This window comes from Schistocerca nitens, chromosome 5 (assembly GCF_023898315.1).
Source record: "Schistocerca nitens isolate TAMUIC-IGC-003100 chromosome 5, iqSchNite1.1, whole genome shotgun sequence".
NCBI classification, from domain to species: Eukaryota; Metazoa; Arthropoda; class Insecta; order Orthoptera; family Acrididae; genus Schistocerca; species Schistocerca nitens.
The window spans coordinates 493,821,372-493,965,550 of NC_064618.1; the positions used below are offsets into that span (position 1 = coordinate 493,821,372).

At 43.1% G+C, this 144,179-nt stretch overlaps 1 protein-coding gene across 1 annotated transcript; it reads left to right on the forward strand.

Moving 5' to 3' along the window:
• Window positions 1–26,629: 26,629 nt before the first annotated feature.
• LOC126259803 (uncharacterized) lies at window positions 26,630–104,374 on the forward strand. Its single transcript, XM_049956831.1, has 5 exons — window positions 26,630–26,785; window positions 76,552–76,784; window positions 86,613–86,858; window positions 96,498–96,640; window positions 103,171–104,374. The coding sequence occupies exons 2-5, from the start codon at window positions 76,557–76,559 to the stop codon at window positions 103,469–103,471; spliced, it is 918 nt and encodes a 305-aa protein (XP_049812788.1). The 5' UTR covers window positions 26,630–26,785; window positions 76,552–76,556; the 3' UTR covers window positions 103,472–104,374.
• The last annotated feature ends 39,805 nt before the right edge of the window (window positions 104,375–144,179 follow it).

Below are 144,179 nucleotides of genomic sequence, written 5' to 3' on the forward strand. Positions count from 1 at the left end.
TTATGCGCAAAGTACAAACCGATTGTAAATCGTCCTCTGAAGAAGTACGTACCGAGTACGCAGAATAAGAACGGAAAATTAAGAGAAAACAGATATTGTTGCTTTCTCGGCTAAAAAATACTGCAGAAATGTCTATTTCTTGCATCTATAAGGAGATCGAAGCATTCAACCATTTACACCGTGATATCTTGGCGACAGATCTTGCTGAGAACCCGAGAAAATTCTGCTCATAATTAAAATCGCTAAGCATGTCGACGGCTTCTATCCACTCATTCGTTGATCAGTCTGGTGTGGCAATAAAGACAGCAAAAGGAAACCTGAAGTGTTAAACATCGTGTTTAAGAAATTATGCACGCAGGAAGATCGTAGAAACATACCACCATTCCACGGACGGACAGAATCCTGTATGTCGGACATAGAAATAGGCATTCCTGGCGTTATAACTAACTAAAGGAGTTTAAAGTAAATAAGTCACCAGGTCTGGATGGAACTATAATTCGGAGTTCCCTTTGGCACAGGCCCCTTACTGCTGCTATTGCCAAATGGTCCGAAATTTCCATCGTTTTGTCTACAATGGTCTTAAGTTTTCTGCTGTCGAATTACATGATTTACTGGGAAAACGCGACATTTCTGCCGAAAAATGTGAACGACTACCTAAGGGCCACATTTGAGCTGAATGACAATCAGAAACCAACGCTATCCGCAAACTGTATTTTAGAACTGAGTGACGGTACATTCCCAACCTTGCCAAGACCTTCGAGCTCGCGTTTACGCGAATGGCGTTCAAACAATTTCTGACTCAGATGTACTAGAAGCAAAGTTAATTGGCGTCTAAATAAAGCCCCGATACACAGACTGAATCATCGGACTCGAGGGCGTGAGCCAGTTGGATGGAATGGAGTTGTTCGGTACGTTGGTGACAGCGCGGCCGCTGGCAAATATACCGCGTGATTCGGCGGCCAGCGTCACAGAGTGCCTGCCGGCACGCTGTTCTCGCGTGGCAGGTGTCCCGCTCAGCGGACGAATGCTGCTTGCTAGTCGGTCGGTACTAGCGGCGCTGGACGGCCGCCAAACGCTCTGGCCTAAAGCGACCGTGACTAAAGCCGCGATCGCCACAGCTTCCCCATATCTCCCGCGCCGCCTTATTGCCAGCATCCGGAAGCTACTGCGTGCCTCTGGCGACCATCTGTTTCAAATATAACGTCACATGAATTTCACGGCAGAGGCTCCAATTAAACCCATGCTCTTGAACAAGCATGGACAACCTTTGGTGATCTGTGGGCCTTATTCACGTATTTAACCTTGCAGGCCGCCTCGTCACGTGACACGACAGTAGCGCTCCTAGCGCATCAAGTCAAAATTATAGCGTCTGTTACGTTAACGTTTAAGGGGTAACGCTCCGATATGAGTGGTACCCCTTCCCCGACGCGGCACGCCAACAATTTATGCCTTAAAACACGCGTTTTTGAGAGCACATCCAGTTAATGTTAACCCAGTTTTCAGTGAATATTAGCTGAAACCAGCCAAGCTTTGCTGTGCCTCAGTCTGTTAAAATGGAAAAGAAAGAAAAGAGGAAGCACACGTTTCTAATATGCATGAGAATTGGATATACGTCCTAATATCCTTCTCTCCCTTCTCTGTCCATCTCCCCTCCCCCTTTCTTTGTCCATTTCCTCTTCCACTCCCCCTCTATCCATTTTCTCCTCCCTCCTCTCACTCTCCATCTCCTTCTGCTAGCTCTATCTTCCCATCCCTCATACTAACACCTATCTCTGTCCATCCTCTGCTGCCACCCCTCTCTCAATCTTCTCCTGCCCCCTATCTCTGTCCATCTCCTCCATCCCGCTTTCTATGTCCATTTCCTCCCATCTTTCCGTCCGTCTCCTCTTCGCCACTTCTCTCTGACCTTGAGCCTTGTTTATTGTTACTGCAAATTCTGGTTCTGCAGTAGTATTCTAATGATAAACCGATAAGTCATAAATACAACTTTTGCTGACAACATTTCATTATAGTATGTTTTATGTTTATATTTATGTATTAAAAAGTATATAATATATATTTGTCTAAACGTTTATTAAATTAAACCGTGCGAGGTAGCTGCGCAGTCTGAAACATCTTGTCACGGTCCGAGCGGCTCCCCCCCGTCGGAGGTTCGAGTCCTCCCTCGGGCATGGGTGTGTGTGTCGTCTTTAGCGTAAGTTAGTTTAAGTTAGATTAAGTAGTGTGTGAACTTAGGGACCGATGACCTCAGTACTTTGGTCCCATATAAGAGCTTACCACAAATTTCCAAATTTCCATTCATGTGTAAAAATTTGAACCAAATCGGAAAGGACACATTTTGAGATTTTTTGGTAACAAGATTTTCCTCTTATATATTACATAGATACATATTTATACATTATATGTATTAAAAATAAACATATATTAAAGAATTAGGTACCTAAACACACACCCATATTAGAATTCAATGTCGTGTCAAAATTTCAAAGCAATCGTTCAAGAACTTTTGGAGATTAACGATTTTGAACAAATCAGCATTTACATTTTTATAACGTTTCCCCTTTTATTACATATATACCAGATGGCATTCCAGTAAGTATATAAAAACACGTGAGTATTAGAATGCAATGTTGTTTCAAAATTTCAAATAATCTTTGAAGAACTGTTAGAAACTTGAGATTATGAAGAAACGACATGTACATTTGCACTTATACAGAAATTTTAAATGTTCGTAATCGCAAATCCTCGAAAGTTTTTGAAATTTTGATGCAATGCTGCATTGGAACATGTGTATGTTTTTCTATACCTATTCCTTAATACATGTAATACATAATTTTATCAATTTTTTAAGGTATGTGATACACAATTTCTTATAAATTTAATAATAGAGGAACGTTGTTACAAAAAATCTCTAAAAGTTACACACACACACACACACACACACACACACACAGGCACAAAGGAATAGATATCTACAAAAACGCCTGTATTATAATGCAATGTTGTGTCAAAAATTCATTATTGATTTTTAACGAACGGACATTTACATGTTTATTTATATAGATTGTTTCTTTACTTGTGGCGTTTTACAATAGCTGCATTTAAAAAACTTCCGCTGCACAATTCTGCAACGCCGTTAAAGAAACCATATTCATAAGACGTAAATGAATATAAACATCTGAAGATGAGATACCAGGCATCGTGAAAACGCCATCATCGAAAAATAAACGCCTATAAAAGCAACTGGTTGCAGCTAATTCATTATATATTCATTTGGCGAACAATTGGTCATGTCGATAAACTTATTTGTTACAACTCTTTTTATCTGCAGTCTCCAAGAGGCGCTTATTTACCAATTCGCCTTTAGCAAAAGGCTTTAACGATTTGTTAATTTTTCTACTCACTATAATACTAATTCCAAGCGAAATTGTCATACGGTGTTTTCCGTTTGCCAAACGTTCGCCGTTGCTTGTCCAAATTGGAAAATAATGTTTTCATTTTCTCTTCCTGCAATTGCTTTGAGCAATGTGTTTCGTAGAAAAGTACCTTTTCATGTTGTATTCCTTCCCAACAGATAGTGATTTATTTCCTAGCAAGCAAACACGTTTATCTTTGCATATTGTAAAAAATAACTCGTTGTCCATTGAACCTTGATCTGGCGGCATTCAGCATCTACTTTTCTCGTCTTAAATGTCACACATTTTGCGAATAAATTCAGTAGATATGCATGTAAACACTTGCAACAACTAGCGCAGAACTTTACACATAAACCAACAACAGATAACTAAAACTTCCTGGCAGATTAAAACTGTGTGACCGACCGAGACTCGAACTCGGGACCTTTGCCTTTCGCGGGCAAGTGCTCTACCAACTGAGCTACCGAAGCACGACTCACGCCCGGTCCTCACAGCTTTACTTCTGCCAGTATCTCGTCTCCTACCTTCCAAACTTTACAGAAGCTCTCCTGCGAATCTTGCAGGCTGTGGCTAAGCCGTGACTCCGTAATATCCTTTCTTTCAGGAGTGCTAGTTTTGCAAGATTCGCAGGAGAGCTTCTGTAAAGTTTGGGAGGTAGGAGACGAGATACTGGCAGAAGTAAAGCTGTGAGGACCGGGCGTGAGTCGTGCTTCGGTAGCTCAGTTGGTAGAGCACTTGCCCGCGAAAGGCAAAGGTCCCGAGTTCGAGTCTCGGTCGGGCACACAGTTTTAATCTGCCAGGAAGTTTCATATCAGCGCACACTCCGCTGCAGAGTGAAAATCTCATTCTGGAAACAGATAACTAGTTTGTTCATCAATTAGGGCCCCAGCTACCATTGTTCAAATCGATATACACTCCTGGAAATGGAAAAAAGAACACATTGACACCGGTGTGTCAGACCCACCATACTTGCTCCGGACGCTGCGAGAGGCCTGTACAAGCAATGATCACACGCACGGCACAGCGGACACACCAGGAACCGCGGTGTTGGCCGTCGAATGGCGCTAGCTGCGCAGCATTTGTGCACCGCCGCCGTCAGTGTCAGCCAGTTTGCCGTGGCATACGGAGCTCCATCGCAGTCTTTAACACTGGTAGCATGCCGCGACAGCGTGGACGTGAACCGTATGTGCAGTTGACGGACTTTGAGCGAGGGCGTATAGTGGGCATGCGGGAGGCCGGGTGGACGTACCGCCGAATTGCTCAACACGTGGGGCGTGAGGTCTCCACAGTACATCGATGTTGTCGCCAGTGGTCGGCGGAAGGTGCACGTGCCCGTCGACCTGGGACCGGACCGTAGCGACGCACGGATGCACGCCAAGACCGTAGGATCCTACGCAGTGCCGTAGGGGACCGCACCGCCACTTCCCAGCAAATTAGGGACACTGTTGCTCCTGGGGTATCGGCGAGGACCATTCGCAACCGTCTCCATGAAGCTGGGCTACGGTCCCGCACACCGTTAGGCCGTCTTCCGCTCACGCCCCAACATCGTGCAGCCCGCCTCCAGTGGTGTCGCGACAGGCGTGGATGGAGGGACGAATGGAGTCGTGTCGTCTTCAGCGATGAGAGTCGCTTCTGCCTTGGTGCCAATGATGGTCGTATGCGTGTTTGGCGCCGTGCAGGTGAGCGCCACAATCAGGACTGCATACGACCGAGGCACACAGGGCCAACACCCGGCATCATGGTGTGGGGAGCGATCTCCTACACTGGCCGTACACCACTGGTGATCGTCGAGGGGACACTGAATAGTGCACGGTACATCCAAACCGTCATCGAACCCATCGTTCTACCATTCCTAGACCGGCAAGGGAACTTGCTGTTCCAACAGGACAATGCACGTCCGCATGTATCCCGTGCCACCCAACGTGCTCTAGAAGGTGTAAGTCAACTAGCCTGGCCAGCAAGATCTCCGGATCTGTCCCCCATTGAGCATGTTTGGGACTGGATGAAGCGTCGTCTCACGCGGTCTGCACGTCCAGCACGAACGCTGGTCCAACTGAGGCGCCAGGTGGAAATGGCATGGCAAGCCGTTCCACAGGACTACATCCAGCATCTCTACGATCGTCTCCATGGGAGAATAGCAGCCTGCATTGCTGCGAAAGGTGGATATACACTGTACTAGTGCCGACATTGTGCATGCTCTGTTGCCTGTGTCTATGTGCCTGTGGTTCTGTCAGTGTGATCATGTGATGTATCTGACCCCAGGAATGTGTCAATAAAGTTTCCCCTTCCTGGGACAATGAATTCACGGTGTTCTTATTTCAATTTCCAGGAGTGTATTTGGCGAGTAGTTGATGATTTTATGCCATTATGGCCTGCCGCCAACGTTTTCGATCTATCATTCTGCAGCACAGCATCGGCAGTAAGTAGTACATAACGTGTGTTGTCAGCAGTGATCCAGTGGCGAAAATACTTCTCCCCGCACACATTCAAGGTAATGAGCCGTTTCAACCACTCTCCACGCGCAGATGAGCACTTGGGCCATAACTTCGCACTCAGATTGAAAACGTGTTTGTCTTCGTTGTTTTTCAAATCCAGCATTGCGCAGCGCGAAGTAAGCAGAAATTACACTTGTCTGCGATAGCTGCAAACTCGAGGCGAGCCGAGTGTCGTGGGAAATATCCGAAAATACGTCGCGGGTGGAGCACAAGTCTTGCGCTCGCTGCCTCTCTCCCACGAATTTCTTCCGCAGGCCGGATTTCAACCAATTGCGGACCGATCCTGTCAACGACGAGGTTATTAAAAACGGAATTCGTGTTCAGACTGGATAAGGATCGAGAAGGAAATCGGGCGTTTCCTTTTCCAGGGAACCATTCGGACTTTTGCCCCGCAATGAGACCCAGTGCACCACCCAATACCGACCGACCGCTGTGTCATCCTCTGCCACGTGATGTCATTCGGTTGCGGCATGGAAGGGAAATCTGCTAGTATCAAGCACCGGCCTTAATGTGAGGACGAAATTTCTGAGAATGATCGTGTGGCTCGCAGCATTGTATGGTAGCAAATCGGGGTCCGTGAGAAAACCGGTAAAGAAGACAATCGAAGCTTTAGAAGTGTGGTGCTATTGAAGGACATTGAAAATTAAGTGGACTCATAAAATAAGGAACGTGGAGGTTCTCCACGGAATCGGTGAGAGCAAAACTGACAAGAAGAAGGGACAGGATGACAGGACACCTGTTAAGACATCAGTGAATAACTTCGATGGTACTAGAGGGAGCTACAGAGGGTAAAAACTCTAGGAGAAGACAGAGGTTGGAGTACAGTCAACAAAATATTTCAAGACGTAAGCTGCAAGTGCTATTCCGAGATGAAGAGGTAGACACAAGGGATGAATTCGTGGCGGGTCGCATCGAACCCATCAGAATACTAATGAGCCCAAAAGCAAAGAAAAATACAGCAGAGGCATGATGTCGGTGCAGTCCTTTCCCAGCGGTAACCGAACTTCCAAACCTTGGAGCCGCTGCTTTTCATACAAGTAGCTTCTCAACTAGCATCACGAGGTTGAGTGCACTCCCTTCCGCTAACGAGTATTGGGTTTGAGTCCTCCCCACGGCAATCAGAGGTGCTAACCAATCAGCTATTTAGGAAAAACCAAAGCGTAACCAAACCAAATCACCTGTATTCCCACAACTGTAAATCCAAACCGCTTCCCGTTCGATATCGAACTCATGGTCTCCAATACATCCAGACGACACTATTCTCCATTCGCACAACTAGCTGACACTAGCGTAAACATCACGTACAGTTCACAGAGAACGAGAACGGCTACCTATGTTCAGCATGTTGCATCCACTCCTGAAATTACAGTTGATAGAAATTTGATTTAAATTGATTTACGTAGAGTTAGTCGAAATACGTCAGCTGGATGATGTAAAAATAATGTTCTGTTTGGGAAACTATACTTAGATGCTGCGAGTCTCTGGAAAATAACGAAATAAAATATCACCATCTGCGACATAGTCGCGTATATGAACAGTGATCCAATACTGTTTTTTATTCCAGTCTTTTGACGATGACGGGTTTCAGTCAGTAATGACCATCCTCAGATCTTTTCTGCGTCATGTCCTAAAGTGATAAGACCGTAATGGCATCGTCAAAACATATAAATATACTCAGCACAGCACAGCACAGCGAGTTGCAAAAATGACTGTGTGGACGATGTGGCCTATTCTATACCTTATTTTAGATCTGCGTGACGATGCTGTGCTGAGGACATGGTGTAGAAAAGATCTGAGGATGGTCATTACTGACTGAAACCGGTCATCGTCAAAAGAATTGATATCGTGATCAAAGACTGGAGTAAAAAACATTTAAATAAAATATGTTCATAATTCCACAGAAAGGGTAACGGTGACATACGAGACATTGACAAGAGGGCCCGGTGGCCGGAAACGAGCATTCGGAAACGGCGAAGATGGTTGGCTGCTCGCGTGTTACTGCGTCACAGAACGCGAAGGTTGCAGGCTTGCTCGGTCTGACGATAGGGTACAATGCTGGTGAAGGGACAAGCATTTCACAGCACATTGTTCAGCGTATTTTGTTGGACATAATGCTCCACAGCAAATGACACCTATGTGTTGCTATGTTGACCCACAGACATCATCGGTCACGACAGCAGTGGGTACAAGATCAGTGAAAATGGACGGTTGGCGGGAAAGCCTGTCGCTTGGTTGTTCGAATCACATTTCTTGTTACTCCAGTTCGCTGATCGTGTCCGCGCACGCCGCCCTCCAGGTGCGGCTGCTCGAAACAGGCACCGCGCAACGGATGCCGACTAATGGGGGCTATTGCATGCCCTGCTTCCGCGGAACCTGTGGTAGTAATTGAAGGCACCAAGACAGCTTTGAATTACATGATCATTATTCCGGATCACCTGCATCCTTTCACGCTTGATGTCTTCCCTGACGGCGACGGCATCTTCCAGCAGGACAGAATCGTGCTGCAGTGGTTTGCGGAGCGTGATATGGAACTAACATAGATGTCTTGGGCACCAAATTCGAGTGATAAGAATCCGCATTTTGGATTCAACTGGCCATCAGATCCTCGGCCACGAACTACCGGCCAGTAATTTAGGGAATTGCGTGACCTTGCGTGGATATATGGTACCACATACCTCATTAAACCTATCAAGGACTTGTCGAATCCATGCCACGCACAATTGCTAACGTGTTGTTTTCCAAAGCTGGGTCAACATAGTATTAAGCAGACGGTCGCAATGTTTTGGCCGACTTCTTTACACTTTACCCGCAGCCAAGTTGCTTCAACTTCTTCACTCTTCATATTGATTTCATATGTAAATGACTTATATTGCTGTATTCATTTCACCTTTCTTATGTCTCCTTCTTTCGTAACTTTCAGGTAGCGGTTCTCAAATGGCTCTGTGACGAAGAAGCGGATTTCTATCGTCGAGGAATTGAACGACTGGTATAACTTTCCGTTCGTTGTTCACAGAGACTTGGTGATTACGTTGAAAAATAGCATCATTCATCATGTCACTATGAAGTGCACAGTGCAGCAGTCAATAAAAGTTACTTGTCCTGCCATAATAATGTGTAACTTACTTTTAGAAGTCCCTTCGTAGATCTTTCAATCACGCCTATCAGTTTTGAAAAAAACAATAGTATCCTCATTGTGTTGATAATGACCTCTGGATATCTTTCTAGGGTACTGGTTACTACTTTGAGACAAATGGGACACTGGCAGGGGAACGTTTATGGGAGTTTTTAGCGCATTTCATTTACCAAGTGGTATATGGCAGTGAAATTATGTAAGAGTCATGGAATTGCAAGCATGTCACCAGCGTTCCCCGGTGACAGTCACGAAGGCGTTGGCCACTGTATGTATGTGACGGCTGGACTGGGCTCTGCCTCTGTCAGCAGTGAATTTAATCATTGTTTAAGCACACAAGCAAAGTCTTTCTCCTCACAATGAATGTTGAAATGCTTCACCTAAGGCCCCAAAGTAAAGTATTCCACTCTCTGACGATGTCTCCCTCAAACATCTGTTTTGACGACTCAGGTTCCTAGTCTCACCAACCGAAGTATTTGTTGAAACCTTCCTTTTCTGTTGTTTAAAACCCTCTTTTCACATGTTAACAGATACATATAATGGCCAAGAATGTTGCTTACTAAAAGAATTCTTGCTTAGTGTTAGGTAATAATTACTTTTCGATATCTAGATAACTCCATTTATTATGTCCCTCCAACAGTCCCCTCCACTGTATTACTGTCACCTTCGTATGGGGTAACTATAAGCCATGGGTCAGGTCCTTCGGACCTGCCCCTAAAGTTGCTATCTGGTGGAAGGAAGAAGGAAGGAAGGAAGGAAGATTTGGTTTAACGTCCCGTCGACAGCGAAGTCATTACAGACAGAGCAAACCCTCGGAATGTGGCAAGACTTAGGAAGGAAGTCGGCCGTGCCCTGTCGAAGGAACCATCGCTGCATTTGTTTGCAGCGATTTAAGGGAATCGCGGGAAACCTAAATGTGGATGGCTGGATGCTGGTTTGAACCGTCGTCCTCCCGAATGTGAGTCGAGTGTACCAACAATTGAGCCACATCACATACGCTGTAACGGTCATGAGCGTTAGTTAGTTACCTTTGAACGTGATGAACTGAATTTAGTCAAGAATGCCTTTAAGATGACATAGACGCCATTATCAACATCTCACTTAGTTTGAATGAGATCGTGTAATAGGGCTACGGGAAGCTGAATGTTCCTTTTGCCATAATGCAGAAAGACTAGGCAGGAATGTAGCTACTATTGAAACGACCCCATAGAAAAAATTATGAATTACTGTGCTGGTAAACCTCTTACGTTATTTGATTTTCAAACAGCTGAGCAAAACTGGACGTACTCAGACAGTTCTCTCTTTACTTATTCTGATCATCACTAAACTCACACACAATATTTTTTAGCGCTACGCAATCTGACTTTCAATAATCCCTACAAAAGAATGGCTCTGACTAACAATAATCTATACCTTTCATGAATCACTTACCTCACAAAAACCTTCGTTACTCGAACTAGTGCAATACAGCTAGCGCCAATACTGCCAGCTATATAAAAGATTCTAACTACTGAAGGCACTAACTACTGATAAGCACAGTTAGCAAATGAAAGATTTTGATAGAGAACAAACAATGTATTTACCTTAATAATGTTCAAAAGTCATCATATATCTATCAATTCATGACATCCATCTTTACAAATTTCCTTTTTCTGGCGGACACGCGTCCAGGTCGTCCGCTTATATTAACCTCTCAGAACTCTGGCATCTCTCTCTCCACATCCACCACTGTTGTCGGCTCACCTCCAACTGTGCAACGCTACGCGCTGTTCACATCCAACTGCCCAACACTACAATAGCGAATATTCCAACAATGCCAACCAGCCACAGACTGCACACAGCACAGTCAGTGATTTTCATACAGAGCGCTAACGTGGCGTTACTAACATAAAAACCTAAACAGCCTACTTACACTATATATGATTGCTGGCAGCGGTGGTCACGGGAATGTACGGTTGCAAGAAGACGGCTCCGGACGCCCACGAGGCACTACCGAAGGGAACACCATCGTGTTCGGCGTATGGCTCTGGCGTATCGAACCTCATCTGCTTCAACGGTCTGAGCAGAAATTGTCACCACAGTGACAGAACGAAATGGCACAAATCGGTTACTTCAATGACAGACCCGAGCCAGAGGACCTGTAGCATGCATTACACTAATCAAAAACCACCACCATTTGCGACTTCAGCGGTGTCAAGCGAGAGCTCATTGGGGGACAGGGTGTAGACATGTTGTGTTTTCTGTTGAAAGCTGGTTCTGCCTCGGTTCCAGTGATGGCCGTGTGTTGATTAGCAGGAGGCCAGTTGAGGGCCTGCAACCAACCTGTCTGCGTCTTAGACATACTGCACCTACACCTGGAGTTGTGGTCTGAAATGCGATTTCGTATGACAGCAGGAGCACTTTCGTGGTTATTCCGCGCATTGTCTGTAAATTTGTACGTCAGTCTTGCGATTCGACCTGTTATGCTGCCACTCATGGGCAGCATTCCAGGGGGTGTTTTCCAATAGGATAATGCTGACCCACATACCGCTGTTGTAGCCCAACGTGCTCTACAGAGCGCCGACGTGTTGTCTTGGCATGCTCGATCACCAGATCTTCTCCAATCTAGGACATATAGGACATCATCGGACGATTACTGCAGCGTCATCCACAAACAGGATTAACATCCCTGTATTGTCCGACCACATGCAACAGGCATGGAACTCCATCCCACAAACTGACATCATGCACTTGTACAACATAATGCATGCACCTGTGAATGCTTGCATGCATAATTCTGACGGTTTCACCGGTTGGTAATGCACCAGCATTTCACATTTGCAGTGGCTTATCTCGCGGTTACATTAACCTGTGATCTTGCAATGTTAATTACTTACATATGATACCTAGCAAACATATTCCCGAAATTTCATTACTCTATATTAATTATCTTTTGGTACCGCGATTTTCTATCAGTCGGTATATGTTGTATTACACCTTTCCCCATTCCCTTTATCTCTGTCTATAACAGCCCCCCTGCTTCCCAGGATTTGCGAAATTACTAGTTGACAATGACCGTGAATTATGAATTTTGATCCGCGTCGGGATAAGGCATCCGAATCCGAAGTAAATAATGATTATTCCGCGGGAAACAGGAGACGTTATAACATGATCGTTATTGAATGAGTAATTTCATTCAATAACGATCGGTAAATGAAATAATGGAAATAATTTGGAAATAAATTTTGCCAGTGGAAATTTTGCCGAAAGAAATGATTAAGTTGTAAAAGCAATTAAAAAATCGGTCGCCAGCTCAACTGATGAGCGACAGTACTGTTAAGTACGTGAATAATTGTGTCAACAATAAAGTTTACCTGTTTGTAGCGCAGCAGGTGGAACGGGAACTTTTACGTAAGTGCTGTGCCAGGCTCAGTAGGCATATAAAACAATCTCATAACAATGTAACTACACTTAAACATTAATGGTAAACTTTCAATAAGTATTTTATAATTATATTGTTCATAATTTGTCAGCTAAGTGCAATGCTGACAACACACATAATTATCTATCAAGATTTTGAATAATGGACTGTCATTCTGTCTTTAAAATTAGGTACTTTGCACAGTTTAATCTACTGATAATTAAATATATTGCCAATACTTGATTAACTATGTTTTGAATGATAATAATTCATTAATTGGTGATTTGCCAGGTGGAATAAGCTTTACAGTTTCATGAAATATCCTGAACTAACTTCACCTAAATATGCATTGAAATAAATCTTAATAATCAAATTTATTACTTCGATCTATTATTACGTTGCTACGGTTGGCGTAAGCTTATTAAATGCAACAATTAACTACGATAACCAGTCTGAAATTTACTCTTCACCGTCTATGCAAATAATTTGATAATTATCATATTTTCTCCTGATAATGGCGTGACACACTAGGTTCAATAAGGTAAGGACCGGAAGGAACCTACTTGGTGTTATTGTCGGGTGGAATATAACTGCAACACTTCGATTATAAAGTGCTTGTTATAATTGTTCAACTTAAGAGAAAAGCAGTCACTGGCAAGCCTTCTACAATTTTATCCTACGAAAATTACTTAGCTCTTACTTCCCTCGTTGTCGGTGGATCGACGGAAGTCCACGGCAGCGACACAACGTGGCAGCGGGCTGTTACTGTTGCGACTTGGGCCCACAGTGCGCTTCACATTTAAGTCCTCGTTTCTTCAGCACTATGCCCATTAATCCATAATAACTTACCCGGCCATGCTTCCAGATATGCCGACCATTACTTTCCCGTCGTACTTAGATCCACACACTAGCCGTTAGATGTAACACAGCTAGGACTAGCAGCACTCGACTGTACGTCTTACTCCGAGCACGGCGTCACTGCAACTACCCGCTGGCGCGCTCCCGCGCACAGCGGCACGACAAAACAATCTCTCTGACTTCAACGTTAACTAAATATGCCCTGACTTGCCAGTGTTAAATATTACATAATTTAAACATAGTATTTACAATACATATTTACACTAACAATACATCGTATACAAACAGTTTCATGTGTTAAGTAAGCGAAAAAATTCATAGCAAGGACTGCGTTGTAGCGTCACATGCCCACCCCTCCCCTCCCTGCGCACCATAATACTCTTCTGACATCGCACCCTGTGAGTTCCTCCTCTTTCCCTCAGATGAAGATAACATTGCGTGAGAGGCTAGCTCCCAGATTCTAACAAGGAGACCAAATGGCAATTGTTCAAAATGGTTCAAATGGCTCTGAGCACTATGGGACTTAACATCTGTGGTCATCAGTCCCCTAGAATTCAGAACTACTTAAACCTAACTAACCTAATGACATCACACACATCCATGCCCGAGGCAGGATTCGAACCTGCGACCGTAGCAGTCGCGCGGTTCCCGGCTGCGCGCCTAGAACCGCTAGACCACCGCGGCCGGCATGGCAATTGTATTTTTGTATTTTTTATATTTATTGTACATGAAGTTCAGAACTCAAAATTCAATCATCAAAAGCAGTTTGTTTACCACTCTCAAAAATTATCCAGAAAATCGACTTTGAAGTTTTCCGACAGTTGATTTTTCTCGACAAACTGTGTGGCAGAATACTGTCCTACCATGTGTGGTGCGAGTGTTGTTCCCAGCCCTGACGAATTTTAAACAAAGATCTATGTTCCACGAAAATTTTCCTGATGCGTGAAATACGTAAGGACAAAAAAGAAATTAATTTGCGTTTTTTAAATTTAAACATCTTTCATAAAAGATCACTAATTAAGAATTTATATTTGCAACAAAAATTGGATTATCGAAGGCGGTATTAATCTCTCATAAAAATAGCAATTACATATCTCGTCATTAGCACATTTAATGAATCTTATATTTAAATGACGTAGGTATTCAAACTGAACGAAAAAAAAAAACAAAAAAAAAAAAAAAAAACCAGCGAAACGAGAATCGAACCAGCGATTACCAACCTCTAGCGCTACTGATTTTATTCCATCTTTATGTATCTTAAACTCAAACTTAAAAATTTGCGTTCTACCACACAGGCATGAGGCCTGTCGAGAAAATCGACTTTGCTTTAGCATATTAACGACAGTCGAAAAACTTCAAAGTCGATTTGCTCGAGAATTTTTGAGAGTTGTATCGTATTGTTTTGGGAGATTAATGTTTAAGCTCTTAACTTCACGTACCATAAATACGGAGTGTCCCACACAAAAATGATACACCTAACGCCCGGGATTCAAATAAAAATGAACTAACTAAAAAGAATAGATAATAGTAACGTAAAAAAGACATATTGTTACCTGTCTATAAGAGATACTGGAAGTGGTGGCCATGGGCATCCAGGCATCGCTGATCTTAGACGATGACTTGACCAGCAACACGGTGTAATTCTACAGATGTGATGTTAATGTTTCTAGTAATATTCCGTTTTAAGATCGTCTATTGTGCAAGGATTGTCAGCACACACTTTGCTTTTTAATGTGCCCAAGAAATAAGAGTCTACATCTACATCTACATCCATACTCAGCAAGCCACATGTTGGTGTGTAGCGGAGGGTAGCTTGAGTACCTCTATCGGTTCTCCTTTCTGTTCCAGTCTCGTATTGTTCGTGGAAAGAAAGATTGTCGGTATGCCTTTGTGTGAGCTCTAATCTCTCTGATTTTATCCTCATGGTCTCTTCGCGAGATATACGTAGGAGGGAGCAATATACTGCTTGACTCCTCGGTGAAGGTATGTTCTCGAAACTTCAACAAAAGCCCTTACCAAGCTACTGAGCGTCTCTCCTGCAGAGTCTTCCACTGGAGTTTATCTATCATCTCCGTAACGCTTTCGCGATTACTAAATGATCCTGTAACGAAGCGCGCTGCTCTCCGTTGGATCTTCTCTATCTCTTCTATCAACCCTATCTGGTACGGATCCCACACCGGTGAGCAGTATTCAAGCTGTGGGCGAACAAGTGTACTGTAACCTACTTCCTTTGTTTTCGGATTGCATTTCCTTAGGATTCTTCCAATGAATCTCCGTCTGGCATCTGCTTTACCGACAATTAATTTTATATGGTCATTCCAATTTAAATTACTCCTAATGCCTATTCCCAGATAATTTATGGAATTACCTGCTTCCAGTTGCTGACCTGCTATATTGTAGCTAAATGATAAAGGATCTTTCTTTCTATGTATTCGCAGCACATTACACTTGTCTACATTGAGATTCAATTACCATTCCCTGCACCATGCGTCAATTCGTTGCAGATCCTCCTGTATATCAGTACAATTTTCCATTGTTACAACCTCTCGATATACTACAGCATCATCCGCAAAAAGCTTCAATGAACTTCCGATGTTATCCACAAAGTCATTTATATATACTGTGAATAGCAACGGTCCTTTGGGGCCAGAGGTCTCTACTGATAAGTCTGTCTTGAGGAAACATGTTGGTGATGCGAGCCATACTTTAGTTGGGTGTGTGAGCGGTAGCCCCATCTTGTTGGACTACTGCATACAGCTTCTCTGGAATCTGTTAATTGTACATAGAAAAAGTCATAGATCTCTTGATATCTGGCGCTGTTTAAGATGTAATTGAAAAATATGGGCCCAATAATGCGCATGCAGGACAGCGCACGTCAAACAGCTCTGAGTAGAGAAGTTCTTCATGTAGAATATGTGGATTGTCCTGCGGCCAGTATCTATAATTCTGGGAGTTTAGATGACCTGACGAATAAAACCAAGCCTCATCCGACGTGAAGTAAAGCAAAGGGTCCAAGTAACGGTAACCCATTGATATTGACAACCAGTTACAATAGTGAACTCTTTTTTCCTGATCCTCAAATTTCAGCTCTTGCACTACACTCACACGATAGGATTTTAATTACATTCTTTTTTAGTACACGATGACACTGTGTACGAGATATACCAACGCGCTGCGATGAACTCCTTATCGACTTGTGGGGACTTCTCGTAATGTCCAAGAAAATTTGTCTAGAGTTTCAGGGCCTGATTATCGGTCGCCCATTCTTTTACACATTCTGAACGGATCCTACAGCCCTCCGTTCCTTGTACAGATCTTGAATAGTGCTCGTCGTGCGGAGTCTCCTGCCAGGATACTTCGGTTGAAACACCTCTTTACATTTCTTGATGAAAACTGTCTTCATGTAACATTGTACAATATCAATTTGCTGTTCTAATGCAAACGGCCCCATTTCTGTAACAACTCAACAATACGAGATTCTTACAACAACAGCAACATTCACCTTTCCGATAAAATGCAGTGTAGACAACTTTCGAGACAGCGTTGCCACTTCACAAGCAAGTCGACTGGAGATAATTATCCGTTATGTGAGGCATACTTGGAATGTTAAAGTATTCGTGGGGCCACTTGCAGCCGAAAAGCTATCAGTTTTACTGTTCTGAAGCCGCACTATCAGCTGACTACCATGTTACCTCAGGACCGACCCATACAGGCTGACCATCAAACGCAGAATCACCCAGAACCACAGCTCGCTCACGCTTTTGAAACCTCACTGCAACCCACACCAAAATGTATAACGTACTAGTACTTAAAATACAGAAAATGGACCACTATCCGAAAAATAATCAAGTTACAAATTTGACGTATGGCTTAAATAAAAGTTCATTTTCATCGAGTTCCATTAAGACCAAACACATTATTCTATGTATATTAGTGCAAGTATAATTAATTAAAATATGAATTCTGCGCATGTACCCTCACGTCAAATAACATAGAAATAGTTGTTAAAACATGTAAAACAGTAAAATTGGCCAGCTCAATAGTTGCGTGCACTAGCTGTATGTTGTTGAGAAAATACCATATGACGACAACCATGTTGTGCATGTTTTACTTTATTGAGGAGGTGAAATTTTATATTTGACGGAAGTCTTTTGGCCATATTTTAAAGTACATCTGCTACAACACGTAATCCAGTTGTCTATGTTTCCTTCTGAAGATGTTTTTATAGACTTTGAAACCATGGTAAAGTGGTTCTATCAAACCCTCCAATTTGCAACTAATTGGCAGTTTACTATTTTTACAAGAAAATTTCAATAACTTTGGGCGGCTAATAGATCGCCAAAATATATGTTACATTACACCCTTCCCCCTCACCTCCCACCTCCCTCCCCCTTCACCCCTTTCCCCTACCCACTGTCCCCTCTCTCCACAGCCCTGTATTTTCCTGAAATGGCGCCCTGTGACTTCCTCCTCTTTCCCTCGGATGAAGAAAGCATTGTGTGAGGGGCATTTCCACAATACAGATGATGTTATTTACGAGGTGGGACGTGCTTAAACAGCAAAAATGCAGACACCTAGATCCAAGGTCTCCGCCAAATAAGCCATCGTTGGGAAAAATCTGACACATTGAAGAGATGAGTATGTAGAAAAAGTCAAACACCGCATCAGGTTTCACGATCACAGCATTTTTTTTCTTTGTGGCGGTAATTAAAACTTAATGACTATCACTTGTACATAGTAGAACCGATTTCTTGTGCCTCGCTCAGTCTCAAGTGCAGTATTGAAAGGAAGAGATGCGTCTATGATACGCTATCAGATCATGTGATGCTTACGTCACACGGTTCATTCACTCATCGTGTTCCGAATATCTCATCAAGAAGAAGGAATCTCCAGGAATGTGAAACGAGCCATAATATAGGCCTACATTAACAAAAGACAAGGAAATCACTGAAACTTCAGCTGTATCTTGTAGTAACAGGAAGCTATAACTGTACATCGTAATGTTATTCATTCTTACGACAGCTATTTCTAATCAAGTAGATTAAGTAGAAAATTGAAGTTCGTTGAAATTTATGCAAGAGGGGGCAAAATTCTAAAATTTCCCTTTTTTTTAAAAGTGATTTTGTGAGTTTCAAGAAGTGTCGAACCCCAAGCTCTAATTCTGACAAAAAGCACACAAAACTAATTTATCTCAAACGATTGATAATTTTCCACTTAGTTCTTTTAAGACAGATTCCTTGTTGCCTACCCGACATCTACATCTACATTTACGTGATTACTCTGCTATTCCGAATAAAGTGCCTGGAAGAGGGTTCAATGAACCACCTTCAACCTATCTCCCTACCGTTCCACTCTCGAACGGCGCGCGGGAAAAACGAGCATTTAAATTTTTCTGTGCAAGCCCTGATTTCTCTTATTTTATCGTGATGATCATTTCTCCCTGTGTAGGTGGGTGCCATCAGAATGATTTCGCAATCGGAGGAGAAAACTGGTGATTGAAATTTCATGAGAAGGTCCAGTCGCAATGAAAAAGGCCTTTGTTTTTTTAATGATTGCCACTCCAATTCACGTGTCATATCTCTGGCACTGTGGCACTATCTCCCCTACTTCGCGATAATACAAAACGAGCTGCCCTTCTTTGTACTTTTCCGATGTCAGCCGTCAGTTCCATCTGATGCGGATCCCACACCGCACAGCAGTACTCCAGAATAGGGCGGATAAGCATGGTGTAAGCAGTCTCTTTAATAGACCTGTTGCACCTTCTAAGTGTTCGGCCAATGAATTGCAGTCTTTGGTTTGCTCTACCTACAATATTATCTATGCGATCGTTCCAATGTAGGTTATTTGTAATTGTATTCCCTAAGTATTTAGTTGAATTTACAGCTCTCAGATTTGTGTGACTTATCGCGTAGTCGAAATTTAACGGATTTCTTTTAGTACTCATGTGAATAACTTCGTACTTTTCTTTATTCAGGGTCAATTGCCACTTTTTGCACCATACAGATATCTTATCTAAATCATTTTGCAAGTCGTTTTGATCACCTGATGACTTTACAAGATGGTGGATGACAGCATCATCTGCAAACAATCTGAGACGGCTACTCAGATTGTCTCCTATGTCGTTAATATAGATCAGGAACAATAGAGGGCCTATAACACTTCCTTGGGGGACGCCGGATATTACTTCTGTTTTACTCGATGACTTTCCGTCTATTACTACGAGCTGTGACCTTTCTGACAGGAGCCGGCCGCGGTGGTCTCGCGGTTCTAGGCGCGCAGTCCGGAGCCGTGCGACTGCTACGGTCGCAGGTTCGAATCCTGCCTCGGGCATGGATATGTGTGATGTCCTTAGGTTAGTTAGGTTTAAGTAGTTCTAAGTTCTAGGGGACTGATGACCACAGCAGTTGAGTCCCATAGTGCTCAGAGCCATTTTTTTTTTCTGACAGGAAATCACGAATCCAGCCGCACAACTGAGGCGATAATCCGTAGGCACGCAGTTTGATTAGAAGACGCTAGTGAGGAACAGTGTCGAAAGCCTTCTGGAAATCTAAAAATATGGATTCAATTAGACATCCCCTGTCGATAGCACTTATTACTTCATGAGTATAAAGAGCTAGTTGTGTTTCACAAGAACGGTATTTTCTGAATCCGTGTTGACTATATGTCAATAAATCGTTTTCTTCGAGGTACTTCATAATGTTCGGATACCGTATATGTTATAAAACCCTACTGCAAATCGACGTTAGTGTTAGAGGCCTGTAATTCAGCGGATTACTCCTACTTCCATTTTTGGGTATTGGTATATGCATATTTCAATAGTGTATGCAATCTTTTGATATTCAACAGTCCAAAAATTATGCCATCATACAGTTACATCCGGGTAACTAAAAACTTATGAAGTATAGGTAGAAAACACTCACCAAAAATGGTGTTGACATTGAATTTATGAGATCTGGAATATAAAAATTAAGAATGAGTGTGGAAACGCTGTTAGATATAAACAAAAGTTCCGTATTAATGTACAACGAAGTGGAGGAACAGAGAATAAACCTCAAAAACCCCTTATTCAACTTTGATGACTTCCTATAGCTGTTTGTCTGCTTACGGAACTTCACATCTGATCACTTTGGTGGATTTATTGGTTTACTTCCATGCTTTCTGTTTTTAATGGTGACTGGTATACCTAAAACTGATTAAAATGTGTTTTGAAAGTCATATTTTTTGAATCGTTTGGAACAATCCAGGAGCAGGATTCGACTGGATGAATGTAGGAATGCCCGCAAAACCACCCTCAAGTTGTCTGGTTGAACTGTCTTTTAACAGCGTAGGACTCATCCGAGGCAGTCCTCTGGTCTTCAGTTGGTCCAAGTGTTGTGCATTCATGCCAAATATACTGCGGAAATGGTTATTCTGTGAATGCATTCGGCGCTGTGTTTGACGGCATAGAATTTAAAGTGGGCCCAATCCGTGTAGAGGACGTCTTGAAACCTGCCCAGTTTCCCGTGAACAGCATGACAGCCCTAAAATTCAAAGATATGTAGGAAGTGAGTGCTAATGTCACAGTTTTTCCTGTCGGGATCAGCGGTGTTAAACCTGCAGCTCGGTAGAGTCGCTGATAATCAGTGCTACAAATGTGCGAATTTCCGTAATGAATGTAAACGCCTGTACCTAGATACAAGGAGGGGGCGAGTATCCCCTCTCGCCCCCCTCCCACTATCATCTTCCTCCCCACCTGGTGAGAAGCTATGGATGGAAAGCTGCTAATCTGAAAAAAAAAGTCTGCTGCTTTCTCAGTTATAGTATATACAATTACTGTTTATCTGCTACTGGTAGCTTAATTTTCTTTGATTACAGTGGTGTTTTTCAAAGAAAATTAGACCTATTTTTAGTTCCATACAGATAGCAGAAATCTTCAGTCTGTGAAACTAGAGTCTGGAACCGCGAGACCGCTACGGTCGCAGGTTCGAATCCTGCCTCGGGCATGGATGTGTGTGATGTCCTTAGGTTAGTTAGGTTTAACTAGTTCTAAGTTCTAGGGGACTAATAACCTCAGCAGTTGAGTCCCATAGTGCTCAGAGCCGTTTTTTTTGTGAAACTAGATATTCAAATAATTTTGTAGAGTGTTTGATGAGGTATGGTTTTAGTTTCCTTTTGAAGCGGTTGGGATTCCCGATTTCCTGCTTCACCTTATTTTCGCAACAGAGTACATAAGGGGTAAATATAGATTCCACAAAATAGGTTAGGTCCGTATTTAAAATCAGAGAGCTAGGCAAATAACTGACTTTGTGTGGAGTGCACACAAGGATGTTTTAGACTCTGTGACTCTCTATCCAGTCAAGATAACGGTATCTGTAGGAGCCCTAGTGTCAGATCCACGGAAATGTTATCCACAGGGGAGATTATTAAAATCCTAGTGATCAGCTGCCAAAATCGGAGTATAGGGCCAGAGGTTGAAGCGCTCCTAAAAAGCAGTGGATCTCACGCAACACTAGATTCAGAAACCTGGTTAAATCCCAAAATTGATACCCGTGAGGTTTCTGAGACAATATAAACATATATCGAAAGGATAGGCTACTGGGAAATGGAGGCTGCATATTTCTCACATTACACAAGAAACTCAGAATTTTTTTCGGAAACAATCTTTACCAAGGTAAAGTTCCGTGTTCTGGCCCTAGACGGGTCATCGGACCCGAACGATCACCCTGCCTATAGTGTCAGTGGATGTGGTGTGTAGGGGCAAGTGGTGAGCACACCGCTCTCCCGGCCGTTATCGGGTGTCTTGACCTAATCGTTCAAGTAGCTCCTAAGCTGGCCTCACGAGGCTGAGCGGACCCTGTATCATTCCTCCCACTGAGGGAAAATCCCTGGCAGTACCAGTAATCGAACCTGGGCCCTCTACATGGCAAGCAGTAACGCTGACCACTCATCTACAGAGGCGGACACTCTATCAACAGTGAAAATCAACTTATAGCTGGTTCCTTCTATTGACTACCAGACTCACGCCCTCCCCCTCCCCCCTCCCCAAGAATGTAACTGAAAATTTTAGAGAGAACTTCAGCTCTGTAGTACCTCGGTTCCTCAACCCTACTGGCATTAATCATGTTACAATCAATTAGAACAGATGCAATTTTAAAAGTGATGGTCGTCTCAGGATATCCTGTGAAACAATATCAAATGCCTTCTCCGAAAACTACCTACTATAGATAGTTCGGAAATGATGGAAATATAATGGATCTAATGGCAACTAACAGACCTGACCCTTTTCATGAGGTCCACTTTGAAACTGGTATTAGTAGCCGTGAGGCAGTAGTAGCGACTATGATTACTATCGCTAACGGCAACTAAAACAAGATTTATGTGTCGAGAAAGCCAGATAAAGAGGCAAAAGTGTAGTATTTCAATAAGAAGCTTCGAACGTTTAGCTCTGGATAGGAGATTGTAGAAGAAATGTGGCTAAATTTTAGAAGAATAATTGCTCAGGCACTGGACAGATATGGACATAACAGAACAGTTTCAAACGTAGGAACTGGATATATGCAACTAGATGTATGAATGTGTGTACATTCCACATCTCCTCCTAAACCACTAGACCGATTTCAACCAGACTTGATACACGTATCACCTACTGTCTGGAAATCATCACCTTAGGGATAAGAACCACGTATCTATCAGAGGGGGTGGGGCTTAGAAACCAGTGTAGCCTTGGACGTGCGACTACCCATACTTTAGAGGTGGTAAGTTCCTAAGGGACCAAACTGCTGAGGTCATCGGTCCCTAGGCTTACACACGACTTAATCTAACTTAAACTAAGGACAACAAACACATCCACGCTGAAGGGAGGACTCGAACCTCCGACGGGGGTAGCCGTGCGAACCGTGTGAAGGCCCTCGTGACCGTGCTGCCACCTCGCGCGATTCATACTTTAGTCTTTCAGTGTTTGAGAACGGGAGCACTTAGAGACTTGAAACAAATTTTACACGTAATTTCTAGCCTCGCGTAATATTTTCCCCTCTGACTACCCCCACCAAACGATAAAAGGAATAAAGTTTATCAGTTACTACATTTTCGCTGTACATGCAGTGCAACTGCCGCATGAAGCACGATGTTTTAATTTATTACTTATTTTACTACTACCTGTATTCGAGACACATTTTGCAAACAGTGTTCACATATACCACTGAATGTACCTACAAAATTGTATCACCGTACGACACAAAGTGCGGGAGATATGACGTCATACACACTGAGATGTGTGAAAAGATGCCGCATCATGCAAGACATTTAAATTTATTACTTAGTTCCTACTAATTCTATTAGTAACAATTTTCGCAGATAGTATGCAGATATGTCACTAAATGTACGCACAAAAATACAGGGTGAAAAGTATTTAAACAGGCAAACTCTGGGAGGTTGTTGGGGTCATCAAAACAAATATTTTTCCCTAATGTCATTTTTTCCTGTGAGGATTATTTAAACCGGTGGAGGCCGTATTATGCTCTTCAGTTGTTAGAGGCCATATTACGATCTTCATTTGCTAGAGGGCGTGTTACGCTCTTCAGTTGTAGGCAACTGCTGTCCACCAGTGCAGTAGTGCATTGTCTCTGTTTACTAATGTAGCGATACACCTGGAGTGAGTACTCCGATATGGTTGGTACGTACTACATAGCGCACCACAACGGACGAGCTACACATCGGGTTTATCAACAACAATATCCTAATCGCCGTATCGCGCATCATATGACCTTTGATGCTGTGTAGCAACGTCTGCGTGAGACCAGGTTATTTAGCAAATTACCTGGACAGGGATGCCGTCGCACGGTAAGAACGCTGCAATTTGAGGAAGCTGTCTTGCAGCATGTGGATCGGGATCCTTCAATCAGCACTAGTGCAAGTGCACGTAACGTGGGGACGAATCAGACGAATGTAAGAAAACTCCTTCGAGAAGAATTGTTACGTTCATTTCACTTACAGCGTGTCCACAACCTGGAACCAGTTGATTATCCACCAAGAGCACAGTTCTCGCGGTGGTACCTGGAAAAGTGTGAAATGCATCCTACATTTCCATCCTCTGTGTTGTTTACCGATGAAGCAACGTTCGGGGGTGATGGAGTCTTCAACACGCCACAGCTACTAGCGCTCATCAAGTGCGGTTCTTCGTTGATGTGTGTGTCGGTGCAGTTGGGGACTGTTTAATTGGGCCGTATCTGCTACCTAGTTGTTGTCTCTTGGTCATAAAAAAATGGCAAAGTGTTTGATGGTTTAATTAATTTGCCGCCAGAGAAGTCTTCCTCTACCATTTTAAATACTCCTCATAGGAAAAAATGACTTTAGGGAAAAATATTTGTTTTGATGTCCCCTACAACCTCCCAGAGTTTGTCGGTTTAAATACTTTTCACCCTGTATATCACTGTACGACATGTATAGTTCAATACATATTACGTCAGATACTATGTAAAAAACTGCCGCATCATGCATGGCGTTTTAATTCGTTACTTGCTCCATACTAAGATTATTCACAACACATTTCACAGAAAGTAGCCACATATACAACTGGGCGTACCTGCAAAATTATATTATTGTACACTAGATAGTTAGGAGATGCGATGTCATGAACATTGAGCTTTGTGAAAATGAAACTGCCGAACGAAATTCGCTACATATACACATGAAATATGCATGGTCCGTGCGGCTCCCCCCTTCGGAGATTCGAGTACTCCCTCGGGCATGGGAGTGTGTGTCGTCCTTATCGTAAGTTAGTTTAAGATAGATTAAATAGTGTGTAAGCCTAGGGACCGATGACCTCAGCAGTTAGGTCCCAAAAGACCTTACCACAAATTTTCAAAAAATTCCCACACTAAAAAAGCTCATCCTAAACTCCTGGGACAATCTACATCTACATCCATACTCCGCAAGCCACCTGACGGTGTGTGGCGGAGGGTACCTTGAGTACCTCTATCGGTTCTCCCTTCTATTCCAGTCTCGTATTGTTCGTGGAAAGAAGGATTGTCGGTATGCCTCTGTGTGGGCTCTAATCTCTCTGATTTTATCCTCATGGTCTCTTCGCGAGATATACGTAGGAGGGAGCAATATACTGCTTCACTCCTCGGTGAAGGTATGTTCTCGAAACTTCAACAAAAGCCCTTACCGGGCTACTGAGCGTCTCTCCTGCAGAGTCTTCCACTGGAGTTTATCTATCATCTCCGTAACACTTTCGCGATTACTAAATGATCCTGTAACGAAGCGCGCTGCTCTCCGTTGGATCTTCTCTATCTCTTCTATCAATGCTATCTGGTACGGATCCCAAACTGCTGAGCAGTATTCAAGCAGTGGGCGAACAAGCGTACTGTAACTTACTTCCTTTGTTTTCGGATTGCATTTCCTTAGGATTCTACCAATGAATCTCAGTCTGGCATTTGCTTTACCGACCATCAACTTTATATGATCATTCCATTTTAAATCACTCCTAATGCGCACTCCCAGATAGTTTATGGAATTAACTGCTTCCAGTTGCTGACCTGCTATATTGTAGCCTAAAGGTCGTACACATATTAGTTACAATCTGGAAAGAAATACTGCAGGGGTAAGAATCATCAGCATCCTATTCGTGTGAGCATGATAGCATGGGGGGAGAAGATGGGAGGAGAAATTGGGCAGGCAGCGAAGGGGAAGGAGGAGATCAGCACAGATAAGAGGAAGGACGAGAAAAACAGAGAGCAGGGAATGGGAGAGAGAGGGTGGATGGGAGAGGAGGAGATGGACAGAGAAAGGAAAGAGGATGAGATGGGCAGAGAGAGGGTAAGGATGAAATAGGCATAGAGAGAGGAAAGGGAGAGAGGAACAGATGGATGGGGGAAGAGGATATGGAATTAGATGGGTGGAGGAGATGGACAGTGTGGGAAGGAGCAGATGGAGAGATGGGGAGAAGCAGATGGAGAGAATGGGAGGAGGAGATTGGCGGAGAGAGGGAAAGCAGCAGATTGCCAGGGAGAGGGGGAATACCGGGGGGGGGGGGCGTAGAAGGAGGAGATGGACAGAGAGAGAGGTTGGAAGGAGAAGATGGACTAATAGAAGACTGGAATAAATACATATTCGGGCAGCGCCGGGTACTCAACTAATAGCCAAAAAAGGAACAGGGACTTCACTCAATATAGGGTCTTCGTTCCGGCTATCAGGACGTCAGAGCCACGTGACAACGTCCCACGTAATGAGTCAAACGCCTTCAGCGACGTGTGGGTGTCGTAATGGTGATCAAAGTCGATGGAGCCATGCACCTGCAGAGCGGCGCGTCGCGACGCGGCGGTCCCAGAATATTCAGGGCGACGTCAGGCCGGCGGTGAGTCACCCGACACCTCCGCGACGCCGCTCGCGCTCGGCCGACGCTTGAAACGGCGCCGCCGCCGCGGCCGTCCTCAGTCGACGCCCGGCAGCCACAGGCTCAGCACAGCGGCTTCCCTTCTCCTGCGCGCCACTCCGCCACACAGCAAAGGTCAGTGGCTCCAACTCACACACACACAGTGGCCGGGGAAGGCGGCTCGCGAAATTTCCTGTCGTCGGCGCTTCCGTTTCTCTGAAGGAAGTCCACTCTCCAGGTGTTGTCGCTGGTGAAGATCTCGATGGTGAATTACCTGCAGCTCAGTAGTGTCCCATGTAGAAGAGTCCGGCCGCACACTGCCTCACAATGTTTAGTGCTCGCGTATTTCTGAGACCGAAAGTCATCTCTAGGGATAAACAGCGCACTTGTAGAGACTCGGCTAGCTCTATTCGTCCATGTAATGTAGACTGTAACACATAACGGCACCTTAGTTCCTGCTGTGTTCTTTGACCGTCGGAAGTTATATGAAACGAACGAACTATGTACGGGCTAATGGAACATCAGAAAAGCTTTTTGTTAGACTCAGGACTTCCTTGCAAGTAGAGCTCAAATATGTTCAAATGGCTCTGAGCACTATGGGACTTAACATCTGTGGTCATCAGTCCCCTAGAACTTAGAACTACTTAAACCTAACTAACCTAAGAACATCACACACATCCATGCCCGAGGCAGGATTCGAACCTGCGACCATAGCGGTCACGCGGTTCCAGACTGAAGCGCCTAGAACCGCACGGCCACACCGGCCGGCTCAAATATGTCGTTTTCAATGTGGCGAATCTGTCAGACGTGAAACTAACCTAGGGAGTACACTAAGAGAGTGTTACATGACCGATACTGCACACGATGTGTGTAAGTGTAGTGATGGACGTCGGCGGAATTTCTGTAGGAATGCTTGCGGCTAACGCTGTTGTGTGCAGTGAAGTAGCCAAGTCAGAACATCGTAGCGACGTACGTGGCATAATTACAGAGGACCAGTGCATGGTGCATGTACTGGCAGTTGACCCGCACCATCAATAAACTTAATGTGTTGTTCATAAACAGGAGGAAGGACTACTTACTGGTCGGTTAAACGACTGTCTATCAGTAACAGGGAACTGTCACAACAGTAAAATTTTTAGGAGTGGTCATCCGGAAGAACTCAAACGTGCGATGCCTACATAAAAGTAGTTGTAGTAAAAGCTAGTTTGAGATTTATTAGAAGAATCCTAAGGAAACGTAATTCACCCACGAAAGAACTAATTTACAAACCCTTTTTCGATAAGTTGTTTAGCAATTTCTTTCGAGATTTTTTTTTTTTGTGCCATTGCAACTCGTCTCTTTTTGTTTGCGAAACAAAATCCTGTAATACGCGTTTGTTTTATGTTTCTGAAATTGCGTTATATGATATATACAGGTGCACATCTACATCTACATGATTATTCTGCAAATAACACTTAAGTCCCTGGCACCTTCGGACTATTTCTCTCCCGTTGCACTAAAACAGCGCGTGATAGAAATGAACACGTAAATCTTCCTGTGCGAGCTCTGATTTATCTTATTTTATTAAGATCATAATTTCTCCGTATGTACGTTTGATGACAGTAAAATACTTACACTTGCAGAGGAGGAAGTTGGTGACTGAAATTTCGTGAAAAGATCTCGCCGCAGTGAAAAACGCATTTGTTTTAATGACTGCCACCCCAACTTGCTTCTCATATTCGCGACATTCTCTCCCCTATTTCGTGATACTACGAAACGGGTTACCCTTCTCTTGGTTTCCTCGATGTCCTCCTTCAATCCTACCTGGTACGGATCCCACACCGCACAGCAGTACTCCATCAAAGAACGGATAAGCGTAGCGTAGGCAGTCTCTTTAGTAGACCGTTGCACGCATATATTTTACAATATTATAGTTTTTCGTTGGTGTTATGTGAGATACAGTTTTTTGCAGCATAAGGTTCGTGAGGTTAAATTACTGTTAGGTTCTAACTACGATTTGTTATCTTATTACTCCACATGTACTACCCTGCGGTTGTACCAGGTGGTTATAATTAATCTTTCCTTATTTCTTACGCTATAACACGGAAACTAATTACCGTACGAGGTACTAATTCAGAATCAATTCAAATGAAACACTTTTAATTTGCTGGTACGGTACATCACACCATTACTGCTGCAAAAGGGGCTCCGTATGGCGCCCATCAGTGTCCAGAAGAGTCTGAAAGCGCAGGATCGCATTCTGCACAGCAGAACAAAGGATGTCCGTAGGTATGCTGGCTACCTCTCTTGATATGCTGCGCTTCAGATCAGCACATGTGTGAATGTTCACTTGGTAAACCCTGTCCTTCAGGTAGCCCCACAACAAGAAATCACAGGGAGTGAGATCAGGTGATCGTGCCGGCCAAGCATTTGGAAACGATCGGCAGATAATTCGATCGTTTATAAATGCGTTTCGAAGAAGGATGTAAATTTCACGAGCGATGTGCGGTGGGGCCCCAACTTGTATAAAAACTGTTGAGTTCAATGCGTCTCTCTCCTGTAGGGAGCGTGTGACATGCTGGCGAAGCACATCGTAGTAAAGCTGGCCAGTCACACTGCCCGTCTTTGGTCCCTGAACGCCACCTTGTTCAAAAACGAATGGGCCAATGATGAAAGTAGCCGAGAAGCCACACCATACGGTGACACGTTAACCGTACAGAGGAACTTCATGCACAGTGACTGGAGGTGAAGATCCACACACTCGGCGATTCTGCGTGTTCAACTCACCCGTCAGAGAAAGATGAGCTACATCTGTCCACAGGATGGTCCAGGGCCAGCCCTCGTCAACTTCAATCCTTGCGAGAAAGTGGAGATCGAAGTCAACACGTCGTTGTGCGTCCTGTGGTGCAAGCTGCTGTACGATATGGATCTTGTGCGGATACCATTTGAGAATGATTTAAAGCATCTTCCGTACAGTGGACCACGGGATCTTCAACTGTCGTGATACACCACGCGCACTGCCTGGCGATCGGGTATTGCGCGCAGTGTGGTCTGCCATAGCAACAGCGATTTCATCAATCACCTGTGGTGCAACCGGTCATCGGCCTCATCCCAGAGCGACGTCCAGTTCTCCAGTTGATTCGAACTTCTTCATCATGCTCTGCACAGCAGGTGGAGAAAGAGGACCTCTGTAATCTTTCAGCCGTCGATATTCTCGAAGTGCAGCTGCAGCATTACTGTTGTTTTGATAACAGAGCTTCAGCAACAATGCCCTGCTCCTTTTGTCCAAGCTCATGTTGACACATCAACAAGTGCACTGCGACTGGTCAGGTGTGTGAGACTATGAACCACGAAGACTGATTATGGCACTTGGTGGCCACAGTTGGAACTGGATCTTGGTGCTGTGACGCATGTAAATCATGACCATATACTCTAGGTATTAATTCTACCAAGTTTGGTACTCGTACAGTAAATAGTTTCCGTGTTATAACAGGTTGAATAGGGAAAGTTTAATTATAACCACCCGATACTTCGTTGGTCTCTGTACACGAGGTTGTCAGATTTTCGGTGCTTTACGAACACATTTTAACTGAACACCTCAGTTTCGCTGTTCACTGCGTGTTGATTGTGCGTTTACTGTATCAGGTTTTCCCAATTTGTCGCTGTGTGTTTTTTTTTCCGTGCTTTATCTGTGTTCGCAAACAAAGCGGCGGAAGGGGCGTGGCACAAAACAAACAGCCAGTTATTTAGCTGTATAGACGGACCACATCTGCAAAAAACAGAAGCAACTAAGGAACGATAGTAAACATAAAAAAATGTTTTCGTGAAAAGATCTCTTTCTCTCTCAGATATGTTTAATACAGGACGTAGAAAAAGATACAAAGCAAAGCGGATCGTTTTGTCACGGGTTCATTTAGTAAACATGAGAATGTGACAGAGATATTTATCAAACTCCAATGGAAGGCGCTGCAAGAGATACGTTGTGTATTACGGATAGAGTTATTTTTAAAATTTCGGGAGCGTAATTTCTAAGACAATGCAGGCTACATATTGCTTCCTCCCGTGTACTTATAGCGAAATCAAGGTTTTGAGAAAATCTGAGGAATTCAAGGTCATACAGAGTGTGACTGTTCAGTTACTGTTCTTTGTAGTGTGATGTAACAAGAGTAACCGTTAAATGTGTGGTTTAATGGCTAAGTGGGAAGCCTCAGATATTAGCTGCAAAGTTCTGTGGTTCTGGAACCACTCGGTTCAAGAATTTTTTTTCTAGTAGTTAAAGTGATGCAAATTCTGAGGGTTTTCCAACTTAATTGTAAAAACACTATATCTTTGTGTCTATAACCGGGTTGATCATTCCAATTCTTTTGAAGAATATGTGGATGAAGTACGTAGACGGCTTCGTCGTGTGTTTTAAGTCGTGGCCTTAAGTATATCCGCTGCATTAGTCTCAAGGCGAGTGCACACCACAAACCGCCACTTACTTTTATGTCCACCTCTGACAGCGCTTTGCGCACGCGAAAAAATCAGTTTCGATTGTGCTTCGAATTCTATTTAATTTGTAAATAATCCTGTAATTGGTAGGGTGACTTGGTTCTTAGGTCGAATAAAGATGAGATTTTGCCTTCTGCGGCAGGATCAGGCATGTAAAGCACCGAGGTTTTCAAACAAAGTTTCTGGTACTTATTAACTTCCTACATATCGTGTGATATTTGAAATGGGAGCTCTCCTTTGGTTCATTAGAGTTCATGCTCCTCTGGTTTATTAGAGTGAAGAACATGCTACTTTTCCATTATTCCATAACTGCCAAATAACGTACAGTTTATGTATCTTAATCTATTAATTTATTCATTAATTATATCGTAATTTCTCGAGAATAAATAGTAAAGGTTATAATAATGCAAATAGTTTATATGAAGAAGGTAGATCCAAGTTGCTGTGTTGAATATTCATTTCGATTCCTTAGTCGCGAATTGCCATTGAAAAGTTATTCGGATAGTAAACCAATAGTTTCCAACGAGGTAGTAGCTGTTTTCCTACATTATCCTTTACAGTGCTCTTAGGTTTCGTTAGGATTTGAAGTAACTTCTCTATCAATATCTATAAAGCGAACTATAAAGGCCGGCCGAAGTGGCCGTGCGGTTCTAGGCGCTACAGTCTGGACCCGCAAGACAGCTACGGTCGCAGGTTCGAATCCTGCCTCGGGCATGGATGTGTGTGATGTCCTTAGGTTAGTTAGGTTTAAGTAGTTCTAAGTTCTAGGGGACTGATGACCTCAGAAGTTGAGTCCGATAGTGCTCAGAGCCATTTTTGGACTATAAAGCACTCACATGATTTAACCAACCATCAATAGTGGTGTCCGTCCTTGCATATAGTTTATTAATTCGGTATTCCACAAATTCGATTTTATACTAGAAATTGTATGACGGCATGAAATTTCTGATAGGAAAAGAGAAAATTAAAAATAAAAAAGTATAAATAGCATCCATTTTGAAGAGAAAAGGTACAGTAAATTGATCAGTTGTTATAGTTAATACTTGTGATTTGCCTTTGTAAGACCGCATTAAATGTCACATCGTTTCATTCAAGAGTTAGACTAAAAAAAGAAAAAAGCAGTCGTGCGGCTCAAATCCGGGTACAACACATAATTTTGGAGACTTATTGCTCATCCTACAAAGTCAAGCCACTTCAGGCACAAGAGGATCAAGATGATAGGATACTTCAGTTCTTTGACAAAGATGAGTGGAGAGTATGTTATCCCATTCATCTCCAGAAGAAACGTAAAGCAATCGACGTTTACAGGAGTTCGTAATTACACAGCCATATTAACTGAGCTACCTCCCATATACCACTCACCAAGAAGTTTGATAGTAGTTTTGGTAGACAAAAGAAGAACATCAGTTGCATGATTAAGGAATGTGCTGCTCTTCTATTGAGTATAGCTTTTCTTTCCATACCAGGAGAACACAGGCGTTTGCGGTCAGTAATTGAAATCAAAAACAGTGTGCTTTAGGGTATGGAAACCACAGCAGTGTCCCTCAGTACCGAAAGAGTAACAACTGACGTTTGAAATTGGTGAGTTCGTTTATGTCCATTGGTGTACTGTGCTTGTTTTTAGTATTTACTTCGTACAAGTGCTGCCTACCAAATATTTGTTCTGGAATATGATTAGAGCGGTAATGGTGAGTCATCCCTTCTTCCCCTACACAATCAAGGAATTACAAACAAGTCACCAATGGCATTTGTAATTCTTTGATAACGATGCCCAGTTTTCTGCTTAAGAGAACAAACTGAAAACACTAGCAGAGGATAAGAATAAAATTAAATTATTGGGTCTGAGAAAAGTCAGAGGACTGTTCAGAGTGAAGGAGTGGTTAATAAGATGGAACCATTAAACTGAGAGAGCGCGCGCTCGTTTCTAGATGTAGCCAACCTAATTTAAGTTCGTCGCTGTTTCTTTAAATCATTTCGGGCAGAAGGCGGTTACTGTTAACAAGACATTAATTATAGGAAAACGAGCAAGAGAAAAGGAGAGGGCGTAGGATGATACAGTTACCTGGACAGTCTTTCAGCTTCACGAGGCGTAACCTATAAATTTAGTTGTAAGTATAGCAGGTGTCGGAGATCCGTGGATGCGCACAGTACATCATAATTGTAGTTCATATGCGACAGGGGAATCCTGCAAAAATATGTTGTCGTCTGCTCGGTAGAAATTATTAAGATTGTACTGCTTTCTGTAGGACTTCGTGATGCTTTCCTGTCATTAACTACATATGAAATTCGGACGGCTTACTGCTAATCCCTTCGGTTTTCAATACCTGTAGTGAAATATTTGTGAATGCCTCGGACGCAGACTTATAGAATATCTGAATGTGCGCTCTTGGTACACTAAAGATACGTACTTCTTATTTTTTCTTCTTCTTAGCGTTCATCCCGTCTACGGAAGGGAAGTCGTGAGCGTCACCTGTTTGTGCACTGTGTAAACTTTGTTCTGTGTGTAGTCGTATTTTAACTGCTTGTGTATCGTTTTTCTGAGGCGAATTGGGAAACAGCCCAGCATTTGCGTAAAAGAGCTAATGGAAAACCACTGAAAAACCGCACTTTGGTTGACTGCACCAGCCATAGTCGCTAATCCGCTGTGCTGATTCGAACGAGATGTGGGAAAGAGCTGTACTAGTTACTCAGAATATTGTTGCGTAATGGATCAAACAGCGATTCACAGCTATCACCAATCAAACTGCTTTTTATTTGCTTTTTACCTTCTCGCGGTTATGTTAGAGGCTGACTTACACTATCTAATCAAAAGTGTTCGCACACCCATTAGTGGACATTAATACGGGATGTGCCCACCCTTTGCCTTTATGACGGCTTGAACTCTACTGGGGATACGTTTAATGAGGTACCTGAGTTTGTATGGAAGAACTGCAGCCCATTCTTTCTCAAGGACCGAAACCGGAGAAGGTAGAGATGTTGGAGGCAGGAGCATGGAGCGAAGTCGAACTCATCCCAAAGGTCCTCCACTGGGTTCTGGTCTGGAATCTGGACAAGTCAGAGCATTTCAGGAATGTTATTGTCGACAAATCATTGCCTCACAGACGCTATTTTGTGGCAAGGTGCACTGTCGTGTTGAAGTAAACAGTTATCGTCTCCGAATTGTTCCTCCATTGTACGCAATGCGGAGTGCTGTAAAATGTTTCCATTTCTGTCCGAATATGGCATTTTCTTAGGCACAGTAACGGGATCACGCCCTGACCACGAAAAACACCCTCATACCGCAACATTACCTCTCCCGTACTCGTTGTTAGCACTAAACATGATGGTAGGTAATATTCTCCAGGCATCTGCTACACCCAAATGCTTCCATCGGATTGCTACAGGGTACAGCGTGGTTCATTGCTCCAAATCACTCGTTCCAAGTCACAGACTGTCCAGTGGCGTCGCTGTTTACGCCACCTCAAGAGTCGCTTAGTACTGACCGCAGAAATGTATGGCGTATGAATTCGGTTGTAATATCCCAGACTGTTATTTCTAATATGAAAGAATAGTGGTGAATTAAGGAAGAATAGCGACAAAGTGGTTAGCACACTGGACTCGTATTCCGAAGAACGGCGCTTCAAATCCAGCCCTGGCCATCCAGGTTGATGTTTTCCGTGATTTCTCTAAATTTCTTAATGAAAATGCTGGGATAGTTCCTTTGAAAGGACACGGCCGGTTTCCTTATCCATCCTTCACTAATCCGAGCTTGTGCTCCGACTATAATGACCACACTGATAACGGAAGTTACACTCTAATCTTTCCTCCTTTTCTATGTGAAAGTATCTGACAAAATATTTTTTAGACTGGGACTCGAACCCGGTCCCTTGCCATTCGTGTGCGACGCACTTACCACCTAGTAGAGCGAGGTGACACAATGATTCATAGTCAGAGAGGACAGAATTCAGAACTCTGCGCGACCATCTAGAATTACATTTTTCGAAGTTTCATAAACATTCCCGGGAAACTCAGCTCGCTCTGTTCCTCCATGAGATCCACAGCGCAGTGGACTACGGCGCTCAGGCTGACGCCGTGTTCCTTGGCTTCAGGAAGGCTTTTGACAGCGTCCCGCATTGCCGTTTAATGAAAAAAAAACGAGCTTAGGGAGTATGGGAGCAGACCTGCGATTGGATTCAAGACTTTCTTGCAGAGAGAACTCAGCCCATCGCTGTTAATGGAACTGAATCGACAGAGGTAAAGGTAATATCCAGAGTATCACAGGGAAGTGTGATAGGACCGTTGCTGCTCACAATATACATAAATGATCTAGCAGAAAGCATCGAATGTTCTTTAAGGCTATTAGCAGATGATGCAGTTGTTTATACCAAAGTAGCGAAGCCAGAAGATAGTAAGAATTTGCAGAATGACCTGCAGAGAATTGAAGAATGGTGCAGACTCTGGAAGTTGAACCTGAACGTAAATAAATGTAACATATTGCGCATACATAGGAAAGGAAATCCACTACTGTACAGCTACAATATTGACGAGAAACAGCTGGAGACAGCGTCTGCCGTAAAATATCTAGGTGTAAGTATCCAGAGCAGCCTTACGTAGGATGACCATACAAAACAGATAGTGGGAAAAGGAGACACAAGACTCAGATTCATCGGAAGATTCTTAAGAAAATGTAACTCATCCACGGAAGAAGTGGCCTATGAGGCGCTTGTTCGCCCGATTCTTGAGTGTTGTTCATCTATCTGGGATCCCTATCAGGTAGGACTGATTGATGAGATAGAGATCCAGCGAAGGGCGGCGCGTTTCGTCGCGGGATCGTTTATCTGTGCGAGAGAGCGTTACGGAGGTGCTAAACCAACTCCACTGGCAGGCGTTACAAGGGAGACGTTGTGCATCACGGAGAGATTTACTATTGAAATTTCGGGACAGCACTTTTCAGGAGGAGTGAGACAACTTATTACTTCCACCGACATACATCTCGCGTATTGACCACGAGGAGAAAATTCGAAAAAATTGGAGCCAATATAGAGGCTTACCGACAATCGTTCTTCCCACGCACTATTCGCGAGTGGAACAGGGTTGGAGGGGTCAGATAATGGCACCGAAAGTACCCTCCGCCACACACCATTAGGTGGCTTGCGGAGTATGATGTAGATTTAGATGTAGATCTTTGCCCATCTGAGGTGCTGCTCCTTCTTTAATGAACGCGACGTCAAGAGGCCGTTAGCAGTATGCTTTCACACCAACTGCATTACCTGAATGCGTCTTATTGCGCAATTCACGTCTTCATCCTGTTTTTTTTTTTTTTTTTTTTTTTGTGTTTGGGGAGTACAGAAAACGGTTTAAATCTCTCAGGTAGCTTCATTACAGCGTACGTTCTGCTGTGAACCACAAAATTCATAATAAAACTGTACTGAATCACCATCTTTCTGGAAGTATGGCGTGTAACATAAGCTACACACAAAAACGGGTTGCTGTAATCTAGTGTAAAAACTATTATCTCCAACACAACCATTATCATCTTCTGTAAGAACAATGACTTTATTATCCATTTTTATGGTTTTGCTAATATCACTTAGTTCCGGAATGTTATCGCTATTTTAAGTGCGTTTCAGCAATGCGTCTAAATGCCATGAGAAATTCTCATGTAAAAAGATTCTTAGAAATCAGTACATATGGGTAGGCACTGAAAGTGAATTATTCGCTCAGTTACGAATTGCTGTCAGTGTTCAAAGAGCTTGACGGATTTACTTCTTATAACAGTAACGAATAGTGAGATGAGCAATGTGCGTAGTTATTGAATGAAATGAAATGATTGTACGTCATTGTCGGCCGCCAAGTGCAAGTCTTCTTTCAGTCGGCGCCACACTGGACGACTTGCGACCGATGGTGAGGTTTAAATGATGATGACGACAACACAACACCCAGTCCCCAAGCGGAGAAAATCTCCGGACCCGGCCGGGAATCGAATCCGGGCCCAGTGCATGGGAGGCAAGCATGTTACCACCCAGCTAAGCAGGCAGACTGCGCAGTTATTTTTAACCAGGATGTCGTTCACCTGTGCTAAGTGGCAGCTGCCAAGAAACAACTGCCAGTGTCCCCATTCCGCATCTTTTGTACCTGTATTTAGGTCGACACTTCACAAGTCGGCCATTCCAACGGTGTTCTTCCTATTCTCTCTCGGACTAACTTAGAATGCCATGTGGAATTGTCATGTGTACATGAAGCTTATTTTGAGCTCACTGACACTAATAGGCCGACCGAAAGACAGTGTAGCATTTTCAAAGTGCATGTCAATATTAAAAATAACGCACGTGTTAGCAAATGTGGAGTAAGCAAATGTTACGTAAGTTATGTAAACAATTTTTATCGTACGACTACAGGGAGGACGACGATTCAAATCCGCGTGCGACCATCCTGATTTAGGTTTCCCGTGATTTTCCTAAATCGCTTCAGTCAAATGCCACGATGGTTTTTTTCAAAGAACACGCCCGACGTTCTTCCCTATTCTTCCCTAATCGGATGGGGCCGATGGATTTCGCTTTTTGGTCCCCTTTCCCAAATGAACCAACCAACCAATAGCACGACTTCAGTCCTCAGTGAAACTCGGCAATATTACCTCTGAAGAGTTTATAACAGCAAAACGTTTATTACAGTTCTACTATTTTCTGTTTTTTTTATTTTTTATTTTGTTTTTCAAATTTAAGACATACTTCCAATGTGCACTGAGGAACTATATAAAGAAATATCGTGCAATGTATTTCCAAATGGGTGAGACACATTTCCACACACTTCGTTATCACTCCATCAGTCAGGTAACCAAAGGTAATTCTGATGATAACAACAAGACGTGGAAACTCGAAGAAGACTAAAAGAAACGCTATTTAGAAACAGTTTTTGAAAAGATGGGCTATCTATTCATTTGTTCTGATACCAAAGAGATAGACATGAGGGAAACATAATTAAGGACTACAAGGATTTTAGAAATCTGAAAATAGTATTTAAAAAACATGCGAGTTATGAAAGTGAATAACAAATTAAGAAGAACGGGAAGGTCGCACAACAACTCATCGATACCTTCTATAGCATGTCTGCATGGGAAGAATCAATGTTTATGTAATATTAGTGTTAAGAGCTACTGTTCTATAAAACGCAGGAGAAAGTGGTATACTGCTACTGAAAAGTTGAGGAACTCCAAAACATGGAGACGGACAAGATGTGAAGATGCTATGCTGATTATGTTTATATGTTTTGACGATGCCATTATGGCCGTATCACTTTAGGACATGGTGTAAAAAAGATCTGAGGATGTTCATCGTCTAAAGAATTCATTTGTGATCAGAGACTGGAATAAAAAAGCATTTTACAGTATTGGATCACTGTTTGTATACGCGATTATGTCGCAGTTGGTGAGAAATACCCTTGGACACGCTCTTCACAGTGGTCTGCAGAGGATGGGAGTAGATATGGTCATTAAAGGAAAGGGTAATATTGATGGATAACAACGCATACAGAGGACAATAAGGGAGATAAATTAAAGATGGGAGTTGACCATGAAAAGTATGGACTAACAAGGCCTTATGATGAAGAAGAACACGTAAAAGGGTTAGAAAAAGGGGAAGAACTGGGGAAAAGATAATACATAATCAAGAACAACAGGCTGCTGACAGAGACATTTGATCCGGAGGATGTTGGTAACGATGAATGCAGTTATTTTGTAAACAAGGCGGCCGTTTTAGGTTTCTGGCTCCAAGATGAACGTATGTTGCTTTTTTTTCACTTCTTATTGTAGCACTGGGCGGTCGAGGTGAAAAAAAAATGATAGGGGCAACTGTTGTATCTGGGGGAGAGTGTACCGAGGATCACATGCTGTGTTACAGTCGGTGTCTCAATCTAGTGTCTGACCTTAGAATTATACGAAGGAATGCGCTCTAGAGACAGCCATTTTCTCCTGTTCTTGTTGTGAGACATGAGGTTGCGTTATGTGCAACGCTTGTAAATATTACGAGTCTACATATGTAAGTGCTGTATAATATATAGAATATTGGTTAATTACTAAAGATAATGTTCATTCTTTAGTTTCAGAGTTTTATGATGAGTAAAATTCTGCATATTTTTAAAACTAGTTACATAACATGGACGGAACATCATCTTGTACCTTGAAACGGAAGAAGGTCTTGTATCGTAGAGCACATGACATTTACTAATGAACAGAACTTCATTAATGTCTTAACTATTTTCGCAGTCTTGAAAATGGCAATTTATGTTAGTTCCAACAGCTTCTATTTCAATAAGTTTTTAACTTGTAACTGGTTTTTGAAAATAATTCTTCTTAATTTGGTTTCACTTACTGATTACTAGTGTGAAGGAGAGCAATACTGTAACACAAGTTATTAATTACTGTGTTGACAAAATTTTCTCGACTGCAACATTTTAAAATTCTAAAAGAAAATTTGTTCCCAAATACATGACTATGTCGTACTTTAGCACACTTTCTCAACATTTGGAAAAAACTTTAATTTTGAGAGTCTTTTTTGCAGTTTCGGAAAAAGACTACAGCACAAATAAAGTTAGTACTATAATTTCAAAATGGAATAAGACAATATGCGAAGCTTCTATTACAAGTCTGGCTAGTGGCGAAAGTGTGAAAAGGGTTCCCAGGAGCAATACACTCTCCTATTCAATAAGCATGAAAAGCAGAGCATCGTGTCTTTCATAGCATCAGCTACATTCCCATATCTTCATTTCAAAGAAACTACAAAGTGATGCGGCGTTCCTATACAAGATTTTCTTAGCGGACGACGCATGGTGTACAAGCCATGGACAAATCAGTCTTCGTAACTTTCATTACTGATAAGGTGAAACAGTACGGTGGCTGAGATAAGACAAACAACGATCTTCGTCTGCGGGCTTTATTGCTGGGCCTGTAAATGGTCGCAAATACCTACAATCCCTACCAAATATGCTGCTAGAGGTAGTGGAAGACACCGCACTGAAAATAAGGCAGTCCATCTTGCGCCAACTTGAGGGGTGTCCTGCCCATTCCACACAGATGATTACAGACCTTCTTAACAGAAAATCTGAAGATTGTTTTCGGTCTGCACTCTCGCCAGACTTAGCACCTCTGAACGTTTACCTATGGGCAAACGAAGAAACATTAACGACTCGTGTAGACATGAAATGTTGTATAAGTCTTATCCAACACTGTCCAGAATTGCTGGTTTGGATGTATCAGTGTTCGGGGGCAACAATTTGAGCATTTGATATGAAAGCTGTAACAACAAACACACGAACCGTACTTGAGTTGTTACTCGGCAAGGGGAACTGGTAACCCAGGCAGCGGGAATTATCCTGGTCACGTGAATAGGTGTAGTCACGTTCCTGTTCAAAATAGACAGCGTTGTTACCTTGCAGTGTGAACAGGGAAGTGACTGACCGCGGGAAGGGGCGGATTTGCTGTCAGCGACATTAATTTTACTTACAATGAGAACAAGAAATGTGTGACAGCGTCGACAGAGAAGATTATGTAATGCGCAAGGCAGTGTCGACAAGCAAAACTGAAGTAAGTCAACTGCGTGCAAATCACCGAAGGAACAACACGTTGCTGAGAGGAGTAGGGTTCAAGTATCTGCCCCAAGGCGCATTAAGTAAGATTCACACAATAAATACGAGGGCTATTCCGAAAGTAAGGTCCGATCGGTCACGAAATGGAAACGACTATGAAAATCCGATAAAGCTTTGTACAGATGTGTTGGGTAGTGTCTCTAGTATAACCCCAGTTAGCATCACGTCGCTCTTCTCATTTCTGAGCTCGCAGTGAGTGCGTAAAGATGTCTAGAAAATAGTGTCTGCCGCCAAGTACGGGGGCCTGGTGAGAAATTTCCCCTGAAGCTATGCAGCTAACATTACATAACTGTCGTGCTGTTTCGTCTTCAAGACAATTCTCAGCCGCATTCTGCAGGGGCAATGAAGATGCTCCTGCATCGTTTTCAAATGGAAATGTGAGATTACCCACAATACAGCCCGTAATTGTCTCCCTCTGAGTTTCAGCTCAGGTCACATGAACCGCTGGTTATGAAGACAACATTTCGGCACAAGACAACGAGCCGTAGGCCAGCGTAGAGAATTGGCGGAGAGCACTGGCGGCTGCCTTCTATAGCGAGGGTATGGGAAAGTTGGTACAACGCTACGATACATGTCTAAGTCGGGTCGGCGACTATGGAGATAAGTAGCTGCAAGGTGTATCTAACTGTTGCAAATAAAACATTTTTGATTTTTACCGTGGTTTCCATTTCGCGACCTATCGGACCTTACTTTCGGAATAGCCCTCGTATTTCAGCGACTATGTAGAGAAATATGATATTAGATATCAGTTCCTGCGATGTTATGAACAATAAAAGGTAATATCTTTTTCTCAAAACCTTCGCAGCTTTTGTCGCACAGGCATGAACTTCGAGGCTAGCAAAGAAACTCTCAGAAAAACTGTTCTGTCTGTGAGATTTTATTTTGAAAGCTAACAGAATGGATGGATCACTATGTGCGGAATTGTAAAAAGAAGCATCTGGATTAAATCGGCCAACCAGCCAGCAGGTTATGTAGAGGACCGTGCATTGATATACACTCCTGGAAATTGAAATAAGAACACCGTGAATTCATTGTCCCAGGAAGGGGAAACTTTATTGACACATTCCTGGGGTCAGATACATCACATGATCACACTGACAGAACCACAGGCACATAGACACAGGCAACAGAGCATGCACAATGTCGGCACTAGTACAGTGTATATCCACCTTTCGCAGCAATGCAGGCTGCTATTCTCCCATGGAGACGATCGTAGAGATGCTGGATGTAGTCCTGTGGAACGGCTTGCCATGCCATTTCCACCTGGCGCCTCAGTTGGACCAGCGTTCGTGCTGGACGTGCAGACCGCGTGAGACGACGCTTCATCCAGTCCCAAACATGCTCAATGGGGGACAGATCCGGAGATCTTGCTGGCCAGGGTAGTTGACTTACACCTTCTAGAGCACGTTGGGTGGCACGGGATACATGCGGACGTGCATTGTCCTGTTGGAACAGCAAGTTCCCTTGCCGGTCTAGGAATGGTAGAACGATGGGTTCGATGACGGTTTGGATGTACCGTGCACTATTCAGTGTCCCCTCGACGATCACCAGTGGTGTACGGCCAGTGTAGGAGATCGCTCCCCACACCATGATGCCGGGTGTTGGCCCTGTGTGCCTCGGTCGTATGCAGTCCTGATTGTGGCGCTCACCTGCACGGCGCCAAACACGCATACGACCATCATTGGCACCAAGGCAGAAGCGACTCTCATCGCTGAAGACGACACGTCTCCATTCGTCCCTCCATTCACGCCTGTCGCGACACCACTGGAGGCGGGCTGCACGATGTTGGGGCGTGAGCGGAAGACGGCCTAACGGTGTGCGGGACCGTAGCCCAGCTTCATGAAGACGGTTGCGAATGGTCCTCGCCGATACCCCGGGAGCAACAGTGTCCCTAATTTGCTGGGAAGTGGCGGTGCGGTCCCCTACGGCACTGCGTAGGATCCTACGGTCTTGGCGTGCATCCGTGCGTCGCTGCGGTCCGGTCCCAGGTCGACGGGCACGTGCACCTTCCGCCGACCACTGGCGACAACATCGATGTACTGTGGAGACCTCACGCCCCACGTGTTGAGCAATTCGGCGGTACGTCCACCCGGCCTCCCGCATGCCCACTATACGCCCTCGCTCAAAGTCCGTCAGCTGCACATACGGTTCACGTCCACGCTGTCGCGGCATGCTACCAGTGTTAAAGACTGCGATGGAGCTCCGTATGCCACGGCAAACTGGCTGACACTGACGGCGGCAGTGCACAAATGCTGCGCAGCTAGCCCCATTCGACGGCCAACACCGCGGTTCCTGGTGTGTCCGCTGTGCCGTGCGTGTGATCATTGCTTGTACAGCCCTCTCGCAGTGTCCGGAGCAAGTATGGTGGGTCTGACACACCGGTGTCAATGTGTTCTTTTTTCCATTTCCAGGAGTGTACATTACACGATAAACCAGGACACCCGCTCGAAACTTTCACACATTTATAGTTTTAAATAATGAAAGTATTTGGAATGAGTGTAGTCGTTGGGATGAAGGTAGTTGTGGAACTGAAAACATCTTCAAAAATAAATAAATAAATAAATAAATAAATATAGGTGTTTTTTTTACTAACAACCGAGTAAGAAAAACAGGAATATCAATTAGCCAAGGCAGCAGTGCTAAACGTCTTTTCTTTTTAAATAAATCTTTTTTAAAAACGGACAATTTTTATTTGTAAATTGTGGTTTGGTTCGAAATATTGCGTTATTATACAAAATGAGAAAAACGGTCAGTGCTATTTTAGTAACAGCGCCGACAGAAACGAGCAACAAGTACATGGCATAAGAACTCGTACAGCATTACTGAGACATTAATATACCAGTTGCCGTGCGTCTTGGTACGTGTGCGTGCAGCTCGCTAGACTTGCCACCGCCTGGTCTATACGGTAGCTTCCAGCTGTCGTCGCTGGTCATCTGTTGAATTACAAAATGGCATCAACCCTAATTTTTACTAAGTCACATACCAATGAAGTGCAATGCTTAATGTGCTTTAAAAGATTAAAGATTTGTCTGTCATTTCTATGAAATAATCGAAGAGGAAGGAATTATAATAACAGCAATAAATTAAAAACTTCAAAGCAATTCATTCATATAAACGCAATAAAAACAGAATTAGCAGACTTGCTACGTCTACATAATATGCCTGTAGTCCTTGAAAGCGAACAAATTAGTACGAAAAATAGAGTTCTTCGACCTTAGTTTTCACCCTTTAGTACACGTTATTCATAATGCCCAAATGTGGTATGATCCTCGATTGCAACATGATTTTTGAGCACAGTTTCAGGTAATGAGAATCAGTAGTAGAACACTGGTGAAATTTTGTAGCATTCGAGAATAGCGGCGAACAGTGGACAGATTAAGGGTTCTTTTATTTGCCTATTTAATTTAATTTTTGGATCTATGTGTCTTGAAACTGGGTGAGTCTCAGTTTTGCGATCTTGTTCGATCTCTACCTTTATTAAAGGCAATAATATGAATAAAATACTGAAAATCGGTGTGGTGTCACTGCCAGACACCACACTTGCTAGGTGGTAGCTTAAATCGGCCGCGGTCCATTAGTACATGTCGGACCCGCGTGTCGCCACTGTGTGATCGCAGACCGAGCGCCACCACACGGCAGGTATCGAGAGACGTACGAGAACTCGCCCCAGTTGTACGACGACGTTGCTAGCGACTATACTGACGAAGCCTTTGCTCTCATTTGCCGAGAGACAGTTAGAATAGCCTTCAGCTAAGTTAATGGCTACGACTTAGCAAGGCGCCAATTGTATCAGTGCATGTATCTTACGAGTCTCATTTGTATAGTCAAGAGAGATGTATCACAAGGATTGATTAAAAGTTAAGTATATTCCAAAGCTACGTATTTTCTTTATAGCAGTCATAACTTATCCTGTTCCAGACTTGACGCCAGTCGGCGTGTATGTACGCGTGCCTTTCGGCTTCCTCCTCAGTGTGGCGTGACTAGCTTGTTACGCCACAACAATCGGTTATTTCAAAAACCTGTTATTTTGAGCTGTTGCAACAGTGAGGTTAAGCTGGCGTGGAAAAAAACCGATATAACTGAAAACCTGTTGTTCAGCGATAACCACCATTACTTCCCGCGGTGCTACCACCCCTGCCAGGTAACCAGTTCAACTTACGAGTAACAAATGTTTATTAACGTTTAGTATAGTCGAGGATACAAAGGTGGAAAGAAAAACAGAGGTACAAGGAAGGCAACACCGAACAGACCATGGGTAACATAAGATATACTTCAGTTAATCGACGAAAGGAGGGAGTACAAAAATGTTCACGAATACAGAAACACAAGTCATTTAAGAATGAAATAAATAAGAAGTGTAGCGAAACTAACGCGAAATAGCTACATGAAAAATACAAAAAAATCGAAAAACAAAAGCTGGTCAGAAAGACTGACTCAGCATACAGAAAATTCAAAACAATCTTCAGTGAAAATAAAAGGATGGACGGTAACATTAAAAGTGCAATGGGAATTCTACAGTTAAATGCAGAGGAGAGAGCGGATACCTGGAAAGAGTATGTTGAAGGCCTGTGTAATGGGGAGAACTTCTCTGATGATGTGACTGAAGAGGAAACAGAAGTCGACAGGCATGAGATAGGGGATCCAGCATTAGAGTTAGAATTTAAAAGAGCTTTGGGCGACTTAAGATCAAATAAGACAGAAGGGGTAGATAACATTTCATCAGAAATTCTAAAATCATTGTGGGAACAGGCGACAAAACGCTATTCCCGTTGGTGTGTACCTTGGTGTGGCGATATACCATCAGAATCTCGGTAAAACATCATCCACATAATTAGGACGATAACAAGAGCCGACAAGTACGGGAGTTATCGCACATTCAACTTAACAGCTCACGCATCCAAGTTGCTGAGAAGAATAATATATAGAAGATTGGAAAAAAATTAAGGATCTGTTATAGGACGATCAGTTTGGCTTTAGGGAAACACACTCACAGGATTTGTCGACCTGGAAAAAGCGTTCGACAATGTAAAATGATGCAAGATGTTCGAAATTCTAAGAAAACGAGGGGTAAGCTAAAGGAAAAAGACAGGTAATATACAATACATTCAAGAACTAAGAAATATCAATCGGACTGAATACTCGGATTAAAAAGGATAAAGGCATTTAGTTTTTCGGCCCTCCTGTTCAATCTATACATCAAAGAAGCAACGACGTAAATAAAAGATATGTTCAAGAGTGTGGTTATAATTCAAGGTGAAACAATATAAATGATAAGATTCACTAATGACATTGCGATCTTCAGTCATAGAGAAAAAGAATTACAGGATATGTTGAAGGGACTTAACAGACTAATGAGTACAGAATAAGGATTGAGAGTAAAGAAAGGAGAATGTAATGAGAAGTACCAGAAATGACAACAGTGAGAAACTTAACATCAGCACTGGTGATCACGAAGTAGATGAAATTAAAGAATTCTGATACCCAGGCAGCAAAATAACCCATATGATGGACAGAGTAAGATAGACATAAAAAGCAGGCTAGCATCCACCCAAAGGTCATTCCTGGACAAGAGAAGTCTACAAGTATCGAACACAGGCCTTAATTTGAGAAAGAGGTTTCTGAGAATGCATGTTTGGAGCACCGCAGTGCATGGTAGTGAAATATCGAACGTGGGAAACCGGAAAAGAAGAGAATTGAAGCATTCGAGATGTAGTGCTACAGAAATATGTTTAAAATAGGTAGACTGATAAGGTATGCAATGAGGAGGTTCTCCGCAGAGTCGGCAAGAGAGGAATATATGGAAAACACAGACAGGAAGAAGGGACAGGACGATATGACATCTATTAAGACGTCAGGGAAAACTTCCACGGTGTTACAGGGAACGGTAGACGGTGAAAACTGTAGAGGACGACAGAGATTGGAATACGTATAGCATATCCAGAATGAGATTTTCACTCTGCAGCGGAGTGTGCGCCGATATGAAACTTCGTGGTAGATTAAAACTGTGTGCCCGACTGAGACTCGAACTCGGGACCTTTGCCTTTCGCAGGCAAGTGCTCACCAACTGAGCTACCGAAGCACGACTCACGGCCGGTACTCACAGCTTTACTTCTGCCCGCGAAAGGCAAAGGTCCCGAGTTCGAGTCTCGGTCGGGCACACAGTTTTAATCTGCCAGGAAGTTTCGTTACGTATAGCATATAATTGAGGACATAGGTCGCATACGTTTGTGAGACCTCTTCTCCTGCCGGCGGGACAACGGTTTATTGTGCTGTTGCCTAGTTAGTATATGATAAAACCCCACACATTGTGCCATAGAAGTCATGTTTGAAAATTATTTCCAGTGGTACAGAAAAGAAATCATGTTTCGACAGCTTGTAACATTAAGAATTACTTGCATACGTCAGAAAATTTGCTACGTCTCCTGCATTAATGAGATGAAAACCGAATCTCGATATATTTAATCGTTCTGTATATATTTTGGGTGGCCATTACTACCTTCCTCGCCATGTATCACGTCAGTCAGCGTGCTGACGATGGCGTTCACACGGTCATAGCAGTTTGACGTCTATGTGGTTTCTGATGGAAATCGACCCAATGGAACGTGTTTTTTAGAATGAGAGCACTTAGCGATTTCGAACAAACTTTAAACATAATTTCAAAGTTGTGGTTTTGACTTTTTCATTATTCTGTGGATAAATAATCCAAAACTAACAAAACCAACATAATTATGGTTTTTCGCCTGCAACCATATTGGTTTTACATGCTTAACGTGGGATATGTGACACATTACACACTTAATGTAAATGTTTAGGACATTAACTCATCTCTAACGCAATCAGAGGTTTGAAGCTGTTTCGTACATGCAAGTCTGATTCCTTAAATAATAGGGGATGAGTGTTACAGGTTTTTCCCTAGTTTACCTTATCGCTTCGCTAGTCACAGTACAGCGACATCAAGCTAGTGACGACCGTATAGCATTTCCTTAGCGCCTGTAACGAGCGACACAGGGAAGCAGCAGGGGTTTAGCCTGTGGCACTCAGTGCGAGTGAACAGAAGAGACGTTCAAGGTGCGGCGAGCGCCAAATAAACGGGTCGACGCGGGGGTCCGCTAAATATAACACCAGCCAGGAGGAAGGCCCGCTCTATATTGAGAAGAGGCCGCCCTCCGAGCGTTTACGTCGAGAGGGGACAGCCGAGCTGCCAGCAGGTATGTCTGCCATCCCAGCAAACATCGAGGTTACCGCACGGCTTACCGCCTTATTAAAATAGCCTGCACTCACCCGTACACGAATAAACACTCTTAAACCCCACGTTCCACCACCTGTCGCTTCAGGGAATGTCTTAAAATAATTTATTTGCAGTTTTGTTCCACTGCTCGTTACCGCTCAGAATTCCAAGTGGCGAACGAAATGTTTCGCCGAATTTGTGGAATTTTCTGTTGTCACTACTGGCAACTTTCTAGCGACGTCATTCTAGTACGTGATGACTACAGAATCAGTGTTATGTCCTCCTATCTTTTCTCTTCTTCAAACACCAACTGCTTCGTTCTTATTTATTTGTTGACTAAGAAAGAAAACAAGTTTCTGTGTTTACTTCGTCTGCTCAGAGTACAAGCGTTCCATTACTTCGCGTCAGAAATTAAGTACCGGCCATTTCATAATAATCGCAAGACAAGGTCTCACCTATCCAGTCTCTAGGTGATCCTAGCCGACCGCTGTGGCCGAGCGGTTCTAGGCGCTTCCGCGCGACCGCTACGGTCGCAGGTTCGAATCCTGCCTCGGTCATGGATGTGTGTGACGTCCTTAGGTTAGTTAGGTTTAAGTAGTTCTAAGCTCTAGGGGAGTGATGAGCTCATACGTTAAGTCCCATAGTGCTCAGAGCTATTTCAACCATTTTCTAGGTGATCATATCTATAAAACAACACATTCATATCTCCTTCCCTGTTCCTGCCATTCCCTTATAGAACAAACTGCTCTGCCCCGTACGTCCAATAAAGCGCCCTGCTCCTTTTAAGATGATGCCGAAGCACTTATTTCTGCCACTTACATAATTTTTTCTCAATAGTTAATGCATGTCGCTATTTTTTCCCTATGTCCAATGGTATAGCAAATGCTCTCATCTCCCATTGACGTTTTTCTCTCTTCCCATTTTTCAATTTTATGTCGCTTTCCTTTTCCTATCGACACTATTTGTGTTCATCACTTCCTTGTTCTCCTCATCTTTCACCCACTGCCCCATGTTTTTTGCTGAACGTAAGATCGTATGTCATTTTTGGCCGGGAGACTCCATCTTGGGTTGTTCGGCCACCTGTCGCAAATCTTTTTATTCGATGCCATTTCGGCGACTCCGTGTTAATAATGATAAAATGGTGGTGTGGACAACAGGAAACTCAATTCCCGATCAGATAAAACCTCCAACCCGGTTGGGAATTGAACAGGAGTCTTCTGCATAGCATGACTGAGCGTTTTGCTACAGAGGCGGACTTTGCTTCTACAACTATCTTAATTTAAAACTACACTCCTATAACGTGTCTGTGCGCAGCGCGTGGTCTCGCCTCTGGATCACGGGGTCCCGTGTTCGATTCCCGGCCGGGTTGGGGATTTTCTCTGCCCGAGCACTGGGTATTTGTGTTGTCCTTCTCATTTCATCATCATCATCATCATCATCATCATCATCATTCGTGACAGTAGCTAGATTGGACTGAGTAAAAGGACTGTGCAAAAATTGGGACTTTGTACTGGTGCTGATGACCGCGCAGTTGAGCGCTTCACAAGCCAAGCATCATCATCATCTAATGTGTCTCTATTGTTGTACCCTTGAAAGAATGCAAATTGTGTTTTCTGTTTTTGCGCTGTAGTAATTGCTTAATGTTTTATAATGTTGTATATTAGATGTACCTAATAAAACGCTTCCAGTAATGAATTTAATGCAAAATATGGTTAGATAAGTAGTTCAAAAGATAATTTTGAATTGGCATACGGGTGTACAGAAATATATACATTGGTATTACATGAAAGGCTGTATAAATTAGCTTTCGGTGTTAAAAATACTCACTAAGATTACCTTTCCAACAAAAACGTACAAGGAAAAATTCTTGGGGTAATATTACAAGGGGGCGATCAAAACGTTTCCGGTTAAGGATGTACATGCAACGCAGCACGACTGATATATGGGTATATAAGCACCCATATGCAGGCAATGGATTAGTGTGGCATTCGTGTCTTTCCGATCTAGCCGCGCGGGATTAGCCGAACGGTCTCAGGCGCTGCAGACATGGACTGTGCGGCTGGTCCCGGCGGAGGTTCGAGTCCTCCCTCGGGCATGGGTGTATGTGTTTGTCCTTAGGATAATTTAGGTTAAGTAGTGTGTAAGCTTAGGGACTGATGACCTTAGCAGTTAAGTCCCATAAGGTTTCACACACATTTTCTTCCGATATGTGTGCGCTAAATGCCAAAACGTGAACAACAGCGGTGATATTACCAAACGCGCTTGTTTCTCGGTTGCCGAAGGACCAACAGTGGCAGATATCTATCAGAGAATAAAGAATGTGTATGGAGTAACATGTCTGTCGAAAATCATCGCTGTGTAACGCTGCACCACATCCTCCATACCGCAAATATCGTAACCCAGAAGGTAGGCTTACTCAAGTGGGAGATACTCGAGCACCCGCCCTGCCATTATCACGCCTAGGGCCTCTGAAAGAAGACCTTCAAGGGTCGACAATTTCTGTCGGACGAGGATGTGCAGCAGGCAGTTACGGGCTCCTTCACTCAGAAGGACACGCTGGTTTACCAAACGGGTATCTTCAGCCAGATGCGTCGGTGGGATGATTACCTCAATGCTCACGGCGATTTTACCTGACTGGCAAACCGCTTCTTGGCTGTACGGCATTCGAACGCAAACTTTTTGATAGCGCCATATACACTGCAGAGCCAAAGAAACTGATACACCTTCCTAATACCACACGACGTGGCATGGACTCGACTAATGTCTGAAGTGGTGCTGGAGGGAATTGACACCATGAATCATGCAGGGCTGTCCATAAATGCGTAACAGTACGAGGGTGTGGAGATATCTTCTGAACAACACGTTGCAAGGCATCTCAGATATGCTCAAGAATGATCATGTCTGGGGTATTTGGTGGCCAGCGGAAAGTGTTTAAACTCAGAAGAGTGTTTTTGGAGCCACTCTGTAGCAATTCTGGAGGTACGGGCTGTTGCATTGGCCTGCTGGAATTACTCAAGTCCGTCGGAATGCACAGTGGACATGAATAGATGCAAGTGATCAGACAGGGTGCTTACATACGTGTCACCTGCCAGAGTTGTATCTAGACGTATCAGGGGTCCTGTATCACTCCAACTGAACCCGCCCCACACAACTACAGAGCCTCCACCAGCTTGAACAGTCTCCCGCTGACATGCAGGATCCATGCATTCATGAGGTCGTCTCCATACCCGTACACGTCCATCCGCTCGAAACGATCTGAAACGAGACTCGTCCGACCAGGCAACTAGTTTCCAGTCATCAACAGTGCAATGTCGGTGTTGACGGGCCCAGGCGAGGCGTAAAGCTTTGTGTTCGTGCAGTCATAAAGGGAACACGAGTGGGCCTTCGGTTCCGAAAGCTCATATCGATGATGTTTTGTTAACTGGTTCTCACGCTGACACTTGCTGATGGCCAAGCAGTTAAATCTGCATCAATTGCATTTCTGACACGTTGAACGATTCTCTTCAGTCGTCGTTGGTCCCGTTCTTGCAGGATGCCGGAGATTTGATGTTTAACTGTATTCCTGATATCCACGATACACTCGTGAAATGGTAGTACGGGAAAATCCTCGCTTCATCGCTACCTTGGAGATGCTGTGTCCCATCACTCGTGCGCCGACTATAACACCACGTTCAGACACACTTAAATCTTGATAATCTGACATTGTAGCAGCAGTAATTGCGTCAGACACTTGTTGTCTTATATAGACGTTGCCGACCGCAGCGCCGTATTCTCCCTGTTAACCTATCTCTGATTTGAATGCACAGGCCTATGCCAATTTCTTTGGTACTTCAGTGTATAGAAACAAACTGTTATGAATATAAAACCTTATATTTGTCAGTAATATGTTTACGTGTTAGCGTCAACAGTTGCAAACAAAATCGCGCCCACAGATCTGTCAAACGCGTAGTGACCCTGATCATGGTCAGAATGAAATGAACCGGTGGAATGTCTGACCTATGTTTACCCAAGGAGTCCAGAAATAATCATTCTGTGGTATCAAAGATATTCGGATAATCGATCATAACATGAAAACCAGACAAAGATAAGCCACCGGATAAAATGTTAGTCACCCCCTTAAAAGGTTACACTGGTTATCTTGGAGCGCTGCAGATGGTGTGCAACTGGTATCAGGCAGTAGCGTGTCTCTCCAGCAAAGATGTAAGTCATGGCAGTGATGAGCTGGTCGCGTGGCAATCGGTTAAATGGCATCAGCGAGTTAAGGCAGAAAGGAGACATCGTGTTTGGATGTGCTCGTAACCAAACAATGAGAGAAGCTGCCATTGTTGGAGTATCGAAGCGGACTCTCTAACTCGTAAATTAGAAATAAGCAGCCAAGTAACATGGCGTAAGAGCAGGCGTCGTAAAAATACGTCTCTTGTCGGTAGCTCGTCGAAAGCCGTTGCTCGCAGTGGAATTCTTGCCTCACTAAGAGTATGCGTGCGTGGTGTATGCAGATGGCTCCAAGTCTACTGAAGACGCTGTCTGGCTTATTTGGTATTCTGAAGCAAACAACCAGGTCTATACAAGCTGAATCCACGCTCCACTATTATGACAACCGAGCTGAGTGCATAGATGTCCACAGCAGACACAATAGTCATCTTCTCTGATTGTATGTCAGCCCTACAACTGATAAGAAACCATCATAACAGTTGTAACAACCCCATAGTTGCAGCAATTATCGACGTCGTGTTTCGGGTGGAGAGGAACTGTTGCAACACCGTGGTGCTATGGATGAAAGGCCGCTCCGCGATACCTGGAAATGAATAAGCAGACGCCCTAGGAAAGGAGATATCTCTGCATGGCGCTATCAGATGTGAATAACTCCCTCTCACACTTGTGACACCCATACTTACAAAGCGGTTGTCCTCGGACTGACATGACGAATGTTCGCAACATCTAAAGTCAACGGCAGTCCCTGCACATCAGTTCATCCCACGATTCCAAGAATACCACTGTATAATAAGGCATAGACATGAAGGAGCTTTATAACAGCTGTAGCAAGGGTGAAATTTAATCATTGGAAGCTCAACAACCACCTCTAGGACATCAGTTGGCAACACTGCGCCGACGCGGACTCTTCCGAGTATTTGCTGCACTAAATAATTATAAAAAGCGTTGTTATTAAGCTATTTTTAAACGTGTACAGGTGTTATAAATATAATATAAGTGTTGTTGAATTAGTGGAAGTGTTAGTGAAGCATAAAATAAGATTAAACGGGGTAAGAAGCGTATTTTTCTTCTCGCGCCTGTAGCACGAATCCTAGGTCTAATTTCACGCGCGCGAATCGTAAGTAAGCAGTGAATTAAACTTATAGATAAACGTTTCCAGTTGGTATAAATATAATATAAGTTTTGTTACATTAGTGGAAGTGTTAGTGAAGTGTTAAAGAAGATTAAACGGGGTAAGAAGTTTATTTTTCTTCTCGCGCCTATAGCACGGATTTTAGGCTTAATTTCACGCGCGCGTATCGTAAGTAAACAGTGAGTTATATGTAATCACCAGGTTTTTTTAATTCAGTACTCTTTCAATTTATTTATATCTGCCTGAATAGTTTCTAGGATCCTTTGTTTACGTTTTAGTCACTACTTAAATCAGCTTATACGATTTCTGTTTTTACCATGAGTGAGAAGTGTGTGACATGCCGTAGGATCCTTAGTTCCGGGGTGTGGTGTGATGGGTGCTGTAGTTTCTTTCATTGGGGCGAATGTAGTGGCGTGGGAAATTGGGACATAAATGAGGCTCACCAGTGGTATTGTAGGATCTGCAGTAGAGATAGGAAAATACTGGAACAGGAAGGGAAAATTGCAGCTCTTCAAGCTGACCTAGGCAAGGGAGGATCTGGACAGGTTAAAGTGGGAGAAGGGTGAACAGAGGTGGGAAGTGGCAACAGGTAATAAGGGGAACAGGCAAAGGAGAGCATCAGACAGCTTTGTCATAAATCTTGAAAATAGATTTGACCTGTTGCCTCAGTCAGAATCGGATGAGCCTCATGTAGCTGAAGCTGTAGAAAGGGCACAACAAGCTTTCAAGGACTTGAAAAAGGTAGGGAAATTTGTAAAGGGAAAGAAAGTGTAGTTCCCATGGTAGAGGTGTTGGCCAACTACTGCAGGAAAATCTAGGTCCAGAGTACCAGGTCACAAACTTTTTCAAGCCTAGTGCAGATCTGGGTCAGGTAACAGAGGATGTAGGTGCTTTATGCAAGGATTTCACAAAGGAGGATGCCGTGGTTATAGTGGGTGGTCCGGGAAATAGCATTGGCAGAGACTCTGAATATTCCATAGAGAGTGACCTGGTGAAGATAGCGTCAGCAACGAAGCATACGAGTGTGGGATTTGTGTCTGTGTTGAGACGCCATGATCGGCCTCATTTGAACTCTTCCGTAGGGAGGATGAACTTGGAGTTGGAGTGGCTGCCTAGGACGGATATAGGGTCCCATATTAGTTTGATTCCTGTGGATGCTATCGATAGGTGGGACTACACTAGGCATGGCCTTCACCTCAATAGGAAAGGGAAGGGAAAACTGTCTGGGTTGATTGCAGAAAACTTAAGGGGGAACACTGGCACAAGTGGTAAAATACCAGTGGTCACAGGTGTCAGAGGGATGCCTTTTTTAGGATAGGGAAGGGGGAAAGAAAACGAGTTTTAAGAGAGATTGGCAGACACACTCAGTTTGAGAAAACAGATGAACAGGAGTCAGATTTTATCATACAGCCTCCATTTAAACAGTGTTTAACAGAAAGTAATCAGAAACTGCCAGTTCATCTTCGCCAAAGCAGTTACAATCCCATTAGTATGCAGTATCAGTTATCTTTATTACACCAGAACATTCCGGGACTTAGAAATAAAGTTGATGAACTACTCATTTGTATCGATGAAATGAATTCATCTAACCAAATTGACATAATCTGCCTCTCTGAACACCAAGTGACCACTGATATAGATATGTTAGACATTTAAGGATTCAAGCTAGCTTCCTACTTCTGCAGAGTAGATATGGATAGAGGAGGAGTTGCCACATTTATCAAAAACTGCCATAAATTCAAGAGCATTGACATTAATAAATTCTGTTTAGAGCAGCATCTAGAAGCATGTGCAACAGAAGTAGAGTTCCATAACAGATCCTATATAATAATAACTATTTACCGAGCACCTGCAGGAAGTTATAATCTATTCTTAGATCATCTAGAAGCTCTTTTGGGTTATTTAACAGGAAGAAACAAAGAAATTTTGATTGCTGGTGACTTTAATACAGATTTTCTAATGCAATCTTCCAGTAAACATTCACTGCAGTTAGTAATGTTGTCTTTCAATCTAACTCACACTGTAAACTTTCCAACTAGGATCACTAAATCCTCAAGGACAGCCATTGATAACATTTTTATAGACAAATCAAAGGAACAAAATCATATCATAAAACCTGTAATAAATGGACTGTCAGATCATGACATGCATCTCCTTGTTTTAGATGTAAATTCAAAGCAGATTATCAAGAATGCTAAATCTGAGCACAGGAAAGCAGTCAATCAACCAAAAATTGAGTGTTTTAGAAAACTGCTCAAAGATTTGAACTGGAAAGATGTTTATAGTGCTCATGACATGAATGAAAAATATAACACATTCACGAACAATGTCAGTACCATATTTGAAAACTGTTTTCCTCTAAAAGTTACTCAAATTAAACAGAAGCCTATAATAAAACCATGGATTACACAAGGAATAAAGATTTCCTGTAAGACAAAAAGGAAAATGTTTCTGTCGACCAAGAATAGCTCCAATGCTGATGATTTAGCTAAATACAAGCAATACTGTAAAATATTAAAAAAAAGTAATTCAGACATCTAAACAAATGCACTACGAGAAGAAGATTGCAATGTCAGGGAACAAAATAAAAACAATATGGGATATAGTGAAAGAGCAGACTGGTAGAACCAGAAAGGAACAGGAGCAAATAGCACTAAGGGTAGATGACACATTAGTAACTGATGGGCATAGTGTGGGAAATCTATTTAACAAGTACTTTATATCCGTTACTGATAGAATGGGACTTTCAGGATCAGTAAATAATGCCCTTGAATATCTGAAACTAGCCTTCACAAATAGCTTCAAGTGCATGAATATATCACTCACTTCACCAAAAGAAATAACGTCCATAATAAAATCTTTAAAAACAAAGCATTCAGTGGGTACGATGAAATATCAACAAAGTTAATTAAGGCATTTTCTTGTGAGTTTAGTACAATTCTAAGTTACTTGTGTAACCAGTCAATTATAACTGGGACATTTCCTGACTGGCTAAAATATGCAGATGTTAAGCCTCGATTCAAGAAAGGGGATAAAGAGATACCATCAAACTACAGACCGATTTCACTTTTGCCAGCATTCTCAAAAATTTTAGAAAAAGTAAGGTACAGGCAGCTGCTCAACCATCTGACCACAAATAACATATTATCAAGAACACAGTTTGGATTTCTGAAGGGTTCTGATATCGAGAAGGCTATTTACACCTACAGTGAAAATGTACTTAATTCATTAATTAACAAATTACAAGCAGCAGGTATTTTCTGTGATTTGTCAAAGGCATTTGATTGTGTGAACCACAACATCCTTTTAAGTAAATTAGAATTCTATGGTGTCACGGGCAGTGCTGCAAAATGGTTCAAGTCATACCTCACTAACAGGAAACAAAGGGTGTCAGTGCAAGGGACTAGTGAATTAAGTCATCAGTCATCATCAGAATGGGAAGAAATTACATGTGGTGTCCCACAAGGATCCATCTTAGGGCCATTGCTTTTTCTTGTGTACATTAACGATCTCTCATCAGTTACACTGCCAGAAGCAGAGTTCGTTTTGTTTGCAGATGACACAAGTATTGCAATAAATAGTATGTCAAGTGTAGTTCTAGAAAGATCTGCTAATGATATTTTCATGGATATTAATAAATGGTTTAAAGCCAACTCACTGACATTAAACTTCGAAAAGACTCACTATATGCAATTTAGAACCTGTAAGAGGTTTCCACCCAGAATATGCATAAAATACGAAGAAGAGCAGATAGAAGAGGTTGACAGTCTTAATTTCCTGGGATTACAACTTGATAATAAATTCAGATGGGAAGAGCACACCACAGAACTGCAGAAACGCCTTAACAAATCTGTATTTGCAATTCGAGTGTTAGCAGACATAGGCGACATAAAAATGAAAAAGCTTGCATACTTTGCCTACTTTCATTCCATAATGTCATATGGTATAATATTTTGGGGTAACTCTTCAAGTCAAACAAAAGTTTTCAGAGTCCAAAAGCGTGTAATACATATTATTTGTGGAGTAAATTCACAGACATCCTGTAGAAACCTCTTCAAAGAACTGGGTATACTAACTACTGCCTCTCAGTATATTTACTCATTAATGAAATTTGTCCTAAATAATATCTCTTTTTCCAACAAACAGCTCAGTTCATACATACAATACCAGGAACAAAAATGATCTGCACAAGGACTTAAAAGCACTTACTTTAGTTCAAAAAGGGGCCCACTACTCAGGAACACTCATCTTCAATAATTTGCCAGTAAACATAAAAAATTTAGTTACAAATAAAGATCAGTTTAAAAGGAGCCTGAAAGACTTACTAGTGGCCAACTCCTTCTACTCCATTGACGAATTTTTTAATAGAAACAAATGATGTATATATTCATACTATTAGTATTGTTATTTCAGCTTAAAAAAAATTGACATGTTCCACATCCACGAGGATCTCCTCAGCACGGATCTATGGAACGTAAACTAATGTAATCTAGTCTAATCTATCGGCTCAACCTAAGCGCCACCCCTCTACGTGTTAGCGGGAGAGGAAGAAGATTGAAACCGTATATGTCTACAGTGTCCTCGGACCATGTACCACATAAATGTTCTTGCAGATAGTCTTCAGGCTCTTGGTCATCAGTTGCCAAGCAGCCTCCAAACACTGTTAGGATTCAACAATAATGCAACGTATAAACTACTATACGAGTTCGTCAACAGTACCAGCATCAAAATATATCTCCCTGCGCTTTTGATCTAATGCTCTTCGTAATTAGAATCTAGAGGAATACCAAAGCTCAATGAAGTGACTATATCCCCATTTACTACTATGCAGAATATGGAACGCTCAGCCTGTAAATGTATGTCACTATGTACCTCCTATGTGTACGTGTCTATATACTGATTATCTATACACGTGGCTGTAGTATACAACCCTGGTTCTTGTAAATTGTTCTCCTGTTCTGCCTAGATCAGTGATTCCCAACCTCTTTGACGCCATTTACCTAAATCAGACATTAGCTGGTACCCCTACCTTCCCCTCTCCGGCATTATCACCAACTTTAGCATCTAACTAAATTGTCGAATGAAGGACTTTTCTTGGAACACTTATTTTTAAAATCATTAAAGATAAATGATATTTAGTTTGTGTGTGTTAAAATGAATGAAGCAGGAATTCGTGGCGCTTCGCAAGTGCTACCCACAACTCCTTCTCAGCTAAGAAAGCTAGCTATCCACAGTGAGGATAGACACTTATTACAAAACATACTTCTCCTGCATTACTCCTCTCCATTGGGGCACTTGCTTTACCTGCACAAAGCAACCCCATTTAAAATGTGTACACTGCACTTACTGTTCGTAAATCACTTGATTGCCGCGGCCCTTACTTCTGAACCGGCAGAAATTGGAAGACTACAGGCTGTTAAATCTTTGTGTCTGACCACAGCCGCTAACAGTAACAACAACAATAATAATCATAATAATACTGTATACAGCACTATAGTAGCCCTTATGTAACTACTGCTGTGTCGTGCTGTTAATTAATTTATATACCTGTTTCGAAGCGACTAATGAAGCAATTTCTGGACTACTGTAGGTACTATCTACAACTTGGAAAAGACATTTTCTCGAGATATTTAGCATCTGTTATGTATATGTCTCACTTTTATCATCAGCGAGGTACGGGACAAGGCACAACATTTGTGTATAGTGGGTGGTCTACGTGAGGAATCTGCCACGTCCACCACATTAATGCTATTAGTTGAGAAAAAGTAATTTATTGATAACTTACGTAAACAGTATTAGAGTCTTACAAAATTGTGATAATAGTAATGTTCTTTTGAAAATAATTTTGTTTCGTGACTGAAATATATCGAATCGTTTAGTTTTTACCCCTCAGAAAATTTCATTTTACCCCTCAGGGGGTAATTACCCGCAGGTTGGTATCGACTGGTTTGATGGTACTTATAAACCTGTCCAAATATTCAGTTCTCTATTCTCAACATTTCAAACAATTCTCACAGGACAAACGAAGAAAATTTTATTGTTAATCTAGTTATATATAGTCACTAATCTGTACCAAAGGAGATTTGCCATTTCTTATTGTGCTACCAGTAGGATTTTCATAGCATACTATCAGTGTGTATCCTGTGTTCCATTTTCGTCTTGCTTACTCGTTTTCGCATAGTCTGATTGTAAATGTTGTTTTATATTGAATGATTCCTTTGTTAATCCTATGTTACATCGCACCAGGGTACGACTTAGATAACGTCTACCACGAACTGTCAAAACATTTCCTGTGATTAGCTGGTTGAATGAGAACGTTTCGAAACACAATAAATTAATAAAAAAGGCCCTTGCTCACAGTGGCACATAAAACTGCACGCCTTCAATAGGATAAAGAACACAGAAACTGGGCTCCAGCTGACTCGAAGCGTGCATTTGCTCTGACAAGTCAAGGTCTTGCCTCTTTTCAAATGATGCAAGGTGAAGACGTCCAAATGAGGCGTTAGCGAAACGAAACCATGTAACGAAGTGAAACATGCTACATATTTGAACAAACACGACGGTTTCTTGACATATCATATAACATTTGCATGAAACATGATTAACAACATGAATATGCCACATTCATTGGTCAGCAACGTAGAAAACTTTCCGATGATGCAAGAGTCATCATTGTGGGGCCAATGCACTTGCAAATTCTATGTAGAACTTGACACGAACTCCGTCAGTTTCTGGAGCTGCATTGAGTTTGATCAGTTTAACCTACTTTTTAACACCGCTGATAGTGATTACTATGTCACTCATATTAGCAAAGGTCCGCCTACCGAATACGGCAACTTTCTTTGATTTTCCTTTGTGATGGAACATTTGAAGACAAATTTTAGTATTTTCGTTTCTGTTTTGCTGTTTTCTGTTTCGATTTTTGCGTAGTCCAGAAATGTCTAGCCACTCGCTTTTGCACGACTGACAACCTGAGCATGTGATCAAAATTTTCAGAGTGTTTGAAACTTTCATAAGAATTGTAATTATACATATAATTGTATATTATAAATCTAATCTCCAGGGTATGATCTCGAACACATTAAAACATATCACAGCTTCTTTCTATTCTATCTGAGCAACGCTCAATGCGATTCTTCGTGAAGTGCAATGTACAATACAGGTGTTACGGCCACCACGCACAAGCGACGGATCGCAGTGATCTGGCGCATGGGCAATTTTGTTTCGTTTTGCTTTGTTCACACTGAGTAATAACTTTATGTTAGAATTTATGAAAATTTAGGGACCGTGATCTACTCCGACAAGTGAAATTGAAGCAGGAGTTTCCATTTATGTTAAGAAGTAACTCAAAATACGCCCTCTGGTTTTGCAGTGATTACCATTTTGAAGCTTGTGCTGTAGGCGTAAAATTGATTGGAAGGTGATAGTAATAATCACGATACAATGGGCTTCATTCCATGATTTTGAGTTATTTCTGATCAGACGACACGCGTTAATAAAGTTTTTAATTTCTAAAAAGAAGGTCGTGCCGTAGTATTAATTTTAATTTAAGTGTTCAAAGACAAATCTGTTATACAGCTATACTCAAGTCCCTAGTAGTTTCATTTAATCTAACTGTCCCTCATACAATTTATAACAAGAGTTATGATAATTAGCAGTGCTGCTGTTAGCAACATTTCCATAGACACAACGAGACTGTAAAACAAATTGCGTAAATATTTGACGTTAAACTATAAGATTAATACATGAAAAGAAATTGAGGATTAATATATGAAAAACTGAATTGTACTAACACATTAGAAAGTTGTGCGAAATCAACATGGTGTCAATGAAAATGCGATATGTTCTTTAAATTAACATACAGGTTCCAAGAAAAGCGTTTCAAAACATTTTTAATAATGTACAGTTCCTGTTTTTGCAAATAATCCTGAGGATACAGAGTTTAACTACCACTGCTGCTGTACATGGCAGTTTTACAGTAGCAGAACTTTTTGATACAGCGGCGTTCGTAGTACTGGTTGAAATTTCTTGGAAAATCGATCGTCCATGGCGGGGTCGCTGTGAGCCCTTTCAAGCGCACTGTATTGTCGAAGTGTTCTTCAGCGGACGTATCCGAACGCGGCGATCAGGACGGCCGCGGACGTGTGTTGTGGGGCGACCGTACTACTCTTTGTCTCTTACAGCTGCTACGACTTCGTTTCTTTACTTTAATAATTGATTTCACGAAACGGAATATGAATCTGGTGAATTTTCCTGAAGAACTCAGCTGAACATTATTTATTGAAACTTGTTCTCAACTGCGCAAATTATATTACAAAATCACATGGGAGAAAAGTAATGAGACTGACTTTTTTTACTACCAAAGTTTTAATTTTTTTTTTCAAACAACGATATTGTCCGCTTATAAGTAGTTCCCTTAAGCAACAATACACCGACCGAGTCGTTGTAGCAGAGCTGTAAGTCTTCAACTGGGTAAGCCTTTAACATGTCGGTCACATTCCTATCGATGTTTTCCACAGTCGCAAAATAACGTCCTCTTAAGAAATTTTTCAATTTCTGGAAAAGAGAAAAGTCACAAGGACTCAGATCAGATGAACAGGGGGGCTGTTGAATGCCATTTAAGGTCAAAAATTCCGTGATGGAAGTGGCCACTTCACACGGGGAGTTGTCACTATACAGCGTCCACTTGTGTCCAGTGTCCGGTCTCATTCGATTCATCCATTTCCTGAGCCTTTCACGGAGATCATTGTAAAATACTTGATGACTTTTAGTATTGGAGGAACAAATTCTTTATGCACCATACCCCTACTGTCAAAAAACCTAATCAGCATTGTTTTGATCTTTGATTTGCGAGGTTCATCTTCAACGTATTCTCGGCCTTCCAAAAACGATTTGTGCCAACGAAAAGCTTGTGTTCTTGATAAGGAATGTTCTCCATAGGATTGTTTCGACTTTTCAAAGGTCGCACTCCGGGATTCCCCAAGCTTAACACAAAAATTAATGGCATAAAGTTGCTCCAAATTACGCTGTTCCATTTTCGTAACAAGCAGCAAAATCACAACATCTGTGATGGCGCTCTCAAAAATCACATGGTGGCTGATACTCGGACAGAGCATCTGGAAGTGATGAACACGCTGGTCTACACAAGTAGAATAACGTAGCGTTACCAGATCGCTCGCAGTGTTGTCAGTCTCATTACTTTTCTCACTCATTAAATTTACACAACGATTCATTTGTGAGGAATAAATAGCATACACGCACAAGGCCGTACCGAGGGCGTGGCGAGATAGGTCCTAACAAGGGTGCAGGCACAGTGGGAGGTAAAAACTGGCCAGAAGTAAGAGATGGTATAAGAATTATGTGGGGAAGTTACGTGGATTCCCTTACCACTCAAGTTCCTGTCTTCCGTTCACGGGATGAAGTCTCCATCTCGGCTCGAGACTGTAAAGGCACGATGTTGTCACAGTTATAAAGTGTCCTTTCGACCAAATGCCACCATACAGAAACGTTTACAGGTGGGGAGAGAGTCGTGAAGGTGGAGGAAGCAAGCAAGAAATCTAAAGCGGACATAACTTTGAGGATATTTCTGACAATGTCGGTGACAGCAGCATGTTGTAAACACATTTGCAACAAATCAAATGTGATAAAAAAATCTACCTATATAGGTGCTCACCTGGCTAGCCAAGCGGGCTAACGCACTGCTTCCCAAGCGGAAAGGCGTGCCGGTCCCCGTCTCGAATCTGCCCGGCAGATCATTGTCGAAGTCCGGTGTGCCGGCCAGCCTGTGGATGGTTTTTAAGGCGATTTTCCATCTACCTCGGTGAATGCGGGCTGGTTCCCCTTATTCCGCCTCAGTTACACTATGTCGGCGATTGCTGCGCAAGTACTGTCTCCACGTATGTGCACACCATAATTACTCTACCACGCAAACATTTGGGGTTACACTCATGAGGTATGAGATGTTCCTGGATGGGGTCCACTGGGGGTCTTGGAATACCCAGAACCCTTATTTTGCCAGTATCAATGTCCGTACCTTGCAAAAACCGTCGAGATTCTCCATTGACATGATGGATAAACTGTGTATATGCATAACTAAGATTGTTTGGAGCCCTAGAGCGCGAGTTCTACTCGCACTTGGATAATTTTCAGATTTTTTTATTTTATTTTACGTATCAGTGTTGAAAGATGACTGTATATTGTGCAGCCTTTCTTCATCACCAAATGCACAATATTTGCGCACGATTAACGTGCAGCAAACGATTATTTTCTGCTCCTTGTCATTTCACTTTGATAAAATCGACCACTGCAGGATGCGTCAAATACGTATAATGAGCCCCTTTCAATTATTACATATTCGCATACTGTGGAACTATTAGTGTACTTAGTAATGCTATATGCTGACTAGCATATTCACTTAGTCTCACAAATTACTTTGACTTTTAGACGTTGGAAAACTACAGAAAAGTGTTTTCTTAGATTTGCAAGCTGTTGTACGCTGATTTCTTTACACAGTAAAATAAACTGTACACTATTAAAACTTCAGTGAATGTGTGTCTTTGACGTATATTTTTCACCAGTCCACGTCTCCTGAAGGCGTGAACACTTGTGTTTAATAATGTATTAGTCTGTAGTTACGTCTCAGCTGAGGTGTTCTTTTTAAGCTACTGGCAATTCGAATCAAATTAAATTCTGAAGTTAAAAATATTATTAAAGATGAAACTTCCTGGCAGATTAAAACTGTGTGCCAGACCAAGACTCGAACGTGGGACCTTTGCCTTTCGGTGGCAAGTGTGACAGAAAGCGGTAGAACACTTGCACGCGAAAGAGGAAGGTCCCAAGTTTGAGTCTCGGTCCGACACTCAGTTTTAATCCACCAGGAAGTTTCATATCAGTGCACACTGCGCTGCAGAGTGAATATTTCATTCCAGTTATCAAAGATGTTTTCCATATATCTAAAATGAGATATAATGTGATAGACGAGGGCTATTTGGAAAGTAAGGTGCGATAGGCCGCGAAATGGAACAACAGTGAAAATCCGATGAAGCTTTGCACAGATGTGTTGTGCAGTGCTTCTAGCATGCCTACCGATCGCGCCACGTCGCTCTTTTCAGTTCTGAGTAAACAGTGAGCACTTAAAGGTGCCTAGAACAGTTATGTCTATCGCAAATATAGATACCCGCTGCGAGGTTTCGCCTGATATCATGTAAGCCCACATGACATACCTGTCATGAATTTCATTCTTCGAGACAATTATCGGCCGCACACTGCAGGGGCAATGAGGAGCATTTTCGATGGGAAGTGTTTGCTTACTCACCATACAGCCCATACTTGGCGCTCTGTAATGTTCATCTCTGCTCACCTGAACCGCTAACTACGAAGACAACATTTTGGCACAAACAACGGCCTACGGACCGGAATAGAGAAATGTTGGAAAGCACAGGCGGCTGCTTCTATGACGAGGGTATTGAAAAGTTTGTACAACGCTTCGGCAAATGTCTAAATCTAGGAGGCGACTAAGTAGCGAAGTAACTGAAAGGTATAGCAAAGTGCTGAAATAAAACATTTTTGATTTTCACCGTGGATTCCGTTTCATAACCAATCGGACCTTACTTTCCGAATAGCCCTCATAAAATAATAACAGATGTACACGTTAACCAATTTGTGACATTTCGGTACTGTATTATTTAAAAATATGTAGTTTACTAAGTTACAGAATATAACACATAGATTACTGCGAAAGACGAACATAATGAGGATTAAATTGAAATTAATTGTAAATACGGCAAAGTCAGTTGTGTAGCGACAGGAAGCTTAGCGTAAAAGGAGGGGAAACGTTAAACACCCAGTGCCAGTGAGATCAAATTCGAACGAAGTGGCATCGGCTTTCTCCGAGCTGACATGATAACGTGAACCACGCACTCTTATTAACGTTAAGTGCAAACGCATCTTCGATCAACAAGAAGCAAATAACGGAAAACATAAATCCTTTCGAAAAGCTTGAAATAAAAAGAAATGTTAGGAGTCCAGAAAATTTGCCCTTCTTAGAAGTGTGTGAAATTATTAAAGTGGCAGAACTAGCCTGCTTGTGTATTCCAATGACACAAAGTAATTAAAATAAATGTTGAAGGTTTAGACTACATTTTAAAAATTGTGTGTAGTAACAAATGACTCCTGTGGCCGTGAGTAAGATCCAGCCTACTGGGATTTCACAGGCAGAAACAATAGAGGAGGTGGTGTACAGCTTTTAATTACCGGTTGAGCACCAGTTTATTACTTTAAAACTCAGTCTTCTTCGTATTTTGTTAGTTTTTAATTTTTGGACATTGTATTTCATGCCTTTAAAAAGCAGGGCGTGTTGTCTTAGAACTTTTCTAGTTGCCGTTTCCCAGACTATTTGGGTAAGGAAATTTCGTAGGTTTGTGCTTTAAGGATTCGTTGAACTGTAATGTTTATATTCATAGGTATATTGCAATTTTTTATTTGTAATTTGGTGGGAGTACCTTACTGTCATCAATGACAATCAAACAGGTCGAATCTACGGGAAATGCTTCCATAATTACCATAATTTCTGAAACTCTGGCTGGGGCAGTGCGGCTACTAGAGTAGGGACAAGGGACTCTGTTGATGGTGATTCGTCAGCCTTGAACAAACTTTAAGATCAGTGGCTCCTCCAGTAGTATGCTAGAACAGTAGGTGACGGAGTTCCATCCCCTTCCTCCATAATCAACAACGGAACACAGCTGTATACTATACGCGCTCGTATCACAGTTATCCGATTTAAAAATACACTCCTGGAAATTGAAATAAGAACACCGTGAATTCATTGTCCCAGGAAGGGGAAACTTTATTGACACATTCCTGGGGTCAGATACATCACATGATCACACTGACAGAACCACAGGCACATAGACACAGGCAACAGAGCATGCACAATGTCGGCACTAGTACAGTGTATATCCACCTTTCGCAGCAATGCAGGCTGCTATTCTCCCATGGAGACGATCGTAGAGATGCTGGATGTAGTCCTGTGGAACGGCTTGCCATGCCATTTCCACCTGGCGCCTCAGTTGGACCAGCGTTCGTGCTGGACGTGCAGACCGCGTGAGACGACGCTTCATCCAGTCCCAAACATGCTCAATGGGGGACAGATCCGGAGATCTTGCTGGCCAGGCTAGTTGACTTACACCTTCTAGAGCACGTTGGGTGGCACGGGATACATGCGGACGTGCATTGTCCTGTTGGAACAGCAAGTTCCCTTGCCGGTCTAGGAATGGTAGAACGATGGGTTCGATGACGGTTTGGATGTACCGTGCACTATTCAGTGTCCCCTCGACGATCACCAGTGGTGTACGGCCAGTGTAGGAGATCGCTCCCCACACCATGATGCCGGGTGTTGGCCCTGTGTGCCTCGGTCGTATGCAGTCCTGATTGTGGCGCTCACCTGCACGGCGCCAAACACGCATACGACCATCATTGGCACCAAGGCAGAAGCGACTCTCATCGCTGAAGACGACACGTCTCCATTCGTCCCTCCATTCACGCCTGTCGCGACACCACTGGAGGCGGGCTGCACGATGTTGGGGCGTGAGCGGAAGACGGCCAAACGGTGTGCGGGACCGTAGCCCAGCCTTTTGGAGACGGTTGCGAATGGTCCTCGCCGATACCCCAGGAGCAACAGTGTCCCTAATTTGCTGGGAAGTGGCGGTGCGGTCCCCCACGGCACTGCGTAGGATCCTACGGTCTTGGCGTGCATCCGTGCGTCGCTGCGGTCCGGTCCCAGGTCGACGGGCACGTGCACCTTCCGCCGATCACTGGCGACAACATCGATGTACTGTGGAGACCTCACGCCCCACGTGTTGAGCAATTCGGCGGTACGTCCACCCGGCCTCCCGCATGCCCACTATACGCCCTCGCTCAAAGTCCGTCAACTGCACATACGGTTCACGTCCACGCTGTCGCGGCATGCTACCAGTGTTAAAGACTGCGATGGAGCTCCGTATGCCACGGCAAACTGGCTGACACTGACGGCGGCGGTGCACAAATGCTGCGCAGCTAGCGCCATTCGACGGCCAACACCGCGGTTCCTGGTGTGTCCGCTGTGCCGTGCGTGTGATCATTGCTTGTACAGCCCTCTCGCAGTGTCCGGAGCAAGTATGGTGGGTCTGACACACCGGTGTCAATGTGTTCTTTTTTCCATTTCCAGGAGTGTATAACTGCAGCTCTCACATGTTGCACAGGAATGGTGCAGACGTGCAGCATTGAAGGTAATAAATTGATTGAACTTTTTGGTGTCTCCTAGCCAACGATGTGATACGAATATTTTTTTCTATAATTTCCAATATTACTGTTCATATTTTTCGTTTTTTATCAAAGTTTCACGCATATTCTTGAAAGTGATGTGGTCATAAACAGATGCTAGCACGCAATGTGATCCGGGCTAACAATATATTGACAGCTTCGTTTATATAAGCTTTCTGCTGCTACGGACAGAGCGCTGCTGCGGGCTCGATTTGCGTATGCAAACAAGACATACGTCACTTGGTCCCTCCACAGCCGTTGTAAAACAGCGGCGAAGACGGTTGCGACATCAGCTTATATTTAGCAGCGTCTGTTCGTGGATTTGGAAGCCCGTCAACGTAGGCGAAGGGCAGCTAGAATTAATATCCCCATAAATTTTTCGTCCCCGTGAAACAATAGTTTCGAACAGTAGTTCTTGTCTGAGACAATGGAAGTCAGTACTGTTTAATCTCCACAACCTCCGTGTTGATAATAATAATAGGAAATTTTCATATGACCTAATCCACTGATTTTCTTGAAGAACTGGCGATGCTGGGCTTGTCTTAAAAACCTTATGATAGTATTTAACTTAGAAATATTCTCTAATTGTTCATATAGTCTTTTCAGAATTGTTAGCAGAAGCACACATGATAGTTTCTTTCTATGTACTTAATGATTAACAGCTAATCTACTAAGAGATGGGTACAGACATCCCTAGGTCATGTAAGCTAATGATTAACGGTTAATAGCCCATCTACTGAGAAATCAGTGTACACATCATTAGGTAGCCACATGTAAGTTAATCTACTGAGACGTCGACACAGATATCACTAGATAGCCACACGTAAGTTAATCGTTAACAGTCGATCTACTGGAAGGTCACTACAGACACCACTAGATAGTTCTACTTAAGTTAATGACTGATGGCCCATGTACGGAGATGTCGGTGCAGACACCGCTAAGTAGTCCTGCGTAACTTAATGATTAATAGTCCATCCACTGAGAAGCCAGTACCGATATCACTAGGTAGTCATATGCGACTTAATAGTGCGAAGTCGTTACGTTATTCGTTTCTACAACACGCGAGATTCACTGAAATAATATTTGAGGAACAAAATCCCGAAAAGAGCGTGAAGAAATAACATTTCCTGGAGAAATAATATTTGAACAAATATAAATTCTGCTTAGATGTATAAACAATAGTATCAACTGAAATGTAAGAACAAACAATTAATTCTTCAAGAAAACTAAATCCAACTTATTATTACAGCTACCTGTATTTATTCAGATAGAAATAGCTCAATATTTTAAATCAAATGTAGGATTTGGGCGCTCGTTTATTTGAACAGGTCGGTTCAATTTGCTCTCAATTTTACTTCAGTCATACCTAATTGAATTATCCTCGTCTTTCAGTCTTCAGTTTGTCCTCTTTTTGACCACAGTGAACACGTGAATTTCATTACCACCGGTTTGGATATTCTTCCCAGAACACTAGCGGGGTTGTACTCCACAAAAAAAAATCCTTTTAATGGATTTCAGGGAGATCAGGGGGCCCTTGAAATATTATAGCATTCGTTGTTGATCTTGTTCAGTCTGACCTGTTGACATCTTTCTGAGGTCCTCCAGGATTCATGACAACTATCGAATGTGAAAATTCACCGTCGTCTTGGCAGGAGGTGAAGGGTGAAACCTCTTGCCATAGAGACGTCCATCAGGCCCAGAGCTACAATTAAGAATGCCAAGCTGCCGTCCCTCCCTACACAGCTAATGTCTGAGACGTCGCTATCAAAATCCGTAGGTTAAAATTCAGATCGACATCTTCTGGGAAGCTCCTGTTCGACTTGTCAACCTTACTCCTCTCAACCTTCTTGACTGTATACGGCTTTTTATTCTTATTGGCCTTTGAGCACGCTTGTATCTTTGATGGGACTGTCTGTTAAAGTAAATATTACTTATCGGCGATGGTTGGATTGCTGTCATGGCCTATGCTGAAAGTCCAAATTTCTTCTGGTTCAAAATGGCTCTGAGCACTATGCGACTTAACTTCTGAGGTCATCAGTCGCCTAGAACTTAGAACTAATTAAACCTAACTAACCTAAGGACATCACTCACATCCATGCCCGAGGCAGGATTCGAACCTGCGACCGTAGCGGTCACGCGGTTCCAGACTGAAGCGCCTTTAACCGCACGGCCACACCGGCCGGCAAATTTCTTCTGGGATTATGTGTATTTATTCTTATTTACAGAAATAGTTTCTTTTTTAATGAATGGTAACGCATGGGTTAGTTGGCATAGATGTGGGACGAGTTGCCATAGGAATGCCAACTGACCCCATACCTAACTATACCAGCTAGTTTCAGGGCGATATTAAAAACGAAATGGATATCACAAAATCCCCAACATCAGAAATAAAAGATTATTATGCGTGAATGCAACCACAGTTAACTTTTCTTTCGAAAACCAACATCAATAGCGCGTCAGTTCTATCTACAGACTCGCCAGAAAAAAGAAAAAATTACAATGAAACAGGGGCCCTTCCTTCGCGACGCTTCCAAACAGACTGAAGTGGCATTGAATGGTGCACATTTGCACACACTCCCCACTATCACGATGACAGCGGTCTAACTCAACCGTGGCAGAAAATAGAAGCTGTGTGCCATCCAGCCCCCTATGCGAGCTAACCCCGGTCTTCCCCACGCTTTCGGAACCGTAACAGTAAATCACGCCTGTTGCAGAACGCCTCTCTTGTAGCATCTGCACAAGAGTTGGCTGAGCCTCTTCGTGACGCTTTCGCGATTATTAAATGTACCAGTAGCAAAACCCTTTGCTCTTCTTTGGACCTTCTCTATTTCCTTTAACAATCCTATATGGTACGGATCCCAGACAGACGAGCAATATTCCGGTATTGGTCGAACGATCATTTTGTAAGTTACCTCATTTGTAGGTGGACTACACTTCTTAAGGATTCATCCAGTGACTCTCGGTCTGGCATCAGCCTTTATCTGTCATTACTTCTTTCACCTCTGGCTACGTCAGTTAATAAGAAAAACACTGGGACGCACCATGGTTCGGATTCCATGTTGAATAGTAGGTTCTCCCATAGCTGGCTGAGTAATTCAGCTCAATGGGACCATGCCTAGTGAAGCACTGTGGTGCTCAAACCCATCTTCGGGACGATTACTTTTTTACTTTACTTGCTAAGATGGACAGTAGGAAAATAAAAAGAAGAGTAGAAACGGCCAAGAGCGCTTTTGGTAAACTGAATACAGTTTTTGAACTGTTCTTTCTATGGGTCTGGTACGGGGAAGTGTACGACAAAAGGAATTTAACGCGACAACTATTTAAAACTGTGGATGATAGGCGAATCCAGTGCAAATTGGAATGGAAAACGTAATTACGATTGTCACGGAAAGGAACTAGAGCTGATTAGGACATTTGTACCTATGAATAGATGGTATATGGACCGAGAAATTTCTTTCCTGCATTACAAGAGATTGGAAATAGCCGAGTCTACGATCTACTAGGAGGTTGGTAGATGACGGTAGAGAAGATGGAGGAGCAACATGGATGCATGTAGCTGAAGATCGCAATGCATGAAATAGTCTGGAAGAGGTGTTTATCCAGCAGGGCATGTCTTATGTAGATGTTGATGGCATCTATTATTTAAATATTTCAGCTTGTACGACACTAATATGTTAATATGCAGGTCAAAATAAATGTAAGTAACATTAAAAGATCTCGAACGAGGTAAAGAAATATTCTCTAAGCAGAAATGTGAGCTCAGTGCTTGATTATAACAAAAAATTTTCTGGTATATTCCTACAACTGTTCTTTTTCTAACCCGAGTATCATTCGCCGTCTGCAAACGCGTATAAAGAAATTCAGCGCAAACAATCACTGGCTTCCTTGGATTGCGGACCGGAGTCATGTATATGCTGAAAATTTTGAACTGAAAGACATTCAATTCAAGACACCTAATGTACTGTGCCTAAGAGCAGATTTAGAAAATTCCGGAAGCCGGTCTTCAGAGTGAACTCACACAGTTCTTTTTTAAGTACCACTCCAGTGGTTCCCGTATCTGTAAAATTAAACAAACAGCATGTCTCAAAGTGTCATGTTAACATTGAGCCGGTAATAATTGTTGCTCTGTACAGCACGCTCTTCCCTGTTCAGTGTAAACAGCTGTAGACTTGGTTGTGGATGTTCAAGTGTACCAGTGGCTCGCAGCCAGCAGTAACACGTGGTTTCATTAAGCAGAGACCACGACTACGGCACGCCTGCAGTTCACGTGCGGAGCGTCTATTCCTGGTGCTGTTTACATGACGTAGACGCTTGTTTACCCACGCTCCACGGCAAACACACTTCATCTATCGCCGTACCGCACGTTAGGGAAACCGAAGGACTTAGCAAATCAAGCTGGTGTAATACGTGTGCAGGGATGAGCAGGCGCTCAAGATTGTGCAGCTGGACGTAGTCCTTTGCTCCCATACTCCAGTGTGTACCAACGTTGTGTTCTTGTAAAAAAATTTTTAAATATACATCTACATCCATACTCCGCAAGCCACCTGACGGTGTGTGGCGGAGGGTACCTTGAGTACCTCTATCCGTTCTCCCTTCTATTCCAGTCTCGTATTGTTCGTGGAAAGAAGGCTTGTCGGTACGCCTCTGTGTGGGCTCTAATCTCTCTGATTTTATCCTCATGGTCTCTTCGCGAGATATACGTAGGAGGGAGCAATATACTGCTTGACTCCTCGGTGAAGGTATGTTTTCGAAACTTCAACAAAAGCCCGTACCGAGCTACTGAGCGTCTCTCCTGCAGAGTCTTCCACTGGAGTTTATCTATCATCTCCGTAACGCTTTCGCGATTACTAAATGATCCTGTAACGAAGCGCGCTGCTCTCCGTTGGATCTTATCTATCTCTTCTATCAACCCTATCTGGTACGGATCCCAAACTGCTGAGCAGTATTCAAGCAGTGGGCGAACAAGCGTAATGTAACCTACTTCCTTTGTTTTCGGATTGCATTTCCTTAGGATTCTTCCAATTAATCTCAGTCTGGCATCAGCTTTACCGACAATCAACTTTATATGATCATTCCATTTTAAATCACTCCTAATGCGTACTCCCAGATAATTTATGGAATTAACTGCTTCCAGTTGCTGACCTGCTATATTGTAGCTAAATGATTTTCTTATAGAAAATTACTTTAAGGCGGGGTGACGACTCACACTACCCTGTGCTAGCCCGTGTTTGGGAAGCTACTGGTATGAACGCCTCATCCGCTTCAACTTCGCATGAGGCAGAATAGTATTAACACACGTGTATGTTACTCCTGTTCCGATTCTAGGAATCTTTTAGTGAAGCCGAAGGATTTTTTATGGCTTCCCAAGCACCCAGTTTCAACAAAACGATTACGTCATTCATATATGGCAGGCCTTCTGGGAGGACCTTGATCGAACTCCGTACGAAAATTATGCTACTTTGATTCTTCAAAGCAAAACACATCTCGGCCACGCTCTGAACCAATGATAGAAGCCATCTTTGCTACCACCGTCGCCAACGCCTGTAAGCATAATACGTGACTGAAAACTTGTTTTATTTCCTACAAAACAAAGTTACAATTAGGTCTGTAGTATCTTTGAATTTTCAAAGTAGTAAGATCCTTTTTGAAACGCTCACTATATTTGGTCAATATTTTAGATATGTATGTGTTTATTCTGGCGTTAGAGATGTCAGTACCTAAAAAAATACCAGCTCTGTTCCGAAGAAGCTGTCAACTATGCTCTGACTGCTAGACGAAACTGTTCGAAGGAATAAGATAGCCTTTTTGTGATTAACATATTTATGAGAAAGTTGTGGCTAGTATATTAAATTAGTCATTTTATACACGAGGTATTAAAGTGATAACAAGAATATTTGAGCCAACTATTTCTGTCACAAGTCGTTCTGCTATCTTAGCAAAATAAAATACATATAACAATTACGAAATTTAAAACGACAAGTGCAATGTCTCGTGTTGAACAAAATTTTGTGTCGATCCCAAAACTGGTCTTAGATTTTGCGAGAATGTAGTATTTCTGAAGCTATGCAGAATTTAATATAATGATTAACATTAATTCATCGGTTGCGTATAGGTTACAGTTGTATGTCTAATACGTGATGTTTTGCTCTGTAGCATCAGCTGAATGAAAGTTACTTCTGAAAAGGGTAGTTTCACTAAATTTCATTGTTGCATCATGAAATTCTCCTGTTATTTGAAACAATTTTGGAATCAGCGAAATGACTAGATCCCCTGTGAAAACTATTATCGTACCACGTAGTTATAATTAAAGCGCAGAATCTCATAGAGGTCCAGTGTCGGCTGTAATTATCGTAAGACAGCGAAAGTTGGTAGATATTTTAATGCTTTCATGCGGAATCGATTTACACTGGAAAAAATTAGTTCCATTTGTGACCACCAGGTGCAAACCCGGCGCGGCGAATGTAAGAAAGGCATACAGAAACGTTTTCATAAGTATGTAATGGGTTAGCAATGAGACGTGGACAGAAAAGGTCAAACAACTGAAAAAGGGTTAATGTTGGTTTTAGTACTAAAGGCCGCTTATACAAGCTGTTCAGTATAAGCACCAGAGGCGTAGACGAAATGCTGCATCCGTAAAATAAAACGACGAAATCAACAGTTGCTCGCATCAGTTCCGGTGGAATCTGAGCAACGTATTCCTGCATACTGGCCTTGAGATCGGGTAGAGACCGAACGTATGCCTGAAAACGCATTCTTTTAGATATTGGCTAATGGTTCAAATGGCTCTGAGCACTATGGGACTTAACTTCAGAGGTCATCAGTCCCCTAGAACTTAGAACTACTTAAACCTAACTAACCTAAGGACATCACACACATCCATGCCCGAGGCAGGATTCGAACCTGCGACCGTAGCGGTCACGCGGTTCCAGACTGTAGCGCCTAGAACGCTCGGCCACTCCGGCCGGCTTTTTAAATATTCCCAGAGCCAAGACATATGGCTCCAGATCAGGTCATTCCGCAGACTATGCACCTGGAAAATCTCTAAACGCAACACGCCTATGAATGTTTACATTAGCAGACTTTCACTGGGAGAGCGACATGAGGTGTTGCATGCAAACAGTGGTTTCCACACAGCTGCGCTCGTCCAAAACAGGAATCACGTGGTGTAAGTGCAGACGTCACCCTACACTTGATAGGCCCTCTGGGTGTTCTGTCTTCACAAAAGAACTGGCTGAGAATAAAGGTGTTGGATACATGGCCACCTACGGCAAGTGCAATAGCTCTTCGCGAACAATAAGCGGTTTAACAGTATCCCAATTTCGACAGTTCTGAGTATTCATGGCACACTGTAGTGTAAAATGTGTCTCGTCACTTCATAGAATACTGCCCGGTCACACGTCATCAACTATCCGTGCCAGTTGCCGGCTGGTGTGGCCGTGCGGTTCTAGGCGCTTCAGTCTGGAACCGCGTGACCGCTACGGTCGCAGGTTCGAATCCTGCCTCGGGCATGGATGTGTGTGATGTCCTTAGGTTAGTTAGGTTTAAGTAGTTCTAAGTTCTAGGGGACTGATGACCACAGATGTTAAGTCCCATAGTTCTCAGAGCCATTTATCCGTGCCAGAAAGCGAAGAGAAAATTCAGAACGTTGCCGCGGATCATTGTGTTTCAGTTGCTGCACCGTCTGGTTCTTGTACGGGTGCCAGTGTAAAACAGGCCACGGCCTCAAACATTTCCGCATTGTTGACCATAGAATGGACAGTTCTCGTGACGCTGCACGAGCACTAGCACTACCAGGGGCATTTGCTGCACAGCCAGTTACAGCAACAACAGCCTCGTCGATAACTTGCACTGGGATAGGACGCCTTCCTCTTCCAGGCGCCACACCAAGCTTGTCCGTGTTTTCGAATTTCATTATCATCTTCTGTAAACCATTTAATGACATCGGGCCTCCCTTGAGACCTTTCAGTCGGCAAAACTCTCTCAATGCAGCGCCGTAATTACTATCCTCCTCATATAACCGTTTCACGAACGGTGCACTGTCTGTCTTCTCGATAGCCATACTTTTCAGTCACGTTATGGGTTGTCAAATGACAGCGTGGATGCCAAGCCGTCACACAAACAGTGAACAGCAGGAGATTTGCCCTGGTGGCTACAGTTGAAACTAATGGTTTTTACAGCCGAAATAGGTTGTGCAATAACGCACCAGCATATCAAGTTCTGCTGCCATGCGATAATTACAGCCCACACTGGACCCTCGTGAGTAGCTGCACTTTAATTATAACTAATCGGTATTATGATCTTTAGCCATTATAGTTCCTCACTTCATAGTAGCAAAATATGAGGAGACAAATTTAACTAGTATCGACGTTCGGAATATTGATTTCTTACATGAATCTTATAATTTCCGAAGACTCAGGAATGTTGCGCTCTTGTTGTAAATATGTATTCTGAAAGAATAATGGCCGGCCGAAGTGGCCGCGCGGTTCTGGCGCTGCAGTCTGGAACCGCGAGACCGCTACGGTCGCAGGTTCGAATCCTGCCTCGGGCATGGATGTGTGTGATGTCCTTAGGTTAGTTAGGTTTAACTAGTTCTACGTTCTAGGGGACTAATGACCTCAGCAGTTGAGTCCCATAGTGCTCAGAGCCATTTGAACCATTTTTGAAAGAATAATGGAATTTACCCTGATTTCAATTTAGGTTAGGGTCAAAGAGTCTGTTGCTAGTGTTCGCGATCGACTTAATTAAATAACTGATAGTCGACACTGCAATTATGTGATACATTGTACAGTCATGTGTGCTCTCTGGTCAAATCGTCTGTTGCTAGTGGTAGGGATCGACTTAATTTTAATAATCGATAGTCGACTTTGCAATTGTGATACACACTGCACAGCGATATGTGCTATCTGGCTGCTTTCCTGAACTGCCACGTGTGTGCTTTTGCAGACAAGATGTCCAGCCGGATTTCGACGCGGCCGCGGCGCACCAAAGTGTACGACTGCAACTTCCGGGCGGGCGAGCGCTACTACAAGCCGGTGCTGGACGACGTGGACCGCAAGTACTCCGGCAGGTCGGAAGCCGGCACCGGCGGCCTCTCCTCGCTGCGGGGCGCTCTCGCCGACGCAGAGGCGTCGCTCGGCTCGCGGTCGCGCGCCACCCCTGACGCAGAATTTCCAGAGGTAACACCTATTACGTCGTACCTCTCTTCCGTTTACACTCGTGTTTTTGTTATTCGAAACGGTTTGAAAGTATCGCAGCCACACTCAATCAACATTCACAAATACAGCATTGACTACAATACGTTCACTGGACAAAATATAAGCCACCTCTTCCACCTCCAACAGAGCACGCTGATCACTTTAGAGTGCTGTAGTTGTGGCACTATGCGGTAACGTGACCCTCCATCGCTGACGTACGGCATGGCAGTGAAATGGTGTATGCCTGTGCAAATGTCGCACCTTGTCAATGACAACCAGTTTCAAACATGACAGGAATTGCTGTTGTCAGTCAACGCAGGTCCGGCTGAATACCATCAACGGAACTCCAGCCTTCCAGATTTAGGTTTTCCGTCATTTCCATATGACGCACCGGGCGAATGTTGGGATAGCTCCTTTAAAAGGGCACAGGCGATTTCCTTCCCCATCATTTCGTAATCATACCTTGTGCTCTGTCTCTAACGACCACGCTGCCGGCTAGACATTGAACACTAATCTCCATTCCTCCCTTACATGCAATGAAGATTTGGTGTCGGGTACCTCTCAAAAGGCCAATGTTCACCGTGGCACGTGAATCACACCTTCAGTGGGCCACACAACACGGAAACTGGACCGCAACTGAGTAGAGGCGTTTAATGTGGACCGTCGAGCCAAGATTTTATCTCTGTAAATGACGCAATGCCTTGAGTATAGCCGGCCACGGTGGCCGAGCGGTTCTAGACACTTCAGTCCGGAACCTCGTGACTGCTACGGTCGCAGGTTCGAATTCTGCTTCGGGCATGGATGTGTCTCATGTCTTAGGTTAGTTAGGTTTAAGTAGTTCTAAGATCTAGGTGACTGATGACCTCAGATGTTAAGTCCCATAGTGCTCCGAGCCATTTGAACCATTTTTTTGTGCCTTGAGTGTACCGATGGCTCAATGAGGTCCAGTGTGTGGATGTGGCTCTGTGACGTTTTGGTTATGTTTTTCGTCCAAGATTTCGACTCACTGTTTCACCAGGCTTATTTGACCGTTCTTAGTTAGCAAATGATGTCCTTTCTTCTATACTATCATGATGAATACGCCGTGGTCACTCCCATGTTCCAAAACAACAACAGATGTATGTACAGGGCTGTACTCATGTGTTCCTGGATTGGCGAACACTCAGGCACTCTATCTCACAACGACTGGCTCGCTAAACCTGATGTATCGGTAGCTCAGGTGGGCAGTAGAAACACTCATACATCTATTAAAGATAACACATTAATAGGTTTACTTACGATATGTACAATAAATAAGTAAGATATACATAACTTCGAAGTGCTGTAGGTCCTTCTGTGGTGCTGAATTATACAGGGTAATTCAGCTGCCCCTACTGAGGGGTTTTATGCAACCAGCAGTGCCTTCAAAAACCATTGCAAGTTTTTCATGTTCTCTCACTCTCTCTGTGCAAACTATTATTCCTACGGAATGAACGTGACGTTTTTGTAGGAAATGTAATGTGTTTAACTTTTGTACTGGGATACGTCTTCGCTAGAGGCTATAGTTTTCGAATTATTCAAGAAAAACGTACAAAAATGAACTTGCTTTTTTCTTGAATAACTCAAAAGCCATGGCCTCCAGCGAAAACGTATCCCAGTACAAAATTGAACTATACTAAATTTCCTAAAGAAAGGTCTTGTTCATTTTTTCTGTAGGACTAACAGCATGTGTGCAGCGAGTGAGAGAATATCAGAAGCTCGCACCTGGTTGCATAAAGCCTGTCTGTAGGGATAACGGAGTTACCCTGTTTAATGTGAGAGTTGTGTTCTTGATAGGAACAAATAGTCTTGAACGCTGATACACTCTGATAACACACTGACACATACCAATGCTTAGTAGTGTTGTGCTTCGTCGATGTATTTTCCTCACTGCAGTCTTCCGTACTAATGCTGGTAAGTCTGTAAGTTCACTGAACCTCTGGGGACGAAGCTCCGAGTGCAGCTGCTTAAAAAGTCGCGACGGCCACAAGCAGCAAGTTCACGTGAATTTACCGTCATCTATAAGTGTGCATGCGTGGCGCCCCTCCATCGGACACAGCGAGCGATGGAAGATCGCTCGCCCGGCGGCGCAGAGGTAGAAGGTTCAACATTACCGTCTCCCGTGTAACTGTGAGCGGCGCGCCGTACGTTATCGACGAAGATAACGTTGATACCGCAAAATCCCCCATCTTAATCTCTTAGACTAGATGAAACAGAGAGTGAAACACAGCAATTTACATTCCCATCATCTGGTAGCTCTACGCGATCCACTCATCAATGAGTGGCTTCAGCTGGATATGGCGCATTCGTACCTGACGGAACTTGTGGACTCTCTAACCTCACTGACGAGGATAGGCGCCAAGGCTACAGGTGGTGTTACACGCTATTAGCATGTTGTCTTCAGAGGTAACAAATTGTTTGTCTGCTTTGCTAGTATGGTTACGATTCATGTCGGCAAAAGTCACAGTCTAAGAATAAAAATTGGACGAAAACTGTCAATGAGTAAGTACAATCAACACAAACAGATTTTGATACGGTAGCTAGCTGGAATGCAAAACTCGGAAAGCGTATGTCAGGAATTACATTTTGTTTTGCATACAGAATTTTAATATAACTCATTTACTACAATTATCACAATGCGACTGATTTCAACCACGTTATATGGTCATCTTCTGAGCTATTGATTCAACAGAATCAGCGAAAAAGATCAGATAAATCGACCGTCTTGCAATAACTGCAATGATTTGACACATTAATAAGTTTTATGTGTTACAAAAAATGGTTCAAATGGGTCTAAGCACTATGGGACTTAACATCTGAGATCATAAGTCCCCTAGACTTAGAAATACTTAAACCTAACTAACCTAAGGACATCACACACATCCATACCCGAGGCAGGATTCGAACGTGCGACCGTAGCAGCAGCGCGGTTCCGGACTGAAGCGCCTAGACCCGCTCGACCATTACGGCTGCCTATGTCTGACACTGAGATCGCGTGCTCCTCAGTTTAGGGATCTTGAATTTGATGAAATACTTTGGTGTTGTTTTGATGCACTTCATCTCATAAAATATCTGCTGCATCCCATGTCAACGATGATGTACCTACTGTGCTAATTTCTAGGGCCGATCCTCTGATTATTTTCTTCCATCATCCCTTCAACTACAGTTTTCAGCATCTGCCCCACGTTGTTATTCTGTCTCTTTGATTTATGATCTCCTTCGTTAGACATTTACTTTTCGTTGAATTGTCGTAAGACTTCTTCAGTCCTAACGCGATCAGTCCATCTGATCTTCAATAGTCTCTTGTAATATAAAATTCCAAAGACCCCAGTCGTTCCATTTTTATCGTCTCCATTGCCCATATTTAACATCCATAGAGAGCTGAGCTCCAAACACAGCTTTTCATAAATCTTATTGCGGTCTCAAAATTTATGTGTTTGGATGTTAGTAGTTGCTTCTTTCCATCGACGACCGTTTCTCCTTGTGTGATCCGTGCTATTGCTTCTTTCTCGTATCTTCCTACTTTCTCAAATTCATCCTCGTGTTCTAGAGTGGCTTGTCCAAGATTAACGTTAGCCTTCTAAAATTTCCACCTGTTGCGCACGCAATTACCTTAGTTTTCTTTTTGGTTGTGGGCAAATTCGAGCCAACAGCCAACGCAAATTCCATTTCATTATGCACTCGACTCTGTTCCTGCTTTGTTTCGGTGACAAATGCTGTGTCATGCTGGTTTTCTGTTCGTGACAAACAACAGCAAAAATTGACAGAAATTTGGTTTAAACTGAGTTGTACACAATTGGTTTAAATGCATCAGCTACGTGTTATATTCTATTTAAAAAGTTACAACTAGTTGTTGTAACTTCTTGGAAAATAACTAAATAAAGTGTGTTGGTAACTCTGCAGAAAGAGTAAAGTTTTCTTCTTTTACCTACCTAAATAAATATATATATATGGTGCACCACAGGCGCATTTTCTCTGGTGTTCTAACAGATATTTGCAATTTTCTTTCTTTCTTTCTTTCTCTCTCTCTCCTTTTATATATATATATATATATATTTTGCAGTGTGTATCTGGAGTGTGCTAGAGTCAGTCCAGACAAATATTACTCATCAGGTCTTTCATGTGACTTTTGTATCAACAGAATGAGTCGGATTGTTTCCCGTTACAAACAAAATGATTTTTGAAAAGGAATTTTCGAACACATTTCATGGCGTGGTCCCAGACTAGTCTAGCGTGATATTTGTTTTATCGATGTGCATTAACAGGGACAATAAACTACGAAGAATAATGAGTATTTGAGCAGCGACAGCACCGCCTTGGCGTGCCCTGTCTGCTAGAGCGATGGAGCAGCGCTACTGTCACTGCTAGAGTACTGGACTATCGCTCTTAATACATACCGATGAAACAAATATCGCAATAGACTAATTTTGTACCGCTCTGTCGAATGCGCACGGAAAATTCCGCTTCAGAAAGCATTTTGTTTCTAGTGGGAAACAACCGGACGCTTTTCGCCTGCACTGGTTGGGCGTCACGTGAAAAATGTGATAATCAGACCTTGTTTGAGGTGATTACAGCTACACATTGGAAAAATGAAATTGCAAATATCTGTCGAAACATCATAGAAAATGCTCCTGACGACACTGACGAGGGACACCCAGGATATGTAAATACTGGGTGAAGAAAAATTCGCGCACTCGCACTTCGCAGAACGATTCCTCACATACTGGCAATACAAAAATGTCTTTCAGAAAGTTTCGTGCTGCGCATATTTCAGGCAGTAGATGGATGTTAAATATTTGGACTCTGGCAACACTGTAATCACGTATGTGGTAACTATCTCCATAAATATTTGACAGACTGCTATGCCGTTGGTGCAGTGGACAGCGTTTTGTGTTAGCATGTAGGAGGTCGAGAGTTCGATTCTGGGTCGAGGCTTATTTGTTTTTGGTTGCTAAAAGTAGTCTGCGTGGTACGGTATCTGGCGTCTTAATCGTCACACAGCGATTACAGTCGGATCTTCTACAAAAAATTTTCAATTTCTTACTACGAACACACAAACGGAAATACAGTTGTTTCCATTGGTCATCTTTTAAATCAACCTTTTGCACTTCGTAGACGCGAATTATTTCGCACCACTGGATCTACTAGATTCCAAACTTTTTTGTGTGTACCCTCACCCAGTGGTCCCATTGAAATTATCTGCAAATATGTTGCTAGCCCTACTAGTGACATAAGGCCCTAACGAAATGCAATGGACCTGAACGTGGCAAGATTGGTATTAATCGAGGGGACCACTGGGGGAGGACACACACGAAGAAAGTTTGAAATCTAGTAGATGCACTGGTGCGAAACAATTCGCGCCCGCGACGTGCAAAAGGTTTCTTTAAAAGCTGACCAATGAAAACGATTGTATTTCCACTTCCGTGTTCATGGCACGTAAATGTTTTGTAGAAGACCCACTGCAATCGCTGTTGGCGATTAAGACGCCAGAAACCGTAGCACGCAGACTACTTTTAGAAAATAAAAACAAATAAGCCTCGACTCAGAATCGAACCCTCGATCTCCTGCGTGCTAACCCAAAACTCTATCCACATAGCACAGCACAGCAATACTACTATATTCTGACGGATGTAGTTACCGTACATGCGATTACAGTGTTGCCAGATTGTAAATCTTTAACGTCCATTTACTGCCTGAAATACGCATGGAACGAAATTTTGAGAGATATTTTCGTATTGCTGGTACGTGAGGAACCGCTCTGCGAAGTCCGAGTGCGCGAATTTTTTTTTCGCCCTTATATACAGGGTGTAAATTTCAATTTGACAAACCAGAATAACTCGAAAAATAAACATCGCACGAAAAAATGTGTAGAATCCAAAGTTGAATATTTTCGAGAGGGACATCTGCTGGTTTTAAAATTAGCAAAAATTGCTCTGAGCACTATGGAACTTAACATCTATGGTCATCAGTCCCCTAGAACTTTGAACTACTTAAACCTAACTAACCTAAGGACATCACACAACACCCAGTCATCACGAGGCAGAGAAAATCCCTGACCCCGCCGGGAATCGAACCCGGGAACCTGGGCGTGACTCTAAAATTAGCCCGCTATCCCAGCCCCCTGAGAGTGGGGCGGGAGGCAACTTCAAAATTACAAATGGCAACCCCCATTTTTTATTGCAGAATCAGATTGTACATAAAAAAACTACGTACATTTTGTCTTAAAGATTTGTTTTGATTCTTGGTCGTTGGTGCTGTGATTCAAGAAAATCCATGTTTTCATTTTTGCGTGGAAAACGGTTACGGATAAATAAAAAATACTTGTTTACTTCGGAAATTTTGATTCGCTAAAACTAAAACTCTCCCTCTCTCCCCATAGGGTGGGGTTTGATAGAGAGAAATTAGAGTTTTACAAATGTTGACCCACATAATAACAAAACTTATCCGAATCTGCGGAAAAAATTAATATTTGGGTCAACATTTGTAAAACTCTAATTCCTCTATCAAATATCTACTATAAAAACAGTCTTGATCACGATTTATTTACTAAGGTAACCGGTTTCGACCACTACTGTGGTCATCTCCAGACCATTGAGTGATTCTCCAGCAGAAAGAGGTTCCTACTCAATGATCTGAAGATGACCACAGTAGTGGTCGCAACCGGTCACCTTTAAAAATAAATCGTGATCAAGACTGTTTTTAGAGTAGATATTTGTAACACATTGATCACTGTCAGTCCCATAATGTATTCAAAAATAATTAATATCTAATTCCACTCTCTCAAACCCCACCCTATGGTGAGAGAGGGAGAGTTTTAGTTTTAACGAATCAAAATTTACGAAGCAAATAAGTATTTTTTATTTATCTGTAACCATTTTCCACGCAAAAATGAGAACATGGATTTTCTTGAATTACAGCGCCAACTACCAAGAATCAAAACAAGTGTTTAAGACAAAATGTACGTAGTTTTTTATGCAGAATCTGATTCTGCAATAAAAAATCGGGGTTCCCATTTGAAATTTTAAGGTTGCCTTTCGTCCCACCCCCAGGGGGCTGGCGTGGCGGGCTAACTTTAGCACTAGCAGATGTCCCCTCGAAAATAATCAACTTTGGATTCTACACATTTTTTCGTGTTAAGCTCATTTTTCGAGTTATTCTGGTTTGTCAACTTAAAATTTACACCCTGTACATAAGGGTGAAGAAAAATTCGCAGAGTCGGATTTCGCAGAGCGGGTCCTCACGCACTAGCAATACGAAAATATCTCTCAAAATTTCGTCCCACGCATGTTTCAGGCAGTAAATGGACGTTAAAGTTTTACAATCTGGCAACACTGTAATCACATGTACGGTAACCGACTCCGTCAGAATATACACCCCTGGAAATGGAAAAAAGAACACATTGACACCGGTGTGTCAGACCCACCATACTTGCTCCGGACACTGCGAGAGGGCTGTACAAGCAATGATCACACGCACGGCACAGCGGACACACCAGGAACCGCGGTGTTGGCCGTCGAATGGCGCTAGCTGCACAGCATTTGTGCACCGCCGCCGTCAGTGTCAGCCAGTTTGCCGTGGCATACGGAGCTCCATCGCAGTCTTTAACACTGGTAGCATGCCGCGACAGCGTGGACGTGAACCGTATGTGCAGTTGACGGACTTTGAGCGAGGGCGTATAGTGGGCATGCGGGAGGCCGGGTGGACGTACCGCCGAATTGCTCAACACGTGGGGCGTGAGGTCTCCACAGTACATCGATGTTGTCGCCAGTGGTCGGCGGAAGGTGCACGTGCCCGTCGACCTGGGACCGGACCGCAGCGACGCACGGATGCACGCCAAGATCGTAGGATCCTACGCAGTGCCGTAGGGGACCGCACCGCCACTTCCCAGCAAATTAGGGACACTGTTGCTCCTGGGGTATCGGCGAGGACCATTCGCAACCGTCTCCATGAAGCTGGGCTACGGTCCCGCACACCGTTAGGCCGTCTTCCGCTCACGCCCCAACATCGTGCAGCCCGCCGCCAGTGGTGTCGCGACAGGCGTGAATGGAGGGACGAATGGAGACGTGTCGTCTTCAGCGATGAGAGTCGCTTCTGCCTTGGTGCCAATGATGGTCGTATGCGTGTTTGGCGCCGTGCAGGTGAGGGCCACAATCAGGACTGCATACGACCGAGGCACACAGGGCCAACACCCGGCATCATGGTGTGGGGAGCGATCTCCTACACTGGCCGTACACCACTGGTGATCGTCGAGGGGACACTGAATAGTGCACGGTACATCCAAACCGTCATCGAACCCATCGTTCTACCATTCCCAGACCGGCAAGGGAACTTGCTGTTCCAACAGGACAATGCACGTCCGCATGTATCCCGTGCCACCCAACGTGCTCTAGAAAGTGTAAGTCAACTACCCTGGCCAGCAAGATCTCCGGATCTGTCCCTCATTGAGCATGTTTGGGACTGGATGAAGCGTCGTCTCACGCGGTCTGCACGTCCAGCACGAACGCTGGTCCAACTGAGGCGCCAGGTGGAAATGGCATGGCAAGCCGTTCCACAGGACTACATCCAGCATCTCTACGATCGTCTCCATGGGAGAATAGCAGCCTGCATTGCTGCGAAAGGTGGATATACACTGTACTAGTGCCGACATTGTGCATGCTCTGTTGCCTGTGTCTATGTGCCTGTGGTTCTGTCAGTGTGATCACGTGATGTATCTGACCCCAGGAATGTGTCAATAACGTTTCCCCTTCCTGGGACAATGAATTCACGGTGTTCTTATTTCAATTTCCAGGGGTGTAGTAGTGGTGCTGCGCAGTTGCTGCAGTGGATAGGGTTTTGGGTTAGCGTGCAGGAGATCGAGGGTTTGATTCTGAGTCGAGGCTTATTTGTTTTTATTTACTAAAAGTAGCCCGCGTGCTACCGTATCTGGCGTCTTAATCGTCAAAAGCGATTGTAGTGGGTCTTCTACAAAACATTTGCACTTACGTACCATGAACATAGAAATGGAAATACAATCGTTTTCATTGGTCAGCTTTTAAAGAAACCTTTTGCACGTCGCGGGCACGAATTGTTTCGCACCACTGCATCTACTAGATTTCAAACTTTCTTCGTGTGTGCCCTCCCCCAATGGTCCCCTCGATTAATACCAATTATTATTCTTGCCACGTTCAGGCCCATTACATTTCGTTAGGGCCTTATGTCACCAGTACGGCTAGCAACGTGCTTTGCAAATTATTTCGATGGGACCACTGGGTGAGGGTACACACAAGAAAGTTTGGAATCTAGTAGATCCAGTGGTGCGAAATAATTCGAGTCTGCGAAGTGCAAAAGGTTGGTTTAAAAGATGACTGTATTTCCATTTGTGTGTTCGTAGTAAGAAACTGCAAATTTTTTTTGTAGAAGATCCACTGTAATCGCTGTGTGACGATTAAGACGCCAGATACCGTACCACGGAGACTACTTTTAGCAACTGAGAACAAATAAGCCTCGTCCCAGAATCGAACTCTCGACCTCCTACGTGCTAACACAAAACGCTGTCCACTGCACCAAAGGCATAGCAGTACTGTCAACTATTTATGGGGGCTTTTCGTGTGAAGCTTATTTTTCGAGTTATTCTGGTTCGTCAACTTAAAATTTACACCCTGTATAATTATCCTACAACACTCCTTTGGCATATACCAGAAGCTACTTTTATGTATGAAGATATTCTTGTAAAACACCCCAAATTTTGTCAGTGGAGTTCGAGTTCACCGTCTAGAGTTTGGGAGTGAAACGTGCTTTCCTTTCTCGTCGCAGAGGCGGCCCCTGTCGGCCCTGCTGGATGAAGCCGAGGGCGAGGACTCGTCGCCGTTCCGGCGCGCAGGCGTCGGCCGGCGGCGGCTGATCGGCTCCGTCGACGACGCCGACGAGGAGGACGACTTCTTCAGCTCGCGGCGCGTCCGCGAGTCCCGAGCACGCATCGCGGCGCTCGAGGACGAGATCTCTGCTGCTAGGACGTCCTCCCGGTCCAAGCTGCGCGCTGCAGACGAGTTCGCCGAGAAGGTTGGTATTCGTATCCCCACCTGCTGACGCGCTGGCTTTTCGGAGAAAGTGCAATGGCAGCTGGTGGGCAAGCATCGCCGAATACCTCTTAGCAGTGTTCACTAATGAGGAAGCTGGAAGCCCTTTCAGTTTAAACGCAGCCAAAACCTCTCAGACAAACAGAAGCTAAACGATGTCAAAGTTAACGTAAGGAGGGCTATGCGTGAAGCGTTCAGTGAATTCGAAAGTAAAATTCTATGTACCGACTTGACAGAAAATCCTAGGAAGTTCTGGTCTTACGTTAAATCAGTAAGTAGATGGAAACAGCATATCCAGACACTCTGGGATGATGATGGCATTGAAACAGAGGATGACAAGCGTAAAGATGAAATACTAAACAACTTTTTCCAAAGCTGTTTCACAGAGGAAGACTGCACTGCAGTTCCTTCTCTAAATCACCACACGAACGAAGAAATGGCTGACGTCGAAATAAGTGTCCAAGGAATAGAAAAGCAACTGAAATCAGTCAACAGAGGAAAGTCCACTGGACCTGACGGGATACCAGTTCGATTCTACACAGAGTACGCGAAAGAACTTGCCCCCCTTCTAACAGCCGTGTACCGCAAGTCTCTAGATAAACGGAAGGTTTCAAATGATTGGAAAAGAGCACAGGTAGTCCCAGTTTTCAAGAAGGGTCGCCGAGCAGATGCACAAAACTATAGGCCTATATCTCTGACATCGATCTGTTGTAGAATTTTAGAACATGTTTTTTGCTCGCGTATCATGTCATTTCTGGAAACCCAGAATCTACTCTGTAGGGATCAACATGGATTTCGGAAACAGCGATCGTGTGAGACTCAACTCGCTTTATTTGTTCATGAGACCCAGAAAATATTAGATACAAGCTCCCAGGTAGATGCCCATTTTCCTTGACTTCCGGAAGGCGTTCGATACAGTTCCGCACTGTCGCCTGATAAACAAAGTAAGAGCCTAAGGAATATCAGACCAGCTGTGTGGCTGGATTGAATAGTTTTTAGCAAACAGAACACAGCATGTTGTTCTCAATGGAGAGACGTCTACAGCCGTTAAAGTAACCTCTGGCGTGCCACAGGGGAGTGTTACGGGACCATTGCTTTTCACAATATATATAAATGACCTAGTAGATAGTGTCGGAAGTTTCATGCGGCTTTTCGCGGATGATGCTGTAGTATACAGAGAAGTTGCAGCATTAGAAAATTGTAGCGAAATGCAGGAAGATCTGCAGCGGATAGGCACTTGGTGCAGGGAGTGGCAACTGACCCTTAACATAGACAAATGTAATGTATTGCGAATACATAGAAAGAAGGATCCTTTATTGTATGATTATTGATAGCGGAACAAACACTGGTAGCAGTTACTTGTGTAAAATATCTGGGAGTATGCGTGCGGAACGATTTGAAGTGGAATGACCATATAAAGTTTATTGTTGGTAAGGCGGGTGCCAGGTTGAGATTCATTGGGAGAGTCCTTAGAAAATGTAGTCCATCAACAAAGGAGGTGGCTTACAAAACACTCGTTCGACCTATACTTGAGTATTGCTCATCAGTGGAGGATTCGTACCAGGTCGGGTTGACAAAGGAGATAGAGAAGATCCAGAGAAGAGCAGCGCGTTTCGTCACAGGGTTATTTGGTAACCGTGATAGCGTTTCGGAGATGTTTAGCTAACTCAAGTGGCAGACTCTGCAAGAGAGGCATTCTGCATCGCGGTGTAGCTTGCTGTCCAGGTTTCGAGAAGGTGCGTTTCTGGATGAGGTATCGAATATATTGCTTCCCCCTACTTATACCTCCCGAGGAGATGACGAATGTAAGATTAGAGAGATTCGAGAGCGCACGGAGGCTTTCCGGCAGTCGTTCTTCCCGCGAACCATACGCGACTGGAACAGGAAAGGCAGGTAATGACAGTGGTACGTAAAGTGCCCTCCGCCACACACTTGTTGGGTGGCTTGCGGAGTATAAATGTAGATGTAGATGTAGATAAATCGGTATCACATGGTGCTTGCTGGCTGCAGGCCGGACATTAGTCGTAAAATAATGGTGTGAAGATGGTCGGAGAGAGAGATAAGATGTTGCTTGGCTATGTTGTTTGGCTTGTGAGAGTACAAACTTGTGCAGTGCTTGTCGCACTTCGTAAACGGGCCGGTGGTCGATACATCTTTCGCCAGTCCATGGAGTTTGTTGGTCTGAGCATTGCAGAAAATACGACGACTGTTGGCCAGTGCTACAAAGAGAAGCTTATGTGACGGAGACAGGACGCCATTTTCCGAGAAAAGACAGCGCATCTGTTTCTCGCACTGACTACCATAGAAACATTTCTCTAGAGTTGAAAACTGTCGCTAAACTGTTAAGGTTTTGCCCTTTTGGAACAATAACAAATTGGCTGGCATTTAAATAAACTTTTTCGTAGAAGGAAGTACAAGTCTTTTTACAATGTGTCCAATTGGGATAAGTGCTAATAAATTTTTTGATTAGAAAAATAGTATATTTTTGGACTATTCCGTCCCGAACCGGAAGCAAAGAGGATTTTTCGGACGCTTGGTTTTGGCATCAGTGGTGAATCGGTTTATAGAGAAGCGGTTAATCACGCGGTAGACTTGGACGTGGACGCTAGTCTTTGAAGTTTCGAGACGGTTGAGACAAGCACGTTTGGACGCTACAATTTTCAGATGGGGCTCACGTCCAGCCATTAGCAGGCAACCAAGAGTGTCCATGTGACAAATGCAGTCCACGTTCCAGAGCAGAGGAAACAAGGTAAGAGCTTGCTGCAGAGGCGAAGGGGAGATGAGGGCAGTTAGGAACATGAAGAGGCGTTTCTTTAAGTTGATTTCATTTGAAAATTACACTAAGTGTCCGGTGGCTCACTAATGATTCAGGAACTTTGGGGTTTTGCCTTTAATTTTCTTTCACCCGACGACAGATCGAAGCAATCATCATGTCCTCAGCGGAATCGCGCATTTGGCATTTTTCTTTACCCAAACCAGTTACAGTCGCGTCTAAATGAATCTGTTTACCGATTTTCTCTTGTGATTCCCTTTTACCTCCTCTTGTTGGGAATTGATAATAACATCTAACAATGTTTGTTCTCGCTTCCATTTACGGTTATAATAAAACTGACCTGTTTGCACCACTCTTTAATTTCAGCAGCTAGATGAATCCAATAACCCCATATATAAAAACTGATTTTTATAAGTACCACACCCTGGATTCATATGTTAGCGATTCATTTTCAAGCGTTTCCGTTCCGCAGCAGCATCTTTTCACATCTGAGTCTGTGGCCTGCGATAGACATCTCGATAGTGTTCAGCGAAGTATAGATGATGCGAGCTTGGTGTGACATTACAAGTTGCTTCACAATGATGTCATATGCATCGCCATCACTTATGACAGTCTCGTATGCGGCTTTTAGTTTTCTACCTCCCCGCGTATGCAGGTAAATAATATTGTATAGGAATCTGAGCCCATAAACTAAAATCGAGCACAAGACTGTATGTTCTCTGAGGTCATCTGACCTGAAGCTTGTAGATTTTTCTGATTGCGTCATCACAAAAGTGAGGCACACAGCAATTCTGTTGATACTGTTGAAGAACTAGAGTAGCAAATTGCACAGTCTAGTCAAGATTCACTAGATGGGTAGGAAGTGTATGAAACAATTTGTAACAAACTGCAGAGACTGCCTCCAAGTGTGAGGATGACACGCGAAACATTTCAACAGATACGAATGTAAAGTAAATCACACTGGGGTGACAAAAGTCATGGGATGGCGACATGCACATATACAGTTGGCGGTAGCATCGTGTGCACAAAGTATAAAAGTACAGTGCATTGACGGAGCTATTCTTGTGAAAAGGCTTTCGAAGTGATTACGGCCGCACGACGCGAATTAACAGACTTCGAACGCGGGGTGGTGGCTGCAGCTAGACGCATGGGATATTCCATTTCGGAAATCGTTAGGAAAATCAGTATTCCGAGATCCACAGTGTCAAGAGTGTACCAAGAACACCAAATTTCAGGCACTACCTCCCACCACGCACGACGCAGTGGCCGACGGCCTTCACTTAACGACCGAGAGCAGCGTAATTTGACCATAATGGGCTATGGCATCTGACGACCGACGCGAGTGCCTTTGATAATAGCGCGACATCGTCTGCAGAGCTTCCCCTGGGTTCGTGACCGTATTGGTTGGACCCTAGCATGGGCAGGTCAGATGAGGCCCGATGGTAAGAGGTAACGGTACGGTTCGACTATGGTGCAGACCCCAGGAAGTCATGGACGCAAGTGTCAAAGAGACACTGTGCAAGCTGATGGTAGCTCTGTAATGGTGTGAACTGTATTTACATGGAATAGTCTGGGTCCTCCGGCCCAGGTGAACCGGTCTTTGACTGGAAATGATTATGTTTGGCTACCTGGAGAACGTTCGCAGCTATTCATAGACTTCATTTTCCCAAACAGCGCTGTCACCGCGCCAAAATAGTTCGTGATTGATTTGAACAACATTCTGGACAGTTCGAACGAATGATTTGGCCGCAAACATCCCCCGTCATGAGTCCCGTGGGACATTCATGGGACATGATCGAGAGGTCAGTTCCTGCACCGGCAACGTTTTCACAATTCTGGGCGGCTATAGAGGCACATGACTCAATATTTCTGTAACGATTTATTGCGTGCATGCCACGTAGAGTTGGTCCACCATGCCGGCATTGGGAGGTATCCCATGACTGTTGTCATCTTAGTGTACATAATGTGACGTGCTGAAGTAGTACTGTAGTTTTTGCTAACGGATGCCATGGGTGAAATTTGAACGTAATTAATGACTTCATCGATAATTTTACATTTCACATATGTTTGTGCTACATGAGGCGGTGTCAGTCAACCAAGTCAGTGGCGCCTTGTAATCACACTTCCACATTCACAACTGCCTCACAAACGACATCTTTGTATACCCTTGTTAAATGAAACGTTTTACTTCTTTAAGGAGCAGTCAAGTGAAAACGAGGCAGAAGGAGAAAACTAAGACGACTGTTTATTATATCAAAAGTAATCGTCATAACTGTTAATACATTTATCCAACTGTGAGACATGGCGGCCAATGCTTTCATGGAAGAATGTTCGCGGTTGTCTACGGAACCATGATTGTACCCAGACGCACAATGCTTCGTCCGAAGCAAATCGACGGCCCCGTATGTCTTTCTTCAGCGCTCCATAAACATGGAAACGACACGGGGAGAGGTCGAGACGATATGGAGGATGTGGAGGATGTGTGAGGACTTCCAAGCGAGACTTCTGCAGCGTAGTCAAAATATTCCACGCAACATGAAGCCAGGCATTATTCAGCAACAGAATATTCCTCGGCGTTTTGACTTGATGCGCGCTTCAGTTTTTGCAGTGTCTACGTACCGCTGAACGGTAACTGTGGTGCCATGTTACAGAAAGTCAATGAAAAGAAAATTGTCATCATCATTTTCCCGGAAGCGGCGTGTCCCTTGTTTCTTGCCTACTATGCTGCAGAAGTTTCTCTGGTAGGCCCTTACGCAACCTCCATTCAGTCCCGATATCCCCCAATGCGATTTCCATATTTTTGGAGCGCTGAAGAAAGACATTGGTGGCAGTCAATTTGCTTCTGATGAAGAGGTTCGCGGCTAGGTACAACCATGGTTCCCTAGGAAACCGCAAGCATTTCTCCATGAAGACAATGACCTTCTTGGTTCACAGTGGGATAATTGTATTAACAGTTACAGCGATTACTTTTGAAATAATAAGCAGTTTAGTTACTTTTATGCACTCTGCCTAATTTTTATTTGACTGTTCCTTAATATACTATCGTATACTTTCACCTGTGTTAGTTTTCACTATTAATTACGATGCAGTCTGTATCCAAATTTTCCGCGGGCGTCCCCCTAAGGCATTGCGCCACAGCCGGCCGCTCGTGTCCTTTGGACCTCAAACCGGCCCTGGGTAGGAGGTGGATTCCCAGCGGCTTCGATGTCTCATGGCGTCATCGGGACGTAAGGCAGTGTTACACGCTTCTAGGTAGCTTCTTTTAGTTCATCTGTTCGTGCACGTATCTATTGGGAGAGCTAGAAAGTGGAATCGCTTCAAATTAGGAGACTTTTTCACAGCGATAAAGACGTGCGATTGTCAATTACCGCATTGTACTACAGACAGTCTCTGTTTGTCTTTCACCCCACCATGACTTTTATTTTATATTTTGTCGTACAATCACTGCTTGTCCCAAATCTTTTATGAAAGCTGTGCAAGTAAAGTATAACATGTGGTGCAAATACTCAATGACGGTGATCTCCCACGAGCATGGAATGCACGTATGGTACATTGACGATAAACGTTAAGACTGTATCGTTATAGGTTTCCGGCACGCAATGAACTGTCGAATGTCTTGGTCGCAAATTAATTTATTGACGCATTTCGGTACATCATCATCAGACATACCTGCAGCTGTGGTAAAACAGAGACCTTACAAAAAGATACCTCAGGAAAAATGTGTGCACTGTTGACAGTAGTTTCCATCAATATTTACAATGAAGTATTAATAGGAACTACACAAAAGTGAGCAAATATGGTACTCAAAATATAATAAATGAAAAGCACCAGTTTGCTTTTGTTCCACTGGTGTTTTTCATTTAATATAATGTTGTTCTACCAGGAACCGAAGGAAGATTCTGTTAATACTCAAAATATATCTATCGTGTATGTGGAGCCAGGTACAAACTGACAATACGTCTAGAAACGTATGCGCGAGGAAAACAGTTACTGTCAACAAATGGCGTTAGCAATCGTACAGACAGCAGCTGACTATCAAAGAACGTAACCACTACAAAGACATACATCGCAAATATTGGTTACCAGTTATATAAATTTGAAAGCCATGAGGAAACCATGTAGACATAACACTTCAAAAACGCGAATTACGTAATTTACAGATTTAAAAATAAATAAATATAACAAAATATATGGGTTTAATGCGGGTTTTTAACTGTTAAAATTAAAAAAAACACAGAGGATTTATTAACTGAAATGTAAATTAAGACAAGGTACTCTATATGTATAGGTGATTGTAAATTTTAAATAGTTATATTATCAATTTACTGCCTGTCAATTCATGTTTTAACGTATGATATGTTACATATATATTTGATTTCCTTTTCCTATTGTGTATCCATGTACCAATCAATTCCTATGTTGTACTTTTTTATGTGACTATGTAATATTCCACGCCTATATTGTTATAAAACTATTTCATAAGGTTTCCGCATTTATATAGTGTTTAAAAACGAATATACGGGTTTTAATGCTTTGTAGCATTTATTACACTCAGTTTATAATTAAAAATAATACATTAAATGAAAGAGGAACTCAAAGAGTTTTGTTTGTGCACCAGTGCACAAAGGGAAGAGTTTGAAACGACCAACAATGACTGAAGAACCTGTTGAAAGAGTCAGAGTCTTCCACGCGTAGTCCGAAGAAATCAGTTCGGAAGGCTAGTAGTGAATTAGCAATTCCACTAACGTCTGTGTGGAAACTTTAAAGGAGACGCTTACAGCCACGTCCTTATCGTTTACAGTTGTTACAAGCTCTAAAGCCTACAGACAACGGTATACGTACCAACTTTGCAAACGAAATGTTGCTGCATGACCATGAAGATTTTCTGGCCCGTGCTGTTTTCAGTGGTGAATCGACTTTTTACCTAAGTGGAAATGTGAACACACGCAATGTGTGCATCTGTGGGTCAGCAAATCCCCACGAGATCGTTTAGTTGCCACGAGACTCCCCTAAATTGAATGTTTTTGTGCCATATCCCGGTGGAGCCTTTCTTTTTCGGTGAAGCAACTGTAATCTGATGTTTCTTATACTGTTGCGCTAGAACTCTGATTGTATCCTCAATCGGAAGAAGCTGAACCACAATACTTTATTTGGCAATAAGATGATGCGCCGCCTCACTGACTCAGTACGCGATTGGTTAACTGACGTTGCACCCGATCGCTGGATTGGTCGCAAAGGACCAGGTTACAGAGCTTCTTCCGCATGGTCTCTGCGTTCACACGCGATCTGACTCCATGCGATTTTTAGCTTTGGGGCTTCATAAAGGGTCGTTTCTATGCGCCCACGCTAACAGCTGATCTACCAGATTTTATAAACAACATTATTGCAACAAATACTGCGGAGACACTGATCAACGAATGGGAAGAACTCACCTATCGACTCGATGTGTGACGAATGGTGCTCACACTGAACACTGGTAAGAAAAACTTTTTGACTTGCTCTTTCATTTGATGTATTATTTATAATTGTAAGTTGATTGAATGCTACAAAGCCTTAAAACCCGTGTACTGATTTTGAAACTCCCTGTATCTCGCGCAATTTACGTTTCGCTTAATAATTCCTCTATGTTTTATAATTTTAACAGTTAACAATTCACATTAAGTCAGTATGTTTTGTTATGTTTATTTATATTTCAATCTGCACGTTACATAATTCGCGTTTTTAAAGTTTTACGCCTGCATGTTTCCTCCATTGCATCCAAATTCATACAATACTGACTCAATACATTCAATGTACGCTTTGCCAGTGGTTACGTTCTTTGATAGCCAACTGCTATCAGTATGGTTACCAACGCAATCTGTTGATGGCAGTTGTTTTCCTTACCACCACGTTTCTCTGTGTAAGGTCAGTTTGGCACCTGGCTCGACGTATATGCGAGCTACATTTTCAGTATCTATTGTGCTGACTTTTGTGTGATTTGTTTTTTTACTTCATTATAAGTATTAATGGAAACTGCTGCCCACAGTGCATACATTTTTTTCCGACGCATCTTTTGCTATTGTATTTCTTTGTTTTGCTACAGCTATATCTGATGCTTATGCATCGAAACGTCTCAATAAACTAATTTTCGACCAAGACCTTGCACAGTTCATTGTGTGCCAACTGTGAATAATCGTCTGGTTCATAGAAGGAAGTATTTCTCTATAAAGTGAAGAAAATTGTGGGTTTCACAGGAAAGCATTTTCTACCTGTATTATATCTAATTTTGTATTGTCTAGATGCTCATTTCTCGTCTCTGCTTTGTCTTTCAACAACTGCCTTCCCATTGACACCCGCCAGGGTAGCCGATAGCGCTAACGCGCTGCTTCCTGGACTTTGGTAGGCGCGCCGGCCCGGAATCAAATCCGCGCGGTGTATTAACGACGAGGGCCGGTGTCCAGCCAGCCTGGATGTGGTTTTTAGGGGGTTTTCCACGTCCCGCTAGGTGAATGCCGGGCTGGTCCCCACGTTCCGCCTCAGTTACACGGCTCCCAGACATCTGAACACATATGCAATATTCCGTGGATTACACTAGACATAGGCAGTTGGGGTTCACTAATTCCTTCCCGGGGGGTACAGGGTGGCGACAGGCAGGGCATCTGGCCACCCCTTAAAATTAACATGCCCCATCCGATTAACCAGCAGACCCAGCGAGTCGGGATTAATGCTCGGAAAGAGAGAATTGCTTTGCCATTTGCACCAGATAAACTCTTTGTATCCGACTATATACCATTGTTCAGAAACAGCAAAATATCGCAACTGTATTTTGCCCAATTAATGTGTGTAGTGACCGCTGTGTACGGTTCGCAGGTTCTGGACACCGTAGGCCTGAAGAATTCAGACATAGGGAAGGCGCGCCAGTTTCTGGAGGATGAGTCAATCTACAAGAGGCGGTCCAGGGCAGCTGCTGCAGAGGAGGAGGAAGACACGGGCAGCAGGACTCTCGCAAAGTGGTACGTCCTTTCTTCTTCTCTGTTTTCCCACGCATTTAAACCGTCATCGTATTTTGTGAAGATCCTACCATCCAGACGCGTTACTGATAGCTTTCTGACAGCGGTATCTAGAGTAAACAGTTACTCATCATGCGGAGCTCGATGATAAGTTTTCTTTACACATAGCAGTGACAGCACAGAACATGGAAGCTAAAGGGCTGTACTGGTCTTCCACATCAGAACTGTACGTCGAGATTCGGATCATACCGTGAAATCAATTTCTCATAGATGTGTACTTCGAAAATGCAACTAAGCATTAAAATTTTCCTAGGGACGCCAAGTATTAGACATACCACAAATCACGTTTTAAGACGTAATATTTTCATCGGAACAATAACAGAAGGAGCTATTGAAGGAAGGAATCTCCGGGAGAGACCAAGGAAGTCATACATGCCACAGATTGTGAGCGACGTAAGGTTTTTTTATTTTTATTTAATTTTTTTTTTCATACCACTGTTCGCCCCTGGTAGCTGAGTGATCAGCGCGACGGGATGCCATATCTAACGGCCCGGGTTAGATTCCCAGCTGCGTCGGAGATTTTCTCCGCGGGACTGGGTGTTGTGTTGTCCTTATCATCATCATTTCATGCCCATCGACACACAAGTCGCCGTAGTGGCGTCATCTCGAAAGACATGCACCAAGCGAACGGTCTACCCGACGAGAGGCACTAACCACAGGGCATTTCCATTGTATGCCACTCACAGCCTCAAAAACGGCCATTTGAATCGTTGATGAACTTAATCATTTTAAATGTGTTTCATTTTTATTTTTTAGTACTTTTGCAGTGTATCTTCTCCCATAGCCACTACTTTTAATACAGCATCTTTCCGTCTTCAAATTTTCGCAGCGCTGGGTATCTTGCCTTACTTACAAAATATATACACTCCTGGAAATTGAAATAAGAACACCGTGAATTCATTGTCCCAGGAAGGGGAAACTTTATTGACACATTCCTGGGGTCAGATACATCACATGATCACACTGACAGAACCACAGGCACATAGACACAGGCAACAGAGCATGCACAATGTCGGCACTAGTACAGTGTATATCCACCTTTCGCAGCAATGCAGGCTGCTATTCTCCCATGGAGACGATCGTAGAGATGCTGGATGTAGTCCTGTGGAACGGCTTGCCATGCCATTTCCACCTGGCGCCTCAGTTGGACCAGCGTTCGTGCTGGACGTGCAGACCGCGTGAGACGACGCTTCATCCAGTCCCAAACATGCTCAATGAGGGACAGATCCGGAGATCTTGCTGGCCAGGGTAGTTGACTTACACCTTCTAGAGCACGTTGGGTGGCACGGGATACATGCGGACGTGCATTGTCCTGTTGGAACAGCAAGTTGCCTTGCCGGTCTAGGAATGGTAGAACGATGGGTTCGATGACGGTTTGGATGTACCGTGCACTATTCAGTGTCCCCTCGACGATCACCAGTGGTGTACGGCCAGTGTAGGAGATCGCTCCCCACACCATGATGCCGGGTGTTGGCCCTGTGTGCCTCGGTCGTATGCAGTCCTGATTGTGGCGCTCACCTGCACGGCGCCAAACACGCATACGACCATCATTGGCACCAAGGCAGAAGCGACTCTCATCGCTGAAGACGACACGTCTCCATTCGTCCCTCCATTCACGCCTGTCGCGACACCACTGGAGGCGGGCTGCACGATGTTGGGGCGTGAGCGGAAGACGGCCTAACGGTGTGCGGGACCGTAGCCCAGCTTCATGGAGACGGTTGCGAATGGTCCTCGCCGATACCCCAGGAGCAACAGTGTCCCTAATTTGCTGGGAAGTGGCGGTGCGGTCCCCTACGGCACTGCGTAGGATCATACGGTCTTGGCGTGCATCCGTGCGTCGCTGCGGTCCGGTCCCAGGTCGACGGGCACGTGCACCTTCCGCCGACCACTGGCGACAACATCGATGTACTGTGGAGACCTCACGCCCCCACGTGTTGAGCAATTCGGCGGTACGTCCACCCGGCCTCCCGCATGCCCACTATACGCTCTCGCTCAAAGTCCGTCAACTGCACATACGGTTCACGTCCACGCTGTCGCGGCATGCTACCAGTGTTAAAGACTGCGATGGAGCTCCGTATGCCACGGCAAACTGGCTGACACTGACGGCGGCGGTGCACAAATGCTGCGCAGCTAGCGCCATCCGACGGCCAACACCGCGGGTCCTGGTGTGTCCGCTGTGCCGTGCGTGTGATCATTGCTTGTACAGCCCTCTCGCAGTGTCCGGAGCAAGTATGGTGAATCTGACACACCGGTGTCAATGTGTTCTTTTTTCCATTTCCAGGAGTGTATTTAAAGTATCTCTCTAGGATTTCTTGTCTGTTCTACGATGACTAAACTGTACGTTAAATCGACGCTTGAAATACTGCAATTGTTGTGAGTCTCATAAGCTAAACCGTAATATATATCACGCGCGTACACTAAATTCTTCAATAAAAGCAACTTATTGCAGATATGAAGTGGGCTCGTTCAGACACGTGCTGAAGAACATCGCTTGAGCGTAGTAGTACTAGTAAGCAGAGGCAGCAACATGTGAACAGTTAAATGTGTGACTTTCTTTCTGGGTCCATGAAACATTTGACTGAAACTGTATCCAGCTCACCGCCACGCGACTGTCTTTCTGCGTCAACACGACTACCTTTCTTCGCTGGAAGAATATCATATTCTCATGGTTTAAAAGAAAGAGAGTAGATAACGTGGATTTCGTCAGACATTTAACGGACACATCTGTGTATTTCTCTGTGAAAAGTTGACCGTTCGCTCTTTGATAATTTTTAATAGAAGTGAAAATTCTTCAACAGGTGATTTCATTACTTATTTAGTAACAAATTTGTCATAAATATGTATGCGCTATTTACTTCTTAGTTTGCGCCTGGTTGAGTGTTGGTCTTCCTGAAATATACTTCTGAACGTGATCAGTATTCCGGTTACACATTGTAGGCACCATCTACATATACATCTTTTCTGGCATTATTTCGCCATCCTGGTAGTTTTCCAGTGCTTGATACGCCCTCAGACTCTTTTCGTCAGCTGTTGCCATCGCTCCCTCTCACACCCACGTCAAAACAGCTGTTCGCCTTTGTTACGTAGCCGCTTGGTTCTCTTTCGCCAAGACCGGCAACAAGCGTGCGACGTTTCAGTAAAGCAGCTGCACGTGCGCTCAGAATTCGCGATAGTTGATAGCCTACGTCACTATCATGAGACCCCGGTGCTCATTCCTTGACAAAGCTCTTTGGCAGTTTGATTCAGTACGTTACTCTGCTCTGGGAAGTAATGGAAACATATTAGTTGCTAACTATTTGACTCTAGCTTACTTGTGAACTATAGACCAGTAACTTGTTTTTTTGAGCGTCTATTTCTTTTTTACTCTTATTATGCAACTAGCTCTAGTTTGGAACTATCACTTTGCATAATTGTAGCTGACACCAGTAGTGTTATCTGCATCCAAGTTATCAGTTTAGAGTGCTGCTACGTTCCTGTCACTGAAAATCAGGACTACTGCTAAAATAAATTGAACGACGTGACGTACAGTATATCACCAGTATATATTCTGTATGCATAAATACTAGCGATATTTGTAAAGCAACGCGGAAGCATGCAAACGATATGAAACTTAGAGGATGTTTAAAGTTCGATCTTATATGTAAAATACTTGGAATTATAGACAGGCAGTTTGTTCGTAGGAAAAACCGTGTTCCATACATGATCTCGAAGGCGTTTATGTAAAGGGATGTAGAGCCGTATTAGTGTCATTTATTCTTATATGTCAGCTTATAACGTCCCACTAATTCCTCGTTAATATGAAAGAGCACTATCTAGTTTCACAGTATTAAAGCAGACTGACTATCGCACTTCTGGAACGTTTTTTGTCTTACTTCAAACTCCAATGGCCTAAAGTACTCACGCGCGTACCAAATATGGGATTTGAAGACAACGATATAAGTTGTGAAGCGAACAGTGGGCAACGAAATGTCGTGTTGTCTAGACTCTTCGCCCGTAAGGCAGTGACAATGGTTAGAGAATTGTCTCTAGTGTTTGTATGACGTTGCAATACTGCCAAAGCTATGTAAGTGTCTGTCCCCTACTGTTAGCTGTATACGGGGAGGATTTGGCGGACAAGGAAGACAGCAATTTGCGGTTTTTTACTGATGATGCGGTGGTGTACGGTGAGGTCTGAAGACCTTACCTCATATAGGAACCAAATTTGTAGTTATACACTCAGTCCATGCAGAGATAACAGTGTATCAGTAGGAGCTGTACTATATCGAAGTTCTTGGAAGTTGATCAAAGAAAACACCGGATTCCATGCTTTGACTGGACTGATACTGCTATTAACTCCTTCGCAAATAAGTTCCTACTGCTTCCTTCAGCACCAGTCCCAGAATAACGAAGTCGACGCCAGATTTTCGACGTTGTCGTACATCATAGAGTGGCTAATGATGACACAGTGCTCGGTCAGAGATGATTTATTTGGCTCTAAGAGACGGGTGTACCTTCAGTGCTCTGGGCTGTACGTGTCATACGTTGGATCTATGAAAGGCCACACTTGCAAAGGGAGGTAGTTAACCCTCTTGCTCAGCATTAAGTCATCCTTGCCGTTGCGCAAAAGTGCTGCTGTGATCCGCGAAAGAGAAGGCTCTATTTTTGACAATAGGCTTCCCACATATGAAAGGAAAGCCAGGGGGTTAAATCTCTCTACTTCATTATCCTTATTTCTCAAGTCCACCTTAGGTTTTATCCATAGCATCTCGTTATCTGTTTTGGACAGTATAAAGTTACAGTGAGCATTCGCTCTCCACCAAAGACAACAGCGTTTCTGGGTTCCGTCAAGGCTGACTGAATGTTTCGCAAGGCGCCTGAAATGTAATAGGTCAGTGAATGTGTCGCGAAAACATGAAGATGTACAGTTACAGCTTTGCTTCTTTGCTGTTCTGAAAAAGTAATGTATTTCTATTCAGTGTTGGTGAAAATAAACTTCTCTTCTTCTGTGGCTCTACAGTTCTCTGTGAACCTTGGCCTCTTCAGCTATTAACGCCTGAGCTTTTCATCCCATACAGCCCATTTTCTGAAGGTCCCGCATGACTCCATCTACCGATCTGGTTCTTAGTCGAAATAGTCCTCTTTGAGCCTCCTTTCAGATTTTTCCAAATCTCTCATCTGTGCCACGTGCACTGCCATTCTCAGTTTGACTTAATTAGTTAGTTAGGTACTTGTTGCATTGCTTATTTGAACGGTTCTTTAACCCAAATGATATGGAACTTGTCAGTTTACATGGCGTATATGCATGATTAGTGTTAAAATTAATAAACATATTTTTCTAGTTCTACTCATCCAACTATACTTAAAAACTTTTTTATCTGGGGGGCTACCAGTTGTTAAATACAAATACGACCAGGGAATACAAGGAGTTGTCCAGAAGAAACAATTTTAGTATTAAAATTTGCTTTCCTACCTGTACGTCACTTTAGTTTGGGGAAATGATCAAAGATTTATGTTGCTGTTTATTTAAGTCCTTGAGTAACGAAGACCATTTTTCTTCTAGTGTTGTAGTTATGGATCTCACTATTCTTAAATTGTGATATCGCTACGGTTATGATAAGTAGATCTTTATACACAAGTGTACAGCTGATAATTGTGCTTCCTCCTCCATCTTCCTTTACATAGGTTGAGTTATCGATTGTTCGAAGTTCTTTTCTCTCAAGAGCATCTAGCATTCTAATATCTTTTGATGTTAATGACCAAGTTTCCGAGACGTACTTAACAATTGGTCTTATAAGTGTTTTATAAATCGTTAATTTGATTATACGAGTTCTTGAGGGAAAAAACTTTTAATGAAAAATACGCAATGCATGTGTCATTCGAGTGGGTGACTGTCGATCCCAGATATTTGAACTGATCAACACTCTCGAAAGTATAATCATACACTGTTATTGGTGGTGGAATGTTCTGCTTGCATTCTTTCACAGCAGCCGTATATTTTGTTTTCTGTTGGTTGATATTCAGTTCCATATTCCTACCAACTGGCTCAAGTGCGACGAATGTCGGCCTCATTGCCTTCCTAGTTCTTGCGACTAAAGCCATGCCGTCGTCATAAACTAGTATCTGTACTGATATACAAAAGATCTTTCCCATTCCTTTCACATATCTTTCAGTGCAAAATTTCATCGTTGTAATAAACAAACATTTGCAGAAAATACAACTGGTATGAACTGAAAGTATTACAGAAATCGCCTGCAAATGGATACCGCCAATGCTCAGCTGAACGATATGTTGGTTTCAATATAACGACGCCATGAGCAGTCTTTATCATTCGTGGTCTAAGCTATGACACCATCAGTGAATGAACTGTCTTCAAGTATCTTTAACACCTGTTCGACTGTGATATTTCAAAAAATCGGTCCCAACACTGAGCCCTGTGGGTATCCTTTCCCCGCCGACAGAGAGCAGCCGGAGCAGTAGTGCGACCCGTGTTGCAGGTCGAAGCTGACTGACCTGGAGTCAGTGCGGGAGAACACGGAGTCGGCGGCGGCGAGCCGCGCGCGGCAGTCGCGGGCGCGCCTGGCCGACCTGGAGAACGAGATGGAGGCGCTGGAGAACCGCGCGGCGGCGCGCGAGCGGCGCTCGGCCAACGTGCGCGCGCTGCTCCAGGAGACGGCCGACGTCGGCCTCTCCTCCGACGCCGCCGAGTCCAGCTCCAGCTCAACAACGGTGCGCGCCAGCGCCCTGCGCGTCAAGAAGGTGTCCGCCTCCGCCGAGAAGAAGACCGTCACCTTCTAAGGCGGCGCTAGCGACTGCGGTACTGGCACGTCACACATTTTAGAGGAAAGACATCTCGCTCAGGCCGGGACAGAAGGAAACTGGGAGGTTACTACCTGAAACGTGAGGGTGCAGTTATGGTATGTCCAGTCTTTTTCACACCGCGCACCAAAACAATCAGCACTCTTCCAAAACCCTAAGCACTTCTCAGAAACACAGTCCCAGTCACTGTGTTTCGCTAATCCAGTGTTGAAATAATTTTCTTCCTCCCTTTTTCATTGTTCCATTAGCTACTTACAACGAAACAAAAAAATGTTTGTAAACTATCATCATCTCATACAATTTACTGCATATCATCTATAGCCTCCGACTTCCTGCAATGCACCATTCTTCTCCAGCAGATCAAAGCTCCAACATTTACACTGACTTGTGAATTACTAAGTCGCTTTCAATGAGAAAAATTACACACCAATCACACCTTTACAATGGATAGATGACGAAATGAGATTATAAATGTAGAGATGTGTATTGTCATTCCTGCATGTGGAGAATAATTATAAGGATAGTCATCATGATTGTTACAAGGTGGACTCGTTCTGAGAATTCTATCATGAGGAAGTAATTTATTGGACTCATAACTAAGACAGAAATGTCACTCCATTCTTATGGCTATGTATTTGTCTTCTGAGCGACACTATCTCATCTATTCCACACATTCAGAAAATAGGAAACTTTCATAACTGTTAGGCTGCCATTATTTTCTTTGCTAGACTTTTTATGTAATTAGACCGTGTTGAGCTCTGTAATTCATAATATTATGTAATGAACGGTTTTTCTTCTTTTGTAAGATGGATCAGTGTAATACTTTATGTCTAATTACTGTATACTTAAATACGTTCTTTTAAAATACATATGAAAAATGTCTGAACTCTATTCACTCCCTGCAAAAGTACCTTCCTTATCACTGTTTCGCGGGTCCCATACGCTTTATTATACTTAATATGATTTTTCCACAGACATCTTACGCGGCAGTGATTGTACAGGCTGTAATGGGTGTAAGTGTAGTTAGTTTTATTCGTCGTACCTTAATATGTACACACATCAGTGTGATAGTTGTTTTGTCTCTGCACTGAACAGTCTTCCCACAAACACGTCTAAAAAATTATGACCTGATGTTTTCTGTATGGTCGTAACTGCAATACTAAGTGTACTATCCCTTATTTTTGCAACATGTGCTTGGAGGTACTACCAAAACTAAAAACATTGACTTGTAACAGCTATAGTTATTAGTCTGCAAATGAAGTAAGTACTTATGTAATGTTGTTCAGTACACCATGCCCAGTCAACAATAGAAATATCTACACTTATATCCATTACACTATACATATCAGTTATTGTTTTTTCCCATCTTAAGTTTTCTGCAGTTGCGAAAGTTGAATGGGGATCCCAGCTTTTTTTCTATTCCAACCTGTGCTAACAATATGGAGATAAGCAGTGTACTTCAGAATATATAAACAAGAGGAATAAACAGAAAAAGTAAACTGCTCACCTACTTTGTAAAGTAAAACGCTTTCTTTCATTGACATATTATGTATACCATATTTCTAGAATGACCCCTCAAGATGATTTGTACATAAAAGCGAAACGCATATGGTGTAAAAAGACTCTTAATTCGCCTTGAGTTTAAGATAGGATAAAAAAAATTGTTGCTTCATAATGGAATAACTCCCGAATCATTTACGCTGCAGAGCATCACAAATGAAAAGACCTAACATTGTTTGACCACACAATCGACGTTGCCAATTTAATGAGCTATAACAATCAAGAATCTAGAAATATCTGCTCGGAGCTATTGCTAAGAGCATTGTACTTACTAATCACAAGGAAAAAAATATAGAAAATACATTCATCTCTCAAGCGTGATTGGATGATAAGGTAAAGACAATGTTGTAATTAGCACAGGCAGAAGCAGTTAGTTAATGTAATAATGGTAAAGTATGCTAAGGGGGTAAAATTCATATTGAACACTCTGTCTTTTTTTTCCACAGATCGTAATTACGCTGTTTCACTTCTTTAACAATGGTTATTATCAGGCATAATTACATCAGTTAGCTGGTTACAAATATAATAATTACCTGAGTCATAGTAAATTGTTCTGTCTCGTTTATCCAACGGAAATGAAAGAATGGAAGATGTTCTTTTACACATTCATTCTTCAGTCGGTATACGGTAAGTTTCCAGGTATCCAATATGATGATAACATTTCTCTTTCTCTCTCTCACACACTCCCCTCGTCCTCTCTCACTGTCACAAACACGGACACACACACACACACACACACATATCTTTAAGGCTTCCTAGCGATCTTCATGAGCCGCATCAAAGTTTCAACGAGGCAGTACCTCTCCTCTACCTTCCAAACTTCATTCTTTGATGGGCTACCCATCAGAGAAGAAACGATATGTCGAAGAATGGCGAGTAACAGCCCCTCAGTCGTTTTTAGAATATGTCTTCCAACCTGCTTTCGTGTGAAGGCTGCAGTGAAACTTCATGGCATGGTAAAACTGGGATTAGAACCTGAGCTCTTGTCTTCCATAGGAAATACCCTTACCGAGTCGTTCCTGGATTCTCGAAGTAGTAAGAATACTGAAGTTAAAATCTTCTGGGGTGTTAGGGCGGATCATATTTCCTCTAGAGTAATCGACGTTTCGACCCCTGTGCTGGGATCTTCTTCAGGACCTTCCGGTGTCCACTATTGCTAGAACACTCTAGAATACTGCTTGTTAAAAGCAAGGGTATAATTTTAAAACTTGCTGTGCCACAGCTTCGATCTGTCAGGAAATCTCGTAAAGAAAGCAGTTATACGGACATTGTTCGGTTCTTCCTAGGTGGGAGGTAAGTACAAGATACATTTTAAGGCATACGCATTTCCATTTCTTTCCTGTCTGGGTCTGGCATATACTATCTTAACAAAAGTAACTGAACACCTATTACAGGCCATTAATATGGGGTGTGTCCGCCTTTCGCCTTTATAATGGCTTGAACTCTGCTGGGGACACTTTCAATGAGGTGACTGAATGTCTGTAGAGGAATAGCAGCCCACTCTTCCTCAAGAACCTAAGCCAATCAAGGTAGTGCTGTTCGGCGCTAGAGTTTCGAGCGAAGTCAACGCTCTAATCCATCTCACAGGTTTTCCATTGGGCACAGGTAGGGACTCTGGACAGGGCAGTTCATTTCAGGAGTGTTATTATCCACAAACCAGTGCCTCATAGATGCTGCTTTATGACAGGATGCATTGTCATGCTGACACAAACAATCGTCTCTGATCTGTTCCTCTATTATATTTGTATTGCATTGTATGGAACCGGGTACCTACAAACGACAGATAGGCTTCGTCCCCACTATAGCCCTCAGTGCTTCACAATCCTACAACAGGCTACAGCAGTCCACGCACCCCACCGCCGCCCTATACAGAACCCAGGCTTATTGTGCGGTTCGACCCCCAATGGACCCTCCCCCCTTCCCCCAGGAACATCTCACACCAGATGAGTGTAACCCCAAATGTTTGCATCGTACAGTAATTATGGTGTACGCATACGTGGAGACAGTAGTTGTGCAGCAATCGCCGACATAGTGTAACTGAGGCGGAATAAGGGGAACCAGCCCGCATTCACAGAGACATATGGAAAATCACCTTAAAAACCATCCACAGACTGGCCGGCAAGAAAATGGTTCAAATGGCTCTGAGCACTATGGGACTTAACATCTGTGGTCATCAGTCCCCTAGAACTTAGAACTACTTAAACCTAACTAACCTAAGGACAACACACACATCCATGCCCGAGGCAGGATTCGAACCTGCCACCGTAGCAGCCGCGCGGTGCCGGACTGAGCGCCTAGAACCGCGAGACCACCGCGACTGGCCGGCACAGCGGACCTGGACGCTAATCCGCCAGGCAGATTCGTGCCGGGGACTAGCACGCCTTCCCACCTGGGAAGCAGTGCGTTAGACCACACGGCTAACTGGGCGGGCTTCCTCTTCTGTGCTCAAAACACAAATAAGTTCAGCCGGCCAGAGTGGCCGCGCGGTTCTAGGCGCTGCAGTCTGGAACCGAGAGACCGCTACGGTCGCAGGTTCGAATCCTGCTTCGGGCATGGATGTGTGTGATGTCCTTACGTTAGTTAGGTTTAATTAGTTCTAAGTTCTAGGCGACTGATGACCTCAGAAGTTAAGTCGCATAGTGCTCAGAGCCATTTGAACCATTTGAACAAATAAGTTCACGTGCTTCCCCATTTAGCAGTTTCTTAAATGCAGTAAGGGGACTACCCGCCCCCCCCTCCCCCCACCCATGAAAAACACATCCATATCGTACCACCATCTCCTCAATACTTCAGTTTTCACACTACATGTGATGGTAGGTAACGTTCTCCGGGTGTTCACCAACCCGGAACCCTTGACACAGACACAGCAAGATTCATCGTTCCAAATCACTCGTTTCCAATCATGCACTGTCCAGTGCTGTCGCTCTTCACAGTGATTTTGCTAAATGGACTGTTAGTATCACTTTGGAACTGTCGAGTGATTCCTTCCGCCGATTTGCCGCAATCCTCGGCAGTTTCTGTCCAAAACACCTGTGGTATACCTGGTCGTGATTTAGCTGTGGTTGTTCCTTGACGTTGCCAATTCACAATCGCATCACGAACAGTCGACTTGGACAGCCCTAGAAGGGTTGATATGTGCGTGACGGATTTGTTACTAAGGTGATATCCACTAACTACTTCTTCACTTGCGAGCTACCTCCACAGCTATATTTGCGCCAGTACCTAATCTCTTATTGTCAAGAAGGCATAAGAAGTCCCCTGAGAACTCGCAGCAATGTTGCCAAGTTTGAGCTGCAAAGCGCTGACGGCTGCATGCGAAGACAGTCGTTGTCTACAGAGCTGTGACAACACTGAGGCGTTGCCGTAGAGACGTTTACAAAAATACAATATGTTGTCGGTTGAGATAGGCTAGCAAAGATGCCACACGCAGCCCACCGCAACTGTCAGGGACCAACTGTACCTTCGAAAAAACACAGAAATTCTCCTGCACACCTTACTGTACTAGCACTCTTGGAAGAAAGTGCAAGGAGCCCAAGTTCGAGACCCTTTCCGACACACAGCTTTAATCTGCGAGGAAATTTCAAATCAGCAGACATACCACAGCAGAGCGAAAGGGTATTCTGGAAGAAATGATATCGGTTTGTTTTTAAATTTTTCACTCTCTCCCAGCACAAAGAAAGCGTTCAGATTTTTATGACTTTATGCTTTATTCCTCGGTGTACAAGAGTAAGGTGCCAAACATGAAATGGAAATTACGCGTGTTTCAAAACCTTGCATTTCCTTCGTCCAAAGCTGTATAACTTCAGGGTCTTAGCTCTGCAGGCCGCTGTAGACAAGCGGTTCTACGCGCTTCAGTTCAGAACCGCGCTGGTGCTACAGTCGCCGATTCGAATCCTGCCTCGGGTATGGATATGTGTGATGCCCTTAGGTTTAAGTAGTTCTAAGTCTAGGGGACTGATGACCTCAGGTGTTAAGTCCCATAGTGCTTAGAAGGGAAGCTCCCCATCGCACCCCCCTCAGATATAGTTATAAGTTGGCACAGTGGGTAGGCCTTGAAAAACTGAACACAGATCAATCGAGAAAACAGGAAGTTGTGTGGAACTATGGAAAAAATTAGCAAAATATACAAACTGAGTAGTCCATGCGTAAAATAGGCAGCATCAAGGACAATGTGGGCTCAGGAGCGCCGTGGTCGCGTGATTAGCGTGAGCAGCTGCGGAATTAGAGGTTCCTAGTTCAAATCTTCCCTCGAGTGAAAAGTTTATTATTTTATTTTCAGACAATTATTATCTGACAAACTCTTATGTTTTCATCACTTTTTTGGGAGTGATTATCACATCCACAAGAAAACCTAAATCGGGCAAGGTATAAGAATCTCTTTACCCATTCGCCAAGTCTACAAGTTAGGTGGGTCGACAACATATTCCTGTCATGTGACGCACATGCCGTCACCAGTGTCGCATAGAATATATCAGACGTGTTTTCCTGTGGAGGAATCGGTTGACCTGTGACCTTGCAATCAAATGTTTTCGGTTCCTATTGGAGAGGCACGTCGTCTACTAATCACACGGTTTTGCGGTGCGGTCGCAAAACACAGACACTAAACTTATTACAGTGAACAGAGACGTCAATGAACGAACGGGCAGATCATAACTTTCCGAAAATAAAAAAAGTAGACTTTTCACTCGAGGGAAGACTTGAACCAAGGACCTCTAATTCCGCAGCTGCTCACGCTAACGACGGGACCACGGCGCTCCTTGGCTTATATTATCGTTGATGTTGCATATCTTGCACATGGACTACTCAGTTTGTATATTTTGCTTATTTTCTTCATAGTTCCACGCAACTTCTTCTTGTTTTCTCGATTGATCTGTGTTCAGTTTTTCAAGGCCTATCCACTGTGCCAACTTATAACTAAATCTGAGGGGGGTGCGATGGGGAGGTTCCCTTGTTAGAGCCATTTGAACCATTTTCTTGCCCGCAGCTCGTGGTCGTGCGGTAGTGTTCTCGCTTCCCACGCCCGGGTTCCCGGGTTCGATTCCCGGCGGGGTCAGGGATTTTCTCTGCCTCGTGATGGCTGGGTGTTGTGTGATGTCCTTAGGTTAGTTAGGTTTAAGTAGTTCTAAGTTCTAGGGGACTGATGACCATATATGTTAAGTCCCATAGTGCTCAGAGCCATTTGAACCATTTTCTTAGCTCCGCAGAACCTTGCACTGTGCACCCAACTTCATACTTGTAAGAGATGTGCAGTGGTTACGTCGAGTGAAATAAATACCGCCGCAACTGCACCGGTAATCTAAGAGGTAAGGAGAAGTAATTACGCCGAGAAGCGAGCGTCTCAAGTCGAGCGGAGTTGCTGGCACGCAGTCAGCGGCTGAGCAGCGGCCCGAATGCCTGAAATGAGGCGTCGCAGCTGACGCGGTGCAGCGCATTACCGGGACGGACTGCTCGTAAATGAGTTTGGTGGAGCGGTGGCGGGCGGCCGGCGCCTGGACACGCGTCCGAGGTAAGCCGAGACAATCCCAGGCCAGAAATAAGCGCTGCTGCTTTTGTGATGCGGCTATATGCGGGCCTCGTGCGAAACCGAGCCGATCCCGACCGAAAGCCGAAAGCCCAAAGGCCCGCCGGCTCCTGACCGCGGACACGCCGCCGCGGCTCCCCCCCCCCCCCCCCCCACACCCTTCTGGAGAGTTATTTGCGGCCTCGCTGCTGCCACCCGCTGATGTGGCTGACGTGCTGTCCGTGCCATGCCGCTGACAACCAAACCCTCCGTCCCGCACACGCAGACGAACGAGGTGGTCATAAAGCTGTACAGTACAACGAGTTTACTACGTGCCAATTGTGAAATGAAAATTATGCGTATTTCAAAATCGTGTGCTTCCTTTGCCTCCTCTTGTGCGAGTCTACTGTCTTTGTAACACTTTGTACAGTGCAAACAACTTCAAAAAGTAACGCAGTCTTACAGTATAACGACGAAGTTACAAAAACTGTCGAATGTGGCGACCACTATGCGATTCACATAATTCAGTACAGTTTTGCACCTTCTTAAGCACATACAGTATGTAACAGGTATGCCGGCCAGTGTGGCCGAGCGGTTTCTAGGCGCTTCAGTCTGGAACCGCGCGACCGCTACGGTCGCAGGTTCGAATCCTGCCTCGGGCATGGATGTGTGTGATGGCCTTGGGTTAGTTAGGTTTAAGTATTTCTAAGTCTAGGGGACTGATGACCTCAGATGTTAAGTCCCATAGAGCTTAGAGCCATTTGAACCATTTGTAACAGGTATAATTGCAGGTATTTTTATATGTGGTAACTTAATATGTAGGTACATCATTGCTTTGATTGTTTTTCCTCCGCATCCGCATCAAACAGTTTTCCCACTGAAACGTCATATCATTTACTCCCGATGTTTTCTGCGCCGTCGTAACTGCACCACTAAGCGAACTAGGTCTGTCGGTATAGGCAAACCGTTTTGCGTATATGAGTCCACACTTGAACGACCGACCTGCTGCCCAAGGGAAAAAAGCATTACACCCAACCTGCTGCCCAGGGGAAAATAAGCGTTAATGGCTTACCCTTGCCAGAAGTGCTTGGAAATACTACCCAACCTAAAAACATCCGACTTGTAGTAGCTTTAATTACGCTTCAAATGAAGTAAATACTGATGTAACATTGTTCAGTCCACCGTTCTCAGTCACCAACAAAAATATCCGAACTTATACTCGTTACAACCTGTATTTTGGCGACTGTTCAGCAAATGCAGCAACACAATGTTCAATTTCTCTTAAAGGTAGGTGTTTGCGAAAGTAAGTGTCCGGACTCACTCTCACGTCCATGTCCACCGGAGACTAACTTTTGGCGAGATTTACTCTGAAGAGTACGTAGGGGGCTCACACGAGAAGGTGCTTGTGGAGAGTTGTCACAATGACTACGGACAAGAAGAAAATCGCCGACGCTGTGGTGATAGATACTGTTTGCAGGAAAGGAAAAAAGAAGAGTGAAAAAAGAAAGAGTATGGGTTAAACTGCGGATACATCGCAGAAGTCAGTTAGATGTAACCAACACTCAAATTCGGTAAATGCAGTTTAAGGAAGTACAACAGTTTCGAATACTATGCCAATTAACAACTTGAGAAGTGCAGATTGTTATAGATCCTATGTAGCCAGCAATCAGAAAAAAGGCACAAAAATGAGATAAGTAATATCAGCATAGGATAGAATGATGATTATATTATATTCCTTCTGACAGGTAAGCCTATTTGATACAAAGTTTTTCATTATCGTTGGGATGTATACAGGGTGTCCCAAGAAAACACCGAAAAACTTAATAGACCTTGTTCCTCACACCAAAACAAGAAAAAGAGAATAGTGAAAAAGGGCTTTAAAGTGCATACTTTAAGAAATATGAGCACTTGTTCATCTGTGATACTATGAAACCCATCTCTTCTACTGCAAGCTCTTTGCTTTCCATATATTGGGAGCAGGTATTATGGACCACAACAAGAAAAAAATGTCCAGCAAACATGGGATCTAAAATAAATACTTAAGAGCTATGACCACTTGTTCCGTAGAAGAGATGTGTTTCACACTAGCGAAGATGAACAAATGTTCACAGCTCTTCAAGTATGCATTTTAGACCCCATGCTTACTGGACGTTTTTTCTTGTTTTTCTCAATAGTTCCTCCTCCTAAAATATGGAAAGAAAAGATCTTTCAGTGGGAGAGATCTGTTTCAGATTACCGAAGATGAACAAGTGATCATACCTCTGCGGGTGCACATTTTAGAGCTCATGTTTGCTAGACATTTTTTTATTTATTTCATTATAAGGAACCTGTCCCTAAACTTTGTCGGCCTATATGTCCCACGATAGGTTATCAGGGAACCGATGGAAATTTACTGCATGTTGCTGCTAGGTAGCAATGTATCAGTCGTAAAAGGAAGCCTGCTAATGCTTTGAAGAATACTTTTAATTACAACTTGCAGCTGTAGGTTGTACCGTCTTCAAGATTCGTTGTAAAGCCTCCGCTCCGTTCCGCGTTCCTACTGCCAAATCGAATTAGTTCGTGCTTGCACACAGGCAACCCAAAGAACAGATTTGCAAAGCGGATTGCTGTAGCGCCTTTCCTGACAATTCGTGTCAATGAATTGCAGGCACACACTGACGTCTGCCACGAAACAAACGGTATCCATACCGAATACTTGTAATCCTGTACTGTGAGTTTAAAACTTGGAGAGGTTCTCTACCCAGTGAGTCTATTTTCTGTGTGTCTCAGTTTTTGTGCAGTCGCCTTCTGAAACCCCAGAGGCCGTTATGAATAACCCTGTTGTCCAACCCCTTCCCGCATTGGAGAACGAAACGGTGAGAAATATTTTTTCATAATGTTACTTCTGGCAGCGACATTTGTTACAATAACATACATTAATGTCTTTCATTGTGAAAAGAATTGGTGTGAAAGGGTTAAGAAGGTTTCCTAACTTTGTAAAAGCCGAAAATTTAACGTGTACTGCCTCCCTACCACACTCAATCACCATTTTGTCAAGCGCTCATACGGTGTCCTTCAGTATCTCTTGCACATCCCTGTACGAGCAATTTGCAGGATAATGAAACAAGTAACTCAGATAATTCATAATGATCTAAACGGAAAATATTTATTGGCATGAATGTTAAACAGCTACATGAGAACTTCTCGACCACGATACTACTGAACTTGGCCTCCTGTGGCCGTTATCGGAAACATGCGGTGACGTTACAGTAAACAAGTACAGTGGTGACTAAGGAAAACTCATCGCACAATGAATGCCTGCAGGAAACTAGTGCGTATAGTATCAAGTGGTTCAAGATAAACCGATCGAAGCGCCCTCATTGCCAGGTGCAATAATATTGTGGTCAATAAGAGTCTGTTTCATGCAATAATCACAAAAGAAATACCACCCCATATTTATCAAGAAATTTGAAAGCTGATAACATTGCACACTGACTTTGATAAGTGGTCGTTACGTGGTTATTGTGCCTCTTTGGGACTTCACACCAAAAGTTACCTTGTTGGTAGTTGTAAACGTACATTATTATTTCAAGCAGTACTTTTAGTCACTGTTGTTAATACTAAATGCAGAAAAAGAAGCCAATAAAATAAAATATAACTTACTACTTTAACAAAAATACATCGACAACACCAGTAGCAGGTATTTATCTCCACACACGTTTTTTTATTTTTTTTTCAAACATCAAATAAAGAACCATTGTCATTAGCAAGGAAGTTGGATGGAAATACAATTAATGTAAGGGACAGCACTCATATTTCGACTAATAGGATTACGTCACATTTACTGTCCACGTCAAGAGCACCAAAGAACAAAACCCGTACAACATATATCAGACGCAAACTCACATTGCTCAAAAAGAACACTAATGAACAATCAGAGCTCTGAAGAATTTTCTCTGTATTTGAAATTTCTGCTGCTCTTAAAACGTTAAAACCTGGAAAATCACCGGAAAATGATGGAATCGACCCGGAATTTCTTCTACGTAGAGGGAACTATGCAAAAAGATGGCTGACGGATTTCTTCTCTGACATTATTATATCTGAGTTAGTCCCACAAAAAATGAAGCATCCGAAAACCTTAGCAATACTAAGCCCCGAGAGGCATCGGACTAGTCTAAGAACTATATCCCAGTCGCACAATTGTGCACGGTTTATAAGTTCCTTGAAAGAATTCTATACAGAAACATTAGTCCTGTGATCTTTCAGAACGTTCCTTCTGAGTAAACTGGATTCATGTTGTATCAACATGGCCCGCACGTGCCTACAAGGACTCTTTCGAAGATTTCCTGACAGCGACGAATGATGTGAGAAAATACATAAAAGTCATTGATATCTCTATATAGTTATTGTCATTTGTGTTATTTTATGTTGGAGAGCTGTGTTTAAATGTTGCATTTAGTAGTTTTGTAATCTTTGTATATGTATGGCCATACGATAAATAAATAATGTTAAAAACATAGTCATTTATTTTGAATTCAATTTCTATTAAGGTTAACTAACTGATTTCTTAAATTGTAATGTTTGCTTTGAACCTCTTCTTCTGAACACGATAACTGACTTCCTGTTTCCTTCAAAAGCTTGTGTTTCTTCTTTCTGTTACGATATTCAGTACTTTTTTTATTCCTCGAGCTTTCACTAACTTCATAATTTTTCATCGGTTCCACAATTACTTCTGGTTTCCACGATTCCAGCATGTTACACAGCACATCTTTCAGGGAGCGGCTCTCACAATACGAACACTGCTCGTGTTTGGCGAGCTGCTCTCGGATACGCCAGCAAGCGGCTGGGTAGCAGCGATGGACTTGGGGCAACTCAGCTCTCAGACAACTCCCCTTCTCTCGTGTGGTGTGCCCGTAAGAAAAAGTCGGGTGACTATACATCAGATCACCAAGCGGCCACAACGCTGTAAAAATTAGTTCTCCACCAACGCAAGGGGCCGCTTTATCAGCAATGTCGTCCAGCCCTTACAGGGAAAGAGAATTTAATTACGCTGTTCTGGAGCCGCTGAGGGGATATAGGACTGTGAATATCCGCCAAATACACTCCAAGGGAAAAACAAAAAAAGAAAAAAAAAACAGATTGCACTACGAAGGACCTGCCAGAACGGGGCAGAAATCGGTAGATGTGCTGTACACAGACAGACAAACAAATATTACAATCTCAGAGAAAGAGCTTCACAAATTGAGCAAGTCAGTAGCACGTAGGTCCAAATGGCTCTGAGCACTATGGGACTCAACTGCTGAGGTTATTAGTCCCCTAGAACTTAGAACTAGTTAAACCTAACTAACCTAAGGACATCACAAACATCCATGCCCGAGGCAGGATTCGAACCTGCGACCGTAGCGGTCTTGCGGTTCCAGACTGCAGCGCCTTTAACCGCACGGCCACTTCGGCCGGCGTAGGTCCACCTCTGGCCCTTATGCAAGCAGTTATTCGGCTTGGCACTGATTGGTAGAGTTACTGGATGTCCTCCTGAGGAACATCGCTCCAAATCTGTCCAATTGGCGCCTTACAGCGTAAAATCCCGAGCTGGTTGGACAGCCCTGCCCATACTTCTCCAAACGTTCTCAACTGCGGAGAGATCCGGCGATCTTGTTGGCCAAGGTAGCGTTTGGAAAGCACGAACACAAGCAGCAGAAACACTCGCCGTGTTGCGGGAGGGTATTATCTTGCTCAAATTTAAGCCCAGAATGTCTTGCAGTGAATGGTAACAAAAGGCGGCGTAGAGATTCGTCGCTGTGCTGTAAGGGTGCCGTGGATGATAACCACAGGGCTGCCGCCGTGAAACGGAATGGCACCCTAGACCATCACTCCTAGGTGTCGTGCAGTATGGCGGGCGACAGTCAGGTTGGTATCCCAGAGCTGTCCTGGCCATCTCCAGACGTCTTCGTTGGTCATCGGGGCTCAATTCGAAGCGAGACTCATCGTTCGAGACAATTCTACTCCAGTCAATGAGTTTCCAGGCCGAATGTGCCCAACCCCACGTAAATGGGCTCGATGGTGTACGCAGGTTAATGGTAGTCAAAATTAATCGTCGGTAAAGCAGCTGCCAGACTGAGATTCATTGGAAGAATCCTAAGGAAATGCAGTCCGAAAACAAAGGAAGTAGGTTACAGTACACTTGTTCGTCCACTGCTTGAATACTGCTCACCGGTGTGGGATCTGTACCAGATAAGGTTGATAGAAGAGGTAGAGAAGATCCAACGGAGAGCAGCGCGCTTCGTTACAGGATCATTTAGTGATCGCGAAAGCGCTACGGAGATGACAGATAAACTCCAGTGGAAGACTCTGCAGGAGAGCCGCTCAGTAGCTCGGCACGGGTTTTTGTTGAAGTTTCGAGAGCATGCCTTCAACTACGAGTCAAGTAGTATATTGCTCCCTCCTACATATACCTCGCGAAGAGACCATGAGGACAAAATCAGAGAGATTAGAGCCCACACAGAGGCATATCGACAATCTTTCTTTCCACGAAAAATACGAGACTGGAATAGAAGGGAGAACCGATAGAGGTACTCAATGTACCCTCCGCCACACACCGTCAGGTGGCTTGCGGAGTATGGATGTAGATGTAGATGTAGTCGACGCAAGGGGCACCGTGAGTTCAGCACCCTTCCTATGAGCAGCCTATTAATGGAATCTGAGGCCACGGAAGCACCTTCGGATCGATGATAATGATGAATCCGGGGCTCTAAGTGCCTCTGACGATTGCTGGGTCCTCAAGTTCTGTCGTCTCTCTAGGTCGACCGCTTCCTTCTTGACGCTGTGTCCAGCCATGGTTGGACTATACCTGCCATTATCGTCGAATAGTTGCATCTCTCTTATTCTAGTGTCTACGATTCGTCGATTACTCCAATCGGTCTCTTTGAGCCCAGTTACACGCCCTCATTCAAATGCTGACATCTGCGTTTATTGTTCACGCGTCTATCTAAGAGACATAATACTATCCAACTGAGTACATGAAATGAAATTCTCAGAGACTTTGTGCGCTGGTATCGCCATGTCCCCACTATATAATCCTTGCCAGCTGCGCGGCGAAATTGAGCTGTAGTCACACATTCATATCGGTCGACAAAATTTACAGTTTTGCAATTTCCGTCGTTACCTGCATGAAAATCGGTCAGTGACCAATTGGCGTAGTTGCTTCGTGGCGCGTCGTTTTTTTTTTTTTTTTTTTTTTTTTTTTTTTTTTTTTTTTTTTTTTTTTTGGAGTGTACTTTAAAGAGACCTCAAGATGACGTAAATCGTAAAGAACGGAGCCATTGTGTTCAAATTGGAGTGCTTACTCGCTGCAGAGAGAGATCTTCTGTTCATAGATTAGATTAGTACTTGTTCCATAGATCATGAATACGACACTTCGTAATGATGTGGAACGAGTCAGGTTAATAAAAGTTGTCTATACGAGATATTACATTACACAAAATATTACACGACACTTAATATTTATAATTTTTGTGGGGGGTGGGGAAATTACCCACTTACTATATCCAAAAATTCATCTAATGAGTAGAAGGAGTTGCTATTCAGAAATTCTTTTAATTTCCTTTTAAATGCTGTATGGCTATCTGTCAGACTTTTGATGAGTTAGTAAGTGACCAAAGACTTATGTGGCAACATAATTTATCCCCTTCTGAGCCAAAGTTAGATTTAACCTTGAGTAGTGAAGATCATCCTTTCTCCTAGTGTTGTAGCCATGTACACTGCTATTACTTTTGAATTCGTTCAGATTACTAATAAGAAATTTCATAAGTGAATATATATATATATATATATATATATATTTCTGATTACACGCTTTGTGTAATGAACACTCTTTTACTCAATGATGAGTTACCCCAGAATATGATGCCATACGAAAGCAGAGAATGAAAATAGGCATGGTAAGCTAATTTACTCAGATGTATATTGCCAAAATTTGCAATGACCCTAATAGCAAAAGTAGCTGAACTCAAACGTTTCAGCAGATCCTCAGTGTGTTTTTTCCTGTTCAACCCCTCATCAATGCATACACCTAGAAATTTTGAATATTCTACCTTATCTACCTATTTATGATCGAAGTCTATATTTATTAATGGTGTCATTCCATTTACTGTGTGGAGAGAGGCCATTTGCAGAGAACCACTTAATGATTTTCTGAAAAACATCGTTTACAATTTCACCAGTTAATTCTTGTCTGTTGGGTGTGATAGCTATACTTGTATCATCGGCAAAAAGGATCAGCTTTGTATCTTCGTGAATATAGAATGGCAAGTCATTAATATACACTCCTGGAAATTGAAATAAGAACACCGTGAATTCATTGTCCCAGGAAGGGGAAACTTTATTGACACATTCCTGGGGTCAGATACATCACATGATCACACTGACAGAACCACAGGCACATAGACACAGGCAACAGAGCATGCACAATGTCGGCACTAGTACAGTGTATATCCACCTTTCCCAGCAATGCAGGCTGCTATTCTCCCATGGAGACGATCGTAGAGATGCTGGATGTAGTCCTGTGGAACGGCTTGCCATGCCATTTCCACCTGGCGCCTCAGTTGGACCAGCGTTCGTGCTGGACGTGCAGACCGCGTGAGACGACGCTTCATCCAGTCCCAAACATGCTCAATGGGGGACAGATCCGGAGATCTTGCTGGCCAGGGTAGTTGACTTACACCTTCTAGAGCACGTTGGGTGGCACGGGATACATGCGGACGTGCATTGTCCTGTTGGAACAGCAAGTTGCCTTGCCGGTCTAGGAATGGTAGAACGATGGGTTCGATGACGGTTTGGATGTACCGTGCACTATTCAGTGTCCCCTCGACGATCACCAGTGGTGTACGGCCAGTGTAGGAGATCGCTCCCCACACCATGATGCCGGGTGTTGGCCCTGTGTGCCTCGGTCGTATGCAGTCCTGATTGTGGCGCTCACCTGCACGGCGCCAAACACGCATACGACCATCATTGGCACCAAGGCAGAAGCGACTCTCATCGCTGAAGACGACACGTCTCCATTCGTCCCTCCATTCACGCCTGTCGCGACACCACTGGAGGCGGGCTGCACGATGTTGGGGCGTGAGCGGAAGACGGCCTATCGGTGTGCGGGACCGTAGCCCAGCTTCATGGAGACGGTTGGGAATGGTCCTCGCCGATACCCCAGGAGGAACAGTGTCCCTAATTTGCTGGGAAGTGGCGGTGCGGTCCCCTACGGCACTGCGTAGGATCCTACGGTCTTGGCGTGCATCCGTGCGTCGCTGCGGTCCGGTTCCAGGTCGACGGGCACGTGCACCTTCCGCCGACCACTGGCGACAACATCGATGTACTGTGGAGACCTCACGCCCCACGTGTTGAGCAATTCGGCGGTACGTCCACCCGGCCTCCCGCATGCCCACTATACGCCCTCGCTCAAAGTCCGTCAACTGCACATACGGTTCACGTCCACGCTGTCGCGGCATGCTACCAGTGTTAAAGACTGCGATGGAGCTCCGTATGCCACGGCAAACTGGCTGACACTGACGGCGGCGGTGCACAAATGCTGCGCAGCTAGCGCCATTCGACGGCCAACACCGCGGTTCCTGGTGTGTCCGCTGTGCCGTGCGTGTGATCATTGCTTGTACAGCCCTCTCGCAGTGTCCGGAGCAAGTATGGTGGGTCTGACACACCGGTGTCAATGTGTTCTTTTTTCCATTTCCAGGAGTGTATATTAAGAACAGCAGAGGACCCAAGACCGAACCTTGCGGCACCCCATTCTTGATTGTTCCCCAGTTTGAGAAATCACCATTTTTTTGCACATTATGTGAACTGCTTATTTCAGAGGTTTCCTTCTGTTGCCACAACAGAATGACTAACCTATGAAGCAGGAAGTCTTCCCCCATTACTCTACCTAATTAGCGCAGGTGTGCTCAGTGCTGCTCCCCGTCCTTTCACTCCCGCCGTCTCCACCCAATAAGTTTTACTGTAGGAACTACTTTCTTCCAGTCTGTTCCAGACTAGGTACTTCACGGTGACTCCTCCGTGACAATAATACTATGGTGAGATGCATAGAGTCTTGGCGGAGACCACCCGTGCGATAGTGCTGTTGAATCATTATAAAGAATTAGTCTGGTATTTGTCACCATCTTTACTTAACATATAGCGGCCTTCATTACCACGGAGTCAGAGTCGTGTAAAACCAGGTTATTACTGCGTGTAAAACCACAGACGTTGGCATTCGGTTGTGCCGCAGCAGCATACACGCACCCACTACGATCGCTGTATTTACACGCACATGCAGCTTGCTGGGCGAGATGACTGCACAACGCTCACCGTTTCTGATAGGATAAGATCTGCTGAGCTTGCCACCCTTCGTGTTCGGATCTCGTATCTCTTATGGTCAGCAATAATTTCCCACCTTTTTCTTAAGATGGTTTCCTTCGTTTCGCTGCTTAGGCCTCTCTAGGGACTGGACAAACATCTAATTTTTTGTTTGATTAATTCTGTCTCACAAATTATAATTCCCGTGGGGAACTGGCTGCACGTCGAGTCATCCAGAGTTGTGTATTGGTATCATTCCATGCTGTGGAACGTTACCTCGCATTCGATTGTGTTTTAAACAGACAGTAATAGGTCTCACTTGTGCTAGCGCGTTGCACAGCAGTGTGACATGTTCTGGTGTCCCAGTTTCTCCGCATACGCATACTTCATTGTTAGTTAGTTCCATACGGTCTAAATGTACCGAATACGGTCCGTGGCCTGTCAGGAAATGGACCAATGCCCGGCTTGAGTCGACATGTTTCAGTTGTAGTCTTTCGTGTACATCAGGAAAGAAAGAGTGTATTCGGCGACCCTTGTCGGATGCATCCCACGCTCTCTGTCATGTTTGAATCTGCCATTCTTTCATTTACGTTTTGTTCATAACGTTGGTTCCCGTAAGTTCGGTGACTTTATCGAGCCTGTCCCTCTTAAGTCAGTAAAGTGCAGATCTATAATGTATTGTTATGTCTCTAGGTCAGGTCCCCATAACAACGCAAAGTGCCTCTAGTGACGTGGCGTTGAAGGCTCCGCTCATTCTCAGGAGTACACTACGTTGACCTCGTCTTGCAACTGTCTTTTAGTCTATACGTTCAGTCTGTGAGCCCAAGCACTTGCAGCGAAGCATGCGATGGATTCAAATATCGCAATGTGGTAGGTCCTTATCGTCGTAATAGGTAATTTGTACTGAGTCGTGTTTAGTCTTGCTAGTTTGTGCATAATTTTGGAGGCTTTGTCAATTGTCAATTTTGTATGATGGTTGAAAGTGTTTTTCATCTAGATGCAGTCCGAGATAATGTGTAGCTTCCTTCCTCTTCATGCTTGTATTGTCTAATTTTAGAACTGGATTCCTCTGTAGTGTCCCTCTAAGCAGTAAATATACAGTTTCGTTGGGAGCTACTTTTAATTTATTTTCTTTGCTCCAATGTGGCTACCACCGGTGACTGCAAACTGGTCCGTGGTTTAAAGAAATAACGCAGAAAAATAAGTATGAACATCGGTAGAATCGCCGAAGTTCGTGATAGAAGCTACTAGCTGGCTGCGAACGTTAAAACTGTACAGTTAAATCCTCACATAGGTTAACTAGCCTTACGTCACCCTCGATTTGATGATTGCATAGCCAGCTCATTCTTGCTATACTTAAATGGTGTGAATGCGGAAGACGGCGGCAGTAATGGCTGGAAATTCTGAGTGCAGCTCGTCCTCTGTGCGACGCCCCGGCAGTAAGAGCACTCTCTTCGTAGACTATACAGAAAGCGTTCTCTCATCAGTCACCTGGAAGCAAGTGTCCTCCCACATAAATTACCGAAACTTGGCTATTTCTGTCAGTATAGGAATCTTGTCAGCCAGTTGCAGCAGACCTTGCGACCAATAACAAAGTTAGAAACAAGTTTAACAAACTCTTGTGGGTTTGTCATGGTTAAACAATGATTGTCTGGTGTGGGGAGGAAGGCAGATAATCTGTCCTATTCCATGACAAGTTTCTAATCCGGACCTATCAAAAGGTTTATATGAGGACATGTGAGGAAAAGTGCGGCTTCTACAGAAATAAATGTTTCGAGCCAGTCAGAGTCTCTGATGCTAGGCTTTTAGACAGACATTTTGTCCTGGCATGACAGTAGAGAAAATGGCCGGTGTCATGCTAACCATTCTGAAGGCTACACCTGTCTTATATTTTATCTTTCTGTAAGGCTTAAACACTAATGGCCAGGACAAGAGCCCAGCAACCAAAACTAGGCTACAGCTACAGGTCATTACCCTGCCAGCTCAGTAGCATCATCAGACATGACTTCCACAGCTTGCGCTTCCACATAAGGGTTGTCGTGTGGACTCCTGTCGCATGATCTACCGACCTACCGACAACATTGCACCAGGTCACTGACCCTGCTCCAGCTGTTTTGATATGGTCTCGATACAAGGGGCCTTCTGCAACTGTCAGTATGTGGGAACGGGATCTAAACTACAAGAAACAGCGTGTCAGCAAGTCGTCATAGCTGGACCATCTGATGAAGCGAAACCTGTGCTGGTCGTCGCCACATTTGTGACACTGTCTCCACTGGACCATGGATCAATGTCCACTGCCTGAGTGTCCAGTCCAGTGTCCAACCTCGTCTTGGTGCTACACAGCTGTCCTGAAGCAGTCAGCCACCATCCACCAGCATGCTGTCGTAACCAAACAGCGACTGTCGTACACGGGGAACGCCTGTATCTGCACACCTGTACCAGTATGCTGGGGTCTGAGGATCACTTCCTGTTGTCTGCACTCTGTCTGTTTCAGACTTGGCTAGCCTCAATAAAATATTCTATTAAGTAATTGGCTGTCTTCTTTGCACCCCCCCCCCCCCCCACCCTTCACACCCATCGCCAGCCTCCAGCAGATAACCACTCGCCCACTCCTACCTGCAGTCGCCACTGTTACACTTCTTTAAAGTATTTCTTGTTGAGCCTCGCACGAAGCAGTTTCATCGCAGACAGGTTACCTGCTGTACTAAGATAGAATGTGGCCAATTCTCCGACTTCTAACTGCTCGGGAGGGCTGCTTACAGCTCCAAATACATTTATGCTTATCTGGTTCTTTTAAGTAAGCTTCCATGTTGTGCGAGCCAGCTAAGAACAGCTCCAAGCTGCAGGACAAAACACGTCTCCCTCATCATAGTAAAAGCAGAGAAGAAGTTATTAGCCAGGCATTCATTGGCAGTGTTGAATATTGTCTGCAGTTATAATGCAGCATCAAAGAATCAACTATCACTGGATATTGAGATTTGCATATTACGTTGTAAAATATGTTATATGACAGTTTGGACATAAACCATCACATAACACTAACTTTCTGCTAAAACTGCATCACCATCTCGATGGACACTGAATGTAGTTTATAAATTTCGATTCATATCAGTGAATGTATGAATGTTATACAAACACCTTTGATATAGATCCACAACCAGAATCAGGATGTTAAGATTTATCGAGAAAATGATTTAAGTTTTGGAAAAAGAACATCTTTCGGATTAGATGCCTCAAACTACTCCCTGAAACCTCCCAGTTAATATTGTAATATGCTTTTACTTGAAGGCAATAATGTCGTACTGAAGAGTTACTTTGTTTTTATTCTAGAAGAACATTGCCATAGAGTAATACAGTACAATGACCAAACAACTGACTGCCTGTTCAGAAAGAACGAAATTTGGAATACCACATTATTTTTATTATTATTTCTATTATTATTATTAGACCTTCCGCCCAATGGCAAGTTTAGGAACATGCTTTCTTCTTGGTCACATGAAAATAAAATGAGAGCATCGGACAGTATAGTATTTTGATGATTGGTCTGCTGAATCAGTAAATTAAGCTTGGAGATCCCCCTTAGTGTTTTTCGAGAGAAGTAGGCTATCTATCGACACTGGGTTTCAGTCTCCCTCCGTCCCTGCCTCTCTCTCTCTTTTCTTCATCATCATCACAACCACACAAAAAAACTTTGCACTGATGCACCCACCATAGTCACTTGCACTAACGGCTACATTAACATAAAACACACACACTTCGTAAATAAAGAATACTGGGGTATGGGTAAAGAAACTCTTTTCAACTTAGGTGACTGAACTATTAGGAGACTTCCCAGACAGCACACCGAATAACTGTTTCTATCACACTCAAAAGAAAAAGTTAAGGTTCGTCACTCATGAGATGGCTTAAGGCGAGATGTAACTAACATTAATCCTGGTAAGAAAATGCAGAACGGAATGAGGCTCTTGTTGCTCATCTTGTTGTGTCTGTTGCCATATATTACGAATCTAGCTTGCATATCCTCTCAAAGATTTCCGAAAAATATTCCAAAGAATGAACTGTGGGGCACCAAATGTTCCGTAGCCATATACGTAGCTTAACAGTCGGTGGTTATGGCAAAGTTTTGTCCCTCAGAGGAAAAGCAATATCCAGCACTGCAACAGGTCCAATCGCTGCAATTTCTCTGAGCTTCTTTATCATCATATGAAAAATTGACGTGGAAATGAGAGCCTTCTGTAGTTCTTTCAACCTGTGATACTATCAAAGTGTAGTTACAATGTTTATAATTTCATAAATAATGCACTGATTTTCCTGTTCAACCCCTTGTCAACTCCAGTTTCCCTGACTCATGGCACCAACGTACACTTTGTTGAGCTGTTCCGACGTCATGATCGACCACACCTTGATGGAGCTGTGAGGCGAATCAATGTGGGGTTAGGGATGGCTCTGAGGGCAGCCAACTTTGCTCACGTATCTCTGGCGCCCGTTGGGACTATCAACAGATGAGGTTTCACTAGGCATGTCCTACACGTAAACAGGACTGGGAAGGGAATATTGGTACAGCTGATTCATGAAAGTATAGGGGGTGGATCTCGGGCCACACATGGTCAAATACTTGTTGTCATGTGCAGGAAAAATAAGTCTTCTTTTAGAAGAAATCCAGACAACAGGTTTGCCTGCCTAATGAGTATCTCCATCAGTTTAAAAAATACTGAAACAGTCACTCACAAGACAGATTTTAACACTCCAAATATCACACATGCAAGATGTCACAAAGAAAAACAAACCATTGGATAGAGTAACTTGGGGCATTTCACAGACTTAACGATCCTCCATCAAAACATGCAATCAATAAAAAATAAAATACAACTATCATAATTTGAGCTCCAGTCTTTGAACTGCACAGTAGGTCGTGTTGCTGAGCACTGTTGTAGGGACACAGAAATCCAACAGGTAGTATTATCACTGTATGAAAGGGCAAACTCTTACTGCAGCACTGCTTCAAGGGGTGGAGGATCATGTATTTATATCAGAAAAGACACAGTTCAAATCAAGACATGACCTCAGTACAGTATGTGAAGACAAACACTTTGAAACATCAGCTATTGAATTAACAGGGCTTGATATCACCTAGAAATTAATAATTTTTTATGTGTATAGTTTTCCCAGTGGTAGTGTGGACACTTTTTTCAATAAGTTAACAGACGTTCTAGATAAAGTCTCAAGTAAAGAGGTCAACATAATTCAGTGTGGGAACATTAACATCAACACTAATATCATAAATGAATCCAGCAGCACCCTCATAAACATCCTTCAAAGTTTTCGCATGTCCCTATTGGTCAATAGTGCAACAAGGGTTACTACAATGACTGCATCAGTAATTGATCATGTAGCCACAAATATAGACAGGGGAAAATGTGATGTAGCTGTAAAAGATCTCGGACTATCAGACCATCTCTGCCAAATAACAACAGTAAAATCAGGCATCAAATCATTCTCTAAACTACAAGCCTACAAACGACATATATCAGAAATAAAAATAAAAGATTTTTACAAAACAACTAGCAAAACAAAGCTGTGATGAAGTGTATAAGAAAACCAATGTGAATATGAAATTCTCCAAATTATCCACATTGTTTAAAATGAACTTTGAAAAGGCATTTCGAAAAGTATGCATGTCTGTATCAACATCTCACAAAAACAGATGGACAATAGCAGGTATTAAGAAATCCTGTCAAACCCTTAAATACCTCAGTTCCATGAAAAAGTGTCACAATGATCCAGAATTCTTAAATTTCTATCATAGATACAAAAAGATTTATAGGAAGGCGCTGATTGCTGCAAAAAAGTCATTTAATGACAAAATAATATATAATGCAAAGAGTAAAAGCAAATCACTCTGGGGTGTTACAAAAAAGAAACTGTGGAGAGGCAAACAAATGCAGAATAACATACTGCTAAGGGAGAGGGATAAGGTAATAAATGATCTACAACAGTTAAAGAATTATGTAAATGAGCATTTTTCAAGTATTGCAGCGGAGTTACAGGAAAAATTCCCCAAAACAAATATAACACATGTAAATAATGTTGCACTAAATACAATGATGCTACTGCACAACCACAGAGAATGAAATCAATAAAACTGTTCCAGAAGTAAAAAATAAAAAGTCAGTTGGCTCAGATGAAGTGTCAGTGTGTGTACTGAAACAATGCCATAGAGATTATACAAGAACCCTTAACAAATATAATCAATGAATTCTTCACATCAGGGACATTTCCAGAGCAGTTAAAACAAGCACGAGTTGTTCCTTTGCTTAAGAAAGGTAATGCAGAAGACATAGAAAATTACCAGCCCATTTCGATGCTGTCACCATTCCCAAAAGTAATAGAAGCAGTTATGAAAGACAGATTAATTAATTACCTGAATAAATACAATGTATTTAAGCGAATCACAGCTTGGTTCCTGAAGTGGCAAAAATATGGAGTCAGCCATAGTAGAACCCACAAAAGTTGTACTTGATGCTCTTGGCAAAGATGAGTGTGTCACAGGCATATTTTTGGATCTTTCTAAGGCCTTTGATACAGTAGACAACAAGATTCTATTAAATAAATTAGAAGCATTAGGAATAAGAGGGGTAGCTAATGAGTGGTTTCGATCATACCTAGCAGATCGGGTAAAAAGAGTAGAGGTAACATATACTTCAAATAGGTCTAAACATTAAGTAAAACACTTATCAGAAGCAAAATACAATAATATAGGAGTTCCGCAAGGCAGCATATTAGCACCAATACTATTCCCAATACACATCTATGACTTACCCAGTAGTGTTACTCATAGTGAAAAAATTATATATAGTCAGTGAGAAATTATATATAGTTAGTGAGAAAACAAGAGAACTCCTTGCAGAGAAAGCAAATGAAACTCTCAAGAAAGTTTACAGTTGGTCAATAAGCAATAACGTAACATTGAACATAAAGAAAACTAATGCTATGAATTTCAGTTTGAAATGGGAAAATAATAGTGTTTAATTAAATGTAGTTATCACCATTATAGACTGTGCAACAAATGCAAAATTTCTAGCAAGGAATATTAATTCACAGTTGAAGTGGTGTGAACACACAAAAGTACTTGCAAACAGAATGTGATCAGCATGTTATGCCCTTAGAATCCTATCATCAGTGTGTAACATGCAGTGTCATTTAGTTATGTACTGTTCACATGTGCACTCATTTCTTAGCTATGGCATTGTAGTGGCAACTTCTAACACTGAATGAACAGCAACACCAAATGTAGTGGGAAGAGGTAGATGGGACCATTTTAAAACTCGTTCGAGTTTCCCAAGTGCTTTATTATTTTCAGCTACAGTGCCCCCATTCCTCTTGGTCTGTGTCACCGGGTCCCACAATGCTGAGGACACCATTTCGCTGTCTGTAAAACGGCTTGGTGTGGAATAGCTGCCTCAGCGACCTGTGGTGTGTCGGCCTTGTACCGCCGCGAAGTTGTGGCGATGTCAGGATATGCCGGCAGCCGACTCAGCAGCCTCTGTCCCCACTTGCCTCAGCGCCACATGCCAGGAAGCCACAAGGCGGCCCAGCGGCGTGCTCCCTCGCCTGCATGTCTAAGATTGTGGCGACAACAAGCACCTGCGATCTGGCAGCTGAATCTGCGGCCCTCACCCTGGATGTCTCCAGTGTGTGTTGGGAGCCAAGAGACTGCCCACGGTAGTGAGCCATGGAGTGGCCCACCACTGGCTGGCTATGGACCCCGCATCAGCCTCAGAGGGTCGAACCAGCGATCCACCGTGGACTGGAATGCTGGTGCCCATCTGCTGCTGTGTATAGCTGGTGGTGTGACACGCCCTGCCATCCAGGAGAGCTGCCATACTTGAATGTTTTGTTAGTGAACCGGCACCTATTTATACACTCCTGGAAATGGAAAAAAGAACACATTGACACCGGTGTGTCAGACCCACCATACTTGCTCCGGACACTGCGAGAGGGCTGTACAAGCAATGATCACACGCACGGCACAGCGGACACACCAGGAACCGCGGTGTTGGCCGTCGAATGGCGCTAGCTGCGCAGCATTTGTGCACCGCCGCCGTCAGTGTCAGCCAGTTTGCCGTGGCATACGGAGCTCCATCGCAGTCTTTAACACTGGTAGCATGCCACGACAGCGTGGACGTGAACCGTATGTGCAGTTGACGGACTTTGAGCGAGGGCGTATAGTGGGCATGCGGGAGGCCGGGTGGACGTACCGCCGAATTGCTCAACACGTGGGGCGTGAGGTCTCCACAGTACATCGATGTTGTCGCCAGTGGTCGGCGGAAGGTGCACGTGCCCGTCGACCTGGGACCGGACCGCAGCGACGCACGGATGCACGCCAAGACCGTAGGATCCTACGCAGTGCCGTAGGGGACCGCACCGCCACTTCCCAGCAAATCAGGGACACTGTTGCTCCTGGGGTATCGGCGAGGACCATTCGCAACCGTCTCCATGAAGCTGGGCTACGGTCCCGCACACCGTTAGGCCGTCTTCCGCTCACGCCCCAACATCGTGCAGCCCGCCTCCAGTGGTGTCGCGACAGGCGTGAATGGAGGGACGAATGGAGACGTGTCGTCTTCAGCGATGAGAGTCGCTTCTGCCTTGGTGCCAATGATGGTCGTATGCGTGTTTGGCGCCGTGCAGGTGAGCGCCACAATCAGGACTGCATACGACCGAGGCACACAGGGCCAACACCCGGCATCATGGTGTGGGGAGCGATCTCCTACACTGGCCGTACACCACTGGTGATCGTCGAGGGGACACTGAATAGTGCACGGTACATCCAAACCGTCATCGAACCCATCGTTCTACCATTCCTAGACCGGCAAGGGAACTTGCTGTTCCAACAGGACAATGCACGTCCGCATGTATCCCGTGCCACCCAACGTGCTCTAGAAGGTGTAAGTCAACTACCCTGGCCAGCAAGATCTCCGGATCTGTCCCCCATTGAGCATGTTTGGGACTGGATGAAGCGTCGTCTCACGCGGTCTGCACGTCCAGCACGAATGCTGGTCCAACTGAGGCGCCAGGTGGAAATGGCATGGCAAGCCGTTCCACAGGACTACATCCAGCATCTCTACGATCGTCTCCATGGGAGAATAGCAGCCTGCATTGCTGCGAAAGGTGGATATACACTGTACTAGTGCCGACATTGTGCATGCTCTGTTGCCTGTGTCTATGTGCCTGTGGTTCTGTCAGTGTGATCATGTGATGTATCTGACCCCAGGAATGTGTCAATAAAGTTTCCCCTTCCTGGGACAATGAATTCACGGTGTTCTTATTTCAATTTCCAGGAGTGTATGAGGCAGTGCACCTCTGTTTTGCTAAACATGCCACACCATGTTATTTACTCATAACACTTGGGTTGGCCAGAGGGCCCCTTCTGCCTGTGCCATGCAAACAGTTACCTGTACTTTTTCCAGCGGTTCTACACCCCTGTGGCCTCTATTTTACTTCTCAACTGCTGGTGAGTGTTACTCACTGTAAACAGGCCCGCACCTGGCTGTAACTTGTGCACACAGAAATATTGCACCAAAAGTAACTCTTTCTATCCCAAAGGATAGTGTCGCTACAGCAAATGCACAGAATATGAACACAATTTTCAAACTCCAGAAAAGAGCCATAAAAATAATAACCAAAAATAGTACTTGAGCTCATTGTAAAGATCTGTTCAAAACAATGGGGATTTTAACTGCTCCATGTGAATACATTCACCAGTCATAACATTGGTAATTACTGTACAAACAGCTCTGTCCGTGACCATGGAACAAGAACTAGACTCAACTTACATTTACCTAGAAAAAATAAACGTAAAACTCAAACAGCGTTTTCTACCAAGGAATAAAACTGTAAAATAAATTACCAAAAGATCAAAGGAATTACAAAAACGCACTTATTTAAAAAGGCTGCTAAAAAGTACCTATTGTACAATACATTTTATACATTGAAGGATTACTTAGAGAAAACAGAGTAGGGGTTTGGTAAAAAATGTTATACAAATAAACAATAATAATGATGATTATAAAACATCCAACACTCCACATAACACCTTCACACTATGTTTTTTTCTTCTTCTTTTTTACCACAGAATATGGGTTTGGTAAAAAATGTTATACAAATAAACAATAATAATGATGATTATAAAACATCCAACACTCCACATAACACCTTCACACTATGTTTTTTTCTTCTTCTTTTTGTTCCTAGAAAAACCTACCCCCAAGCTATGCATAGCACAATAGTAACACCTCCTCCTCTTTCTGAGCTCAACATCTCACTCATTATAGAGGGATGTTGACTCAGTTTTTCAGGCTAGCAAATGGGAAGTTGCGGTACAGAAAATGGCCCAGAGATCACCAGTGTGTGTGTGTAGTGAATGAAGAGTTATGAAAGAATGTATGTATGGTGTGTGCTGTGGCTAATAGTGAGGTATGAGTGACCAGTGTGGCATTACATTATTTAATAAGTTATTTATAAGAAAAGTATTGTATACGAAGAGTAAATCTAATGATTGCCTCTAACTAGAAGTCTGTAATGTATGTGTATACGAATTAGTTTATTTTAAATTGGTCTAAACTTGTAAATACTTTGACATGTCCTATATCCTTGTAAAAAGATATCTACAGATGAATAAAGCTAGTACTACTACTACTACTACTACTACCACTACTTAAATAACAATAGGTCTTCGCCAGTGAATCTGTTAACAACACCGAACGATAACTGTGTCTGCTAGTCTGATGTATTACAATTAAGTTCGCGAAGCCCGTAATCTTGTAGTCTGTTTTCTGTACTCTAATCCTACAGAATTTGGCACCCACTTGATAGGTATAATTAGTACATGGTGTTCAGTTGCAATCATCCTTTATGGAAAATACCTGCTTTTCTAGAGCAAGTTACTACTGTACGCTACTGAAGTAGCGCTAGGACCCAAAATGAGAGGATGCGAAACCTACTGATGGAAAACCTTTTATAATTACGCTTTTTTTTTTTTTTGCGAACCAAGGTAACTTGAAGAAGTGCAAAGGGGGAGATTTGAGGATGTGCAGTTCCTTATCTTAGCCCAGGTCCTTGGTTGAAAGCCAAATATATAACCAGTGTCTCAAGGGATGAGCCAATGTGATACTTTTGATGATGATTGACCATTGGTTGAAACAACGTGTGTAGCTCCTTGGTGCAATTTGAAAGAAAATATAAACGCTACGCCGGCATCGTGTATCTTACTTTCTATGGTCATCCAAAGCAACAAAGATATTACATTATACTAATGAGCATTCATACCGAGAAAATAAGAAGATATGTACTTTTATATTTCTGCAAAAGGGTAAAAGACGCTTATGGTTTAAAGTCACGTCGATGATGAAGTCATTAAAGTCGGTACCCAAACTCAGATAGAACAAGAATGAAGAACTAATTCGGCCACGTCTTTTTAAAGGAAGCAACTTGGCATATAGCTTAACAGATTTAGGGAAACCACAGTAAAGGAAAATTTCGATAGCTAAATAGATGTTCACTGTCTTAAATATTCAATACTGTCACACTGATGACACATGGTGTTGAGTCGCAAATTTCCGGATATGAACAATGCATATAAACACAATAATCTTTGTAGCTTCCTGAGCTTGTACGAGTATATGCGTGTACTGGATAATAATGAGCTAGGACATGTTTATGTGCCAGGCTGTTTCCTTCCTTTCACACCAATCTATTTTTTATACTTTTTTATTTGAAATACAGGAGGGTAGCAGTGATTATCTTGTTCCTATAACGAATGATACAAAGTATTTTTTTAATTATTGGAAGAAGATGATCGGCTAAGTCGAAATCTGCTCAAAATACTCTACATCTGCATCTACATCTACATATATAATCCTTAAGCCACCGTACGGTACTGTGTGGCAGAGGGTACACTGTACCACCATTAGTCATTTCCCTTCCTGTTCCACTTTCTATCAGAGCGAGGGAAAACCTAATGCATCTCTATGACCCCTAACTTCTCTTATCGTTTCATCGTGGTCCTTGTGCGAAATGTATATTTGCGCAGAAGAGTCGTTCTGCAGTCAGCTTCAGGCGCCGGTTCTCTGAATTTTCTCAATGGTGTTCCTCCAGGGATACCCATTTCAGTTCCGGAAGCCTCTCCGTAACAATTACGTGCTGTAAGAACCTACCGGTAACAAATCTAGCAGGTCACCTCTGAATTGTTTCGATGTCCTCCTTCAATCTGACCTGGTAAGGATCCCAGACATTCGAGGAGTACTCAAGGACAGGTCCCTAGCATCGTTTATGCCGTCTCCCTCACAGATGAACAACATTTTCCTAAAATTCTCCCAATAAACTGAAGTAGAGAATTCGCCTTCCCACCACAGTTCTCGCATGCTCGTTCCATTTCATATCGCTTTGCAACGTTACACCCAGGTATTTAAATGACGTGACTGTGTCATGCAACAGACATGTATAACAACTAAAACGATTAATGGTTATGAAGACAAAAAGTACATTGATGTAAGGGTGGAGAGCAATCCGTTTGTTCCAGTTTTGATAATAACATGGTTCATATGCCGTCTCCCTAAAAAGTTCCGAGACTGATTTTATTCATGGCGTATAAGTGACGTCAGCGCATTAACTATGGTGGCAGCTTGAATTAACGACTGTAAACAAGAGATCTGCATTCGACCCTTATCTTGCGAGCACGCAGTATGCGGCCGTATGCCAACGTTGTTGCGTCACACATCACGATGTGACAACGAACTGAACAGCACCAAATGAAGCGCTCAAGAAATTCTCCACATTGTTTAGAAGAATAGAAAAGTGTGCCAAGTTCATCTCACACACCTTGACTCTCAAACAAAATCAACGATGCGCGGACGCCTGTTGCAACTTGATTAAAAGAAAAAACGCGGACAGTTCTTATCTAATGAAAATCATGGTGTTATCAATAGAACCTACAACGAAACGACAAAGTGCAGACTGGGTCTCTGATGATTCGCCAGGACCGTAAACAGAGAGAATGTGACGGGCGAGTTGTACAACAGCACGAAGAACGGCTTTTCTGATAGTTTCATATGGTTTGTGAAATTTCTATGCGTTGTAATAGAGTGTGGGAAGATTATGTAGAACAACTGAAACATCAAAACTACCATCTTAACTATTCTCTATTTTTTACTAATCCATTTTCGAAACTTTTGGAGCAGACGGGGCATATCGAGTAAACTATTCATTATTAACGAAAACACACACTACATTGTTGCGATATTTTAAAATATTGATAATTCATTTTACAAACCGATTTTTCATGTTACTCCATCCCGAGGTAAAAAAATAAATGTGTGTGACTGTAGAACATTTATAGGATCAAAGTTTTAAACTAATCCATCTACAGAGTATCTTAGTTGTCCAAAGATGACAGTTGTTAATGGCAACGTCGTCTTTGGAAACGCATTGAGAGACTCTGTAGATGCACGAGTTTAAAATTTTCGGTCCTGCAAAAATTTCATAGCCACAACTATTTATCTTTGTACCTCATGATGGCTTAACAGCCGAAAACCGATTTGAAAAGTTAATAATAAAAAATAGTATTCTGTCAAGAACCGATGGGACAGTCAATCAATGTAAAGATTTAGCATTTCCGTGGCACTACTGATTCGCTCCTTTATTCATTTCCAGTTAGCAAGTGATCTGTCCATAATGGTCACATAGGTGATGACAACTTAATCATTAATCTGTGAAAAATAAATTAGTAAAATGTCGACATTAACTTCAGCTAACAAGGAAAACTTACACCCAGTAGATCACCGATTTTATTCACCTTTCGTATGGTTGTGGTACATACTTTAATTCAGCTGGGAAGCGAAAGATTGGTGATGTGGCGATTGTGCGCCATTAGTGTGTTATTACATGCATATGCGCATTCTTTCTCTTAGAACCTGCAGTCTAAATTGTTTCTTATATGATTTCCGATTATTCTTGCTGTGCACTGCGAAATGTTTCATCGCATTGTGCTTCATTTAAACATGGTCAACCACCACCCAACCTATCGCTCTCCTATAGCGATCTCTGCATCTGGTGTCATAATACTGGGAAATATAAGGTCACAAGACGAAGGATCAGCGTCGACGAGGAGTTTTAGTTTAAAAGCTATCTTATTTGCAAACTAAACGCTATCGTTTCCACACCTTCTGCAGCCTTTTTGATCTGATTTATCCCATTTCCAAACAATCAGAATTTGGGGATGCAATGCAATTTAGAATTCCATCTTTATTTTGATGAAATTTACAGGATAAAAATCACAATGGCTACCTTTAGACAGGACCCTGCATAAACTGTATGAATATTGTATGTACACTCCTGGAAATGGAAAAAAGAACACATTGACACCGGTGTGTCAGACCCACCATACTTGCTCCGGACACTGCGAGAGGGCTGTACAAGCAATGATCACACGCACGGCACAGCGGACACACCAGGAACCGCGGTGTTGGCCGTCGAATGGCGCTAGCTGCGCAGCATTTGTGCACCGCCGCCGTCAGTGTCAGCCAGTTTGCCGTGGCATACGGAGCTCCATCGCAGTCTTTAACACTGGTAGCATGCCGCGACAGCGTGGACGTGAACCGTATGTGCAGTTGACGGACTTTGAGCGAGGGCGTATAGTGGGCATGCGGGAGGCCGGGTGGACGTACCGCCGAATTGCTCAACACGTGGGGCGTGAGGTCTCCACAGTACATCGATGTTGTCGCCAGTGGTCGGCGGAAGGTGCACGTGCCCGTCGACCTGGGACCGGACCGCAGCGACGCACGGATGCACGCCAAGACCGTAGGATCCTGCGCAGTGCCGTAGGGGACCGCACCGCCACTTCCCAGCAAATTAGGGACACTGTTGCTCCTGGGGTATCGGCGAGGACCATTCGCAACCGTCTCCATGAGGCTGGGCTACGGTCCCGCACACCGTTAGGCCGTCTTCCGCTCACGCCCCAACATCGTTCAGCCCGCCTCCAGTGGTGTCGCGACAGGCGTGAATGGAGGGACGAATGGAGACGTGTCGTCTTCAGCGATGAGAGTCGCTTCTGCCTTGGTGCCAATGATGGTCGTATGCGTGTTTGGCGCCGTGCAGGTGAGCGCTACAATCAGGACTGCATACGACCGAGGCACACAGGGCCAACACCCGGCATCATGGTGTGGGGAGCGATCTCCTACACTGGCCGTACACCACTGGTGATCGTCGAGGGGACACTGAATAGTGCACGGTACATCCAAACCGTCATCGAACCCATCGTTCTACCATTCCTAGACCGGCAAGGGAACTTGCTGTTCCAACAGGACAATGCACGTCCGCATGTGTCCCGTGCCACCCAACGTGCTCTAGAAGGTGTAAGTCAACTACCCTGGCCAGCAAGATCTCCGGATCTGTCCCCCATTGAGCATGTTTGGGACTGGATGAAGCGTCGTCTCACGCGGTCTGCACGTCCAGCACGAACGCTGGTCCAACTGAGGCGCCAGGTGGAAATGGCATGGCAAGCCGTTCCACAGGACTACATCCAGCATCTCTACGATCGTCTCCATGGGAGAATAGCAGCCTGCATTGCTGCGAAAGGTGGATATACACTGTACTAGTGCCGACATTGTGCGTGCTCTGTTGCCTGTGTCTAGGTGCCTGTGGTTCTGTCAGTGTGATCATGTGATGTATCTGACCCCAGGAATGTGTCAATAAAGTTTCCCCTTCCTGGGACAATGAATTCACGGTGTTCTTATTTCAATTTCCAGGGGTGTACATTATATATCACAGTAGTGCATTGTTGTAATTTTCTGCCTTTACTTCATGTACAAATACCCAACGAATAGTATTGGAGAGAACAGATACCAAGTATGACAGTAGATTGTAAAGAAGAATAAACGGTAAATACCCACAATAAGTTTTACTGGAGCAACGAGAACAATGGTGTCAAAAGAACTGCTGACTGTGCTCAACATAGAAAAACAGGTAAGGACGATATCGTCTACTACTCCAACCTGTGTGCACGGTGGTGTCATTTGCAATTAGCACCCATTCAACAGATTTGCTTGTCACAGTAGTGTTGATAATTTATATAATGACATGTTCTAAAAATAGTAAGTAGTTAGTTGTACAAGATGGGTGCATTCATGTCACGGGAGCACATAACGGTGCAGTGCTATTCCTCTGTTCCAGCTTAGCCAGGAAACATTCTTGCTGCCAGGAAACATTCTTGCTCACCCGTGTGACTTCAGTTACACGGTATTGTTACGCTAGAGACAGTAACATGGGACACAATGGAACCAGCAACACATCGTACCCGTAATAAAGAATCTACTGCTGATGAGAATATGTTTGATGACGCAGATGCAAATGGCACGAATGCTTCAGCGCCAGGAATTGATTCACAAACTGAAAGCGAGTGATTAATCCTACAGTTAATCCCACATTTAATACTATGGCTAGTCCAACCACTAGTCTAGTTTAGTGGATATACTGAAACAATTGTCTTCTGAAATGACTGCTGAAATATCCATCTTACGTAATGAAATATGTACTGATAGTGATATGTGACCTAAATTTGATGAATTGTCCCTCCAGTCGTCGAGTGAAATGTCCACTAAACATGATGTTCCGAGTTTGTTTGCATGGCCATCCACTGCAACAAGCACAAAAGTTATACTGTACGTTGATGTAAGGAAAAGGTTAAATTTCTTAGTCATATCATTATCTGTACATCATCCCATGAAGACTAGTGCCATAAAAAATTTTTGATACCCATGTACTAAGAAACAATTTAAAACATTCTTTGGCTTCTGCTCATTTTTTCGTTAATTTGTTCCCAATCAGCTTTTAAACACTTTAAACTTGCTAAGTCTTTTGAAGAAAAATGCACTGTGGGGTTGCTTGAGTGGTTGCGAGAATAATTTTAATGCAAAAAGAGAGGGTTTGGAAAATTCTGGCATTCTGTATTACCCTGATATGGGTAAAGGTTTTATTTTGTCACTGACACATCATTTCTTGGTTTATCTATTTATTTATTTATTTAACCTGATCTGATGAGGAACTAGTCTATTTCAGATACATGACAAAGAGAGACAATGAGAAATTCGAGTCATGAGTTTTTCTTGTCGTACCTTCCGCTAGTGATTTAGAAACTTTTACAATTGTTTGTGTACTTAGAAAACCCAAATATTACATTTTGAGCTTTCTCATGACATGTAAGCTACAACAATGCTCCTCAGTATGAGGATCTTTGTTTCTTCAGGAGTACAATTTGAGTCATTTACATATTCGTTAGAGACAATACTGTAGCAGATGCACTATCACAACTACAACAAGGCTTGTCCAGTACTAGTTGAACGACCCGCTGACTCTCAAATACAGTTCGTGAAAGTTTGTTATTACAGCCAGTATTACTTAGACACGTGTTGGAACATGGCTGAATCATTGACACAAGATAAAAACATTGCTTTCTCAAAATCAATTAGAGAAACTGAACTAGCACCACATGATACAGAATGAATGATGCCCTATTCTATAAACGAAATCTTAATTCTGACACTTGATGTTTTTGCATTTCTAGCACATATGAAGATGCATTAATCTGCTATACACATAATACTTGGGGTCGGTATGGCGAATCTAAGTGTATGCAGAAGTTTAACTTATACTGTTATTTTGCAGACAATGAAAAACGAACAAAACATCTGTTAAAACATGTCCTCTTCGTGAAAAATCCAATTCCACCATTAAATCCCTTTATACTAAGACAACAACTTCAAATAGTCTGTGAGGATAATGCAGGACTTCACCCCTCTGCGAGAGGTGGAGTTAATAAATTTGTAGCCTTATATAACGCATTCACCAAATATGTTATGTTACAAAATCTACAACAACAGTTCCAGTCATCAAGAGAATAGTGCATCATTGCATCCCAAAAATTAACAAATCTGCTGCACTGCATTTATGGCATTTTACTTATCAAACTTGGAAAACGTTTTTACATGAACCTGATTTTAAATAATTATTAATTTCACTTTTTGTCTAGAAGGAAATGTATGTCAACGTGCTTTTAGAAAGTCTAACAGAGTCAATAGGATTTATGCACATAACCATCCAACGACATGGATCGAGTACTTGGAATTCTTTGAACAGGTGGTAAACAATCTTCCTCTGTATAATGCACAATTCACTCCAGCTGATCTGATAAGCAAATCTAAAGAAAAGAATGAATATATATGAAGACAGTAACTGTTCTCGAAAGAACAGATTACTGTTGTTGACCGTGCAGCTTTTCACTGGAATAAATGATGACTAACTGAAACCCTCAGCTGCCGACAGGTGTTGTTGATATACCTCGATGTGGACAGCTGAAAATGTGTGCCCCGACCGGGACACGAACCCGGGATCTCCTGCTTACATGGCAGAGCGTCTGCCATGTAAGCAGGAGATCCCGGGTTCGTGTCCCGGTCGGGGCACACATTTTCAGCTGTCCACATCGAGGTATATCAACAACACCTGTCGGCAGCTGAGGGTTTCAGTTAGTCATCATTTATAAAAGAATGAATGGTTAAATCCCCTGCTGACAGTATCCAGAGAACAGAATTCCTGGGAGGAAAAAGTAAGGGAAGTATTAGTTACACGTACTTAACAGGCACACTTACGTAAATTGTTCTATGATAGGAAGCTAAGTACAAAAATACCAGGTATAAGACTACATTGTTTTAAGAACTCACCCACAGTTTTCACCTTTTATTTACTAGTCCTAATAAGACTGTGAGAATACCTCATGACAGAAGATATCTTCTAGGGGTTATATTCCCGTCGGTGTTTGAAGAAGTATATTCAAAACTACTTCATCATATGTTCGTATATGTAATATTTATGTTACTTACAGGAGGTTACTTACAGGAGGTGATTTATAACAGATTAATCCCTGATGTCTGCAGGAGCTATCAATATAACAGAAAACAGAGATACCTTAACAACTTTAATAAAACGTATTATTAAGTTAAGGAAAGTAATATTTAGTTCCTTGCAAGAGCAGGAGACCCAAGAACAAACGTTTAAGTGAAATAGTTCTCACTTTCTATCAACCTGGAGAAGGAATAATTTACTGCTTCCTAATATAATTGAATACTTACCAGTTTATGCATATGTATGTTAATAGTATCTGTAAGGATTATTACTTATGATACAACTATTTTAGGCTCAACAAAAAGAGGAGGTGCTCTAAGTACACGAGCCTCTACACCCCCCCCCCCTCTGCAAAATATTTTTAGTGTTACGCATATCAAAGCTATGTGGATATTCAGATAAGAGAGTAAGCAGGCTTTGAATGAGTACTGTACTTTGAGTTTTCGCGAGTTATGACTATGAGTATATATTCTGCTCAGCTTTCAGCATTTACTTTATTCTTTTCCTTGCTTTCTTCGAATTCTGCTTCTGATGTGGTCTGTCTCCCAGTAATAGAAAATATTGCACTACCGATGTTACCTTCGGAAAACAATATTAGATGAAAAGTGATAAAGGAATGTAAATATATGTATGTTATACCCAATAGGCAACGTTCGTACAACTATTTGTTTTGTGAACAAATCACCTAGTTATGTTATACTGAAAATCTTGGAATAATGGCAACTGGCATGGAGCTACTTTCAACCACGTCACAACAACTCACTCAGAAATTCCACACAGCTGACGAGCACCAGGTGTCTGTTTACTGACCATAGTTAACTGCTGTATAAATATTCAGATAAGAGAGTAAGCAGGCTTTGAATGAGTATTGTACTACGAGTTTTCGTGAGTTATGACTATGAGTATATATTCTGCTCATCTTCAGCATTTGCATGGCGTGACGTCAGCTCTGGTTGCCTGTGATTCAGTATGTCGTCATTATTGCCATGAATTATGGTTAAGACCTTATGGGGTTATTTAGAGGAGACACATGTAAAATCAATAATCGATAGATTTATGTGTATTCCGTATAAGTTCTCTCCTGACAATGTACACTAGTGTACCTGCATAGCCACGATGTTAGGTTGTGTAAATATGTAATAATTATGTTAATTATTTTGGCGTTTTAATAAATTATATTGTAAATGTTGCTCTGGTTTTATATGTAATACTCTGTGAATGTAATAATTTGTAAAAACTCTGTATATTTTACTTGTCCATAAGTAGGGGAGCTAAATGTAAAACCTGTAGTAAAGTCCCGCCGCTATGCAAGTAGTTTGGTGTGACTGGGAGATGTGAACTTGACGGGCAACGTGCTTCATTCCTTTATGACGTGTGGTAATTCAAGTTCTGACTGTGATACTGAGTGGTCAGCACCAAACTTGGTCAGCTATTGTGGCTAATTTGAATGTATAAATTGACGCAAGAAGATCTTGCGAGCATGTAAATCAGCCTCGGATGGAATGTAAAGTGGCATATCGACCATGGTATCATTATTGGTCCGGTTTGGTTAAATTTAGGACGCCAGGAAGAGGTATACTAGGGCGTGGCTAAAATCAAGTACCACGGTTGCTTTACCGCCAATTTTATAGCCTCTATAATTTGCCACAAGCAACTGTTGTCTAAACATGTACAGCCAATGGACCAGGTATTATGTATTGAATAATATATTTTTGTGGAGCTTCTACCTTACATATGCACACCCGTGATTATCCCGAGTCATATTCCTAGACAGGGTCCTTTCTAAGTGAATTAATTCCGAGTATCCTGTTTTTTTTTTTATTAAACTAACAATGTTGGCAGTAAAACATTTTGCAGTTTTATTAATTTTGTGGAATATGAAGTTTGGTTAGCGTTCTGTACAGTAATAAATGATTCCCTTCACACTAGTGTTAATCTTAAAGTTTCCTCAAGTCTGTGCATAAAAAATCTTTTCATTAAATGAGAAACTGTCATTAAAATAACCAATGACAAAAATATAGATTGCTTGTAGCTGTCTGTTAGCGGAAGGTATAAAAAGACAGCAGTATTATTTCACTTTGAACAGGTTTGTAACCTTGTAATATTTTGTTTCCTTGTATATGTTGTTTTGAAGTAGTTTTTCAAGTTGTGTAGTCATTTAAAAAACCAATTTGATTTTGTATCCAATGAGAGACTAGTCACTAGGTTCCTTAGTTAACTGTTCAACTAATTTTGCATTATTCATTATACTTAAGGTTGTTACTAAAGGTATTTGCCATTTTCTTAATTTTGTGTCTTACTATTTACAACTGATTATGGTTCTTCAAACCATACCAGTTTAAGGGACGCCATAAGCTCCTTAACTTGTATGTTAAAAGAAAGTAAAGGCTCCTTCTGAAAGTAAAGGCTCTGTAGCAATCAGTGCAATCATTTATTCTGCATCAAAAGTTTTCTTATAAGTAATAAATGTGCTGCCCAATTGTATAGAGCAACTTCATGTGGAAATTTCTGAAGCCCATAGCAATCAGTACTGCTTCAAATCATGATCTTTTTGCTGATAATTAATTTAAAAAATAGTAGTTCATGCTATTGCCAGTCAAATTTCGTTAGTAGATTCATACACCCTTCTGATTTTGTTCATTGCACTGAATACTAGCTTTTACCTATAGTAAGTGTTATTGTGAGACAGTGTGTACTGCTGCATTTATTGACCATTCTATGTTCTGCATAACGGTTTGCTGTTGTGTTGTTTGCTATTGCAAGTTGCTGTACAGTTTTGAGAGTAATTGTGTTAGAAGAGATTAGTTAGGGTATTAAGTGAGGTTAGTTTTCTTAGGTGAAGTTTATGTCCGCTTTGCCACAAAACTTGCTGGCTGTTGTGTCAGAGCGGTTCTAGGCGCTTCAGTCCGGAACCACGCTACTGCTACGGTCGCAGGTTCGAATCCTGCGTCGGGCATGGATGTGTGTGTTGTCCTTAGGTTAGTCAGGTTTAAGTAGTTCTAAGTCTAGGGGACTGATGACCTCAGATGTTAAGTCCCATAGTGCTCAGAGCCATTTGAAGCATTTTGAACCATAACTTGATACCGTATTGCCTAATTAGACTGGCGACCGCATTTATATATAATTATAGTTTACCCTCGTTTTAGTAAAAAGTCATTTCAAAAACCCGTTTGCTTTGCTGTTGTTACTGTTTCACTTACTTCACTGTTACGAAACTGTAGTCCAATTGATTGCCATTAGGTACAGTAACTTTCGCAGAAGGTTAAGATTATCGGTGATAGTCAATTTGGTAAGGGCCGAAAGTGTTACACATTCATATTGTGCATGCTAACGTGTTAATAAAAATATTAATCTCGTCTGAATAATTCGTTTATAACCAATTGTGACAATACAAAACGGTGAAAGATTCTAATATTTCCCACAGTAAACAGTGCTCATGTTGTACAATTGTTTCATGCACACAGTAAACGCTGAACTGATTGTGATAATTTTTCGATGTCAGACATATTGGACGAATGGTTCTTGACTACTGTTCCAACTGATAACCTTCTATCAAAAGGCCTGGTACCAGGATGGGTCGTAGTGCAGCCAAATGACATCACTGCTGCAGGCCTGGTCAATGTCTGCCGCAACATCTCTCCACTTCTGAAATACTGCACCTCACAAACTACGACACTTTTTGTCAACACAACATTAATCAGCTGTTCATTGTGATCACGTTGTGTTAAGTCACTATGACCTTAAAACTGAAAGACACTAAGGTAATAACAAAATATTTAAAGAATTTGTAATTGACAAAAATTGATAGCAAGATTTTAAACTGCGAAATGCAGTTGCCTACAGTATATCAATAATCATAAAATATTCTCAAACACCAACTCTGATCAGAGATTCGCATTTTTGCCATACTTTGTGTTTGCAAAAGCCTTATCTGGAAGATGTTTAACCCAAAATGTAATGACTGTTTTATCTAACCGACTATGGTAGAAAACATCAGTTTGCACCCAACTTCCCGATATGATAATAAAAAGGTGGAACCTTGATAACTACCCATCAACAAACACGTGTTGAACAACTATCTTCACACTACTTGTAACTATGATACTGCCAATAATATGTAACCATTGTATGTATCCTGGACCAACCCCCTGATAGTGCATTTGAATGGCTACGACAAATTGTTGCAATCATCATAGCCATTCAAGGAGGCAATATAACGAAGGTCGTTTGATTAATTATCATGCAGAGAGATATGCACATTCTTGAATTCTATATGTTAGAGTCAATGGAATAATTTCGTTACACTTCTATGAAAAACAATGGAAGTTCCTTAGACTCCTCCTTATTTCACACTCTTTCTTCTGT

Coding starts and splice junctions, on each gene's coding strand:
- LOC126259803 (XM_049956831.1), top strand. CDS start 76,557: ATGTCCAGCCGGATTTCGACGCGGCCGCGGCGCACCAAAGTGTACGAC. Junction 86,859..96,497: donor CAGACGAGTTCGCCGAGAAG/GTTGGTATTCGT, acceptor TACGGTTCGCAG/GTTCTGGACACCGTAGGCCT. Junction 96,641..103,170: donor AGCAGGACTCTCGCAAAGTG/GTACGTCCTTTC, acceptor CCCGTGTTGCAG/GTCGAAGCTGACTGACCTGG.